Below are 139493 nucleotides of genomic sequence, written 5' to 3'. Positions count from 1 at the left end.
ACGTCGACTAGTCGCTGTTTGTTTTTTTGTAACACACTCCTATATAGTAAGTGCAAAAGAAAACACTGTAGCTACTGTTGGTTAAACAATTAGGGAGGAAAACGACACACAGGCCTCGTCACCATCACAGTCCTGTCAGTCACAGTTTTTGTTTTTCGATCCTGGTTGGTTGTTGTGTTTTCCACACACACACATGTCTGTCTCTAGCTCTGTATGGATGTGTGTGTGTGTGTGTGTGTGTGTGTGTGTGTGTGTGTGTGTGTGTGTGTCTCGTGTGCAGACGCAACTGACAAGTATTTATAGACGGACAAGCAAACTTAATCATCATTTAATTTATTTTATTTAGAAAATTGACCGGATTCTGTCACCTTTTCTGTTCCCGACTTCCTGTCTGGTCCGATCTGGTTCTATCCAGCTTGACAACGAGCACTCGTGTTTTTTTCATTCAGCCACTCAGCTGTTGTTTCATGCAGAGCTGTCACATGATCAGCGACTAGTCGACTAGTCTGTGCAACCCCTTCTCACCTTTGCTCTGATTGGTTTGTCAGTGAAATGCATCATGGGAGTCGTAGGCTGAAGACGATGTTTTTGTTTCAGGGTCACATCAACCACATCATGGGTCACTGAGGAGGAGGAGGAGGAGGAAGAAGAGGAGGAGGAAGAGGAGGAGTCGTCCACCGTCCACTACAGCCATCCACTCATGATGATGTCATCATGGCCACGCCCACTCTTAGGACCAATTAGATGTTTGTGTTTGTTTTGTCTGTTCATTCCTGCTGGTGCGTTCAGGGACGGTCTGTGAATCTGAGTTCTGTCCCTTTTCAAAACCTGGACTCTCTGTAGGTAAAAAAGGCCAACAAACGCACATTGCACAATATTTAAAAAAATAAAATAAAATTCTAAAGAAAAATCGATTTTTGAAGAAAAAATTCCCCTCAAAAAATAAAAATAAAAAATTCAGAAGAAAAATCGATTTTTGAAAAAAAAAAGAAAAGAAAATCGATATTTGGGGGGAAAAACAAAAAAATCGATTTAAAAATCATCAAAAAAAATATTGTGATACTTATGTGAAACCTTGAACGCACCAGGACGATTCACTCCGTCATAAATTCATGACACTGTTCCTTTAAGACCGAGGCCCCGCCCCCCCGGCTCCTCCGCCCTCCTCTGATTGGTTCACTGTGTGTAACTTATTTCCGATCAATAATCAATGACTCCCGTTGTGACATCGTCGTCCCTGTGAGGCGTTCAGGGCCTCCGAGGTCGCTCAGTAAAGGGCTATTACACTGTTTATGATGCAGATGAATGAAAGGGATGTATGTCTGTTTACGTCAGGTCGGCCAATCGGATCGATCGATCTCTGATCAATACCTGATCGGTGGTGTGTTCAAGGGACGTGGTAAATCACAGGGAAACTTCCTGTTTGTAGATTTCTATTTTTATGAAGCAAAGTTTTGTATTTTGAACAAATTTATTTTTAATGTGACCGAACAAAAAAAACAAAAAACATTTCTATTTTTGATGACATCATTTCCTGCTTTGGGTCTGACCAATCGGAGGACAACGTTTGCACTGCAGCCTGATTTCAAAATAAAACCTGTTGGAAACTCTGTCTGAGCTTTGGTGTCATTGATCTTGTTGTTTATCAACACTGAAGAGAGCATCTAAATAATTTAAAGGGATAGTTCAACATTTTAGTCAAATTGGCCCATCACCATAATCCCTATAGTCATAGCAGTAGGTTCGTTACCTTTAATTGTCGGTGCAAGCTGTTTTTAGAACGGCGGAGCAGAGCCGTGAGCTGCTCAGAGCTACGCTACGGAGGCTCATTATGGGATTTCTTGGTTTCCCTCATCATCAAACTCATCAAATACACAATCCAACAACTCCACAACGCTCTGGTGGACAAGTTGTGAGCTGCACATTCACCACGCTATGAGATAGTAACACAACGTTACCACACAGAGTTGTTTTAGAGGGAAATTCATGTAAAACCTCTGATGCATGTTGCCTTCAGGGACAGTTTTTCATCAACAGTCTCTGTATTTCCCTCTAAAACAACTCTGTGTGGTAACGTTGTGTTATTATCTCATAGCGTGGTGAATGTGCAGCTCACAACTTGTCCACCAGAGCGTTGTGGAGTTGTTGGATTGTGTATTTGATGAGTTTGATGATGAGGGAAACCAAGAAATCCCATAATGAGCCTCCGTAGCGTAGCTCTGAGCAGCTCACGGCTCTGCTCCGCCGTTCTAAAAATAGCTTGCACCGACAATTAAAGGTAACGAACCTACTGCTATGACTATAGGGATTATGGTGATGGACCAATTTGACAAAATGTTGAACTATCCCTTTAATTCATGTAATAAATAAAAGAAGAATTGAAATGTTAAATCTTTATACAAAACTGAGTCTTTTCAAACTGTTTATTTCAAAACATCATGAACATAAATGAATCTGGCAATCAACAGTTTGAACAAACAAATCAAAACGCCTGGCGGCTGTAAAAGTCCCGCCCTTCTCAGCTGTCCGTCACTCTGAAGCCCCGCCCCCTCAGCTGTCCGTCACTCTGAAGCCCCGCCCCCTCAGCTGTCCGTAACTCTGAAGCCCCGCCCCCTCAGCTGTCCGTCACTCTGAAGCTCCGCCCCCTCAGCTGTCGGTCGCCGGTCTGTGTCGCTTGGCAACGGGAGCGTCCCCTGGTCATGTGACAGAGCAGAGAGCAGGTTGAGCCGAGCAGCAGCTGAGTGTTGAGTTTTACTGAGTTTTACCTGAGACAGTGAACGCACCGAGCTCTGAGTCTGGCCCCGCCCCTTTCTCCTCCTCGTGGCTCCGCCCACAGTCGCTCTTCATGGTCAACATGATGCCGCTCGCCGTCTTCCTCGTCTCTGAGGTCACAGGTCAGAGGTCGGATCAGTGTTAGGTAAGTTACACTACATTACAAAAGTAACTAATTACCAGGAAAAGTAACTATTGCGTTTGTTTTTTCCAGTTTTCTTTTTGATTTGCTGATCATGTGACACATTTTTTAAATCTACTGTCAATAACCTCGTCAACCCTCGTGTCCAAACATGGACGCACAAAAGAACCACTATAAAATCATCATATATCAATAGTTTTTTCTGCTTTTCTTTTGCATAAATCTCTTAAACCACTTCAGCTCTGCTCTAAACTACCAAATGTTCATTAATAATCAGGATTTTAACCCTTTAAATGCCAGTTTGAAGACATGTTGCCTCTTGTTTTATTAAAAAAAAAAAAAGAGTTTTTTGTGGAGGCAGGCTAACACTACCCATACACTTCCAGTGTTTGAGCTAAGCTAATTAGCGACTTTAGGTGGAGGCAGGCTAACACTACCTATACACTTCCAGTGTTTGAGCTAAGCTAATTAGTGACTTTAGGTAGGAGGCAGGCTAACACTACCCATACACTTCCAGTGTTTGAGCTAAGCTAATTAGCGACTTTAGGTGGAGGCAGGCTAACACTACCCATACACTTCCAGTGTTTGAGCTAAGCTAATTAGCGTGACTTTAGGTGGAGGCAGGCTAACACTACCCATACACTTCCAGTGTTTGAGCTAAGCTAATTAGCGACTTTAGGTGGAGGCAGGCTAACACTACCTACCGGTATACACTTCCAGTGTTTGAGCTAAGCTAATTAGCGACTTTAGGTGGAGGCAGGCTAACACTACCCATACACTTCGAGTGTTTGAGCTAAGCTAATTAGTGACTTTAGGTGGAGGCAGGCTAACACTACCCATACACTTCCAGTGTTTGAGCTAAGCTAATTAGCGACTTTAGGTGGAGGCAGGCTAACACTACCTACCGGTATACACTTCCAGTGTTTGAGCTAAGCTAATTAGCGACTTTAGGTGGAGGCAGGCTAACACTACCCATACACTTACAGTGTTTGAGCTAAGCTAATTAGCGACTTTAGGTGGAGGCAGGCTAACACTACCTACCGGTATACACTTCCAGTGTTTGAGCTAAGCTAATTAGCGACTTTAGGTGGAGGCAGGCTAACACTACCCATACACTTCCAGTGTTTGAGCTAAGCTAATTAGCGACTTTAGGTGGAGGCAGGCTAACACTACCTACCGGTATACACTTCCAGTGTTTGAGCTAAGCTAATTAGCGACTTTAGGTGGAGGCAGGCTAACACTACCCATACACTTCCAGTGTTTGAGCTAAGCTAATTAGCGACTTTAGGTGGAGGCAGGCTAACACTGCCTATACACTTCCAGTGTTTGAGCTAAGCTAATTAGCGACTTTAGGTGGAGGCAGGCTAACACTACCTATACACTTCCAGCGTTTGAGCTAAGCTAATTAGCGACTTTAGGTGGAGGCAGGCTAACACTACCTATACACTTCCAGCGTTTGAGCTAAGCTAATTAGCGACTTTAGGTGGAGGCGGGCTAACACTATCTATACACTTCCAGCGTTTGAGCTAAGCTAATTTGCGACTTTAGGTGGAGGCAGGCTAACACTACCCATACACTTCCAGCGTTTGAGCTAAGCTAATTAGCGACTTTAGGTGGAGGCAGGCTAACACTACCTACACTTGCCAGTGTTTAAGCTAAGCTAATTACGGCGATACGGCTCTATCTCCCTTGTTACTGCACGCACAGTGGAAAGGATGGTGTCTATCTGCTGGTCATGGACTCGGGAGTGAGGCAAGACATGAAAAAAATAAAATGTTGGTGTATCCCTTTAAATGCCAGTGGTAGTACAGTCCAGTCACTGACCTGCGTGCAGCAGCACCGAGCGACAGGTGGACGTCACGGCTTCTTTAGCGTCTCCGTCTGACAAACCGAACAACAACCCTCTGGAGGAAGCTCAGGAGAACAACACACTGTAACACACACACACACACACACACACACACACACACACACACACACACACGGTGCAGCAGGATACAGGTTGGTGACGTCATAAGGACCTCTGAGCTCCAGAGCCTGAAACAAACACAGATTGAAAACCGATCAATACTGATGGATAGAGACACATTGATCAGTGATTGGAGTATTGATCCAGACCTTGTGAGCAGCACTGGACAGGATGACGCCCTGCAGAGGAGCACAGAGGTCAGAGGTCAGAGGTCAGAGGTCAGCGTTGTGTTGTGTTGCTGTGTGACGCTGCAGTTTCCCGACGGTCAGTGAACTCACCTTCCCCTTGCAGCAGTCCATCAGGCTGTTGCCGTTGGCGATGGTGTAGCGCCGCATGGTGGAGTCTCTGAGGGCGGCGGCGTAGGACAGCTCGAACACCAGGCCGCGCTCGATGGCCTACACACACACACAAAAATTATGAATAGATGTAAAATGTAAAAAGAGGTGCATCTCATGCAGGGGAATGTCTTTCTTTCTTTCTCTTTCTACCCCCTTTCTGTCTTTTTACTCCCTTCTTTCTTTCTTTCTTTCTTTCTTTCTTTCTTTCTCCTTTCTCTGTCTTTTTCTTTCTTTCTTTCTTTCTTTCTTTCTTTCTTTCTACCCCTTTCTCTGTCTTTTTACTCCCTTCCTTCCTTCTTTCTTTCTTTCTTTCTTTCTACCCCCTTTCTCTGTCTTTTTACTCCCTTCCTTCCTTCTTTCTTTCTTTCTTTCTTTCTTTCTTTCTTTCTTTCTTTCTTTCTTTCTTTCTTTCTTTCTTTCCTTCTTTTTTCTTTCTTTCTCTTTCTACCCCTTTCTCTGTCTTTTTACTCCTTTCTTTCCCATTTCTCTGTCTTTTTACTCCCTTCCTTCCTTCCTTCCTTCCTTCTTTCTTTCTTTTTTTCTTTCTTTCTACCCCCTTTCTCTGTCTTTCTGCTTCCTTCTTCAGCTGCTTTCAGCATTCACAAGCATTTCCTTCAGGAAAACGAGCCGTTGTTCAGTACCTTGTTTTGACCACAAGGGTGCAGTAGAGTTTCATTCCTGTGTGATTAGTTCCCACCCATGGATGTATTAAACTATATTATAACAGATGCATGTTCCCACCCAGCAGCCGAAGTGGAAGCAGGAAGTAACGTCAGTAACATGTGCCTGTGACAGCCTCATAGGCCGATGAAAACAACTATAGCCTATTTAAGATGGATGTTGCAACTTCATTTTTTAGGATCAAACAAGTAACCCTTTGTGAAGATTTTCAAACAGATGCAAAATAGAAGTTGTTCCAATTGTGTTAATACAACATTTGAAAAGTGTCGTCTGTGCCGCCCTAGTTGATGTTGATGATGAAGGAGACTCACGGCGTTGACCGGCGCTCTCTTGACGATGAAGGGAAGTTTCTCTGTGACGGGGAGACAGATGATGTCGACCTCGTACGTCGTGCACGCCCCCTAACACACACACACACGTACACACACACACACACACACACACAGGTTAATCTCTATGTTGTCATGTGTACGTCAGATGTACAGAGTGTCAGTGAACCTCACATGGAAGAGTTTCTCCGTGGTCGGCTGAACGGCGAGAAGGTCGAAGTCACGGAACTCTGGAGTCTTCCCCCTCTACACACACACACACACACACACACACACACACACACACACACACACACACACAACCACACACACACACACACACACACACACACACACACACACAGGTAAACGTCTGTCTGAACCAGTGACATCATATATGACATCATCATTTTCATCTTCATCACTTACGTAGTGACTGGGGTCTGACATCACGATCGTCAGTCTGTTCAGTACTCTGATTGGACGAGAGCGACCCTGGAACACACACACACACACACACACATGTATTAACAAACTGTAAACACAAATTAATCATCTTCCTCTTCCTCTCTGTACCTGAACGATCGGCAGCTGATCGATCAGCTCATTGATCGGGGTGGGGGTGGGGATTTGCTGCAAACAAACAGGAAATAAACACAGAGTTTCAAAATAAAAGTCAAGTCACAGAAACATTTCCTCTGTGTGTGTGTGTGTGTTTGTGTGTGTGTGTGTGTGTGTGTGTGTGTGTGTGTGTGTGTGTGTGTGTGTGTGTGTGTGTGTGTGTGTGTGTGTGTGTGACATCACCGTGACATCATCGTGACGTCATCTCTCACCTGTTTCTTCTTGGTCACAGGTTCAAACACGTAGTTGATGGCGACGGTGGAGTAGCCCACTGCAGGAGGAACAACCACTTATTGATTATTATTGGATGGATTGTCTGTCTGTCTGTCTCTACTGTTGTTTGTTGTCTCCATGTCACCATAGTAACTCAACCTGGACTGTCTGTGACGTCACACTGATTGATCAGCTGTGAATGAATGAGCTGCAGAAGATTGTTTTTTTTTCTTTTGGTTAAAGCTTCAGTAAGCAATACGGTGGTTTTGTCTAACTTCCTGTCAGCAGATGGAGTTAGCAGTCCCCGCCCTCGTCCCTACGTCACCACATTCAGGCGCATCCCTTGGCTGCACACACAGAGAGGACTGCCCCTTTATGCCGTTCTCTCTCCTCATTGGATAAAGGTTGTAGGATACAAGGAAAGTTTTCTCCTCGGCTCAGAGCAGAGCAGAGTGACTGACAGACCCGTGTTTCAGACCAAACACTCTATAGAAGTGATTGCTGTCGGAAGATACAACTATTTAAGACTTAGATTAACACAAACATTCACCTTACTTCTGCTTTAACCTTTGTTATACTGTCATAATTGTAACTTTACTGTTACTGTTGTAATGGATGTGAGCTGGAAAGACTGAAATGTTGTTGTTGTTGCTACAACTTTAAATAAAGTTTGAAAAAAGAAAGGAGCTGCAGAAGGTTTTCGTTTAGAAACTGAAACACACACACACACACACACACACACACACACACACACACACACACACACACACACACACACACACACACACACACACACACACACACACACACACACACACACACACACACACACACACACACACACACACACACACACACACACACCGCTGATGACCCACATTAGCCCTGCTGTTAGCAGCGTTAGCAGCGTTAGCAGCGTTAGCTCCCTCTGCTACCTCCGGCCCTGGCCCCGGCTGTAGCCCAGCTTGAGGCCGTGTTTCAGAGCTCTAACTCCGGGTAAAGTACTCACGGTGAGCCGCTGTCTCCACCGCGGTCCGCAGCGCTTCCCGCTCCGCCGCCGCCACGCTCAGGTTCAGGTTCAGGTCCATAAACACAGACATGATCCACTGCTGTCTGTCCAAGACAACACACGTGTGTTTGTGTGTGTGTGTGTGTCGGTGTGTGCAGCTGCCGCAAGGCCTGATGGGAACTGTAGTCCTGTCTCTGAGCTCCTGCTACTTCCGCCACCTCCGTGTGTGAAACCTGTAGGCTACAGTTCATGGATGTATTATATTATAGATCCATGGTACAGTTAATTAAAAAGTATCCAGTAATGCACATACCTACGGAAGCCGAGAAGTCGACAAAAATAAGGAAAAAAATCCATAAAAGCCACTGGAAAAAAAATCTGGCAAAAAAAAGAGAAAGAAATCCATCGAGGGAAAAAAATAAGGCCAAAAAAAAAAATACACATATGGACCACAAAAAAAATCGAAAAAAAGAATCTGGCAAAAAATAAATAAAACATTGGAAAAAAAATCCGGCAAAAAAAAAAAAAAGGAATAGAAATAGAAATAAATGGAGAAACCCTAACCCTATATCAAATATCAAAGTATTATAGTTGGTGGCCATGGCTGCCTCAGTAATAAGGATATTCTCTCTCTTTTGGCTCATAAACACAGTGTGATCATAAGTACAAGGACGTTGAAGAGACTGTTGGAAACTTGGTTTGTTCAGGAGGAGAAACACAATCCTGGAAGAGGGGGGGGGGGGGGGGGGGGCATCGTACAAAATGATAGCTGGGGGAGTTTCTGGTCCTGGTTCTGGTTCTGATAGTTTGTCTTGAACTAGTTTTGTGTTGTTGTGTAACTGTGAATATTAATGAACACTCTGATGACGTCACTATAATGTGGACGAAGCCTCAACCTGCTTTCTACAATCATATCAATGATGAAAAGAAAAATAAAGAAATAAAGTTAAAGGGACAATGAGTAGTTTCTATTTGGTTATAAAAAAGTCTGATATTAATGTGGATGAATCTACGTTACCACTTGTTAATGGTCCATTTTAGATAAATCTATGGTTTTGTCTCTATGGTTATTTTGTTATTATTAGTGGTGGTGGAAATGCTGGGCGAGCCGACCAGCGTTTCTTTACTTTCGGTTTCGTGGCGAGTCATGAGAATAACGCCGCCGTATGAATCTCCGTTTATGGTGGGAACTACGACGGTATGTGATCGTCTTCCAACCTCTGACTTTAATTCTTGATGAATGAAAACATGAGTCTGTCTTGCACCGGTCAAAGAATTTCAGGCTCATAAATGCAGTGTGAGAACACTTTGCTTTTACAAAACTCCTCGTTGTCCCTTTAATATAAATTCATGAATTAATCATGTTTTATATAACACTTTACTAGAACGTAGTGTTTTATAGACCTTTTCAGAGAGTATAAACAAATACAGGTGTTACCAAGGATACTAATTAAGGCTCCATTCCATTTAGTGTACCAGAGCGTTTTCTAATGAGCCACACCTGTCTTTGTTTATACTCTCTGAAAAGGTCTATAAGTTGGACTGAGAAGAAGCAGAGTGAAGCGTTACAACTAAACCTGCTGGACATGTTATTAAAACCTCACTCACATTTTCTGAGAGTTGGTGACGTGATTTGAATGAATGAATGAATGAACGTCTTTATTGTCATTGCACAAGTACAACTACATTAGGTGCAGTCCCTAAAGTGCAAGTAGGAAAAATATAAAAATAAATAAAACATCTATAATAAATAAATAAATAAATAAAATCAATTAAAAACACACAGCTACAGAAAACAACAACACGTATCCACATTCAAGATCATACAGAGTTGAGTTCAGTGTCTTTACACAAGCAGCTCAGTGATGTAAAGACTAGAGAGACAAAGGAGTTCACTTGTCGACTGAAAACACTCCTCATCAACACACATTTGCATTCTTTGATTATTTTACAGAAAAGAGCTCTGCACTGTATTCAATGTAAAATATAAAGAACAGACCAGTGACTTGTTCTTGAGCAGCTGCACTGACGTTAAGAGATTTGGTCAAAGTAGAAACTGTACAAATCATCCACAAGGTAAAACACAACCAACTACCCAGTAGCAGCATATTCAGAGACCAGAGAGCAGAGAGATAAACCTCCGGGGTTAACAACATGAACATTAACACACTGGTCACTCATTTACATAACATAAGAGTCAATGAAAACACAAATCGTTTCCTTTTACAAAAAAAAAGTTCATTTATTCAAATTAAATATTATTTAGTTGCAGCTCGTTTTGTTTCATCGCTCAGTTTGAATGTTTCATCAGAAGAGTTCAGTCAGTGGATCAATCAGCTGCTGCAGGACGACAACACCTGAGACAGAACAAACACAACCTGTTACAGAACCGGCTCCTGTGATTGGCTGCAGCACAATTAAAGGAACAGTCCAGCACAAATGTTATAAATGCAACACAATGTAGAAATGATTCAATGATTGAGACATTATGCTGCGTTCATAACAACTCGGAGGTCGGGATTCCCAACTCGCTGCAGGAACTCGGAAGAATAAAACCATGGATACCTGAAGGAAGTTTGTCGTATTGTGGCTCATCGCTGAATAGTAAAAATCACTGCAGCAGTAAATGATGTTTATTGTGGAGGAGAGGAGACGCTGCAGATGAGTGCACATAGAATGTTACAGCCTTGATAACTGTTAAACCTTATTTCCGTCACATACGAGGAACCACAATTTCACACCATACAACAATCACAGCTTCATATAAACGTATTTCATATCGGCTACTGCAGTAATACACAAAAATATGCATTAAAACCTCAACAAATAACTTTTTAAATTCTAACCGTTTAAGACGAGGGCATGACGCCATGTTTTGATGTTGTCGTGACGTCAAGTCAGAAAGTCGGAGCTCTGATATGATGATACCAGAGTTTCCCACCTGTAAGTTCGACGCTGTTCAATTCATTTTTTACAACTCGGAGCTCGTTTTTTTCCGACTACCGAGTCGTCTTGAACGCAGCATTACACCTAACCTTCAGGGTTTGGTGGGGGAGGGGGGGGTCATGTGACTCACCTGGCTCCACTTCCTGTTCCGGCTCTGCAGGGGCGTGGCCGAGATGCAGGAGAAGAGCCTATCAGAGAGCAGCTCCTCGTCGGGGAGGCGGGACAGGAACTGAGCTGCAGGAGCGACACGACAGAATTAAAGGGGAACTAAACCCCTCAGTTTTGGATGACGTGCTCTAAGCTTGAAATTCAAAAAATGCCTTGATTATGGGCGGGACTCAGGAGCACTCTCCGATCCCCCCTCCCCCCTCCCCTGCGCCCCATTCACACCCGCGAAATCACACAAAAGAGAAAAAAAAGTAATAAACACACATCGACACTTCTGCTAGCGCTAACGAGCTACTAACGAGCGACTCTAACAGCACTAGTAGCGTGGACACTACTAGGAGCCCTGACACAGCATCTACAGCTGATCCGCCGGCTCGTTAGCTCGTTAACGGCTCGTTAGCGCCAGCGGCGGCCGCACTAACGATTCCCGTTCAGGCAGCTGTTAGCAGCCGTTAGCCGCAGCAGAGCAGCTAGAGTGCCTAGCAACCGTTAGCGGCAGGCAGCAGCCGGTGCTGATTGGTCGGGGAGCTGGTGGCCGGTGACGAAAGCTGCCTCCAAAACGTCATCTGCCTCCATCTCAGCCAATAGAAACATTTGATTGTAATAGCCGTGTTTCAACCCATAGAGGGCAGTCACTCTACATTTTTACTACAAAATACACCAAATTGAAATATTTTGACTAAAATGTCAAAAGTTGGACCAGAATCAACTGACAACACTACCTTATACCCAAATACATTTGTTTTCAGCAGAAAAAAGTGGTTTGGGGGTTTAGTTAATCTTTAAAGACGATTGATCCTCCTCATCCTCAGAGCTCTGTGTGAGTGGCGTCGCCGTGGTAACAGCAGGTGACTCACCGATGGCGACCAGGTCCATGTGCAGCAGGACGTCCTGGTGCAGCCTCAGGATTCCCAGAGCGGTCCGGAACAGGAACTCCTCCCCGTCCCGGAAAAACACGTCCCACACTCTGCACGCCACGTCCAGGGGGAGGGGCTTAGTGTAGAGGGACAGCACCCTGGGGGGGGCAAGACGGTTAGCCTAGCTTAGCACAAACACTGGGAGCAGAGGGAAACTGTTAGCCTAGCTTAGCACGGAGGGAAACTGTTAGCCTAGCTTAGCACAAACACTGGAAGTAAAGGGAAACTGTTAGCCTAGCTTAGCACAAACACTGGAAGTAAAGAGAAACTGTTAGCCTAGCTTAGCACAAACACTAGAAGTAAAGAGAAACTGTTAGCCTAGCTTAGCACAAACACTGGAAGTAAAGGGAAACTGTTAGCCTAGCTTAGCACAAACACTGGAAGTAAAGGGAAACTGTTAGCCTAGCTTAGCACAAACACTGGAAGTAAAGGGAAACTGTTAGCCTAGCTTAGCACAAACACTGGAAGTAAAGGGAAACTGTTAGCCTAGCTTAGCTTAGCACAAACACTGGGGATGCAGCACAGTTAGCCTAGCTTAGCACAAACACTGGGAGCGGAGGGAAACTGTTAGCCTAGCTTAGCACAATTACTGGGAGCGGAGGGAAACTGTTAGCCTAGCTTAGCACAATCACTGGGAGCGGAGGGAAACTGTTAGCCTAGCTTAGCACAAACACTGGGAGCGGAGGGAAACTGTTAGCCTAGCTTAGCACAAACACTGGGAGCGGAGGGAAACTGTTAGCCTTATGACATGGCCACAGAGCGGCGTGATGTCATGATGACTCACCAGTCCAGGAGGTAGAGGTCGGGGGTCAAACCCACCGACTGGAAGTGGAGGAAGAGACGAGGAAGAGCGTCTTCCAGGAACATCTGGAACGCCCCGAAGTACCTGAACATCTGCAGGAGGAGCACAGGTGAGTCGCACACACACACACACACACACACACACACACACACACACACACACACACACACACACACACACACACACACACACACACACACACACACACACACACACACCTGGTCTCCCCTGTAGAACACCAGCTGACAGGGTTTGTTGATGAGGTTGGAGAAGGTGACGAAGGCGTCGACTTCATCCATGTTGAGGACGAGGACAGCGGCGATGGACGACATCCCCTGGACCTGGGGGGGGAGAAAAATATATAAAGATAAAGATACAAAGAGTATAGAAGTATCATGTATTAAAAAATGCATCGATGTAAAGAAAAACATATTAAACAAATAAAGTTTGTTTTTAAAGCCTTTGGCATTTCTAGTCCATCGATGTCGGTGCTGTATTGATAAAGTTCCTTCAAAAAAAGTGTAACATTTGGTTTTGCTGTCAGTCCATTTCTTTTTGTGGATATGAAATTTACCTAAAAATAAAACAAGTTGTACTAAAATGTTTTAATCATTTTCCATTTGGTTGTTTTCAGAGTAAAGATAAATGCCCTTTTCATGCAGACGTAGCTACTGAATGTCCAGTTTTCTTCTCAATAAAGTTTTGTACATTCAACCAAAACATTTGACAATATGAACAGTGAAAAAATAAATAGTAGCTATTCAATATCAAGTTTAAATCTTTCTAATGTTTTTTTTTTGCTGGATATACTTTGTGTATAACCTCCTTTTTTAGTTTATTACTGATCAACCACATCTTTTTAATCCCTATGAAGAGATTTCCCCCCAAAAAAAACAATTATCAGAAGGAAAAGTGACATTTACCAACAGATTTCTAATGTATTTATTTGTACGTGTGTGTGTGAGACTCACATATCCCACATCCGGCCGGTAGCAGGTGTACGCTCCCAGAATGCCTTGCAGCAGGTCATGGTAGGGACCGCCCTACAAAATAAAAGTCTGGATTCATTCACTTCCTGTCTGCTGCAGCTGAACTTCCTGTTTGAGCCGCGTGTCTCACCTGTTGGAAGACGCCGAGCGAGGGAAACGTCCTCGAGACGTCCTGACTGATCCGGTCCCGACCGGACGCTCGGTCCCGCAGCGACGCCGCGTCTGCAGGGGGGGGGGGCACCAGGGGAATAAGAGCATAAAAAATAAAATAAAAACACTTTGGAGAGTTTATATGTTTAGATGAGAGAGATAGAAGTGAGTTCAATGTGTTCGCTGTAATACAAATGTAGATTAAACACGTTGTACGTATGAAGTCACTGATTGGTCACGTGTTTCTGTAACGGAGTTAAAAGATCATTTGATTCCACTTGCCATAAAAACTCACCACACAACACAAAAACTTGTTTTTCCTATGGTAATTAAATGCATCACCCCTGCGGATTAGGGTCGTGCACCCCGGGGGGTAGCCGCAGTCGGACTTTGCTGTTTCCCTGGTAGGTGCACAAGCTACGAGCTCCGCTATTGTTTCATATTAATTACTTTAATTTCAATGCTAAGGGGTGGTTTAAGTTGTATTTCTTAAGCATATAGCTCCCGAACAGTTGAGCACGTCCTTTTCCATATAAAGTTGACGGTGTTTTTCTTTTATTTCTGTTTACAACATGGCTATGGTTACATGTGGTAGCTAACCTGCACTTTCCTTTCGTTTTACATTTTTCAGCCGTGCATGTGTGTGTGTGTGTGTGAGAGAAGAAGAGCTGGACTGACTGTAAATGTGGATTTCTCTGCCAGGTCAGTCCATGTGTGCACAATAAACGGCGAGGTTGCCAACAGTGAAAGTCTGACTCGTATGTTAAAACTACACAACGCGGTACACAACGGTGCCGTGACCCGGATGCCCTGGGTGGAGTGAGTTCAGCGGGGGTGAGTGTAACGGATGTGCACTCACTCCACCCATAAAAGACGTGCTAACCAACCCGCCAAGTGGTTGTCAACCTCTTGGCGAAGAGGTTAGCATTGTCGCCTCCGGTGCGGGAGGTCGTGGGATCGAACCCCACCTAGGGCAGGCCGTGAGAAACACAACGCAGAGGGCCAGATATGACATCGGCTACATTTCCTCCCATACACTCTGGTTATAGAGAGTCTAAGAGGAAGCAGGAAGTAACGTCGCCATGGGACCTCAACACGGAAAAAGTCTCCATGTGAGTGAACGGGAGTCAAAGTTTTATTTTGTGATCCGTTTGAATTGTGCCATGAGAAAACAATCTGTCCTTTTAATTTTGCTTTTGAGTTTACAGTTTTTTTTTTGCTTCAGTGAGTTTTTTCTCTCTTAAATAAAGTTTTATTCTTTCTCAAGCTCTTGTTTTGTTTTGTTTGGATTGATTTGATACAGAAGTAATTCCATACGAGGCCCAGCTGATCTTCATATTAGTCTAGTTTCATCTTCGCCACTGGTTCCTCACCTGTCTGTGTCGCGGCGGCGCTCCACTTCTCCTTGGCTCTGGACAGGAAGATGTGGTAGAGCTCTGAGGAGGAGGAGGAGGAGGAGGAGGAGGAGGAGGAGGGGATCAGCTCATCTTACCAAGAATATTTGTCTTATTTCTAGTCAAAACAAACCTCATTATACTTCAAATAAGACTCATCACATAAAATTTAACTTGTTTTTTACTTCTCTCAAACAGATTTTCACTTGAAATAAGTGGAAAAATCTGATATTGGAGCAAGTTTTTCTTTCTTATTACAAGCACAAAAAACTTTTTTCTCCTTATTTCAAGTGAAAATTAGATTGAAACAAGTGAAAATGATCTAAAAACAAGTAATTTTTTGTCTTATTTTAAAGGGATAGTTCACCCAAAATTCAAATTTCACTCAATATGACTGAAACTTCTCCCAGCCCTTAGTCGACATGAGGGTGAGTAGATAATCAGCGAAATTTGAATTTTGGGTGAACTATCCCTTTAAGTGGAAAGAGATTAGTTTTGACTAGAAATGAGACAAATATTCCTGGAGAGGTTTGAGTTTTTGCAGTGCAGGTGACCAGCAGGTGCTGCAGGCCTCAGGTGAATCCACACCGTCCTCCATCAGGTTCTCACCTGTAGTGATGTTGAGCTCGTTGCCGACGGCGAGGCTCCACACTCGGCCCCGCACGCTGGGAGGTAAACCCCCCCACCACAGCTCCTGGGCTCGACGGCTGGTCCTCCTGAAACACCACAGAGTTACAGAGTTAAAGGCACACACCACAGGACAAACATTTAAACTGGTTTACAACACGTTTCCTTTCAGACCAGAGGAAAGAAACGGGAGAAAACTAACTTTAACGTTTTTATTTTACTCTCTGACTCTTTTGTCTTTTCTCCTAAACTCACCAGGAGTTAGTCTGACCCGTGTCATGTCAGGTGTCATTGTAAAGCTCTTTCTCTCCTGAACAATGATGTCATTTCCTCTGTATCAGCAACCAATCATAAAAGTACCATTGACAATAACAATCTATGTAATTTTACAAGGCAAGGGAATTTTATTTGTATAGCCCGTTTTTTTTTACAAACAGTTTGTCTCAAAGGGCTTCACATGGCATCACAACAACATCCTCTGTCCTTAGACCCTCACATCCACTGAGGAAAAACTCCATGGAAAACCCTTTTAACAGGGAAAACCAGGAGAAAGCTCAGGGTGAGCAACAGAGGAGGGATCATCACCAACAGTCCAAGTCTTTAAAGGTCGTTTTCTCAGACTCAGACTCTGAGCTAGAAATCTCCACTTCAGCAGCACTTCCAGACACCAAACCTTCCACTTTGATCCCTTTCTATATTCTGAAGGTTTTTACAGAGGGGATTGTTGATATATCATTCACAGCCTCATTTATACAACATTTTATTACTAAAAACATGGCAAAATGTGATTCTTTTTAGAGCTGGTGACAGTATTTTCTCATCTACAGAGTGATAACAAGAGATATCCACAATCCTCCTCTGGAAAAACTAAAGACTCTAATATGTCAACACAATAAAACAAAGTAGCTTTATCCATTGTTCAGATTTATGGTCTGGAAATATATGCAAATTAGCGCATATTTAATGAGATAGGGTTAGGTCGTACATGGAGTCCCAGTGCGGCAGGATGAGCTGGTTCCAGACCAGCGCGGCGTTGGAGATCTCCTCTTCCTGTCGGACCTTCTCCTTCATCTGCTGCTGCCGCCGCTGGGCCTCCTTCACCTCTATGGATAGATAGATAGATAGATAGATAGATAGATAGATAGATAGATAGGTAGATAGATAGGTAGATAGGTAGATAGGTAGATAGAGATAGATAGATCATAGATAGATAGATAGATAGATAGATAGATAGATAGATAGATAGATAGATACGTAGATAGATAGATAGATAGATAGAGATAGATAGATCATAGATAGATAGATAGATAGATAGATAGATAGATAGATAGATAGATAGATAGATAGATAGATAGATAGATAGATAGATAGATAGATAGATAGATAGATAGATAGAGATAGATCATAGATAGATAGATAGATCATAGATAGATAGATAGATAGATAGATAGATAGATGGATGGATGGATGGATGGATGGATGGATGGATGGATGGATGGATGGATGGATGGATGGATGGATGGATGGATGGATGGATGGATGGATGGATGGATAGATAGATAGATAGATAGATAGATAGATAGATAGATAGATAGATAGATAGATAGATAGATAGATAGATAGAACGATAGATAGATAGAACGATAGATAGATAGATAGATAGATAGATAGATAGATAGATAGATAGATAGATAGATAGATAGATAGATAGATAGATAGATAGATAGATAGATACCTCTCCTCTTGGCCTCAGCCACCATCTGCTCGTACTGCAGTCGGTGTCTCTGTGTTTCCTCCGCTGACTTGGCTGGAAGGTTCCTGATCCACACAGACAGGAAGTGGTTGTCACCACCCGGTTTGCGTAGCGACTCAGACATGGATATACAGTAACAGTACTATATACTGACTAGATGTATACCGCCTTCTGCTTCTCAGCGTACGTCAACACGGCGGCCATCTTGGTGAGGGGTTTCTGACCATAGACATATAAACGTCTGCCCAGCAGTCAGACCAGTCAGACCCTGTAGAACACATCTCAGTGTCTGTATGCATGTGTGTGTGTCTGAGTGTCTAAGTGTATGTTTAATATATAAACATTGTTGTTGTACCATGAACATATGTCTGACATTTATAATAAACCAAACGGCTTGAAAATGGGTTGAATATTCAGTGAGTTGTGGTGATGTTAATGGTTGATAGACCTCTAGTGCAGGAAGTAGACACGGCTTCCCCCTCACCAAGATGGCCGCCACGTTGACGTATTCCACTCAGTAGAGCTGCCTGGGAACGCAGCATCTAGTCTCTATATCTATCTATGGTTTGTACGAATGGACCGCCGTCTTGGCCAGCTACGTACAGCGACTCCACCTGACAAACTGTAACTGGCCAAGATGGCGGTCCGTTGGCGCATGTGCAAACGAGTCGCTACACAAACCGGTGTGGTCGACACACAGACAGGAAGTGGTCGACACTAGGGATGGGCATGATTAATCGATGATCGATTATTGATAAGAGTTAAGTTAATAAGAGTTTTATCGATCACGTACATTTTTTATTGATTTATTAAGGGATCATGTAGAGGGCAGAAGCTGTCATGGAGAAATAAACCAGTTCCACAAACATTGATACTTTTAAACGTAGGCTAAAAACCCATCTTTTTAATCTGGCTTTTATGCTATAGTCTCACAGTGTTTTTGTTCTGTTTTACAGTTTTATATTCTTTCTTATTGTTATCTTTCTCCTATTTTTATCCTGCATCTTATTCTATTTTTGTTTTGTAAAATTGTATTGTTGTTTGAGGCTGTTATTTTTTCTTGTTGTTTTTAATCTTCGTGCTTTAGTCTCCTTGCTTTTCTTGTTTTACCTCCTATTTGTTCAGTCAAAATGTAAAGCACTTTGAACGGCATCTGTTTGCTTTGAAAGGTGCTATATAAATAAAATTTGATTGATTGATTGATGATGGAGAAATAAACCACGGGTTTATTTTTTCATAAGCTCTATATAATTATATTATTACATGGTTTAAGAGTGAAATAATTCATCAATATGACGGGGCGCTTGTGTCGCGGACATGAGCTGTGACACCGTGGCTCCGCCCGCTCTGATCAGCAGGTTTGGTTTCCAGCAGCCTCCACTCTCTCTGTTAGTTACAAGCTACAGGTCATTTATCTAACATCACAATTAGTCCGAAGCTGTTTAACTACGGTTAAAATGAAACTTAAGGTAAATATCCTGCAGAGTTAGTTTCTCTTTTCTGTGCCGCGCTTGTGATTTTTTTTGTACAAGTGCAGCCAAACACGAGGCTGAAGAGAGAGGGACAGCAGAGCTGCTCTGACAGGTGAGCCAGGCAGCACAACTGTGCTTTTTTTTTTTTTTTTTAAATGCCGGCACCAGCACCGTCCCAATGGTGAAGCGCTAGCACAAAGACGTCCGTGTACGTTGTTGTCTGACCTTCTTCCTTCACGGAAGTAAGTAAGCCCTGGATTACTGGCACACGCCATAGCCGCACGCATTCTGTTTTTAATTATGAATATGAATATGAATATGAATATTAACGATTAATCGATAATTGATCGTTAATTTTCCAGATGATCGATCAAAAAGATTTCTTCAAATGCCCATCCCTAGTCAACACACAGACAGGAAGTGTTCGTACGGGGGCCGGTCCTCTAGGATCAGCGCTGTGGTCGACAGCGGCTCAAACTCCCGGTTCTTCCTGCTGCTCTGCTGCTGCTGCTGCCCTGTTGCATGATGGGTAGGAGAGCAGCGCGCCTCGAACTCCTGCAGCGACAGACAGCACAACACACACCTCAGTCACCATGGCAACAGGCTGCATGCTGCAGGCCGGGGTCAGAGGTCAGAGGTCAGAGGTCAGAGGTCATACCTGCTGGATGACACGCGCCTGTTTGGACGGACTCTGTCTGGGAGGAACTTTACCAAACAACTTCCAGCCGGGAACGCTGCAGCTGGAGCCCCGCCCCCTGCTGCACGCACACACACACACACACACACACACACACACACACACACACACACAGTTAAAGGGCCAGTGCGTAATAATTAACAAACAACAAAATCTGAATCTACTACCCATCAATAACCTGTAAATTACGACTTCAAGTCACGACTTTGTAGCGTTCCAGGCGACGCCCCGTAACTAATTAGTGACTTTAGGTGGAGGCAGGCTAACACTACCCATACACTTCCAGTGTTTGAGCTAAGCTAATTAGCGACTTTAGGTGGAGGCAGGCTAACACTACCCATACACTTCCAGTGTTTGAGCTAAGCTAATTAGCGACTTTAGGTGTTTTACCTGCTGAAGTACTCCACGATGTCCGGTCTCCTCGACTGCAGCTCGGACTCAGAGTTCTGGTCTTGGACCGGTTCACCGGCGGCGCTCTGCCGGTGGCCGGACTCGAACGTGTTCCTAGAGCGGCCGGCGGCGGCGGTGGGGGGAGGGGTCATGTGACCTGGTGGCGGCGGCGACTCTGTGGTGAAGGCGTCATCGTCCTCCAGGAGGTCAGAGGTCACGGCGCTCCGCGTGGCTCCGCCCCCACAGAGACCGCAGTCTGAGCCGTCGGTAACGGTGACATCATCAGTTGTATTTGACCCCGCCCCCTGGTCGTCACCTGAGCTTCTGATTGGCTCTCCTGGGCCGGAGGCGTTGATGACATCATCAGGGTCACGACACGGCGAGGACCCGTCTGTGTTGTTTGGTTTGGTTGCCCCTGGAGACGAACCATCATCACTTGTTTCCATTTCACTGGACACTTCCTGTCCGTGACTTTAAAAATAAAAGTCCTGAGTGTTGTTTATCTTCTGTCACAGAGCTGACGACGCATTTAACGTGAAACTCAAACGTGTTTCAGTTTCTTCACATCACATTTAATATTTAAATAAAAACTTGTTCCCTGTGTTGAGGTATAAAAGTTAAACTAAAATCTTTTGAGGTTCAATCTGGTTTAGTGTGTTTGTTTTTTAATTAAAAGGTAACTCCGCTGGTTTCCGGTCCTGTAATGTTTCAGGTTTTATTTTGAAGGTTGAACCGTCTGGTTTCCGGTCCTGTAGCTAATGTTTCAGGTTTTATTTTGAAAAGTTGAGCCGTCTGGTTTCCGGTCCTGTAGTGTTTCAGGTTTTATTTTGAAGGGTTGACCCGTCTGGTTTCCGGTCCTGTAGTGTTTCAGGTTTTATTTTGAAGGGTTGAGCCGTCTGGTTTCCGGTCCTGTAATGTTTCAGGTTTTATTTTGAAGGCTTGAGCCGTCTGGTTTCCGGTCCTGTAGTGTTTCAGGTTTTATTTTGAAGGGTTGAGCCGTCTGGTTTCCGGTCCTGTAGTGTTTCAGGTTTTATTTTGAAGGGTTGAGCCGTCTGGTTTCCGGTCCTGTAATGTTTCAGGTTTTATTTTGAAGGGCTGAGCCGTCTGGTTTCCGGTGTAGCTGTGGGTAATTTGCTGTCAGCTCGTCTCTCCGGAGCTCCAGGTCCAGACAGCGGCTCCTCCTGACAAACCAAGCCGCTCTCGGCTCCTCATCCTCGGCGAGCAGCAGCGGAGTCTCCCGGAGCTTCAGGCCGAGCGGCGGAGCCTCAGGCCGGGGGAGAGGCGCTCGCTGCGGCCGCTCTCATCCTCTCATCCTCGGCGCTGACAGGTGAAGCTCCGGGCGGAGAGGCGCCATGTTCTCACGTCCGGTGACGTAGTAAGGTTACGTTACGTCGGCGTTACGTTACGTTACATCGATTAGCTCATTCATGATTCCAGAAAATAATATATGTCTATGATAATACCTGGCTGGAACGGGATGAATGAGGAAGTCAGAGTGTCAAGTCCAAATGACACTACAAAAATAATTCCATACTCACAAATAAAACAAACTGACAAAGATAATAAACAAAAATTTTGCAAACAGTGGAAAACAGAAACTCAAACAATCAATAAATTAGAATGTTATAATTTACTGGACAGAGAATTTAAATTGGCCCAATACTTAACCCAAATAAAACACCCCCAAAAAAGGCAAACCCGTACAAAATACAGACTTAGTGACCTTAATCTTGCCATTGAAACTGGTCGCCATGAAACAGAATAGAGACAGAAACTCACTTTCTCACATACACATACGTCCCAAATACAAAGACATTAGAGAAAAATTATTTCCCAAATTTAAAGAAAAAATCCCAGACTTCCTCATCATCCAACAAGACAAAATCACACACACACACACTTTTCTATTAATTTATTTTCTGTTTTTCATTCTATGTATGTACTTTGTAATTCTTTATAACTCTGATGTTTATTGTTTTGTTTCATTGTGTCTTTATGCTTCATGCCAATAAAGCTGAACTGAATTGAACTGAATTGAATTGATTCTGATGGGGAAAATAAATAGATTAGATCATCGAAGACATGAATTATTGGATCAAATGTTTTTTCACTGTTTGGAATAAAAGATGAGTTTTTATAAAATGTGAATAAAACACAGAATGAACTGTCACTGAATTGATGTTTAAAACCTTTTCAAACTAAAAAAGTTTAGTTGTGATGATGTAAAACTGTTTATTTTATTACATAATAATGATAATAACTTATTTATATTCTAGCGCCTTTCAAGAAAACGAAGGCGGCTTTGATGTAAAATAACACACACAAGTGAACTCTGTTGATTTTATTTATATTTTTCAAACATGAAAAATATCATCTATAAAATTATAAAAAAGCAACAATGTGCATATTTACAGACACTTTCAGAATTAACTTAAATTCAATCGTTCCAACCAACCAGAGAGCAGTATCTCAGTGGGCGGGGCTTATTTCACGTCCGTCAGTCGGTCACAGACAAATAAAAACTCCCAGAAGGCATTGCTGCACAAACCATCCAATCAGCTCCATCCCTGGTCTGGATGGAGTCGTCTCCATGGTTACAGTCCAGTTACCTGAGGCCAGGCTCCGCCCACTTCGACACCACTGTGCTCTGATTGGTTAAAACAGCTCCACTTCCTGTCAAACCCACAAACTGGAAAAATAAATCCTGTCCCCAAACTAAATATCTTTGACTCACATTCAAACCCTCTGATCCAAACATCTGCAAAACATCTGGAACTACGTTTACTTCTTTTTCCTGAACGTTCCAAACTGAAAAAAATAAAATTAAATAAAAAATGTTTTCAATCATTTTTATTCTCAGGTTTAATTTGCAGCAGGATCAGAACCAGAACTGGATTAAAGGGCTAGTATCATTTTTTTTAAAGTGGGGTTGTATGATCTCCAAATAGCCCCTAAGTACTTTAATTGCAGTAGAAGACTCTCTGCACTCCTCCCGTTAGCAACGCCAGCCCATAATAGCCCTGCCCAGAGATTTACAACATACAGTGTTGTGAACAGACCCAAAGAAACGGCCTATTTTCACGGCCTAAAAGAGGTTTTACCTGGAAAAAAATACACAGTTCCATTGTTCACTATAATATAATTTTTTTCCAGCCCTTCAAAGTGCAGGAAAAACACTGTTTTTATTTGGACCTAACCAACTCACGTATCCCTCCACCCAGGGTTAGCGCCCGCCGATCAGCAGTTGGTTAGGTCCAAATAAAAACTGTGTTTTTCCTGCACTTTGAAGGGCTGGAAAAAAATATATTATAGCGAACAATGGAACTGTGTATTTTTTTCCAGGTAAAACCTCTTTTAGGCCGTGAAAATAGGCCGTTTCTTTGGGTCTGTTCACAACACTGTATGTTGTAAATCTCTGGGCAGGGCTATTATGGGCTGGCGTTGCTAACGGGAGGAGTGCAGAGAGTCTTCTACTGCAATTAAAGTACTTAGGGGCTATTTGGAGATCATACAACCACACTTTAAAACAAAAAAGCTACTATCCCTTTAAAGCGTTTCTGGCCTCCGACCAGCAGGTGGCGCGGTCCTCACGCGTAGCCGCACTTGTGCAGCTTCAGGTTGCGCTGGTCCGAGTACCTCTTCCCGCACTTGTCACAGATGTACTGCTTGCCGCCGGCGTGCACGTGCCTCTTGTGCGTGCGCAGGTGGCTGCCCTGGCTGAACGTCTTCCCGCAGACGTCGCAGCCGTACGGCTTCTCGCCCGTGTGCACGCGCGTGTGCAGCTTCAGGCTGTTGGCGTTGTTGAACCTCTTGTCGCAGTCGCTGCAGGCGAAGGGCTTGGCGTCGGAGTGCGTGCGGCCGTGCGAGATGAGGCTGCTCTGCTGGCTGAACGTCTTGCCGCACTCCTTGCAGCCGAACGGCCGCTCGCCCGTGTGGATGCGGCGGTGGATCTTCAGGTTGACCGACTGGCGGAACGTCTTCCCGCACACGTCGCAGCCGAACGGCCGCTCGCCGCTGTGCACGCGCCGGTGGTTCTTCAGGTTGACGGCGTGGCGGAACGTCTTGGGGCACTGCTCGCACTTCAGCGGCTTCTGCCCCGTGTGGATGAGCTCGTGGGCTTTGAGCGTGACGGAGCGCGTGAAGCCTTTTCCACACGCGCCGCAGACGAAGATCTTCTTGCCGGTGTGCGTGTGCGCGTGGCGGTGCAGGTTCTGCAGCAGGTTGAAGCGGCGGCCGCACACCTCGCAGCCGTGCGGCTTCTCGCCCGTGTGGATGATGGCGTGCGTCTTGAGCTGCGCCTGCTTGGTGAAGCGCTTGCCGCACTGCGCGCAGGCGTACGGGCGCTCGCCGGTGTGCACGCGCATGTGGCTCTGCAGGCTCTGGCGCTGGCGGAACGCGCGGCCGCACTGCGCGCAGGCGAACGGCTTCTCGCCCGTGTGGATGCGGTAGTGGGACTTCAGGTTGCTCTGCGACGTGAACGACTTCCCGCACGCCGTGCACATGAAGTACTTCCACGTGACGCTCTGCAGGACGAACTGAGGCTCCGACGGCGGCTTCGCACGCACCGGAGCAACCGCTGCTGTCGCTGTCGCCATGGAGACGGGCTGGGATGCTTCCAGTCGAGCTCCTGGAAACAAAGACAGAGTTCAACAGGTGAAGTCACATGACACTTCCTGTCAGCCCGTCACAATAAAAGCCTCCTGGGGCATCAGTAGCTATCTGTCCCATGAACTAGTGAAGGAAGGAAGGAAGGAAGGACAAAGGGAAGGAAGGAAGGAAGGAAAGAAGGAAGGAAGGAAGGAAGGAAGGAAGGAAGGAAGGAAGGAAGGAAGGAAGGAAGGAAGGAAGGAAGGAAGGAAGGAAGGACAAAGGGAAAGATGGGAGGATAGAAGGAAGGGAAAAAGGAAGGAAAGATAGAATGAGGGAGGGAACAGATTGGGCCAATTGGGTCAAAAAGGAAGGAAGGAAGGAAGGAAGGAAGGGAGGGAGGGAAAAGGGACTGTGGCAAGAAGGAAGGGAAAAGGGAAGGAAAGAAAGATGGAGGGAGGGAACAGATTCGTTCAAGGAAGGAAGAAGAAGGAAGGAGGAAGGGAAAGAAGGGAGGAAAGAAAGATGGAGGAAGGGAACAGGTTGGGTCAATTTGATCAAAAGAGGAAGGAAGGAAGGAAGGAAAGAGGAAGGGAACAGATTGGGAGGGTCAGTGGGTGTGATGGGGCCTTGTATTGATGAGGTATTGACTCACTCTCAGCGATGGCTCCCAGGTCGATGTTTCCGTGTTCGTCTTTGACGGTGACGGCCATCACGAACGGAGTGTCGGCCGCCGCCTCCTCCTGCTTGGTCTGTGGAGACATAACATACACACGTCAGAGTCAGAGTCAGTGAATGCATCACGAGGAGCAGGTCAGTGAATGCATCACGAGGAGCAGGTCAGTGAATGCATCGTGAGGACAGGTGAGCAGTTCTTACCTGAGGGGACTCGTCCTCCTCGCTGCTCTGCAGACGCAGTCCGTACGAGTGCTCCAGCTCTGGAGGACAGGAAATGACATCATCATCATTCAGCCTCCTGATTGGTCTGTGTGTGTGTCAAGGTTATTATAGAGTCTAGAATATATATATATATATATAGTTATTATAGACCGAATCTCCTTATTGTTTACATTCTACTTCCTGGTAGAAAACCAGCTGTAATTTGAATGAGATCAATAGTAACGAACGAGAGTTTAGCTATATATCATATTTTTCACGCCCTATCACCGTTTAGACAAATCTGAAATGATTGAAGAAACATTACTATTTCTGTGTGTGTGTTTTGTGTTGCTATGTGTTGTATTTATTCAGTTTGGGGGAATCACAGTGTCTAGAAAGCATCAGTGGCTCAGCTGACAGGGACAGCTAACGGTAGCTAAGCTAACGGTAGCTAAGCTAACGGCAGCAGCTAAGCTAACGGTGGCAGCTAAGCTAACAGTAGTAGCTAAGCTAACGGCGGTAGCTAAGCTAACAGCAGCTAAGCTAACGGCGGTAGGATAGCTAACGGCGGTAGCTAAGCTATCGGCGGTAGGAGCTAAGCTAACGGTAGCTAAGCTAACGGCGGTCGCTAAGCTAACAGCAGGACGTCAGCTGTTAAAACCCTCCCGTTGTGGGACACGACATGAAACTACTCCAGTTAGCTCAGTCATGTTGGAACTCAGATATCCGCTGGAGAAAATATTTTTTCATGGAGCGTTTATTGAGTCACTGAGTTATTAAAGTTAAACAGGTAGCTAACCGTTAGCCCAGCTAATCTATGATAACCATGACTAATTACAAAAATGTGCACACAGAAATAGTAATGTTTGTCCAATCATTGGTTTTATAAACTTTACAAACATCAGATTAGTCTAAACGGTGATATAGTGACATGAAAAATGAGATATAAGTTATATAGTGAAACTCTCGTCCGTCACTATTGTTCTCATGCTGGTTTTCTACCAGGAAGTAGTTGTAAACAACAGGGAGATTCGTTCTATAGTTTCAAAATGTTCATTAGTTTTTATTTTTATTTTGTTTTTCAGTTTAGTTTTAGTGAGTTCAACAAGAGATGAATCAGTTTTAGTTTAGTTTTTATTTAGTCTTAGTTGTAGTTTTTATGTTGTGTGTGTGTGTGTGTGTGTGTGTGTGTGTGTGTGTGTGTGTGTCTGTGTGTGTGTGTGTGTGTACGCACCGACTCGTGTGTTGTCGAGGACGTGCAGCACGCTGGTCTGGTTCCTCCTGCCCCCCCCCCCAGACTCCAGTAGTTTGGCTTCGTCCACGATGTTGAGGATTTTCCCCAGAGCCTCGTTCCCCAGAGTCTCCATGACCGAGGCAAACTGCACCTGGAGGGAAGAGTAGGATACTACTGGTCAACATGTACTGTTACAGTAAAAGTAGCTCAGTCGTATGTATTCAAGTAATAGTAATAAGTAGCCTACCAAAGAGATCTAATACTCAGTGCAAGTACAAATCCTCTGGATATGTACTTAAAGCAGAAGTAAGCGATCCGGTGGTTTTGGCTAATGCTGCGTTCCAGGCAGGCTTTTGAAACCGTAAATTACAGCTTCAAGTCACGACTTACGACTTTGTAGCGTTCCAGGCAACCCACTCGTGTTTCTCCGACCTGTTTTACCTGTGAAAGTCACTATAACGGCCACTCGTAACTTCTGACCCGTGAACTCGTACCAGATCGAACTGGTACCACTTCACAGGTCGGAAAAACACCAGTTACGAGTTGCCTTGAACGCACCATAACTTCCTGTCAGCAGATGGAGTTAGCAGCCCCCGCCCTCGTCATGGATCTATTGGTCCTCGTCCCTACGTCACCACATTCAGGCGCATCCCTTGGCTGCACACACAGAGAGGACTGCCCCTTTATGCCGTTCTCTCTCCTCATTGGATAAAGGTTGTAGGATACAAGGAATGTTTTCTCCTCGGCTCAGAGCAGAGCAGAGTGACTGACAGACCCGTGTTTCAGACCAAACACTCTATAGAAGTGATTGCTGTCGGAAGATGTGATTAAGACTTAGCCTATATTAAAGGGAACATATTATGCAAAACTCACTTTTTCATAGCTTTAGTGTGTATTTGCCTCCTCGCCCCTTAAACGTCAGTTTTGACGACTACGTCAACATTTTGTAAACTGCCATAGTAAGAAAATGTGTCTCTTAACAAGCTGTTAAGTGTAATTTCACCCGGTTTATTACATCACAAGCCGGGTGATGTGAATATTCAAGCCCTCGCTCCCATGGTTACCACGGTTACCTCAGCTACCAGAGCGAAGCTTCTAAACCGACCGTTTAGAGCAGGGCTGTGAAACTGGTGTGTAGAGAACCAGCTGTTTTTCTGACCAAAGCCTGTTACTAACATTACTGTTAGACATCAAGGTGCCAGGTCAAGAAGCAGAAATGAGCTGAATATGTCCCTTTAACACAAATATTCAACTTACTTCTGCTTTAAGCTTTCATCTAATGTAGCTAAGAATTACTGTTCAAAGCTTTTTTTGAAGATGACCAATTCGTACATGAGTAAAAAGTGTGACAACCAGCCCTGGTCTCCTCTCCCCTACACAGCTGTCTGACCTGCAGCAGGACAGTGAACGCCTCACAGATAAACTACTGACTCATCCCGGGCTGCAGCTCCTCACCATCTTGTCCCGGTTCTGGTCCTGCTGTCTGGCCGGTGGAGGAGCCTCTCTCCCGGTCCCGGTCCCGGTGCTGGTCCCGGTCCGGACCGTGAGGCTGAAGCAGACCGACCCGTCCTCCACCAGCCGCTGCAGCTGCGCCACCGCAGCGTGGACCAGAGTCTCCATGACGGTGGCCAGCTGGGTGGTCAGCGGGACACAGCTGCTCATCAGGCCGGCCGCAGCGCGCTCTGCCCCGGCTTCACTCCGCCTCAGGGACCGCTGACTGGCTGGAGCATCCGGAGCTCCGGGGTTCTGGCGGTTCTGGCGGTTCGGCTGGAGCAGAGGAGAGTAACGTAACGTAACGTGAGTCAGAGCTGCTCGGCTGCTTCTCAACTTCTGACAACACAGCAGAGACCGGAACCGGAACCGGAAGCAGCTGTTTGTCTTCCGGGTCGGACTCGAACAGGAAGCTGCTGCTGAACCTGAACGCACCACGCAGTGTTTACAGAACTGACCGAACCGGTTCTGTTCTGTTCTGAAGGAAAAGTTCTGCAGCGTCCAGGTCCAGGTCCAGAACCAGAACCAGGACCAGGTCTGTGTTGAAACTGTTTCAACAACTTTATGAAGCGTCTCTGTGTGAGTTTGTGTTTAGATCCAGGTCAGGTCGGTGCCCACAGGGGGCGGGGCTTCAGCTGCAGGGGGCGGGGCTTCAGCTACAGGGGGCGGGGCCTCGTCGATGACGTCACATGTGTATCTAATTAAATCACCTGTTAACAAAAGCAGTGACTGGATAGATCAGTTGTTGTCTATCCACCTTTTTCCGAACGTCAACAGCGTAGCCTGTTTTGCCGGTTTTGTTCTTCCGGTGGAATTTTATGTTTACGTTTCCATGGTTTCGGTAGTCGTGGTAAATGCATGGATTTTTTTTTTTTTCAATGAAAATGTGTAAAACACATGGATCATCACAGCAGCTTTTAACAGTGGATATCACCCAGACTGACTGACATCATCCGTGTTAAAAACCAGCGTTAATAGATCCATGCGTTTACCGTAACTATGACAACGACTGAAAACCATGGAAACGGAAACGTACAATTCCACCAAACCGGCAAAACCGGCTTCTGGTTCTGACCATAGATGACGTTCAGAAACTTGTGGATAGTTAGAGAACGATGCTAACAGGTTCCTGTTGTTCTGCAGCTGAGCCTCTTTAACCCAGTCCGGTCCGGTCCAGAGTGATCCAGTCCGGTTCAGTCCAGTCCAATCCGGTCCAGTCTGGTCCAGAGTGGTTTAGTCCGGTCTAGTCCGGTCCGGTCCAGAGTGGTTCAGTCCGGTCCAGCCTGGTCCAGTCTGGTCCAGTCCAGTCCGGTCCAGTCCAGTCCGGTCCAGTCCGGTCCAGAGTGGTTCAGTCCGGTCCGGTCCAGTTAAGTCCAGTCCGGTCCGGTCCAGAGTGGTTCAGTCCGGTCCAGCCTGGTCCAGTCTGGTTCAGTCCAGTCCAGTCCGGTCCAGTCCAGAGTGGCGGCCATGTTGAGTTCCTCCAGGATTCTTCTCTGTGCTACAACTCGTCATGTGACCAGACGCTGCTCCAGCTTCGTCTCCAGGATGAGGTCTGGAACTCTGAGACCTGATTGACTGACTGACTGATTGGTTGGTTGATTGGTTGGTTGGTTGGTTGGTTGGTTGGTTGGTTGGTTGGTTGGTTGGTTGGTAGGTTGGTTGGTTGGTTGGTAGGTTGGTTGGTTGGTTGGTTGATTGGTTGGTTGGTTGGTTGGTTGGTTGGTAGGTTGGTTGGTTGGTTGGTTGGTTGGTTGGTTGGTTGGTTGGTTGGTTGGTAGGTTGGTTGGTTGGTTGGTTGGTTGGTTGGTTGGTTGGTTGGTTGGTTGGTTGATTGGTTGGTTGGTAGGTTGGTTGGTTGGTTGGTAGGTTGGTTGGTTGGTTGGTAGGTTGGTTGGTTGGTTGGTTGGTTGGTTGGTTGGTTGGTTGATTGGTTGGTTGGTTGGTTGGTTGGTTGGTTGGTTGGTAGGTTGGTTGGTTGGTTGATTGACTGAGTGATTGGTTGGTTGGTTGGTTGGTTGGTAGGTTGGTTGGTTGATTGGTTGGTTGGTTGATTGGTTGGTTGGTTGGTTGATTGGTTGGTTGGTTGGTTGGTTGGTTGGTTGGTTGGTAGGTTGGTTGGTTGGTTGATTGACTGGTTGGTTGATTGGTTGGTTGGTAGGTTGGTTGGTTGGTTGATTGACTGATTGCTTGGTTGGTTGGTTGGTTGATTGGTTGGTTGGTTGGTTGATTGGTTGGTTGGTTGGTTGGTTGATTGACTGATTGATTGGTTGGTTGGTTGGTTGGTTGGTTGGTTGGTTGGTTGGTTGGTTGGTTGGTTGGTAGGTAGGTTGGTTGGTTGGTTGATTGACTGATTGGTTGGTTGGTTGGTTGGTTGGTTGGTTGGTTGGTTGGTTGGTTGGTTGGTTGGTTGGTTGATTGACTGATTGGTTGGTTGGTTGGTTGGTTGATTGACTGATTGGTTGATTGACTGACTGATTGGTTGGTTGGTTGGTTGGTTGGTTGGTTGATTGACTGATTGGTTGATTGGTTGGTTGATTGGTTGATTGACTGATCGATCTCCTCTCAGGTTTCTGAACAGGTTAAAGGAGGACGATGGTTCCTGTGCTGCAGCTCTGCAGAACGCTGACGTTCTCCTGTTCCACCGTCTGGCTCCTCTGCTGCAGCGCACCGAGAACCACAGAACCTTCAGACCACGGAACCTCAGGACCTCAGGTACAGAACCTCAGAACCTAGAACCTCAGAACCTAGAACCTCAGAACCTCAGAACCTCAGAACCTCAGGTACAGAACCACAGAACCACAGAACCTCAGAACCTAGAACCTCAGAACCTCAGAACCTCAGTTAGAGAAAAGAACTAGGGATGTGCACGGTTCCCCAAGTACTCGAGTACTCGGGTAAGAAATCTGCTACTTGGTTATGAATTTATTACCCGGTTAATAGGATTTAAAAAACGTCACGTTAGAGCAACAGTCTAGTGTCGGATCAAACTACATCATCATGCCGTGGTTCAGCTTTTTGTCGTGTTAAACAGTTTCAGATCAAGCAACGTGATTTTCTGCTGTAAAAGCGTTTTTGGATCGAGCCTCGGACTTTCAAACCTTTTACAATAATCTGTGGTGGTTCCCTCGGTGTTACACCTCGTCCTGACATGCAGCGAGCAGCAAGCGAAACGGCAACGAAAACTCGCGCGAAGGTGTCCTGATGCAGCGAGACGATTTTGTCGCGAGTGTATTTTATTGGTTCAGAATCCAAACCAATCAAATCATCGAGGGACGTAAACAAACTTGCGGCGCTATTCTGAGATTCCTGGTATTTCCTGGTTGTTGTTTCTCACATCTCTGAGTGTTTGTTCCTCTCATATTCTCCTCTCTCTGATAACTAGCCTGTCAACAGGAAGCAGCGTGTACTTATAAACCAATAAGAAGTGTTTAGAGGCGGGACACCGATAGAGACAACATGAGCGAAAATTTCAGGGTTGAGTGACATCGCTGGACGGAGCGACGTCGCTCGCAGCGTCAGGACAGGCTGACTGAAAAGTAGCTACGCATTCTAATCACTTTTCCCCGCTCGCGTCGCTGTCACGTCGCTGTCTGTCAGGACGGGGTGTTAGTCGTCAGGACGGAGACGACAGGTGTCATCAAGTCTGTTAGAGAATCTGCTTTGAGTTTAGAAACATTGTGAAACCTTCCCAGTTATTTCCTGAGACGATGCGAGGCCGAGAGGACCGAAGGCACCAACATGTAGTCTGGACTAATAAATCAGCACCGCTAATGATTTAAAAAAAAAAAAAAAAAAACAGTTTTTTCTGTTTGGTTCCAGATGTGCAGGCGGTTCTGCAGCGGCTCGGAGCAGACGGGTCCCTGCTGCAGGAGGCGGTTCTGGTCGGCTGTTCTGAGCAGAACCAGGCTCAGTTCTGTCTGGATGTCGGTAAGAACAGATGTGACCCGTTCTGTCAAAATGAGTCGGATGTCACAACGTTCTATTTTTAGATAATCAGCTGATAACGTGGAAAACCCATAGAAAATCAAAACATTGTTTTACTCTAATTTCAAAGCAACGACGTTCAAAAACAATCTCCCAAAGTTTCACAGTCCAGATAATTGAGAAAAGGCACGAAAATAATGATTAAAGTCGACTTGCAACTTAAACCCTCTGAAGATGAGCGTTGAATCGGTGCAAAACATGAAATATCTTCTGAACCGTTCATGATAGAGACGAGCTGTAAACTGCATCTGAATCGCGGGATTCTCTGCTTTAACTGCAGTTTTCTCAGGTTTTAGAACGGAATAAGAGAGTGAAAGATCGTAATTCAAATGGCCACATCTAGAAAACCATCAAATGTAGCTATGACTTTGACTAGGGTATCATTTTAAAGCTTATTTTCTAATCTTTCCATTGATACCAAAATCTCAACTTTGAAATGTGGGTCACTGTGATTCATTTTGATGGATCAGGTCACATGTGGATCCAGATCACTGCTGTGGTTCTGGTTCTGGTTCTGGTTGTGGATGTTGTGCTCTGTGTTGGGTTCTGCAGGAGAACTGGACCCGGCCGCAGTAGAAGAAGAGGTCCAGGGGAACTTCATGGACCTGAGGAAGTCCTTCTTCCTGCTGACCGGGTCGGACGCCCCCCTAGTGGCCAAGGTCAGGAAGCTCCCACAGTGTTGTTGTTGGCAGGCATTTTAGATTTAGTCTTAGTCTTTTTGACAAAAATACTTATTAGTTTTAGTCAATTTTAGTCATTTCTATATGTGATAGTTTTAGTCTAGTTTTAGTAAAAAAAAAAAAAAAAGTCTTTTAACAAATTAATTCAATAAAGGAATGGTTTTACACATAATGTTTTTCCACCCAATGGCAAATACTTTCTGGTCTAGGGATTATGCATCAGCCTCCACACAGATAAAGTGGTAACAGCAGCCTGGTGCTTTCAGTTTGTTTTCTGCTGGATTATATTTATAATACGTCCATATATGTTCTGGTGGAGGGACTGCAGGGCTGGTCTCTCTGCAGGGCCAGGTCCTGGTCCAGGTCCTGGTCCTGGTCCTGGTTCTGGTTCTGATCCGGTCTCTCTCTGCAGGGCCAGGCTCTGGTCCTGGTCCTGGTCCTGGTTCTGGTTCTGATCCGGTTTCTCTCTGCAGGGCCAGGTCCAGGTTCTGGTCCTGGTCCTGGTCCTGGTCCTGGTTCTGGTCCTGGTCCTGGTCCTGGTTCTGGTTCTGATCTGGTCTCTCTCTGCAGGGCCAGGGCCAGGTCCAGGTCCTGGTCCTGGTTCTGGTCCTGGTCCTGGTTCTGGTCCTGGTCCTGGTCCTGGTTCTGGTTCTGATCTGGTCTCTCTCTGCAGGGCCAGGCTCTGCTGCGCTGGCACCAAACCAGCCGGTTCTGCAGCGCCACCGGGGAGCCGACCCAGAGGAACCGGGCCGGCAGCCAGAGGGTCTGCAGCAGCAGCGGCATCGTCTACTACCCCACGGTACCGGACCAGCCTGAATATCCAGACTACATCACTAACATGTCTAGTGTGTCAACGAGCGGTAGACCTCGGCTCAGTCCAGGGGGCGGGATGAAGGCTGTCTTTCAAACTGCCTCTGCACCAATAGGGTAGCGCTACGACCAATCAGAGCAAAGAGCAGGATGACGTCGCTAGATTAAACTTTACATCCTTCTTCTAAATGAACGACTTCAGGTCAGTTTCTTGCTCAACTTTTAAAGAAAATGACAAATTTAATTCTTTCAAAGTTGATGCCAACGCCGATTCAAACCATTCCTTTGCCAAAGCCATCTTCTGGTCATGTTTTACACCGTCGCTAGTATGTCGTCATGGCGTTAAGCCGCCCAACGACTCTCTAAACAGATAGAGCGCTGTGATTGGTCAACACAAACGGTGTTCCAGACTCAAAAAGTTCCTCTGGCTCGTTTCTAGACCTACGGAGCAAAGAGATCTGCTGCTGCTGCTAGGGGGCAGAGAGATTTATAGGCTACAACTGGACCAGAACCGGGTTGGAATCTGCTTCAGACCGGATCTGGACCGGATCGTTGAGTTGATGTGTAGAGTTCCAGGTCTGACTGGGTTTTCCTCTTCTCTCCTGGTCCCGGTCCACCTGGTCCACCTGGTCCCTGGTTCTGGTCCTGGTTCTGGTCCACCTGGTCCATCTGGTCCTGGTCCTGGTCCCTGGTCCCGGTCCACCTGGTCCCTGGTCCTGGTCCTGGTCCTGGTCCTGGTCCTGGTCCCGGTCCCGGTCCTGGTCCATCTGGTTCTGGTCCTGGTTCTGGTCCTGGTCCTGGTCCCGGTCCAGATGTCTCCGGTGGTCATCGTCTTGGTAACGGACGGCAGCCGCTGCCTGCTGGCCCGCCAGGCTTCGTTCCCTCGGGGTCTCTACAGCGCTCTGGCCGGTTTCTGTGACATGGGTCAGTGTCTCACACACACACACACACACACACCCCTGTGGGCCTGTTGCCGTGGTAACATGCAGCTGTATCTCCAGGTGAGTCAGTGGAGGAGGCGCTGAGCCGCGAGGTGGCGGAGGAGGTGGGTCTGGAGCTGCAGAGCTTCTCCTACAGCTCCTCACAGCACTGGCCGTTCCCTCACAGCTCCTTCATGCTGGGCTGCCACGCTGCTGTTAGCCCCGCCCACGCACAGGTGAGAGGAGGATCTGAATAAATGTTGGACTGTCCCTTTAATGACTATAGGGGTTATGGTGAGAAATGTTGGACTGTCCCTTTAATGACTATAGGGATTATGTTGGACTGTCCCTTTAACGACTATAGGGGTTATGGTGAACTGTCCCTTTAATGACTATGGTGAGAAATGTTGGACTGTCCCTTTAATGACTATAGGGCAGTGGTTCCCAACCTGACGGGCGCCAAAGATCCAGGGGGGGTGGCGAAGCCCTCTTGATTTTAAGGGGTTTAATAATTTTAATGTAATTAAAATGTTAAATAAATGAGTCGGTTAAACATTTAATTCATATGTGACAAAATCAACTAAATTCAGGGGCCACATTAAACATTTATGTGTGTATGTAAATAGATAAACAAATAGGCCTGTATCAATAGATGACTGAATATCAACAGTTTTAAAACATTAAATACATAATATAGGACGAATCTCCTTGTTGTTTACAACTACTTCCTGGTAGAAAACCAGCATGAGAACAATAGTGACGGACGAGAGTTTTTCTATATTTATCTACTTTTTCATGTCACTATATCACCGTTTAGACTAATCTGATGTTTGTAAAGTTTATAAAACCAATGATTGGACAAACATTACTATTTCTGTGTGCACATTTTTGTAATTAGTCATGGTTATCATAGATTAGCCGGGCTAACGGTTAGCTACCTGTTTAACTTTAATAACTCAGTGACTCATTAAACGCTCCATGAAAAAATATTTTCTCCAGCGGATATCTGAGTTCCAACATGACTGAGCTAACTGGAGTAGTTTCATGTCGTGTCCCACAACGGGAGGGTTTTAACAGCTGACGTCCTGCTGTTAGCTTAGCTACCGCCATTAGCTTAGCTACCGCCATTAGCTTAGCTACCGCCATTAGCTACCGCCATTAGCTTAGCTACCGCCATTAGCTACCGCCATTAGCTTAGCTACCGTTAGCTGTCCCTGTCAGCTGAGCCACTGATGCTTTCTAGACACTGTGATTCCCCCAAACTGAATAAATACAACACATAGCAACACAAAACACACACACAGAAATAGTAATGTTTCTTCAATCATTTCAGATTTGTCTAAACGGTGATAGGGCGTGAAAAATATGATATATAGCTAAACTCTCGTTCGTTACTATTGATCTCATTCACATTACAGCTGGTTTTCTACCAGGAAGTAGAATGTAAACAACAAGGAGATTCGGTCTATAAAGCAGGACAATATCAGTCACAATGAATTAGAAAAACAGCATCGGTCACCAAAGTTTTCAATGGTAAAAATATAGGTCCCTTAAGAAAAAGGTTGGGAACCACTGCTATGGGGGTTATGGTGAACTGTCCCTTTAACCTCCTGTCTCGGTGCAGCTGGACGTGGACCGCTCGGAGCTGGAGGACGCTGGCTGGTTCAGTCTGGAGGAGGTGACCTCAGCGCTGCAGCTGGAGGCCCCGCCCCCTAGAGGCCACGCCCCCGACCTCTGGCTGCCTCCACCACACGCCATCGCCCACCGCCTCATCACCGAGTGGACGGTCCGGCAGCGAGGGGCCACGGTCTGAGTCCAGAGACCAGAGGTCCCCCAAAGCATCATGGGAGCTGGATGTTTATTTTACCAGTAGAATGATTGACAGCTGAGGACACTAATGAACACACTCTACCTCTAATTACTGTTAAACAACTGTTGATGTTTCATTAAACTCATTAAAGCTTCTTCAAACTGTCGACGTCATTTCATTTCTGCATCTTTTTATTTATATACGTAGAGTTTAAAGGGACAATGAGGAGTTTTCTCACTACATTTATGAGCCTCCCCACCGTGAAATTCTTTGACCGGTGCAAGACAGACTCATGTTTTCATTCATCAAGAATTAAAGTCAGAGGTTGGAAGACGATCACATACCGTCGTAGTTCCCACCATAAACGGAGATTCGGCGGCGTTATTCTCATGACTCGCCACGAAACCGAAAGTAAAGAAACGCTGGTCGGCTCGCCCAGCATTTCCACCACCACTAATAATAACAAAATAACCATAGAGACAAAACCATAGATTTATCTAAAATGGACCATTAACAAGTGGTAACGGAGATTCATCCACATTAATATCAGACTTTTTTATAACCAAATAGAAACTCCTGGTTGTCCCTTTAAATGATTCAGTCCAAACCACCAGACTGTGTTAGGTTCCTCCAGGTGTCGCTGTGGTTCCTCCAGGGGGTAAAAGGGGGCGGGGCTTATCTCATCTGTTTCCGGGTCACCAACCACCACGTGACTTCCGGTTTCCCCTCCACACACGTGAAGCAACAACAACCACAGCTGCAGCTCTACCGGACTGAACCAGGACCAGGACCAGAACCAGAACCAGAACCGGACCGAGCCGCCACCATGAGTCCGGTAAGTTAAGTTAACCCTCCACCTCCCGGTCTGTTCCGGTCCCGTTAACGGAGCTGGTTTCACCTCGCGGAGCCTCACGAGCTCAGATCCACGAGCTCTACGTAACATGAGACTGGACCGAGTCCGGTACCGAGCCTCCGGTACCGAGCCCCAGAGCTCCGGGTCAGAGCCGAGGAGGAGCCGCTGCTTCCCGGTTCGGGTCTGGTCCCGAGCTGCGGCGTGACGTCATAACCACTGCTTATTATTATTATTATTGATTGATTGATTGATTGATTGATTGATTGATTGTTTTAATGACCACACAGCCAGGCTGGTGGAATTAGCTTCCGATACAGCTCATTGGTACAGGTTCCAAACATACAACATGTATAGACAAACACACAATTACAACTTACAGGGCCGTGCTTGTTCCTCAGTGTTCAGAGTTCAAGATATTTATTGCAGTGGAGTTATTATTATTAGTAGTAGTGTTAGTAGTTTATTCGAAGGTGTTACAGTCAGACATCGATCAATAATCAATAATGAATTCATTAATTCAAACAGAACTCAGAAATGTTACATAGATGGATAATGTTTGTTTATTTTACAGAGCAGATGTTTAGCTTCAGAGTGTTGCCGTGTTGCTAACACTCTGAAGCTAAACATCTGCTCTGTAAAATAAACAAACATTATCCATCTATGTAACATTTCTGAGTTCTGTTTGAATTAATGAATTCATTATTGATTATTGATCGATGTCTTTTTGGTAGATAGGTTAATGAGTGAAATTTGAATTTTGGGTGAACTATCCCTTTAAACCTCTGCAGCTCTTTATGGTTCAGCAACAGGAAGTAGAAATATAATCTCTCCTCCATCATGGTCTGTGTTAGTTCTTTGCTTTGTGTATTATTGTCTGTACAGTTGTAATAGCTGGTGTAGGTTGTTGTAGTGTTTCAGCTGCACATTGTCACCATGAATGAAAAGGAGCTTGTTATAATTACATTGGCTTACTATCAACACCAATATTATACTCTGTTTCAGAATATTAAAGATGATGAAACATAGTAGTGACAAGAAAACAAACCTTCTTTTTCTCTTTCTCCTTATTTGTAGACACTTATCTTCTCTTTTTTAAACATTTTCTTAAACTGAGACTTGTACAACTTTTCAGTTCTTTGCTTTGTGAATGCCGTAGTTTTACACCTGCAACAGAAATACACATTAGTTTTAAGCTTAACCTGGCAGATGTCTGTTTAAAACCAATAAATAATCAGCTTCAGATTCACAGTCGATGACAAACGGAGACTTTCAACATAAAAGCGTTCTGACTAGGGATGCACATGATTAACCGTTTAACCGTTAACCAATAACAAGACCTTTGACCGATTAATACTATCGGTTATTTATTTATTTTATTAGCTCCTTATGTCGTCAACTCATGGGGGCGTGTCGACACGTGCAGACTTCACTGCCTTCAGTCATATTTAGTAGCAAAAAGTTCCACAGGAGGACTGACAGTATGAGCAGCAGCCCCCATGAAGGAAGATCAGACAATAAATGTAGCTACACGGACATAGATGTGAATCACCTGTAACAACGGCGCTGAGAGAAAAAAAAAAAAGAGGAGGTCGCTGCTCTCCAGCCTGTTCACCTGCAGCTCTCCTGCAGCTCCACAGAGGAGCTGTCAGAGGAGACTCTGCTGCTCCTTCAGTCTGGTGTTTGGCTGCACTTTATAAAAACAGTTCTACATTGGACGATCTAACCTCCAGAGCGCGATCAGCTGAGACAGAGAACAGTGGATGTGGCGCTGCTCTGTCGCAGCGCACGTCTGTATTAACAGCAAAAAATAAAATAAAATAAAATTGGAGCAATCTTTTTTTTTTTTTTTTTTTCGTGCGCCGCAAGCATCTTAATCTTATCGGTTAACGGTTAATAATCGGTTAACGAGCGTCGGTTATCGGTCAGAATTTTTTTTCAAAATGTGCATCCCTAGTTCTGAGTCCAGCTGTGTGTGTTGTGTTGTGTGATGATGATGATGAGTTGACTCCGCCCCCTTCAGCCTCGCTCCAAGAAGCGGCGGCCGACGTTCCGGCGGCTGCTGAAGACGAGCGGCGTGAAGCTGGAGAACAAGCTGAAGAACCGCAGCCAGAAGCAGCAGAACGTGGCCAAGAAGCAGAGGAAGGAGCAGAAGAAGCTGCGCCAGGCCGTGAAGGACGCGGCCGGGCGGGCGCCGAGACCGCTAGAGACCTACAGGAAGAGACCAGGTGAGACCACCGCACATCTCCCACACACCTCTGTTAGGCTCCACCCACTGAGCCGCACGCCCTCCCGTAGGCCCCGCCCACTGGTGTAGTCTAATGTGTTGTAGTGGGTAAACTGCTTTCTAGGTGGTAAACTGTTCATAGACGCTGCTTCTCTAACTGTTTTATATCAAGGAGCCAAAACTGACACAAACTAGACCACGGACCCACTGGACAAAACACCAGAAATACACAAACTATCAATGTATGTTTAAATCAGGCATGGCTACATTTTTGAAAGATTATAGAGACATTTCTGGTAAAAAGTGGTACAATTTCTCACAAAAAAGTTTAAATTATTATTTTTTTTTAGAAAAATCTGGTCAAATTTCTAGGAAAGAAATTCTAGGAAAAGTGGTAAAAAAAAAGAAGAAAAAAAGTCAAACGATAAATTAAAAAAAAGTGGTAAAAGTAAAAACTAGTATATAGTAAATAGTAAAAAGTTGTTTTTTTAATGAGAAGAAACTGGTAAAATTACTCAAGAATTCTAGAAAAAGTGGTAAAAAAATTTCAAAAAAAGGGGGGACAAACAATAAGACAAAAAGTTAAAATTTCTTTAAAAAATAGTAAAAAGTAGAACAGAAAAATTGAGAAGAAACTGGTAAAAACTTTCTAAAAAATTCTAGGAAAAGTGGTAAAATTAAAGGAAAAAATAAATAAAATAAATGAACCAATAACCGCTGCTGTTTGTGTGGGACAGAGGAGGAGGAGGAGGAGGAAGAGTTCCTAGAGACGCTGCCCATCGACATGACGGAGGACGGAGACGGAGACCTGCAGCAGATGGCCGCCATGGCCCGCCACGCCTCCTTCGTCACCAGGGACCTGTCGTCATGGTAACCACACACACACACACACACACACACACACACACACACACACACACACACACACACACACACACACACACACACACACACACACACACACACACACACACACACACAGAGCTCAGATTAAAACTCATTCATACAGAAGTCGGACTGTTGCAGGAAGTCATCAACACAATGTTTTATAGTCAACATCTACATCATATAAACATGTAACTCAATAACGATGTTATTGAGTTACAGAAAAAGAGCAGTTAGTTAATATTAATGTCCTTTTTGAACCGTTGAACAAATAATGATGAGCTGGGTGATATTTAAACCTCCTGAAGCTGGTCGAGGAGCAGCAGAGAGTCTGGTCTGATGAAGGAGGAGGCTCCAGCAGCGGTGACGTCAGTTTATAGATATAGACATGTACGTGTGTGTGTGTGTGTGTGTGTGTGATGTCACAGCGGGCCGGTGCACAGCGGGAAGAAGCGGAGCGGCGAGGTCGTCCGTGGTTACGAGAAGGTGCCGAGGAAGATGCTGAGGACGGAGGAGAAGGAGGTGATCCACCTGCTGCCCATCAAGGACAAGACGGGAGTCATCCCTCAGAGCGTGGAGCGAGGTGGGGCCCATCGGACAGGGATCCATCAGTTATTGATCAGTGATCGGTGAAACTGGTTTCAACTTGTGTTCTGTCTGTTTGAAGTTGTCAAACGGCCGGAGGAGGAGGAGGAGGAGGAGGAGGAACCAGACCAGGAGGAGGAGCTAGAGGAGGAAGAGGAGGAGGACGGTATGAGAGACGTTTTATTAGTAAAATATTGATTAGAAATAATCAAAGTGTGCTGACAGTGAGTGACTGAGGTGTGTGTGTGTGTGTGTGTGTGTGTGTCCGTGTTCCATTGGCAGTGTTTATGTCCCTTGTGCAAGAACCCTTGTACTTCTTTATTATGTGTGCATAAATACATATTTCAAATGTGTGTGTTGTGTGTCCTCCGGAGCAGAGGGGGCGCTGCTGAGCCCCGAGCAGAGGGAGCAGCTCCGGGCTCAGACCATCAGACAGAAGAAGCTGCTCATCGCTGCTCTGGGATCAGCCGTCGTGTCCGACCCCGTCAGCAACGTGAGTCCCATTCTATATAGACAGACACACACAGAGTTGTTTTAGAGGGAAATTCATGTAAAACCTCTGATGCACGTTGCCTTCAGGGACAGTTTCTCATCAACAGTCTCTGTATTTCCCTCTAAAACAACTCTGTGTGGTAACGTTGTGTTATTATCTCATAGCGTGGTGAATGTGCAGCTCACAACTTGTCCACCAGAGCGTTGTGGAGTTGTTGGATTGCCAAAATGTTGAACTATCCCTTTAAAGTAACATAAAAGTTATGCAAATAGTTACAGTTAGTGTGTGTGTGTGTGTGTGTGTGTGTGTGTGTGTGTGTGTGTGTGTGCAGATGAAGCGTCTGAAGGAGCTGCGGGCCATGCTGATGGAGTCAGACCCGTCGGTGGCCGTCACCGTCAGGAAGCTGGTCATGGTTTCTCTGATGGAGATCTTCAAGGACATCGCTCCGTCCTATCGGATCAGAGCGCTGACGGCCGAGGAGAAGACCGCCAAGGTCAGACCCCACTCACAACTACAGTTATTAGTTACTATGATGTAATTCAGTTACTAACTCAGTTACTTTTGGGGGTATTATTAGTATTATAGTAGTATCTAACTATATATATATATAACTAGAAAAAATGCGTGTGAGTGCTGAAAACAGCTGAAGAAGGAAGCAAAAAGACAGAAAGAAAGAAAGAAAGAAAAAGACAGAGAGGGGTCGAAAGAAAGAAAGAAAGAGGTAGATAGATGGAGATAGAGAGGGGTAGAAAGAAAGAAAAACAGCGAGAGGGGTAGAAAGAAAGAAAGGAGTAAAAAGACAGAGAAAGGGGGTAGAAAGAGGTAGATAGATGGAGATAGAGAGGGGTAGAAAGAAAGAAAAACAGAGAGAGGTAGAAAGAAAGAGAGAAAGGAGTAAAAAGACAGAAAGGGGAAAGAAAGAAAGAGACAGAGAGAGAGGTAGAAAGAAAGAGAGAAAGGAGTAAAAAGACAGAGAAAGGGGAAAGAAAGAAAGAAAGAGACAGAGAGAGGGGTAGAAAGAAAGAAAAAAAGGAGTAAAAAGACAGAGAAAGGGGAAAGAAAGAAAGAGACAGAGAGAGGGGTAGAAAGAAAGAAAGGAGTAAAAAGACAGAGAAAGGGGAAAGAAAGAGACAGAGAGAGGGGTAGAAAGAAAGGAGTAAAAAGACAGGGAAAGGGGAAAGAAAGAGACAGAGAGAGGTAGAAAGAAAGAGAGAAAGGAGTAAAAAGACAGAGAAAGGGGAAAGAAAGAAAGAAAGAAAGAAAGAAAGAGACAGAGAGAGGGGTAGAAAGAAAGAAAGAAAGAAAGGAGTAAAAAGACAGAGAAAGGGGGTAGAAAGAAAGAAAGAAAGAAAGAAAGAAAGAAAGAAAGAAAGAAAGAAAGAAAGAAAGAAAGAAAGAAAGAAAGAGACAGAGAGAGGGGTAGAAAGAAAGAAAGGAGTAAAAAGACAGAGAAAGGGGGTAGAAAGAGGTAGATAGATGGAGATAGAGAGGGGTAGAAAGAAAGAAAAACAGAGAAGTAGAAAGAAAGAAAGGAGTAAAAAGACAGAGAAAGGGGAAAGAAAGAAAGAGACAGAGAGAGGGGTAGAAAGAAAGAAAGGAGTAAAAAGACAGAGAAAGGGGAAAGAAAGAGACAGAGAGAGGGGTAGAAAGACAGGGAAAGGGGAAAGAAAGAAAGAAAGAAAGAAAGAGACAGAGAGAGGGGTAGAAAGAGACAGAGAGAGGGGTAGAAAGAAAGAAAGGAGTAAAAAGACAGAGAAAGGGGGTAGAAAGAGGTAGATAGATGGAGATAGAGAGGGGTAGAAAGAAAGAAAAACAGCGAGAGGGGTAGAAAGAAAGAAAGGAGTAAAAAGACAGAGAAAGGGGGTAGAAAGAGGTAGATAGATGGAGATAGAGAGGGGTAGAAAGAAAGGAGTAACCCTGTGATAGACAGAGTTAACCCTGTGGTGTGTGTGTGTGTGTGTGTGTGTGTTGTTCAGGTGAAGAAAGAGACTCAGCAGCTCAGAGAGTTCGAGGAAGGTCTGGTGAGTCAGTACAAGTTCTACCTGGAGGACCTGGATCAGACGGTCAGAGGTACACAACCACAACTACACAACTACACACACACACTCACAACCCCACACACACACACACACACACACACTCAGGCCTAGTCCACACGAACACGGGTAGTTTTGAAACCGAAGTTTTTGGGCCCCAGATAAAAAAGAAATCCCCATCCATCCACACAAAAAATAACTCCGTCCACATGAAACCGCAAATCCTCTCAAACAATGTCATGTGCATTCCACAGCAGCAGGTGGTGATACCACTCCTACAGGAAAGCAGCTGTAACTTGTTACAGAGTGGAGGCTCAAACAGCTCAAACTGACCGGCACCGCGAGACGAGTCCACGCTACTAACACACCCCGCCCGTAATCTATGTTTATGACAGATACGAAAATACACAAATACACACATGGTAACGATAATCCATCGATCCACTGATTGGTTCTGAGGCTTAATTGAAAACAAATGTACAGGATGGGAGGAAGCTAAACAATGGGGAAGTGACCGCAGTTTACTATTTGATAAAAGCCGATTTACTCCATATCAACATTATGTTTACATATGGTGACCACACGATTTTGTATTAGTGTCGCATGTTTAGTGATTATTGATATTCACAGTAGTAGTCCACTCAGCGTCTGAGTGGTCAGCGCATGATGATCCATGGGTCAGGGTTAGGGATGTCACGATTACTTGTTTTCACAATTAATCGTGGTATTTAACGCCACAATTATTTAATCGTAAAGATTCCTAAATACCGTTACTTTACCAGAAAGATGACGTTGGAACCTTATCGGCAGATGTGCGCAAAAATAAAGGTAAATGCAACGTAACATTGAATTGGTAGGAATTTAAATGTTAGCGTGTCATTTTTAATTAAAAAAAAAAAGTAAAACAACTATTAAAATGAACACAAATATTTGGTATAGACAATTTATGACCTGAATATTCCAAACATTTCCCCTGGGGGGTTAATAGATACTTGAAATATTTTGTGTAAACAATGAGTAATGTCATTATATTTTAACTATATTTGATTTTACACATTCATAGTGTTGTGTGAAATTAATTGATGCATAATAATCGTGATAATCGCAGTACCATGATTATTTCTCTGACAATAATCGTACCAAGAAAATGTATAATCGTGACATCACTAGTCAGGGTCCAGAAGCTTGATGTGCTAGCAACAGTAACTAGGGGGGGCGGGGCTTTGTGAAAAATGTCCAGTTTTCCTGTCCACACATGAAGCTGAAACCGGAGTTTTAGAAAAAGTTCACCTTGGACTCTGTGTGTGTGTGTGTGTGTGTGTGTGTGTGTGTGTGTGTGTGTGTGTGTGTGTGTGTGTGTGTGTGTGTGTGTGTGTGTGTGTGTGTGTGTGTGTGTGTGTGTGTGTGTGTGTGTGTGTGTGTGTGTGTGTGTGTGTGTGTGTGTGTGTGTGTGTGTGTGTTCATCAGACTGGAAGCAGCAGAAGAGGAAGCGTAGTCAGGCCGTGGCCCTCCAGGCCTACGTGGGTCTGGCCGAGGTGGCGGTTCGATGCCTGACTGAGCTGCTGCTGGCGCTGCCGCACTTCAACTTCCACAACAACATCGTGGTCGTCCTGGTGCCGCTGATGAACGACGCCCACAGAGAGGTGAGTGCAGCCGGACCGCCGTCGCCATAGCAGCAGCAGGGGGCCAGCATGCTGCCGTGATGCCTTCAGGTCTTAGACCGGGGCTGTGTGATGCCTTCAGGTGTCAGTGTGTGATAGGGTTGTGCTGATTGGTGATCCGATCGTCTATCAGCGATTGGAAGGACGATCGGCGATGTTTTGTTTTCTTGCCGATTTTACACACACACACACACTCGCTACTTTTTTTATTGATCCAATGCACGACCAAATGACAGTGTTTCACCAATCAGATGCAGCCACTGGCGACGTCCAATCAGACGGAGCCAGGTAGTCATATGACCACACACAAACTCTCTGTGGTAAACAGGATGGCCACTCCGCCTCAAAGTTGAGGAAACGTAAATCACGTCCGCCACGATCGACATTATTTGGCTCGACCAGCGCAATATCGCTCCGATCATTGATCATAGCGCTCTTTCTCCGCCTATAGGCCTTCACCACACACAGAGAGAGAAGCGCGCATACAATGCATGACAGCAGTGCACGCCGCACGGTAAAAGCGAAAGTTACGTTCCGACACCCGCCCCATGGATACGCCTATTGACGATCTCCTGAGAGGGCGATTAGGACGATCTCAGAATGTCAAGATCACCCAACACTAGTGTGTGATGTGTTGCAGGTGTCAGACCGGTGCTGTGATGCGTTCAGGTGTCTGTGTGTTGCAGGTGTCAGACCGGTGCTGTGATGCGTTCAGGAAGCTCTTCCAGCAGGACAAGATGGGCGGAGCTTCTCTGGCCGTGGTCAGAGTCGTCTCCGGCCTCGTCAAGAGCCTCAACTACAACGTCAGACCTGAGGTAACCAAAGTAACTAGTAACTAAATAGTGTGTATATATAATAACTAGAAAGAGAGAGCGTTTCCTTCAGGAAATGTGTGTGGGTGCTGAAAACAGCTGAAGAAGGAAGCAGAAAGACAGAAAGGGGGTAGAAAGAAAGAAAGAAAGAAAGAAAGAAAGAAAGAAAGAAAGAAAGGAGTAAAAAGACAGAGAGAGAAAGAAAGAAAGAAAGAAAGAAAGAAAGAAAGAAAGAAAGAAAGAAAGAAAGCAGTAAAAGCAGCTGCCCCCCCCCCCCCCCCCCCCCCTCTACAGGTGCTGCGGACGCTGCTCAGCCTGAGGATCAAGGAGAAAGAAAGGAGTAAAAGACAGAGAAAGGGTGTAGAAAGACAGGCAGAAAGAAAGGGAGGGATAGATAGATAGAAAGAGGTAGATACAGTATATGGAGATATAAAGAAAGAGAGAAAGCAGTAAAAGCAGCTGCCCCCCCCCCCCAGGTGCTGCGGACGCTGCTCAGCCTGAGGATCAAGCAGGTGGAGGTGAAGAAGGACCTGGAGGCCACGGCCCCTAAAGGAAACTTCATGAACCACAAGGACAAGAGGAAGAACCTGTCCCGCATGCAGAGGAAGGTGAGTTACACCTGAACGTTACAAACTCTCCTTCCTCCCTAACTCTACAGCTCTGTTGAACAAACAGCTGGTCTCTCTTCACGCCAGCATCAACCTGTGAAGTGAAGCGTAGCTCCAGTTTTTACTCTTGCAAATGTCCTTGATCTTAGGATCTTTTAAATTCCTTTATTTATTTTTTACCAAGCCAAGCTTCTGTCCGTTTTACGTTACACCTCTCTTTTAGAACTGATAAGGCCGACTGCTGTGGCTCTGATGCTGCAATGCTGCTTCATCTGTACGTCTATGTCTGTATGTCTGTCACTGCTTATTGCTGCTTCTATGTCTTATTGTCTTGTTGCTACACGCTGCACTTTTGCCCAAGACAAATTTCCCCTTCTGGGGACAATAAAGTTAATCTAATCTAATCTAAACACCTGGAAGCACGTAGCATCGTTAGCACCGCTAGCATCTGACTGTGTGTGTGTGTGTGTGTGTGTGTGTGTGTGCAGTGGAAGAAGGCGGAGGAGAAGCTGGAGAAGGAGCTGCTGGAGGCCGAGGCGTCAGAGAGCAAAGAGCAGAAGATCAAACTGGTGAGAAACAAACTGTTGTTTTAGTTTTAACATGTTCACTAGTTTTATTTCAGTTTAGTTTTAGAGAGTTAAACAAGTGATGAAGCAGTTTTACTTTAGTTTTTATTAGGGAAGCACCGAAACCAAACACCCAAACACCGAATGAAATTATTATACCAATATAAATATATGATACTATATTATTATATAAATAACAATTCCTTGAAAACTAAAATGTGTTTTCACATGTACTGGCAGTGTGTATTTTCACTGGGGTCCAAACGCCGAAGGACTAGGAGAGCACCATGTTTGACAGGACAAGGCTGTTGTCATGACGACTGACTTTAGCTCAGACTTTAACTTTAGCTACAGAGACACAACACTGCAACTAGAGAGTTGTTGGTAGCGCAGGTTGTTGTGTTTGATGCTGCAGACATGGACCAGAGCTCCTGGTCAACAGACACACCTGCTGTATCGCTGCCTGGCAACAGCATCATCACAACTTCCTGTTTCCACCGACTTGTTTCACTGTTACAAGTCTTTTGGCAGAAAACTGAAAATGTGTCGGTGCATCTCTAGTTTTTATCTAGTTTTTATTTAGTCTTAGTCTTAGTTTAGTTTTTAACTTCTCTCTTCCTCCTCCTCCTCCTCCTCCTCCTCTTCCTCTTCCTCCTCCTCCTCCTCTTCCTCTTCCTCCTCCTCCTCCTCTTCCTCAGCACACAGAGACTCTGAACATCGTCTTCCTCATCTACTTCAGGATCTTGAAGAAAGCTCAGAAGTCTGTTCTTCTTCCTGCTGTTCTGGAGGGACTGGCCAAGTACGACACACACACACACTTATACACACTTATACACACTTATACACACACACACACACACACATTTATACACACACACACACACAGAGTGTTGGTCTGACTGTGATGTCACTTCCTGTCAGCTTTGCTCACCTCATCAACCTGGAGTTCTTTGACGACCTGCTCAACGTGCTGCAGAGCCTCATCCGCTCAGGGGTGAGTACTGACCTCTGACCTCTGACCTCTGACCTTTCACCTCTGACCTTTGACTCCGCCCACCGACCGACCGACCGTCAGCTCGGGTACAAACTGATTGATTGATTGATTGATTGATTGATTGATTGATTGATTGATTGATTGATTGATTGATTGATTGAATGATTGATTGATTGATTGATTGATTGATTGATTGATTGATTGATTGATTGACTGGTGGCTGTGATCAATCCACGCAGGGTCTGACCAATCGGGAGAGTCTCCACTGCATCCAGACGGTGTTCACCATCCTGTCAGGACAAGGTCAGTGTGTGTGTGTGTGTGTGTGCTGTTGTTGTTGTTTTTAACAGAAGACCAAGGCAGCACTTGTTTCTCACAGCAGAACCCTTATGTTTATATTATATTTATATTATTTATTATATATATTATGTGTGGCACCGGCAGCGGCCATGAATAAGAGATTTCCTGGAGAGGAAACTATGGAAACAACCAGTGGTTTAGTCTAATTAGTTGCAGTGGGTTTACTGCTCTTATGGTGGGACACTGTTGATTCCTGTATTACATTGTTGTAGACGAGGCAGCTTTATTTATATAGTGCATTTCGTACCAAGGGGCAAACAAAACACACACATATATAAAAACTCCACTAAAATATGAGTCTGCAGCATGGAAATTGATTTATATTAAAACAATTATCCAAGATTAGGAGTAAAAGGTCTTTATAAGAGGTTTACGTAGGTTTAGGTTTTGTGCACACAGCTAATGAGAAGCAGAGAGAGACGTGGTCGCTCTGAGAGGCTCACAGTTTAAACTCTGTAAGTCTCTCTGCTTTGTTGAACACGTTGTTAGAGAGAGGACAAGTTTATCTACAACTGTGGAAAACATCATGAGTGTAGAGTGTAAACTGTGGCCGTTGAGCAGCGTGGAAAGAGAAAAGTTTCAGACAGTTTCAGGCAACTCCTCCCACACACCCATTATAATCTCAACACTTCTCCCCAAAACGATCATGGTGATTGAACAGTGATTGATCAAAAACTATAAAACCTATCGACACCTGGATTAACACACCGTTAGAGGAGACTTGTGTCGACATTTTACAGCTTAAATGGAGTCTCTAGGTGAAAGTATGCCGGAGTAGTAGACGTTTGAAAACTGTGACTGTGTCTTCAGGTGACGTGCTGAACATCGACCCTCTGACCTTCTACTCGGAGCTCTACAGGATGCTGCTGCAGCTGCACGCAGGTTGGTCTGTGTGTGTCTGTGTGTGTGTTGATCACTCTCTCTTGATAAAAAAACTTGAATGTTATGGTTTTGGTCCACTGGCATTATTGTGGATTCATAACTATCTGTCTTCTAGATCACAACAAGTGCATTTAAATGGTGGTGTATGAAATAGTGGGGATCTAGTGTGTGTTGTGCCTCAGGGCAGCAGCCTCGGACCGTTACTGTTCACTGTGTTTATTAATGATCTTGCTTGGGCTCCTGAAAGAGCAGAAATTGTGTTTTATGCCGATGATTCAACCTTGTATTATGCTGCTTTGCCTTCATACAATGAGTTGAATGACGTCCTTAATAAGGAACTGCACATTTTACATGACTGGATTTCTTGTAATAAGTTAGTCCTTGATGTTCCTAAAACAAAAAGCATTTTAATCGGTTCAACACATAAGCTATTTTGTAGCCCAAAGTTGTATTTAACGTTAAATCATGTCCCTGTGGAACAAGTAGAGACTGTTAAACTCCTGGGTGTGATGGTGGATTCCAGGCTTTCCTTTAATAATCACATTCATCAAATGATCTTAGAAATGGGAAGAGCTGTTGGTCTCTCCAGGAAATGTGCTTCCTTTGTTGCTCGACCCCTCGTGTGTCAGATCGGACAGAGTTTGGTGTTGTGCCACCTAGATCAGTGGTTCTCAACGTGGGGTCCGGGGACCCCCAGGGGTCCTTGAGAGATTTGAAGGGGGTCCCCAATTTTTTCTTGAAACTTTACCACTTTTTCTAGATTTTTTTTTTTTTAACTTTTTGTTTTAGAAATTTTACCGTTTTTTTCTAGAAAATTTTTACTTTTTTATTTTGCAACATTAACATTTTTTACAAGAAATTTTACCACTTTTTTCTAGAAGTTTTTTTTATGTTTTACACTTTTTTGTTTTAGAAATGTTACCGCTTTTTTCTAGAAATGTTTTACTTTTTTTTTCTTTTTCTTTAATTTTTACCATTTCTTCCTAGAAATGTTTAAACCCTAACCCACTTTTTCCAGAAATTTCTCTCTAATATTTCCAAAATTCACGCCATTGGCCCTAATTTAAAAGTATAAAAAAGTAATGTTCTTCAGTCTCAGAACAAATATTTGTGTATTTCTGGTGTTTACTTAAAGCAGAAGTGAGTGATATATTTGTGTTAATATAAGTCTTAAATAGTTATATCTTCCGACAGCAATCACTTCTATAGAGTGTTTGGTCTGAAACACGGGTCTGTCAGTCACTCTGCTCTGCTCTGAGCCCAGGAGAAAACATTTATCGTATCCTACAACCTTTATCCAATGAGGAGAGAGAACGGCATGCAGGGCTGTGTGTGCAGCCAAGGGACGCCGTGAATGTGGTGACGTAGCGACGGGGACTGTTATGGTGCGTTCAAGGAAACTCGTATTTTTCCGACCTGTGAAGTGGTACCAGTTCGATCTGGTACGAGTTCACGGGTCAGAAGTTACGAGTGGCCGTTATAGAGACTTTCACCGGTAAAACAGGTCGGAAAAACACGAGTGGGTTGCCTGGAACGCCACAAAGTCGTAAGTTGTGACTTGAAGCTGTAATTTACGATTTCAAAAGCCTGCCTGGAACGCAGCATTAGCCAAAACGACCGGATCACTCACTTCTGCTTTAACACTTACTTTAAATCTGGTCCAATGGGTCTGTGGTCTAATTTGTGTCAGTTTAGGGTCCTTGATGTACAGAAGGTTGAGAAGCACTGACCTGGACTACTGCTCTGTGGTCTGGGCATCGGCTGCAGAACCTGAGCTCAGACTGTTACAGTGAAACCTCCCTAACATCAAACCTGTCTAACACTAAACCTCTCTGACCTAGGGGCGCACAACGATGACATCATCATCGTGCTGCGGTGCGTGGACGCCATGTTGGTGCGGCGCAGGAAGCAGGTGACGCTGCAGCGGGCCATGGCCTTCGTCAAGCGGCTCAGCACGCTCAGTCTGCACGTGCTGCCCAACGCCAGCGTGGGCGCGCTCGCCGCCAGCAGGGCCGCCATGCACGTGAGTCTGTGTGTGTGTGTGTGTGTGTGAGGATGGAGAACGACTGTTGTTGTGATCTTACACCAATTGAAGAATTAAAGGGACAACCAGTAGTTTGTATTTGGTTCTAACAGAGTCTGATATTAATGTGGATGAATCTACGTCACCACTTGTTAATGGTCCATTTTAGATAAATCTATGGTTTTGTCTCTATGGTTATTTTGATATTATTATTAATTAGTGGTCGACTCGTCCAGCATTTCCTAGTTACGGTTTCCCGGACGCTGCTCGGCGAGTCATGAGAATAACGCCGCCGGATCGCCGTTTATGGTGGGAACTACGACGGTATCTGATCGTCTTCCAACCTCTGACTTTCATTCTGGATCAATGAAAACATTCTTGGCAAATGTTTTCACTCATCCGTCTTGCACCGGTCCAAGAATTTCACCGTGCGCGCTGAGGCTCATGGGAAATGTAGTGAAAAGACTTTGCTTTCCAAAACTCCTGGTTGTCCCTTTAAATGTGTTTATTACAGTGTTTTTCTCCGGAGCGAGAAAAGACGTATGAGGTCACGAGTCAACGAGGAAACGATTAGTCGACTTAAAGGCCCCATGGCATGAAAAATGTGATTTTGGTTATTTTTTCGTGCTTGGGGAGGTCTTTGGGCCACGTATATACTGTCCCATGCATCAAACTGGTCATAAACGGAGAAACACACACCGCCCATTTGTAGGAACATTCTCTTTAAGACGAGCAGATAGCACTTCCTCCTTTCTGTGATGTCACACACAAGGTAACTCCGCCCACCGTGACCAGTTGTTTTTTTTTCAATTTTTATGAATGCAGCTTAGGTTTCAGTTACTTGCCTGTGATTGGCCCGACCACATGCAACTCAAAAACAGTCAGCCAATCAGAGGAGAGGTTCTCATTCTCTCTTCTGATTGGCCAAATGACCTGTGCCTGCTAGAACTCCAGAAAGAGGCAACAGAAAGGGGCAATATAAACGATATTAAGCAGATCACAGGTACTCAAAACCAATGATACATCTTGTTAGGGATATCAGCAGGTAAATAAACCCAGACAAAAGTGCACAGCATGGGGCCTTTAAGACAAAATCTGACCAATCAGATTCAACTATGAAAACCCTCAGTCGAGGACACAATAAGTTTAGTTTAGTTTAGTTTAGTTTAGTTTAGTGTGTTTATTTCAGTCTTATAAAAACAAATACAATAGACAAATATAAAGGTATAAATGCAAAACAAAACAAAATAAATCAGAACAAAAACACAACAAGCAAAACAATTCACTTTGACCAAAAAGGTGTAAGAGGCTGAAGCATCAGCTGATTTTGCCTTTACCCTCCTTAAATTAACATTTTCCGTTCACTCATTCATAATAAAGTGTGTATTTGTGTGTGTGTGTGTCAGTCCTTCCCTAAGTGTGACTTCCTGCTGGACAACGAGGTCCAGGGCAGCGGTTTCTTCCTCCCTGAGCTGGATGAGCCGGAGCACTGCAACGCCCAGAACACGGCGCTGTGGGAGCTGCACGCGCTGCGCAGACACTTCCACCCCGTCGTCCGCCAGTTTGCTGCTCACCTGAGCCTCGGCGCTCCCAGCGACGGGGCGGGCTCTCTGGGCGTCAAGCTGAGCCGCAGGTGAGGACCGCTGCAGCACGGCCACACGGTCACATGACGGCTGGCAGAGATTAGATTAGAAAACTTTATTGATCCCCAAGGGGAAACTGCTTTGCCACCCAAGTAAATGTACTCCATTACTCTCCACCACTGCCGGCTGCTGATGACATCATCATTAACCTCTCCATCACTTCCTGTCCAGGAGTCCTGCTGAGCTGTTTGGTGACTACAGCGTCAGAGATATGACCTTCAACCCCCCGGTGGCTCCACCCGCCACCAAGAAGAAGGTAGAGAAACCAAACGCACCCTCACACATCAGAGGTTTAAGCTGGTTTAAAGGGACATTGTGTAACTTTCACTCCTGTTATCTATTCAGGAAAATCTATTATTTGGTTCTTCAGTCTGTTTTTCATTAATCAACAAAGTGAAGTGTTCCTTTCAGCTCTGAATGAGCCGTTCATATCATTCATATCTCCATGGAGCGGGTAAGCTCGGTGCTGCTGCCATGTGGTGTTGCCATGTTTTTACCTTCAGTGCACTGCAAAAACTAAAAATCTTACCAAGAATATTTGTCTTATTTCTAGTAAAAATGTCATTTCTAGTCAAAACTAAATACTAAATAAGACTCGGAGAGTGGAGCAAGTTTTTCTTTCTTATTACAAGCACAAAAAACTTGCTTTGACTGGCAGATTTTTCTACTTATTTCAATTGGAAACTAGTTTGAAACAAGTGAAAATGATCTAAAAACAAGTTTATTTTTAGGTGATGAGTCTTATTTTAAGTGGAAAGAGATTAGTTTTGACTAGAAATAAGACAAATATTCTTGGAAAGATTCTAAGTTTTTCCAGTGTGACAGCGTGACGGTAACGGTAACCACGGAAACTCAGCGGAGACACCGGAGCTGTCGTCACCGCGGTAACGCAGCGAGGAGGAATGGAGCGTTACACTGATGCTGCATTCACCTGCAGTCGGGCAGACGGCCAGATGTCATTTTAGTCACAGAAGTCCAGAGAAAGCCGGTAAAACAATACCACATCGCCATGACAACATATCGTCACGTGTATTGTTTTGCCACTTGTTTACATAGAGGCTTGTTTATGCCGTTACTCTGCCGTCTGCCCAATTTCACCTGAATGCAGCATGAAAAATATACAACCACAACGCTAGATGGAGGAATTCCTACGCAATGTCCCTTTAAGGTTTGAACTCTTGAATCTTTATCAATTTGATTTTTTATTTTTCCTTCTTCAGGATCGATTTGGGGGCGGAGCTTTGCTGCTGGACGCCGAGTTGCAGAGACAAGTGGACAGAGTCCTGACCGCCACCGAGGACACACAGCTGGACTTTACCACAACACACACACCGAGCCAGCACTGACACACACACACACACACACACGCATACACACACACACACACACACACACACGCCTTAAATAAAAGTATTTTCTAACAAGTTTTATAAGTAAATGAGATTTTTCCTGTCAAAATAAAAGCCTCAACCAGCAGCAGTCAAATCCAAACTGGTATTTTATTCTGAAAATGTTTCTTTGTGTTACAGTTTTTCTCAGTCTCTTTGGTGCTATTCTCAGATCAGAATGAAAGTTCTCATAACTATTAGTTCAACCTCCACAACATGTAGTCATTTGTCCACATCATAGTAGCAGTTTCTCCTTCCTCTGAACAAATTGCAAATGCTTTTGGACATGTATCAGTTGCTCTCATACAATTCTCTGCTGTTTTACAACATTATCATTTGTTTATGTCATGTCAGTCAAAATGAACTATACTTTTGAACGCTGAATAGTCTTTCCCTATAAAACTAATAGTCCTCATTTCATTGCTTGAGTCATTACATACAAAATTGTTGAACTAGTTTTCAAAATCTGTCAAACTAGTTTTAAATGTTGGGAGAAGCTGTGAATTCAATTATTCAAACATTTACAGTAAGGAACAACAGGTATTTATGGTATTGGACAGTAATTCAGCACTAAACAATCTGCACTGCTGTCATTGTGTCAGGCATTACTGTAAGATACAGTGGGACAAGAACTTTTTACATTTACATTTAGACTCACAGCTTCACTAGAGAACAGATTTACTGTATCGTAATGTATTACAGCAACCACATCTTTACAGTACGGTACTGTACTACAGCATTTTACAAGTAGGAAGCACTTTTACAGTATTGTACACTACAGTAATAATGGTTGATGCAGTACATGTACTGTACATTACTGTAATTTTACTCTGCATCACATAGGATTACAAGACAACCTCACAGAGGTGGAAGAGACTGAGCCCATTACAAACAATGACATAAGGTTGAAAGAGAGACAATGTAAGGATGACATTACTGTATCTTTGGGAATATTGAATCTGTTTCAATCGCTACAGTTGACAGAGTGATGTAGATGAAAATGTGACTGGAACGTCTGGATGTGCAGGAATGATTTACAGTACTCTGTAGGTTCAGTTACTATATGTACTGCAACATTGTTTACGTAAAGTTGTACCCAAAGAGTGTTTCTTATGTTTGTTGTAGTTGACTGTAGTGTATTTTTCCTTTGCACGATGCTGTGAACAAATCAGAATTGCAAAGAGCACATGCAGTAGAAATGTGAAACATACATATTCAGTATCTCCACTAAATACAGTAATGTGTAACTTTACTGTAGTTTTCACATGGTTGTACAAGTAGTGTATAGTGCTGTCTGGAGCATTTTCAGGTGTCATCACTTTCTGCATTGGAAAACACTTAGAGAATAAAGTGTCCTAATGAAAACATGACAAAGTCATTTGACTATCTTGTTCATAAACGATGGTGTCAGGACTTCTCATGTTGACCACACTGACAGTTTCATTGACATGAGTACTTTGGTTGCTTTTGAGGGATGGACTATCCATTTTGAGCAAGTGACGCACTTTTGCAGGTCATCCACTAGGTTTTGCAGTTTGCAATAATTGTTCTGAGAAATGCACTAACTGTTGTGCAAATGTTAAGAGTGATGTGAGAAAAGCACCAAAGCGACTGAGAAAAACTGTAATGTAAATAAACGTAAAGTCTCTGTAACTATGGTAACGTGAGGTGATGGTGGCAGCAGCTGTTTGGTGTTTTTGGAGGTGTGGGAGGGGCTTACAGGTGCGTCTAAGGAAAATTAGAATCATGGAAAAGTTTATTTATGTCAGTAATTTAATTTAAAAAGTGAAACTTAAAGCAACACTATCGTTTTTCGACCCTAAAATAATGTTTCTAAACTCGTTGAAGTGGTAGAAAATGATGATGAATGGTGCTGCAGCCTGAGCGGGGTCGCGGCGGCTGAAACTGCACTATGGAAGGAACACCGTTTAACCGGCGGCGGCAACAAATTCACGTTGGCTACTGTGCTTCTCTGGGAAAGACTCAAGACTCAAGACTACTTTATTAATCCCTTAAAGGGCAATTCCCTTTGGTGGCTCGCACACCACATGCTCATAGCACACAAACACAAATAAAACACATAACAGAGAAACCAAAGAAAAAACAGGGTTGGCAGCTGTGTGCAAAGTCTGCTAGTTACATGTAAGAAATGAATAAATACCTCAATAAAAATAGGAATTCTAATAAATATCACCATTAAAAGTACATCTCTATGTCTCTGGATAAAGACACAGTTGCTGTTCTCAACCAGTGTACCAGTACCACGAATCCTACATAGTGGGGCTATAAACATTATATAGATCCGTTACACACAGAATGAAACATTTCATGTCTTTATTTATTGAATTCATTTTAATTGTAATGATTATGGCTTCACATTTAATGAAAACCTAAAATTCAGCATTTAAAAAAAAAAGAATAGCAAAAGATCAGTTTAAAAAAGCATTTTTAATATGGAAATGTTGGCCTTCTGAAAAGTCTGTCCGTCTATATGCTCTCAGTACGTGGTTGGGCTCTTTGACTTGAACTACTGGAAGTTGACTTTTCCATGATATTCCAGTTTATTGAGATGCACCTACAGTAGGCTAGTAGTTCCTGTAACTCATTCATGGCCTTTGGTTCAAAACATCAGGACACCTCAATGAACCCAATTTTAGTAGAACATGCACCACAGGCTTAAAGGTTACAGCTACAACGTTTTCATGAAAACGATTAATTTTTCAAAAATAATACATCCACAGAACGTCTAGAGGGGTGCAGAATAAAAGTATTAATTTTACAGATTTAAAAAAAAAAAAATAATATAAATAATTGTTTTATAAATTTTGACGAGTCCAAAATATATTTACATCTGGTTACGTTGGCAACAACAGTATCAGTACGTGGATGTCACGTGAGGCGGAGCTCAGAGGGGGCCAGATCGTGATAGCTCTGTGGAGAACTAGCATCGTGCTAATGCTAACTAACGGTCAGTCGGTGCTGTAACGTTTCCGGTGCAGGTGTGATGCTGCGGGTTCGTCTGCAGGTGAGTTAGTGTGAAATGAGATGTGTTTCCAGTCTGCTGTCAACACTGGAGCTGCTGCTCGTTAAATACGGTTACCGTTAGCTTAGCTTTAGCTACTAGCCGTGGCAAATATTCCATTTCTGGGTCCAAGCGCCGGCAGTTACAAGTTGTAAACAATGGCAGAACCAGTGAATCTGTAAACTCTTTCTTCCATGACACATCTCTGAGAGTAAAAAAAGGGATTAATTCATTTAAAGGTGTACAGAAAAGAAAACTGAATTTGAGCCCACTCTGGATCATAAAATTAATGTGATAACTCATCTATCAGACGTTGTAGGCCAAACTTTGTGCAAAATTCTATTTTTGAGTAAATCCGGGATGAAAGTGTGTATTTTTTTTTCCGCATTGGATAATGCAGGCGCACGGATTATACGTCAGCCTGTACACGATTCACCAGCCACGGATATTCCGTCATTCAAACGTCTGAGACACACACGGAGCTCAGGCTCGCCCCAAGCTTTGAATATCCCGCCCGCTCGATAACGACCAATCAAATTCGTTTTCCTTACTCGGGTAAACTCGTGTTGCAGCTCGTGACAACCCTGGTGAAAAATTAATGTACTAAGTGTACTAAAATTTTGCATACTTTTGTGTACTTCAAGCCGCACTAATCATCATTATATTTCAAGTGTGTTTAAGATTAGTTAACTTGAAGAGTGCTAAATTGGAACAACTAATTTTGTGTTAAGTATATTTAAGTTGTAGAAAAGCTCAACTTAAAGTGTATTTAGTGTACTTTTGTGTACTAAAGTGGAACAACTTAAAGTATATTTAGTGCACTTTAAGTACATGACATTTCATGTACTAATATATGCCTAATTAGTTAAATTAAAGTGTACTTTGTTTGTATTATAAGTACATTAAAAATTAGATGTTAGTTAGTGTATTAAAATATATACTTAATTATACTTTTGGTATACTACTTTCTACCTTCATGCAAATGTGTTACAAGTATACTAAAGGCTGAAAGACTTGTGGGACTACTTCCAGGTAAAAAAAACATACTTTAATGTATTTAAACCACATCCAAATTATAATAATACATTGCAAATAATACAGAAACTTGTACTATCTCTAAATGTATAAACATTTACATATGGCTTTTAAACATTTTCAAAGGAAAACTTTAATAACACATTTTCAAATATTGCTTCTTTCGTACATAGGAAATAGAAAATAGAAATAGGTTTATTTCAGGCAGCAGACCTAAACATTACAAATAAACCTTTAAGGACAATTCCAGGTGAATTCAACTTGGGGGTGTATGTTCCTATCATTTTGGGTCTAAAAGAAGGAATGTGAAGATTTTCAGTTTAATCGCTCCTGTTTTGCGGTAGCTTGGTCTGTCCCCGCATCGCTACGGCAGCAATGAATGGGAGTGGATGCAAGTTCCGCTGGTTAGCCTGTTTACATCCCTCAAAGCCGCATTTTTTTCCACAGACAGCGTCAGATGGCGACTCAAACATGTACCGAGAAGTTTATTTACTTCAAGCAAGCCGACATGCTTGTAAAACTAGATCTAATTCAAAGTCTTGTGCGAGACCCTGCTGCCGTGCTCGGTGCATTCAGGTGCAGTAGGAGCTACCTTTTGTGTCATAAACACAGGAATATCGACTCTTTACTTGCTTGAAGTGTACATTTTTTTCAACAGACAGCGTCAGGTGGCGACTCAAACATGCGCCGATACGTTTTTTTTACTTGAAGCAAGTCAAGAGTTGATATTCCTGTGTTTATGACACAAACGGGAGCTTTCTGACTACCCCTGAATGCACCGAGCACGGCAACAGGGTCTCGCGTGAGACTTTGAATTTAGATCTAGTTTTACAAGCATGTCGGCTTGCTTGAAGTAAAGAAACTTCTCAGTGCATGTTTGAGTAACCATCTGACGCTGTCTGTGGAAAAAAATTGCGGCTTTGAGGGATGTAAACAGCCTAACCAGCGGAACTTGCATCCACTCCCATTCATTGCTGCCGTAGCGATGCGGGGACAGACGCAGCTACCGCAAAACAGGAGACGTTAAACTGAAAATCTTCACATTCCTTCTTTTAGACTTAAAATGATAAGAACATACACCCTCAAGTTGAATTTGCCTGGAATTGTCCTTTAAAGAAGGATAAGCAAAACACATGTACATACACAGTGTAACACAATTCTTACCCAGGTAAGTAGGAACATTAAAAAAAAAAAAATTGCAGCTATGTTTGAAAGTTCAAGTCACCTCTTTTTTCAGTCACTCCCAGTATGAAATGTTCAGTCCACTGAGGAAGTGAAGAGGATCTATCCTACCGCATGGTTGAATGTGTTGGATATGTGTGTGTGTGTGTGTGTGTGTGTAATGAAGTGATGAAAGGATCCAGGTTCTTGATTCTTTGCGGGCACCATATCTCTAGTTGTCCTCCAGGCTGTGGTGCGCCATCAAACGTCTCGATCCAGGCTCCAACATCCGGGTAGGTCCAAGGTTCAAAGGATCCAACAGGAAAACCTGACCTATGATGAGTAATGTCAGAACATTCTCTTAATTCTCTCAACTCTCACTCATGAAATACAATATATAAATCATGTTAAATCCACTCAATTCACAGAGAATATTTCTAACTGAATAAACATTGTAATATGACACCACACCCAATAATATCATAGCAACATTCTCAAAATATCAGAGATTAAGTTATTAAAATAACTTCTCCACATCAATCATATAAAAATAACGTCTTCACATAGTAATAAGCATGCAAATATAACATTAATACCAGTAAGAAGACGTACAGTGTGCACCTTCTGCCATGTCTTAGCATAAAATAGTGACTCGGCGTGCTAAAAACGCAGATACTGTGCTAAATCATCAGATTTTACAGTTCAGTGTGCAACAAATTCTCAAAACGTCTCATATTGCACCTTCAAAATGAAGCTAGTGCTAGCTTTAACGCTAGTGATTCACACGAGTGGGTAAGGTCTCTGGTATTAGCACTGATTAGCACTGGCGGTTAGCATTTAGCATGGAAAAAACGATTTCTCACCGATGCGTTTTCTTCTTGGTGGAGATGTCGGGTCCCTCTAGCTAGTGATGGGTCTCTGACACCCGAGGCTCCGACACATGCGCGGTAGCTCATGAAGCATTTGTATCGAACCACTGTGCCGAGGCGTGGTTTGGTCACGTGACTTGTGACGTATGAACCACTTGGATGACGTTTGAAGCAGTTGAGTGGTTCGAACGTCAAACGAAGCACCTGATTGGTTCGGTTTGTCATGTGAAACACTTGGCGGGCTTGGGACCGTTCAGGGATTGGGTATCCTTTTAAATGGCGTTCATTTGAATATGTCTTTGCAGAGTAGGTTGGTTGGTTTGTTGCGATTGAGAGAGAGATTAGTGTATTTAGCGTATTTTGTGGAGAATTTGACAGACAGGTAGATAATATAGTTAGATAAAGTAGTTATATAGATATAGTCCTGGATATAGTATAATATTACATATAGATAAATAGATAGATACACAGACACACACACACACACACACACACACACACACACACACACCTTATACATTTATATATATACATTTATTTATATATATATATATATATATATATATATATATATATTTAGAGAGAGAGAGAGAGAGGGAGAGAGAGACAGAGAGACAGAGAGAGAGACAGAGACAGAGACACACACAGAGAGAGAGAGAGAGAGATATGGAGCCTCAGCGGGAACCAACCAGGAAAAGGTCCCGAGCATGGGACGACTTCCAGTTGTTGCCGGATAATAAGGTAAGAACGCTGTTGCTTTTATTTCAACTGTGGGTGAATTAATTGACACTAAAAGCTGCCAAGGCCTCGAGCACAATGATGTCACTGTTGAGATAGTCAGAACGTAATAACACAATTATTGTCCTTAGCGTGAATGCATTCAAATCGGGATGAACTTTGTGAACATTGTTTCACAGGTCCAGTGTATGTTGTGTGATGCGAAGCTGGCGTACAGCAACAACACCTCCTCCATGCTGAGGCATTTGCGTGCCAAGCATGGAAGAGACACTGATCCGGCACCGGAGAACAGGCAGCCGCCCCCTATTGCAAGTAACCCAGGTAGACCTACACATGATAATTCCCACAAGTGTGTTTTATATTACCTTGTGATACATTTCAGTAAGTCTATATGTAACCTAATGCATTGTTGTTTGTTATTAGGCAATAGAAAGCGAGAGCTGGATGAAGCTTTGGTGAACTTCATCGTCCAGGATTCGCAGCCGTTCTCTGTGGTGGAGGACGTTGGATTCAGGGAGTTTGTGGCCAAGCTGGACCCCACCTACTCTCTGCCAACGAGAAAAACTGTGAAGGCAATGGTGGCTACTAAATATGAGGAGGAGAAGGAGAAGGCAAAGGCGGCACTCCAGAAAGTTGAGACTGTGAGTCTCACTTCCGACATGTGGACATCTATTAACACAGATGCCTATCTTGCGGTCACATGCCATTTTATCAACGCAAGTGACCAGCTGTCCACTGCTCTTCTGGGGACGACGCCTTTTCCAGCGACCCACACCGCTGCCCACATAGCCGCAGAGGTCGACTCAATGTTGGGTGAGTGGGGTCTTAAAAACAAAGTGCGCTGTATGGTGACGGACTCGGCCAGTAACATGATCGCTGCAGCAAATAATCTGAACCTCAGGCACAGCAAGTGCATTGCACATTGCCTCAACCTTGTGGTGAAAAATTCCATCGAGGCAACTCCGGGCCTTGAGGAGATCCGAGCCTTGACCCGGAAAATTGTCACGCTGTTTAAAACAAGCACAACGGCAAAACAGAGGCTTGTGCACATGCAGCAGCAACTGGGCCGCAGTGCACGGAAGTTGACATTGGAGGTGGACACCCGCTGGAACAGCACCTTCCACATGCTGCAAAGAATGCATGAAGAGAGAGAGGCAGTGGCAGCAGCACTTGCCACGCTCAACACTGACCTGACCCCACTCACACACCTGCAGTATGAAAGCACTGAGCAATGCATCAAGGTATGTATTTCACAGTCATTAACGGTTTACTCACTACACAACATCCGCAATGTAACCAAAGTTGCTACACAGTTTATGCATTCTGACAATGTCATTTCAGGTGTTGGCAGCATTCCAGGTTGCAACTGTGGAGTTGTCAGAGGAAAAACGAGTGTCGGCCTCTAAGGTCATCCCCCTCTACCGGGTCCTTCGTCACACCATCGAACAGCTTGAGCCGCAGCTGTCCACTGACATGGCCAAACATCTGGCACGAAACCTCATCAGGTGTCTGGTGGACAGACTGCAAGACAAGGAGAAGGAGAGCTCACTGTCAGTGGCGACGATGATTGACCCTAGGTTCAAAACATTCGGCTTTTCCAGCCCGAGGGTGGTGACGTTTGTTAAGGAGCGCCTAATCTCTGAGTGCACAAAAGTCATTCATGTCACACAGCAGCAGCAGCAGCAGCAGCAGCCACCGTCCACTCCACAAGGAACGATTGATCCTCCAGCAACAGCAGCAGCCTCCACCGGTATTTCTTTTCTTTTCTTTTTAAATTATTTAATCACGGGCGGTGTTTAGCTCAGTTGGTAGAGCACCCGCCTCATGTATTGAGGCTATAGTCCTCGCTGCAGGCGGCCCCGGTTCGAGTCCCGCGTCGGACGGCCCTATCTTGCATGTCATTCCCCCCATCTCTGCCTCCCATTTCCTGTCACACTCTCAACTGTCCTATTGAATAAAGGCATGAAAAGCCAAAAAATATACTTAAAAAAAAAAAAAAAAAAGTTAATCATGAATAACTACACAAAATTACATTTGTATTGATGGGTCTGATGTTTTTTTTCAGGAGTTGACCTGTGGGGGCTGCTGGACAATGATGCCACCAGGGCGCGGCAAGCACAAAATGCGACTGCCAACGCCATCATTGAAGTGAACCGTTACCTGTCCGATCCTGCCCTGGACCGTAAAGAAGACCCGTTAAAATTCTGGACCAGCAACAAAGCCACTTATCCGAACTTGTATAAAGTAGCAAAACATTTCTTATGCACCCCAGCTTCATCCGTACCATGTGAACGGACATTTTCAAAGGCGGGAGAAATCCTTTCGAAAAGGAGAAACCGCCTGAATCCCCACACAATGTGTAAATTGTTATTTTTGAATAAAAACTCATAAAATGTTACAGAAGCACGTCCACTGCCCAGTTTTTCAAGCACACCCTCTGCCCTGTCTTCAAGCACACCCTCTGCCCTGTCTTCAAGCATACCTTCTTTACCTACATAACCATAAATTATCAATAACCCCCAAAGCATACTTCGCCAAAATCATAAGGCAGTCTGCATTTGCATTAGCCTCATATAAAAATTACACCAGTTTGTATTTGAAGAGCACATGTTATTATCTTAACAGCCAAATAAAACATGTGGTCTTCTATATCACTATTAATTCTTGCATCCAATATAAGTCCGCCCCATTGTGAAACTGGGGTTGTTGCGTTAGAGTAGTGGTTAGAGACATGAACTAATGCCCAAACAACATGTAATCGACACCCCGGAGAGGTGTCTTTTTTTCCTTTTAATTGGCGTACACATATTATATACATTACATATATCTAACATTAACCCTGGTCCAACACTTCCGAAGTATTTCCTAAACTACAGTCCATTTTTTCAAGCCACATGATGCAGTCACTTCGAGTCACGTTGATGTTTCGGTTGGGAAAGATCACGTGACGTATGAGCCACTTGGATGACGTATGAACCACTTCACTGCTTCAGTCATTCATGAAGCACCGTCAATGATTTGGTTGTCTCGGCTCTCTGTGAGAGCTGAGCTGAGCCTTTGAATCACATAGAAACTGAGGCGGCAGAGATTTGGTTGGAAAGTGTAGCATTCAGTACCAGGAATTCTATAACATGATATGTGGAGCAGAGGAAAAATAATTTATTTAAGCGTTGTAACACGCATATTTGTAACGATTGAAGCGTCAACGACCATATGGGCTTCAGAAATATTTAATACGTCTCGTACTATGTACCATGAAGTTGACAGTGGCGCACCGTGATTACATCGGGCTTTCACCTCACAGATGTGAGATCGAATCCTTGGCCGAACTTGCCATATTTCTTTTCTATTTTGAAATGAGATCACATTTGCCATCTACAACATTTCACATCGTATAAAGCCATAGACTGTTTAGACTTGTTTCAGAGGAGAATGTAATTCATAGCAGAGCCTAATAGCTATATCAGGCTAAGTCAATACCGAAAGCCTATCACAATCATATGCCAAATGAGAAACTTCATGTTTATTTTATATTTTATATTTTTATTTTTATTGTGTCAGCTTGAAACCATACAACCATGTAACGTTTGTTGAACAGGAGTGTGCATGGCAAATCAAATCTCAAACAATCAATGAACCAATGAATGACACGTCTCAATTGCACTTCATTTTATTGAACACTAGATGTCGTACTGGAGCACTGTGTCAGTGAAGCCTCGCGAGTAATGAATCATTACTCGAAAAAGGTGTTGAAGCCTCAACAAAGCCTCGATTGCCCATCACTACCTCTAGCTTCACTCTCACAGGTCCAGGGCGTCACCGGAGTTATCCCGTAGTTTTTAATCACTTTTATCAACTTTTACTAGTGTCTCCGACTCCTCTTCACAAGCTAAGTGTCGTGCTCGATGCGGGGCTGCTCGCTCTCCTGACAACGGCTCCGGAGGAAGTGAACCTTGTTCTGAGCAGGTCAAGGGGCGGGAGCTTCTTCCCGATTGGCTGACAGCTCATCTCCAGCCAATCTCTTTCAAAATAAACGTATAAAAAAATATTTTATCACTGTTCAATTTCTTTTTATAGGTAAGTATCTGTTTTTAATTATTAACATAACTTAGTATTTATTAATTAACTTTTTAAATATGAATTCAGCTGTTTTAATATGCAATCAACTAATTTTTAATACAGACTTTTAACCTTGGTTACGGTTACAACAGACATTATAACATTAAAACAATGTGCTTAAAGGGATATTTCAACATTTTGGCAGATTTGCCCGTTAATCCCTAGTCTTAGGGATAGGGTTCGTTACTTTTACTGTAATTGACGGTAACCTACAAGCTGTTTTTAGATCGGCGGGGCAGAGACATGAGCTGCTCAGCTACCGCTACGGAGACTATCAAACACACAATCCAACAACTCTACAACGCTCTTGTGGATGATTGTTAAGTGTTAATTAAGTGTATTGTTTCATGTGATTTCATGCGTGTAAGGTTGTAGCCTATCTTTTTTTTTTTTTGCCAAACACACAGCACAAAATTTAATGAACGGGTTTAGGTGCATAGGCTAATACCACTTTCCAAAATGTCCTGAAGTAGGCTACAAGCATAAATAACTTCACTTTATAATTAAACTCAAATGTAACTTAAAATACACTCAAACTTAATATTACAGTGTTGATATTAAAATGTATACTTTCAAAATATGTTATCATTGTATTTTACAATGACAATTTTAGCATACATTTTAAAATATATCAAAAGTATGTGTGAAAACAAATTTCAAATAAGTACACTTTAGAAATTACACATAAATTTCACTTTAAGTATATTTTAGTTTAATATATTTCTATAAAGTGTAATATAGTATAATTATTTTCAAGTGTGTTAAAAGTGTTAGCGTGAAAGTGTGATGTTAGTGTAATTTTTATATATTTATATAAAGTACAATTTGTATAATTACATTTTCAATATACTATTCAAAATACGAATATACTTGAAATACAATAAAGTACACTTTTTTTTCACCAGGGAACTCGGCGCGACAAACAGGACAAACGGCCATTTCTGTACACCTTTAATTCAAATAGAGTAGAGAGTGCTCAACTCTGGTGCCTCCAAAGACAGAGCCACGCTCCCCATACAGGAGCTGCTCCGCCGTTGATATGTTTTGATATGAGCGTTAGCGTTAGCCTCTGTTAGCCAGTCTAACAGTGGCTAATGCTGCCTGTAGCCCATATATAGGCTACACGTACAGTAGATGCCGCATTCGGGCTTGTCAGGCACGTCATCACGGCCGCCATCTTGAGAAGGAGTTATCAGGTGTTTCCCCTGGCTGTGGTAGTTGTGAGTTTGTGGTTACCGTGGTGATGAGGCCGGCGAGTGAGTGTAAACACAAAAGTCCGTCGCCGTTTCTCCGTTCCTGTTTGCCTGTTTTCTGAGCATCAAGACTCATACCACCACAACGAACCCTCAATTTATGTCAGGACAAGAAAACAAAAGATGTTTTTATTAGTAAGACATCAGTAAGATGATTAAAGTGACATTGGCAATCAGCCACTGTAACGAATAAACATTGTGTATGTTTTATCACAAATATATGTATGTCATTTATATTAAAACAAACGGCTTGAAAATCAGTTGAAAATTCAGTGAGTTATGGTGATAGACCTCTGCCTCTGTAGACTATAGTAGCCTAAGTAGACACCAGGCTTCCTCCTTCTCAAGATGGCGGCAACGTTCTGTTCCAATGGGCAGCAGCACCAGAGGCGGCATCTACGTGATCTATGCCTGTAGCCGAGCAGCTACTTAGCGTTAACTGTGATTACATCGATTAGCAGATAAACAAACTTAATACATATCGATAACGTCTCTGTAGCCTATACATTCATGAAAATGTCCGGTTTTCATTGTTTGTCATGGGACCGTGACTATGAGGTAGGCGACTTTGTTGTATTTGTGATGGACTCGATAACGCCGGTGGATCCGGAAATAACATTGTGATGTCAGGACTTAACAACCGGATAGGAGTGTTACCTGGCAACCAGTCCAATTGAAGGTTGGAGCGAGAGTGGGCGAATGTGAGTGCAACACCTACTGGCCGGGAGGAATGAAAGTTGTAACTAACACCTTTAGCTAATGCTCTGACGGAGCGAGTGGACCGAGCCAAGATGGAGGCCGTGTGGTGATGCCGTGTCATTGGTCAGCAGCGTTGGGTGAGTCATCTAGTTTTCTTATAGATATCTATGGGTGTTCTCAGGTCACTGCAGCTCCATGCGCAGTGAACACAGAGCCGACAGGTACTCGTCATTATCTTCATCACAGTCCAGAGCTTTCTCATAGAAGTCAGCAGCCTCCTTCTTGTGGCCTTCAGCTTTGGCCACCACAGCGAGCAGAGCGTAGGCCTTTCCATCGTCCTTGTCCTCAGAGAGACGTATCTCTGCAATCTTTTTCAGCATCTGGAGTAAAAACACATAACAGTAAATTTTGGTCACTAACTTGACAACTCACATCTAACAACATTGGTACCTGCACCACGACTGTACAGTTCGTACTGCTGCAGTAAATTGTTGACTGAGTCATTCGGATTTGCAGAGCAAGAATATAATGTTTTCCCCGTGGAGCATGACAAATGAGAGTCAACAGTAAAACAAGCAGCAGAGTCTCTGAGACGAGTTGGGATGCAAACACAACCTTCATTATGCACGACTGCATCAGCAGGTCTGTGAAACCTGAGACTCACCTTGGCAGATTTTTTGGACTCCCATGACTTCAGTGGTATTAACAGACACTGTTGAGTGGATAAACAAAACACAAACAATGTTACATTCTGTGAAAAGAGATGACAAGAATAAATCCTGTGTACTATGTTGAACCTGCTTCGTAGAGCAGGACTTTGCTATCCTGCTACCTGGAGCACTTCAGCTCCCTCATTAGAGCACCTGTCAGCTCCTGGCACTTGGTGCACTTTTACTCTTAGGCTTCATCCATGCTCTGCTGCCTTTCTGTGAGCCTCCGTTGCTCTGCAGATCCCCATCTTGTCCATGCTTCCTGCTGTTCCAGATCCTTCATCCTGCTTGCTTTCTCTTCTTCCACATCTGACTGAACTTCCTCCTGGACAAGAGGGTGCTTCTCTTCTCCCTTAACTTTGTGAATTAAAGTCCTGGTGAAAAAACCAAGACCAGCTGGGCCTTTAGCCATATTCCCCACACTTTAACCACTGTACTTGATGTAGGCCAAGAAGCTGTCGGATTGAGCCATGGCCCTGTACTGTCAGAGCGCATGTGTTTAGAGTTTAGAGTTTATTTATTTAGCACACAAATTTCAATGGTGCAAGGAGGGAACGAGAGATCATGCGAGCTGTCCACCAATGAAGGCACATGGCTGTCAGGTACATACATCAGGGCACATTGATCCCCTGTAGCAGGTGCCCCATCACTATCAACATGTCTTTTATATTTATGGTCCTCAGAGCTAAATCCAGGTCTGTTAACACTGCCCTCTACAGGGACAGGTTGCAGGGAAACCTAGCCACCTATGAATGAAGCTACTGATCCTCCTCTACTATGTCTGGCCACCAGACCCTGGGTAGGATAGCATGTCCAGGCTTTCAATCACCTTAGTAGACCTAAATTGTTGTGCCTTTGTGAGCCTTTCTCTCCATTCCCTCTCCATTGAGGTAGGCAAGTCAAGTCCAAACACAGGACCTTGTCTCGCCAGATCTCGTTTCCCAGGCTGGGTGACAATACTTGTGTGTTCCAGGCAGCCTGGTAACAGGAACCACTATTTCATTGATCTGTCTTCTTGGAATGAAATGCTTGATTTCTCTGTGGATCTCTCAAGGTGTTTCGGAGAAACTGGACAACCTCCCCTTGACAGTTTGAGACGTATACCTAGACTATACCAGACTACTTGTCCTAGTAGGTTTTTGACAAAGCCAAAGCGGTCCATCAAGAAGACTGCTTGTTTCCTGGCTCTCTTCTTTCTCCTTCACCTATCCTTCTGCTCTATATTGCAAAATAAGTTTCGTCACAGGATGTTCCTTAATTTGGCAAAAGGTTGTGTCTCATTCTCCCAAGGATTCAATACTGTATCCTTAGGTTGCAGTCACACTAGGGCCAGTTGTTCTGTACTGTGCTGAAAATCCACACCTACACTTTTATAGTAGCCAAGTAATCTGGACTTTAGGGGGCAAATGTGCTTGGGCATGCTACAATTGCCTAATGTGAGTGCACCCTTAAAAGTGCTTCTCAGCTTGGCCCCTGTCAATCCAGGACTGATGCTCATGTGCTGTTCTTGATGCTCCCTCTCTTTACACTGGATTTTTAGTCACCGGTCACTCTCACATAGCTACCATCGGGTGTGTCTGAAAGTGTCCAAATGTGTAATTAGGTCCTCATGGAGAGCCATGCACTGCCCAGCAACCCACCAATTCAAAAAGGTCAAATTCCCTGAACCCTGTTGAGCTCATGAGCAAAGGCAACAGTCAAAAAAATTCCTTAAGTCACGTCCAGTAGTGATGCGCGGGCCGGGTTTTTTTCCAACCCGCGGGTCCCGCATCTATGAAGTATTTTGACCCGTCCCAGCCCGCCCCGCACCACCACATCTATTTTCACAACCCGCCCCGCCCCGCCCCGCCGCTATTAAACATCAGACAGTTACTTTGAAAGGGCAGACAGAGGTGCTCTGTTGCCGGTAGCTTGTCAGTGTGTGGACTGTGGAGCTCATGATGAGTGGGAGACTGGGAGAGTCACAGTGCAGCGTGCAGCAGCAGCCGAGGCCGCCGCCTCTCACTCTCCCCGGTCTGCTCTCTGCTCTCAGTGAAACCAACCCCGCTCTGCTGATGCTCCCAGCCGCCGTCTCATCCGGTTCCCTCACACCTCCGCCGGCTTTCCCATCAACATCAGCGCGGCCCTGATAACACACTCTGGACTTATTAATCTTTTTTTTTAATGACCCGCCCCGACCCGCACCGCAAATAAAGTAAAGATTTCTTGACCCGCACCGCCCTGCCCTGCGGGTTGACCGCGGGACCCGCGGGCTACGGGTCAGCCCGCGCATCACTAACGTCCAGTCACAATTCCAACTGCGGGCTCTTGAGTTGTGTAGTCTAAATTATTTTATGTATTGTTAACACATGCGCAGACATGCACCTACCTGGGTGTAGTGATCAGTTGCTTTAGCCATCTCTTTGACCACATAGAAATTAAATTGAGCATAGCGGTGATGGACAATCTGCCAATTTACTTTCTCTGGCTCTGACTCTTGAATCATCTTCAAGGCCTGCTGGAACAGCTCCTCAGCCCTGAGAGTGAAAAAGATGATGATGAGTCCAAGAAACGAAGACAGAACCAGACAGAAGGACAGACAGTACCTTGTGAAGTCCTTTTCCTCTCCATACATCAGGGCCAGATCCGCAATTGCGAGGACAAATGAAGGCTTTATCTTGATGGCTTCCTTAAGGTGTTGAATAGACAGACACCTCCACTGCTTCACTTCTACTGTGGTGCAATAAAAGGTAGATCAGATTAATAGAGTTTCTATGTCAGAACAAAGTACTTTTAGACCTATATGTGTGTATACCTTGGTCGTCATGGGGCTTCTTGATCTGTTCAGCAGTCTTCTTTGTCTTGTAGCACAGAGCGAGCTGGTGGTGGAGGAAGGCTGACTGACTCGTCCTCTCCAGTGTTTTCTTCAGCACATCAATGGACCGCTCAGTTTCACCCTGCCACATGGGCACAGATGTACAGATTGTTTAAGGACAGAAAGAATATTTCAACCACCAGATCAGAGAAGTCAAGAGTCATGTGGCCAGTTAAGGGCAATCAGAACCCCTCGTCAAGGTTAATGAGGTTGTTCGGCATCTGGATGCCTCAGGAATATGGCATCTGTCCTGGGCAGAATCAGGACCAGGACTTATGGATATTCTTAAGCCAGCTGCCAATATCAGCAAGGTTGGAAATATGATTTATGTTGATTTGTGACCAACCTGATTACGTAGGTACTTGGCAATGTACCGGGTGACACGAGGGTTGTCAGGGTCGATCCTGAGCGCTCTTTCTACAAGATTTTCTGCCTCTTGGTTTTTATAGCACTCCGTCATCTTCAGAGCCAGCATGGACATCAGCATAGCATCATCAGGGTTGATTTCCAGAGCTCTGCGGAGCTGCTTGGTGGCTGGGGACTCCTCTGAGGATTCCTGGGATCTTTTTGGACTTAACTGTAAATGAGACTGTGGTCAGTTTATTGTTTCAAGTTCTTGGACGGAGACATTTTCAAAGACTTAAGTGTTTGAATAATTAATCATCTGTAACCATTAGGGATTAGTACCGAACTCGGTACATACCAGTTCCCAGGAACCAGGTATCGACATCAAATCTGTCTGAATGTGAAAGGTACCCATCCCTAGTAACCACTAATGGATGCTCCCACTCAATATGCAACTTTGGTTCAGCCAAGAGTTTCAGGCTTTAGTTTCCTTTAGCAACTTACTGCTTCTGTGCGATAAAGTACGATAGCAAGGCCGGCATTCCACTCGCTGTCATCAGGCTGCAGGTCCAATGCTTTGCGAAAACAGTCGATGGCTTCGTCGTAGTAAGACCTTGAAAACTTAAGGTAGGTCCAGGCCTTCTCTCCGTACACCTCTGGGTGGAGATCTGTGGAACCGCCAGTAGGAAACTTGGACTGTTGACAGAAGGAAGAGTGAGTGACTTGGACAGAGTTGGATCTGAAGCTGATACGAGTTCTTGTAGAGCGTCTGGATGCTCACCAGGATGTCATCGACCTTCTGACAGTAGCTTTCTGACTCTTTGTAGTATCCAGTGTGGTACTTCAGCCAGGCCAGGTCTCCATAAATCACTATGAGCCGCTTCTCGCTCTCCTCGCCATAACACTCTCTGGTCTTCTCCTCTGATTGGGTAAGAAGTGACTCCGCCTCCTCTGGTTGATCCTGGAGATACCTGAGGAGAGACATTTTCCATATCACAGCATTCACTTCAGCTTAAAGTTTTAATGTCGTTTAAATAGTCTTGAGAATGTACAGTAAGTGAACACATCAGAAATAAAGCCGGAGTCAGGTAGGTGAATGCTGGATATTTTAGCTACTGTACCTGACGTAAGCCAAGAAGCTGTAGTAGCGAGCCACAGAACCATGCTGTCCCAGCTGAAGCTCTATGTAGTCCTGGAGTCGAATGCTGAGGCTTTCCAGATCCATATCGTCCTTCTTCAGATCCCAGGTGAAGCGACTCTGCAGCTGAAGAAGTCTGGAGTATAGCACACTGCAACAACAATCATTATGGAGCTGTCCACCAACAAAGGCACATGACTGTCAGGTAGTTTAACCATAAGCCAGTATTGGCTTTAGCAGCTGTTTTATTGTCTAGTCTAGAAGAACCACTGAGTTAAGCATCAAACGCGATTCTTCACTCACCAACAGAAGAATAGACCCGAACCCTCACCATCTTTTCATCTGTTGAAGGGATGCTAACTAGCTAGCCCTAGGTGCACTGCCCCATCACTTCCGGATAGTGAATCACTGAAGCCCCTGGTTATGTTATTACATCTGTTATTATAAGGAAAACAGTGGCTGAAGGTCTTTGTGAGATAATGCTAACACTGACTGTAGCACTAGCAGAATTTATAAAGAGCTATTTAAACTTTCCAGGCTGGAGCGACAACCTGACAGACAGACAGAAAGACAGACAGACAGGGGCTGATTTATCCAAACAGATCAGAGATACAGAAGCTGTATCCACCACTGTAATGAATAAAATCAACTCTTGTCTGAGCAGCAGTTTAATTCAGATGTAGCCTAGTCGATTTATTTAATTAAGTGGAATAAAGCTGAGGAACTACAATTTCAGTGCATTAAAACTGACACATTTCACTTACTACAGTTCCAACATGGGGAAACTCACTCAGGAAAGCTAGTTTACTGTCCACTCCCAGTTAGCTAAGGTTAGCTCACAGCATGCAGTGGCAGTGTTTCCTTTGTTCTGTCTGATGGCAGTGTTTCCTTTGTTCTGTCTGAGCAGATTTAAAAGCTGCACATTATTATTGTCATTTGTCAGATGTATGTTATTGTGTACTGATTTGAGTTTTGCCTTTGAAGTGTAGACAACTCATGTGTGTGATGGGTTCCACTCAGTTAACAGAGACAGCAAATCTTTTTTTTATTAGTAACTATCAGTGAGTAGTCATGGCAAACGAAATAAGTGGATCTGCACTAATGAACAAACCTGGACAAACCCTGTAGACCAGATCTGCTGAGACCTGTAGACTGATGAGGACGAAGGAGTTTGTTTTGTGTGTCACTGAAGAGACCCAGGGACCGTCAGACAGACTAATAACCCACTAACACTATACACTGCTGTGCTTTTATCTGTTAGTTTCAGTGAAGTAAACTCACCTCATGATGAAACTTTCAGTTCAGACTCAGCTGCAAAACAGAAAACACCCAAAACAGGTCTGAAGCTGATGATGAGCACGAGAGTTATGGACCTGGCTGCTTCATTAGCTCAGAGACGGCACAGGAACTTGAGACCTGATATCAAAAAAACGAAACTGAAACTGTGTGGTGATGCATTCACTGTCCTCTCTGAAATCATGTAAAGGGGAGAGTTGAAATAGTTGATGTTTATTTACCAGAGAGAGAACCCTATTTGTTTTGTTCAGAGTGAATGCTGTCTCATGTTGTCCTGAGGAAACCTTTTATCTCTGACTGTCACCACCCTCCACATGTCACTGTGCTTAAAATAATTATACGTTTATTACTAAGTTCATTGCAAAAGGTTAAGTGTGGTAAAAAAAAAAAACAGACACCCTTACATGTTTTTTTTGTTTTTGTTTTGTTGTTTCTCAAAGTGTGATTTAGGAGCTGATTTCATTGTCCTCTCCTTGTTGTAGTGTTAGTACGATACTCCAACATGCCAGTAGGGGGCGCCCTGCACCTGTGAGGAACCTAAAACCCCATAGTAGAGGCAAACATTGCAGAATAAATCCTGCAGTAGAGCTGAACTGATGCTTACGTTTTCTGCAGACATACAGGTAGGTTAATAATTCTGCTCCACCCGCCACCAAGAAGAAGGTAGAGAAACCAAACGCACCCTCACACATCAGAGGTTTAACTTAAGGTGGTTTAAAGGGACATTGTGTAACTTCTCCTGTTGTCTATTCAGGAAAACCGATTATTTGGTTCCAAAGTCTGTTTTTCATCAAAGGGATAGTTCAACATTTAGTCAAATTGGCCCATTGCCATAATCCCTATAGTCATAGCAGTAGGTTCGTTACCTTTAATTGTCGGTGCAAGCTGTTTTTAGAACGGCGGAGCAGAGCCGTGAGCTGCTCAGAGCTACACTACGGAGGCTCATTATGGGATTTCTTGGTTTCCCTCATCAAACTCATCAAATACACAATCCAACAACTCCACAACGCTCTGGTGGACAAGTTGTGAGCTGCACATTCACCACGCTATGAGATAATAACACAACGTTACCACACAGAGTTGTTTTAGAGGGAAATACAGAGACTGTTGATGAAAAACTGTCCCTGAAGGCAACGTGCATCAGTGGTTTTGTTCTCTTTGCCGTTCATATCGTTCATATCTCCATGGAGACGGTAAGCTCGGTGCTGCTGCCATGTGGTGTCTCCATGGTGACGGTAGGAAACCACGGAAACTCAGCGGAGACACCGGAGCTGTCGGCTCAGTCGCCGCGGTAACGCAGCGAGGAGGAATGGAGCGTTACACTGATGCTGCATTCACCTGCAGTCGGGCAGACGGCCGTCGCTAACAAACCAGATGTCGTTTTAGTCACAGAAGTCCAGAGAAAGACGGTAAAACAATACCACATCGCCATGACAACATGTTGTCACGTGTATTGTTTTGCCTCGTGCTGACGGACCACTTGTTTACATGGAGGCTTGTTTATGTCCATCTGCCGTCTGCCCAATTTCACGTGAATGCAGCATGAAAAATACCATTGAGTTGCTTGTGATATACAACCACAACGCTAGATGGAGGAATTCCTACGCAATGTCCCTTTAACGTTTGAACTCTTGAATCTTTATCAATTTGATTTTTTATTTTTTCTTCTTCAGGATCGATTTGGGGGCGGAGCTTTGCTGCTGGACGCCGAGCTGCAGAGACAAGTGGACAGAGTCCTGACCGCCACCGAGGACACACAGCTGGACTTTACCGCAACACACACACCGAGCCAGCACTGACACACACACACACACACACACACGCCTTAAATAAAAGTATTTTCTAACAAGTTTTATAAGTAAATGAGATTTTTCCTGTCAAAATAAAAGCCTCAACCATCAGCAGCAGTCAAATCCAAACTGGTATTTTATTCTGAATGTTTCTTTGTGTTAAATAAACGTAAAGTCTCTGTAACTATGGACACGTGTGAGGTGATGGTGGCAGCAGCTGTTTGGTGTTTTTGGAGGTGGGAGGGGCTTACAGGTGCGTCTAAGGTAAATTAGAATCATGGAAAAGTTTATTTATATCAGTAATTTAATTTAAAAAGTGAAACTTAAAGCAACACTATGTCGTTTTTCGACCCTAAAATAGTGTTTCTAAACTCGTTGAAGTGGTAGAAAATGATGATGAATGGTGCTGCAGCCTGAGTGGGCTCATGGCGGCTGAAACTGCACTATGGAAGGAACACCGTTTCACCGGCGGCGGCAACAAATTCACGTTGGCTACTGTGCTTCTCTGGGAAAGACTCAAGACTACTTCATTAATCCCTTAAAGGGCAATTCCATTTGGTGGCTCGCACACCACATGCCCATAGCACACAAACACAAAACATAACAGAGAAACCAAAGAAAAAACAGGGTTGGCAGCTGTGTGCAAAGTCTGCTAGTTACATGTAAGAAAATGAATTTTGAGTGACCAACAATATGGCTTTAGATCAAATCGGTCAACTACAATGGCAGTTATGGAACTCATTGACAAAATTTCTACAAACACTGATAATAAAGAATATACAGTTGGATTATTTATTGACCTAAAGAAGGCTTTTGATACCCTTGACCACACATTATTATTGAACAAATTTGAAAGATATGGTATTAGAGGGGTTGCAAAGTCATGGATAAAAAACTACTTGGATGATCGATACCAATTTGTCCAGATTGATAATGAACGGTCCGAATTGAGAAGAGTCACATGCGGGGTCCCTCAAGGTTCCGTATTGGGCCCAAAACTCTTTATAATGTATATAAATGATATCTGTAAGGTTTCTTGTGAATTTAAATGTGTTTTATTTGCGGACGACACCAATTTATTTTGTTCTGGCCAACACTTGGGACACCTTCTGAATACAGTGGAAACGGAACTTAAAAAAATAAAAAGATGGTTTGATGTGAACAAGTTATCTCTGAACATAAGCAAAACAAAATTTATTATTTTTGGAAATCGTCCTATAAATCAAAGAGTGCAAATTACCATTGACAATGTGGAAGTGGAAAGAGTTTTTGATAATAAGTTCCTTGGAGTGGTTATTGATCATAAGCTGTGCTGGAAGCCACATATCAACTTCTTAAAGAATAAAATATCAAAAACCATGGCAATTCTATATAAATGTAAAAATATCTTAATGACAAATTCTTTAAAAATTTTGTATCAATCCCTAATAAAACCATACATAACTTATTGTATAGAAGTGTGGGGACACACATTTAAGTCAATCACCAAACCTATTTTTTTACTTCAAAAAAAAGCAATGCGACTTATAAACAAAGTCGACTATAGGCATCCAACCAATCAATTATTTATTAATTCTAACGAACTCAAATTCAAACAACTGGTGGATTTCAAAACTGCACAGCTTATGTTCAAAATTTACAACAACTTGCTGCCCGAATGTATTCAGAAAATGTTTAATTTAAGACAAAGCCATTACAATCTCAGAGGAGTATGTATATTTAGAAAGTTAAAAACAAGAACCAACACCAAATTACAATGCATTACGGTAACAGCTGTTAATTTATGGAACAAATTGGAGAATGACTTAAAAACATGTAATACCATAATCTTATTTAAAAAAGTACTTAAAAACAGGATGATTAATTTATATAAGTTAGAGTAATGAGTGGTGACACGTGCTATGCTGCTGCTATTTCTGTTCTGTTTTCTGTATGTTTGATTGTCTTCTTTTTTCTTTTTTTTTCCTCTTTTCTTTTGAGGAGGAAGGAAGTAGGGGAGGAAGAAGGGAAAGGAGAGGAGAAAGGAAGGGAAAGAAAAGGAAGAAGAAAGGGAAATCGAATCAAGCAGCTTCTCTCTTTTTACTGTTTTGTGATTGCTTATTTCTTTTATTAATAAATAACAAATTGTGCATTTTAAATTTTTATTTTTTATTTTTTAATTAATCAGAGTTGTAACAGGGTAGGCGTAATAAGCTATGCTTCAGCCTATGCCTTTTCGGTCCAAATTTTCTTTTTCTGTTTACTTATTGTTTATTCTGATTGATGTTTTTTCTTTATTTACTTTTTTCTTTCTGGTTTGTAACTTTTCTTTTAATGACATGATTGACTGAAATAAACTAAACTAAACTAAAAAACTAATAAATACCCCATTATTCTAATAAATATCACCATTAAAAGTACATCTCTATGTCTCTGGATAAAGACACAGTAGCAGACAGTTGCTCTTCTCAACCAGTGTACCAGTGCCACGAATCCTACATAGTGGGGCTATAAATATTATATAGATCCATTACACACGGAATGAAACATTTCATGTCTTTATTTATTGAATTCATTTTAATTGTAATGATTATGGCTTCACATTTAATGAAAACCTAAAATTCAGCATTTCAAAACAAATTGAATATTACAAAAGATCAATTTAAAAAAGCATTTTTAATATGGAAGTGTTGGCCTTCTGAAAAGTATGTCCGTCTATATGCTCTCAGTACTTGGTTGGGCTATTTGACTTGAACTACTGGAAGTGGACTTTTCCATGATATTCCAGTTTATTGAGATGCACCTACAGTAGGCTAGTAGTTCCTGTAACTCATTCATGGCCTTTGGTTCAAAACATCAGGAAACCTCAATGAACCCTATTTTAGTAGAACATGCACCACAGGCTTAAAGGTTATAGCTACAACTTTTTCATCAAAACGATTAATTTTTCAAAAATAATACATCCACAGGGTGCAGAATAATAGTATACATTTTTCAGATTAAAAAAAAATGGAATATAAATAAATACATTTTTGACGTGTCCAAAATATATATTTACATCTGGTTACGTTGGCAACGTCGACATGATTTGATCTCTGCGCCAACAGCATGAGGTGGAGCATGGATGTATTATATTGGGCGGAGCTCAGAGGGGGCCAGATCGTGATAGCTCTGTGGAGAACTAGCATCGTGCTAATGCTAACTAACGGTCAGCCGGTGCTGTAACGTTTCTGGTGCAGGTGTGATGCTGCGGGTTCGTCTGGTTCGTCTGCAGGTGAGTTAGTGTGAAATGATTCAGATGTGTTTCCAGTCTGCTGTCAACACCGGAGCTGCTGCTCGTTAAATACGGTTACCGTTAGCTTAGCTTTAGCTACTAGCCACTGCCTATCCAACTGTTGACGTCACACGTGGCAAATATTCAATTTCTGGGTCCAAGCGCCGGCAGTTACAAGTTGTAAACAATGGCAGAACCAGTGAATCTGTAAACTCTTTCTTCCATGACACATCTCTGAGAGTAAAAAAGGGATTTAATTAATTTAATTCAAATAGAGTAGAGAGAGTAGCTGTGCTGAACCATTTCAACTCTGGTGCCTTCAAAGAAATCAGAGCCATGCTCCCCATACAGGAGCTGCTCCGCCGTCCATATGTTTTGAGTGTTAGCATTAGCCTCTGTTAGCCAGGCTAACAGCGGCTAATGCTGCCTGTAGCCGAGCAGCTTCTCAGTGTTAACTGTATTCAATCAATTAGCAGATAAACAAACTTATTACGTAATGATATTGTCTCTGTATAAATAACAGGTTTTCATTGTTTGTCATGGGACCGTGACTATGAGGTAGGCGACTTTGTTGTGTTTGCGATGGACCCGATAACGCCAGTGGACCTGGAAATAAATTTGTGATGTCAGGACTTAACAACCAGATAGGCGTGTTACTGGCAACCAGTCCAATTGAAGGTTGGAGCGAGAGTGGGCGAATGTGAGTGCAACACCTAGTGGCCGGGAGGAATGAAACTTGTAGCTAACACCTTTAGCTTATGCTCTGAGGGAGCGAGTGGACCGAACCAAGATGGAGGCCGTGTGGTGATGCCGTGTCATTGGTCAGCAGCGTTGGGTGAGTCATCTAGTCTTCTTATAGATATCTCCATGCGCAGTGAACGCAGAGCCGACAGGTACTCGCCATTGTCTTCATCACAGTCCAGAGCTTTCTCATAGAAGTCAGCAGCCTCCTTCTTGTGGCCTTCAGCTTTGGCCACCACAGCGAGCAGAGCGTAGGCCTGTCCATCATCCTTGTCCTCAGAGAGACGTATCTCTGCGATCTTCTTCAGCATCTGAAGTAAAAACATAAAATAAAATTTTGGTCACTAACTTGACAACCTACATCTAACAACATTGGTACCTGCACCACGACTGTACAGTTCCTACTGCTGCAGTAAATTCGGGCTCGCGGAGCAAGAATATAATGTTTTCTCAGTGGAGCATGACAAATGAGAGTCAACAGTAAAACAAGCAGCAGAGTCTCTGAGACGAGTTGGGATGCAAACACAACCTTCATTATGCACGATTACATCAGCAGGTCTGTGAAAGTTGAGACTCACCTTGGCAGAATTTTTGGACTCCCATGACTTCAGTGGTATTAACAGACACTGTTGAGTGGATAAACACAAACAATGTTACATTCAGTTAAAGCAGAAGTAAGAATGGGAATGGGAATGTTTGTGTTAATGTAAGTCTTAAATAGTTGTATCTTCCAACAGCAATCACTTCTATAGAGTGTTTGGTCTGAAACACGGGTCGGTCAGTCACTCTGCTCTGAGGCGAGGAGAAAACTTTCCTTGTATCCTACAACCTTTATCCAATGAGGAGAGAGAACGGCATAAAGGGGCAGTCCTCTCTGTGTGTGCAGCCAAGGGGTGCGCGTGAATGTGGTGACGTAGGGACGAGGGCGGGGACTGCTAACTCCATCTGCTGACAGGAAGTTAGACAAAACCACCGGATCGCTTACTTCTGCTTTAAAACAGATGACAAGAAGAAATCCTGTGTATGTTGAACCTGCTTCAGCTCCCTCATTAAAGCACCTGTCAGCTCCTGGCACTTGGTGCACTTTTACTCTTAGGCTTCATCCATGCTCTGCTCCCAGGGTACAGCCTGTTCTACCAAGATCAGAGAGTTGTTGAGACAATATGTTGTGGCAACCACAGCTGTTTGTCAAGATCAACTCTCAGTTTCCATTTGGCTGCTGAGGTGAGGAGGCTCCGAGGCTGGGTACTGATCTTGGGTGAGGTAACTGCTCTCTGTGCTTGATCATACCACCAGCGGTATCCGCCTTCTGGAAGAACCTTCGAGGAGCTTCTTTGAATCTGCTCCTCTTCTAAATCTGAGGGCACAAAATGGGGATTCACCCTTCCCCCAGATGTGGAGGTTTGCAGGACTTGGTAAACCACTGTACACAGCCTGTTGCTTTATGTGAGCCACTGTTGCTCAGATCCCCATCTTGTCCATGCTTCCTGCTGTTCCAGATCCTTCATCCTGCTTGCTTTCTCTTCTTCCACATCTGACTGAACTTCCTCCTGGACAAGAGGGTGCTTCTCTTCTCCCTTAACTTTGTGAATTAAAGTCCTGGGTAAAAAACCAAGACCAGCTGGGCCTTTAGCCATATTCCCCACACTTTAGCCACTGTACTTGATGTAGGCCAAGAAGCTGTCTGAGTGAGCCATGGCCCTGTACTGTCAGAGTGCTACATGGTCCTTGAGTCGAGTGCTGAGGTTTTTCAGGTCCATATCATCCTTTCTTCAGATCCAAGGTGACACAACTCTGCAGCTGCAGAAGTGTGGATCACTGCGAGAGATCATGGACTTTAGGGCGCAAATGTGCTTGAGCATGGTAGAATTGCCTAGTGCGAGTGCACCCTTTAAAGTGCCTCTCAGCTTGGCCCCTGTCAATCCAGGGCTGGTGCCCATGTGCTGTTCTTGATGCTCCCTCTCTTTAAACTGGATTTTTAGTCACCGGTCACTCTCACATAGCTACCATCGGGTGTGTCTGAAAGTGTCCAAATGTGTAATTAGGTCCTCATGGAGAGCCATACACTACCCAGCAACCCACCAATTCAAAAAGTTCAAATTCCCTGAACCCTGTTGAGCTCATGAGCAAAGGCAACAGTCAAAAAAATTCCTTTGGTCACTTCCAGTCACATAGAGGTGACCCTCTGATTCTCAGGTTAACAATTCCAACTGCGGGCTCTTGACTTGTGTAGTCTAAATGATTTCATGTATTGTCAACACATGCGCAGACATGCACCTACCTGGGTGTAGTGATCAGATGCTTTAGCCATCTCTTTGACCACATAGAAATTAAATTCAGCATAGCGCTGATGGACAATCTGCCTATTTATTTTCTCTGGCTCTGACTCTTGAATCATCTTCAAGGCCTGCTGGAACAGCTCCTCAGCCCTGAGAGTGAAAAAGATGATGATGAGTCCAAGAAATTAAGACAGAGCCAGACACAGGGACAGACAGAAGGACAGACAGTACCTTGTGAAGTCCTTTTCCTGTCCATACATCAGGGCCAGATCAGCAATTGCGAGGACAAATGAAGGCTTTATCTTGATGGCTTCCTTAAGTTGTTGAATACACAGACACCTCCACTGCTTCACTTCTACTGTGGTGCAATAAAAGGTAGGTCAGATTAATAGAGTTTCTATGTCAGAACAAAGTACTTTTAGACCTATATGTGTGTATACCTTGGTTGTCATGGGGCTTCTTGATCTGTTCAACAGTCTTCATCTTCTTGTAGCACAGAGCGAGCTGGTGGTGGAGGAAGGCTGACTGACTCGTCCTCTCCAGTGTTTTCTTCAGCAGCTCAATGGACCGCTCAGTTTCACCCTGTCACATGGGCACAGAGGTACAGATTGTTTAAGGACGGGAAGAATATTTCAACCACCAGATCAGAGAACAAGGAGTCATTGTGGCCAGTTAAGGGCAATCAGAACCCCTCGTCAAGGTTAATGAGGTTGTTCAGCATCTGGGTGCTTCAGGAATATCGCATCTGTCCTAGGCGGCATCAGGACCAGGACTTAATGGATATTCTCTTAAGCCTGCTGCCAATATCACCAGGGTTGGAAATATGATTTATGATTATTCTGACCTACCTGATTACGTAGGTACTTGGCAATGTACCTGGTGACACGATGGTTGTCAGGGTCGGTCCTCAGCGCTTTCTCTACAAGCGTTTCAGCCTCTTGGTTTTTCTGGTAGGCCGCCATCTTCAGAGCCAGCATGGACATCAGCATAGCATCATCAGGGTTGATTTCCAGAGCTTTGCGGAGCTGCTTGGTGGCCGGGGACTCATCTGAGGATTCCTGGGATGTTTCTGGACTTAACTGTAAATGAGACTTTGGTCAGTTTATTGTTTCAAGTTCTTGGATTGAGACATTTTCAAAGAAAACTTGAGTCACTGAAACCTCAATCGACACTTAAGTGTTTGAATAATTAATCATCTGTAACCGTTAGGGATGAGTAGCCTACCGAACTCGGTACATACAGGTACCAGTTCCCAGGAACCAGGTATCGGTCTAAATGTGAAAGGTACCCATCCCTAGTAGGCTAACCACTAATGGATGCTCCCACTCAATGTCCAACTTTGGTTCAGCCAAGAGCTTCAGGTTTTAGTTTCCTTTAACAACTCACTGTTTCTGTGCGATAAAGTGCGATAGCAAGGCCAGCATTCAACTCGCTGTCATCAGGCTGCAGCTCCAATGCTTTGTGGAAACATTCGATGGCTTTGTCGTAGTAAGACCTTGAAAACTTCATGTATGTCCAGGCCTTCTCTCCATACACCTCTGGGTGGAGATCTGTGGAACCGCCAGTAGGAAACTTGGACTGTTGACAGAAGGAAGAGTGAGTGACTTGGACAGAGTTGAATCTGGAGCTGGTACGAGTTCTCATAGAGCAGCGTCTGGATGCTCACCAGGATGTCATCGACCTTCTGACAGTAGCTTTCTGACTCTTTGTAGTATCCAGTGTAGTACTTCAGCCAGGCCAAGTCTCCATACGTCACAATGAGCCGCTTCTTGCTCTCCTCGCCATAACACTCTCTGGTCTTCTGCTCTGATTTCCAAAAAAGTGACTGCGCCTCTTTTGGTTGATCCTGGAGATACCTGAGGAGAGACATTTTCCATATCACAGCATTCACTTCAGCTTAAAGTTTTACTGTAGTTTAAATAGTCTTCAGAACATACAGTAAGTGAACACATCAGAAATAAAGCCAGAATCAGGCAGGCAAGTGCTGGATATTTTAACTACTGTACCTGACGTAAGCCAAGAAGCTGTAGGAGCGAGCCACAGAACCATGCTGTCCCAGCTGAAGCTCTATGTGGTCCTTGAGTCGAATGCTGAGGCTTTCCAGATCCATATCGTCCTTCTTCAGATCCCAGGTGAAGCGACTCTGCAGCTGAAGAAGTCTGGAGTATAGCACGCTGCAACAACAAACATTATGGAGCTGTCCACCAACAAAGGCACATGACTGTCAGGTAGTTTAACCATTAGCCAGTATTAGCTTTAGCAGCTGTTTTATTGTCTATTCTTCACTCACCAACAGAAGAATAGACAGTAAACCCTAACCATCTGTTGTCAAAGTTGCCTCCAGCTTCCTGATACTCAGTCACTGAAGCCCCCATGTGTTATTACATCTGATCTTATAGACAAAACAGTGGCTGTAGCTCTTTGTGAGATAATGCTAACACTGACTGTAGCACTAGCAAAACTTATAAAGAGCTCTTTAAAGTAACATTGCAGAGTTTTTCGGCCTTAAAATAATGTTTCCAGACTTATTGCAATGGTAGAGAAATGGTTAATAGGATGAATGGTGCTGCCGCTGCAGCCTGAGCCGGGTCGCGTTGGCTGAAACTGCACAATGTAACTTCCCTGCGCGGGTCGGATCACCACCCTGCTGTGAGCTAAGGTTAGCTCACAGCATGCCGTGGCAGTGTTTCCTTTAAAATGTAAAAGCTGCACATTATTATCAGTGTTGGGCAGTAGCGACGTTACAAGAAGCGGCGTTAGTAACTTAACTACATTTCTCAGTAGCGTGGTCGTAGCGTCGCTGTTTTCTACATCAAATAGCTTTTCAGTAGTTAAGCTATTTTATTGATCAGTAGCGCGGTAGCGTCCACAGAAGCTACATTTCCCCAGGCATTTTGTAGACCTTAAATGCACCGCTTCCATGTGACGTCATATACGTATCCTTCTGCTGATGCCCGTCCACGCAGCAGGTGACAGAGGAGGACCGATAGTTAAGTTCGTGAATCAGAGCCGTAGCTGGACTATGAGCTGGACAACTTTATCGCTGCACAGCGACCGCGCGCACCGTTGGACGTTGCTGAGTGAGCCAGGGGACCGTTCCTGTAGGAACGCACCTTTTAATGAATCATTTAAAAACCAAACACCCTGAACAGCATGCTGAGTACGAGAGGAAGAGACGGCTGCAGCAGTTAAAACGAAAGCTCCTCGTCCCAGCATGTCGCCCACTCCGTCCGTGGTCGACAGCTTTTAAAACGGTGTTTCCCAACCTTGGGGTCGGGACCCCACGTGGGGTCGCCTGAAATTCAAATGAGGTCGCCTGAAATGTCTAGCAGCCTAATTGATGAATTTTTAAAAAAATCTGACCAAGAAAGGTTAGGAACCACTGTTTTAAAAGACACTTGGGTTTTTTTGGAATGTACTTGCATGGATCTTTCAGCACTCACAATGGGCCGATATAAATGAAAAACTTTATTAGGGCCACGGGCAATCGCACCGGGCACTGAATTTATTTTTTTTGGTACTAAAGTAGTAGTTGCTTGTTCAGCCCAGTAGATGGCGTTGTTGGAGGCATCAGAGGAAGAGATCAGGAAAGCCCCATCATTGTTTAAATCAAACATAATGCACATGTTTTATAAAGTGTAGAATGTGCCACAGTGCGACCGACACCGACTGATACTCGTCCGTAGCAAAGCAAACCCCAGTGCAGTGTGCTGGATGAGCTCGGCTTTCTACGCCGTGAAGGACCAGGAGAGACCGGGGCTGCACCTGGTGCAACCCCACTGAGGCATCACCTCAGGCGGCTTGTCAGATCACCTAAACGGGGCAAGCCAGGCTGCGTCTGTGCCGAGCTACATGCTAATCCACACACGCTAACAGCGCCTGCACTCATGCCACCAAGCGTCCGCTCCCTCGTCAACAACACGGATTACTGCAGACTGTTCACAGCTTCTCAGCGTAGCGGAGGAGCCGCTGTGTTCACGTTGTCACGGAAACCAGGTAGAACCGGAGCACCGCGAGCGCTGCAGCCCAGCTGGAGGAGCTAATGCTACATGAGCTGACCATAGACTGTAGAGCCGACAGGCTCCGCTAGCCGCTAAGCTAACGGGAGCTGGTGTTGTTGTGGTGCGAGATGCCGCGGTAGGTTCCACTCACTGCTCAGCACACGGGGAAATCCACAGCTGTTTGTTGTGTTTGTGTGACGGACGAGTGTCTCTCACTGCCAGTGTCTGTGTGTGACTACAGTCTGTGTGACTGCAGCCTTTATTGCCAGACAGGACGTGGAAGCGCAGGAGTGTAAATATACAGCAGGTTATGTCAGTCTCAGATAATAAGGTTATTTCATTTTCAATTTAACATTTTTATTTAAATGTAAAACTACATATTTTATTTTATTTTTACTTGTAGGAGTGCAGCAATCTACATGTTTGTATTTAATTAATTTGAACTAGTATCAAATACAAACAATTTGTCAGATGCATATATTTGCCCATTTTGCATCAATACAAAAGATTGAAGTGAGGTAAACAGACTGAGAAGTTTGTCTTATTAGAAAACACAGATGTTAACAAAGTTTTCATTTGGTGATGAATTACTACTATCATTTAATGTAAATATAGGCCTACAACTCGGATTTTAAGATGCATAATACATTCTTAGTTTTTCAGCGAACTATGTAATATCGCAATATATCGCACAATTTGGATATCGCAATATATCGCAATATATCGTATCGTGACCCAAGTATCGTGATACGTATCGTATCGTGAGGTCCTTGCCAATACACACCCCTAGTGTGTATTGGACGGAATGTTCGCGTCAGAGTGCGTGACATCATCGGTTAGAGTGGGAGAGATGCCAGAAAAACTCCAGATTTTTTCTCTTTCCAAACTCGGCCCAGCCACAATTTACACTCTACACACATAATTTTTTCTGAATTTGTAAGACAAACTTGTCCTGTCACTCATAATCTGCTCAAAATATCAGAGAGACTTACAGAATTTAAACTCTGAGCCTCTAAGTGCGGCCACGTCTGTCTCTGCTCCTCATTGACTCCAATACAAATATTTTCTGAGAGAAGCAGAACGGCCTGATGTTTTAAAACTGCCAGCGTCGCCAAAATATTTACTGTAGAAACACCAAATCGTACCAACATTTTCAGTAAGTCCTTAGATCAACGTTGATCTGTGTTTTGTTCTGATAGGAGTTACCGTTTTCTCACCCTAAGCCTAATTGTGAGACCGGTGCAGAGGCAGAAAATGGCTCTTTTTCTCCACGTTTCTGTCTGTCTCAGCCTGCGGGGGCCCCTATCGTCGTGGTAACCTCTTTGATCCTCAGGCCAGAGCTCGTTAACTTCATAAACAATCCACCTGGCGCTCGTTTAAATGTTTATAAACACCGACACAGCTAAATCAGACTGACACAGGATGCAGCTACTAACTAACTATGTGTCAAGTCAGTCACACACACACACACAGACTCTAGAGCCAGCTTCATGTGATTACAGTCACACACACACACACACACACACACAGTTAACCTAATGTGATTACAGCTCCTCCATATCAGTGCTTATAGACCCTTTCAGAGAGTATAAACAAAGACAGGTGTTACCAAGGATACTAATTAAGGCTCCATTCTATTTAGTGTACCAGAGCGTTTTCTAATGAGCCACACCTGTCTTTGTTTATACTCTCTGAAAGGGTCTATAGAAAGATGATCACGTGTCTGTCTGATCAGCACTGTCTTGACCTTAAAGGTGTACAGAAAAGAAAATTGAATTTGAGCCCACTTTGGGTCATAAAATTAATGTGATAACTCATCTTTCAGACGTTGTAGGCCAAACTTTGTGCAAAATTCTATTTTTGAGTAAATCCGGGATGAAAGTGTGTATTTTTTTTCCGCATTGGATAATGCAGGTGCACGGATTATACGTCAGCCTGTACACGATTCACCAGCCACTGATATTGGATCCGTCATCCGTCATTCAAACGTCTGAGACACGCACACACACACGGAGCTCGGGCTCGCCCCAAGCTTTGAATATCCCGCCCGCTCGATAACGACCAATCAAATTCGTTTTCCTCACTCGGGTAAACTCGTGTTGCAGCTCGTGACAACTCGGCGCGACAAACAGGACAAACGGCCATTTCTGTACACCTTTAAGATCGTGGGTTTGATTCCCATGTTGACAGAGATGGCACAACCCGCAGTAGCTCCCGTGGCCCATTCAAAATTTCCCGAGAGGAAATTTTCTAGTTTAACTTCTTGTGCTTTTTTGATGAGCAACGGCAACTGGAATATTCAAAAACTGTCAGAATAGTCAATAAACATTTACTTTCTTTGAAAATTAAGTCTAAAAAAATATTTTATTTATCCAATAGGCCCTATTAAAAAAAAAAAAAACAACTTTAAAACCACTTTCGGTATTCGTTATTATTCGGTTATTCGGCCAAGCGTTTTGATTTTATTCGGTATTCGGCTTCCGCCAAAAACATGTATATATATATATATATATATATATATATATATATATATATATATATATATATATATATATATATATATATATATATATATATATATAGCTTTGATGTAGCTAAGCTACTTTTGTCATTTTATTGTTTAGTTTAGTTTAGTCTAGTATGTTTATTTCGGTCTCATAAAAACAAATACAATAGACAAATATAAAGGTATAAATACAAAACAAAACAAATCAGAACAAAAACACAACAAGCAAAACAATTTACTTTGACCGAAAAGGTGTAGGCTGAAGCATTGTAGCGTAGCTTGCTACATTTCTCTGGTGGGTAGCTTCAGTGTAGTGAAGCTTTATTTCATGTAGAGTAACTTGTAGCTTAGCTCACTACATTTTCCAAGTAGCTTGCCCAACACTGATTATTATTGTCATTTGTCAGATACGTATGTTATTGTGTAGTGAGTGAGTTTTGCCTTTGAAGAGCAGACGACTCATGAAACTGTGTGTAATAGGTTCTCAGTTTTACATCTAAGTTCCATTCATTAACACAGACAGCAAATCTTTTCTTTATTAGTAACTATCAGTGAGTGATCATGGCAAACGAAATAAGTGGATCTGCACTAATGAACAAACCTGGACAAACCCTGTAGACCAGATCTGCTGAGACCTGTAGACTGATGAGGACGAAGGAGAGTTTGGTTTATGAGTCACTGAAGAGACGCTCAGGGACCGTCAGACAGACTAATAACCCACTAACACTATACACTGCTGTGCTTTTATCTGTTAGTTTCAGTGAAGTAAACTCACCTCATGATGAAATGTTCAGTTCAGACTCAGCTGCAAAACAGAAAACACCCAAAACCAGGTCTGAAGCTGATGATGATGATAAGCAGGAGGAGAGTTATGGACCTGGCTGCTTCATCAGCGGCACAGAAACTTGAGACCTGAGATCAAAAAAACGAAACTGAAACCACGTGGTGATGCCTTCACTGTCCTCTCTGAAATCATGTAAAGGGGAGAGTTGGAATAGTTGATGTTAATTTACCAGAGAGAGAACCCTGTTTGTTTTGTTCAGAGTGAATGCTGTCTCATGTTGTCCTGAGGAAACCTTTTATCTCTGACTGTCACCACCCTTCACATGTCACTGTGCCTAAAATAATAATATGTTTATTACTAAGTTCATTGTAAAAGTTTAAGTGTGGTAAAAAAAAAAAAAAAAAAATAGACACCCCTACACGTATTTTTTCTTTTGTTGTTTCTTAAAGTGTGATTTAGGAGCTGATTTCATTGTCCTCTCCTTGTTGTAGTGTTAGTGCGATACTCCAACATGCCAGTAGGGGGCGCCCTGCACCTGTGAAGAACCTAAAAACACATAAAGGCAAACACTGCAGAATAAATCCTGCAGTAGAGCTGAAGTTTTCTGCAGACATACAGGTGGGTTCATATTCCTCTGAAGTGCATGCATTATCCCAAAACAAGGGACAAGAGTGTGGAAATGTAATTTAGAGCTGAGTAGTTTGGTAGTAATGTGTGAAATTAAGATGTTCTACTGTTGGCTGCAATGCTAGGTTGCTGGATCTGTTGCTAACTGCTAAAGTAAAATGTGGTACAATGGAAATGCTAATGAGACACGTAAGGGGTTTGTTTGTTTTCTTATGTTAATGAAACTGAAAAGATATATAAGGGTTAATACGGAGATTTCACATCACATTGAACTGCTTTCCTTTATGTTACATGTGTGATTATTACTTTAACTGTAGACTTAGCTGGAGTTATACCTCTGACAGTCACATTTAGGCTCATTGTTGAATGTTTTAAATATATTTGTGTGTTATGGCAGAGTAAATTCTGCTGTAGAGCTGAACTGATGCTAAAGTTTTCTGCCTCTTTGCTCAAACATAGAGCAGCAGCAAGGTTTATGATCCCATCTCTCCCTGACACCGCTAGGCCAAGGGGGCAATAGAAGCAGAGTCACTGTCACATGACCATGACATCATTAATGACTGACTTCCTGTAAAGGTGTCCAGTGGAGATGTTTGACCTTCAACTCCCCGGCTGCTTCGTCCAAACCAATCAGAGCCAGCTCCCCTCGTGTCAGTGGCAGAGGCCGTGGTTTCACCTTTACGTGACAACACAGTAACAGCAGCTTGAACATTTGATCCTGAACCACAGAAATTCATCACAACTCGACCCAACAAGTGGAGAATAAAGACACAACATGGAGGCAGTGTCATGGCTACAGCAACGTTTATCTGAGGTCATGTGATAGTGGGAGACAGTTGGGATGTTTTAAATGTGCATGTGATGTTTCCTACAACATGTGAGCATCAAAACAACAGGTTTAACTTAAATCAAATAAATATCACAGAGCAAATATAGGCTACATACATCTTAGAGGGACAACGAGGAGTTTCTATTCGGTTAGAAAAAAGTCTCATATTAATGTGGATGAATCTACGTTACCACTTGTTAATGGCCCATTTTCGATAACTATATCGTTTTGTCGCTATGGTTATTTTGTTATTATTAGTGGTGGTGGAAATGCTGGGCGAGCCGACCAGCGTTTCTTTACTTTCGGTTTCGTGGCGAGTCATGAGAATAACGCCGCCGAATCTCCGTTTATGGTGGGAACTACGACGGTATGTGATCGTCTTCCAACCTCTGACTTTAATTCTTGATGAATGAAAACATGAGTCTGTCTTGAGCCGGTCAAAGAATTTCACGGTGCGGAGGCTCATAAATATAGTGTGAAAACACTTCGCTTTTACAAAACTCCTCGTTGTCCCTTAAATATTCATACACCTAATCAATATACATACATCTGCTAATTATACATATATCTCCTTATATATTGAAGCATCTCCTGGGTAAGTGAAGGAGACCAGGTAGCGGTGCTGGTCCAGTGATGTTCCTGATCCCTGTGCAGCAGAACAGCAGTGATTCCAGTGACCTCAGGTGTTCTCAGGTCACTGCAGCTCCATGCGCAGTGAACACAGAGCCGACAGGTACTCGTCATTGTCTCCGTCACAGCCCAGAGCTTTCTCATACAAGTCAGCAGCTGCCTTTTTGTGGCCTTCAGCTTTGGCCACCACAGCGAGCAGAGCGTAGGCCTGTCCATCGGTCTTGTCCACAGAGAGACGTCTGTCTGCGATCTGCTTCAGCTTCTGGAGTAAAAACACATGGACACTGGTTTATTTTCAGCTGGTGACATGATGTCCACACCACCAGGTGTTAGAGACTGTCCAGTCGCCACATTTTTGTTTTGTAAAAAGGTAAAAGCCTCTGTGTCAGCTGGACACACTTCCTGACAGACCTTTACAGCTGTGTGTCGTTCACTTTCTGGGGAACCTGATTCTCACCTTAGCACAACATCTGAACTCCCATGTCTTGGATGTTATCAGCAGACCCTGTTGTGTGGAGGAAACAGAACACAGACCAATGTTAGGTTCAGTGAAACCAGGCAACAAAAAGTTATCCTGCATATGTTGAACTAGTCCAGACCTCTGACCTTCACACCAGGCACCTGAGTCAGCCTCAACCAAGGGTCTGATTATTTTGTAGAATAATGATAAGTTTGATCTGTGTAGGTAAGTGTGTAGTCAAAATTATTTTATGTATTACCCGCAAACATATAGATATACACCTACCTGGGTGTAATGATCAATCGCCACTGCCTGCTGTTTGGTGTGATAGTTATGAAAGTCAGCATAGCGGTGATGGACAACTTGCCAAACGCTCTTCTCTGACTCTGACTTAATCATCTTCAAGGCCTGCTGGAACAGCTCCTCAGCCCTGAAAGAGATGATGATGAGTCCAAGAAAAGAAAGACAGAACCAGACAGAAGGACAGACAGTACCTGCTAAGGTCCCTTTCCTCTCCATACATCAGGGCCAGATCAGCAATTGCGAGGATAAATGAAGACTTTATCTTGACGGCTTCCTCAAGGTGTTGAATAGAGAGACGTCTCCACTGCTTAACTTCTAGTGTGGTGCAATAAAAGGAAGATTAATGGATAGGTGACAGAGCAAAGTACTTTTAGACATGTAGACATGCACACATTTTAAAGAAATATTTCATTCCACAGGCCATACAAGCTCTGAATATGCACCCGGAGATGGTGCTTTTCCACTAGCGCGGCACGGCACGGCTCGGCCTGCTTTTTTGCTTTTCCACTAGCCCCTGGTACCAGGTACTATTTTAGTACCGCCTCAGCCCTGGTTCCAAGCGAGCCTAAGCGATACTAAAACGTGACGTCAGCCGACTGCCTTCCACTGATTGGGCAGAGTGTCATCGTGAGCGCGACGTCCGACATGAGAATCAAACCCTATCTATCTATCTATCTATCTATCTATCTATCTATCTATCTATCTATCTATCTATCTATCTATCTATCTATCTATCTATCTGTCTATCTGTCTGTCTGTCTGTCTGTCTGTCTGTCTATGTGTGTGTATACTTTGGTTGTCGTGGGGCTTCTTGGTCTGTTCAGCAATCTTCTTGTTCTTGTAGCACAGAGCGAGCTGGTGGTGGAGGAAGGATGACCGACTGGTCCTCTCCAGTGTTTTCTTCAGCAGCTCAATGGACTGCTCAGTTTCACCCTGCCACATAGACACAGAGGTACAGATTGTTTAAGGACAGAAAGAATGTTTTAACCACCAGATCAGAGAACAAGGAGTCATTGTGGCCAGTTAAGGGAAATCAGAACCCCTCGTCAAGGTTAATGAGGTTGTTCATCATCTGGATGCTTCAGGAATATCGCATCTGTAAATATATATATGATTATTCTGACCTACCTGATTACGTAGGTACTTGGCAATGTACCGGGTGACATGAGGGTTGTCAGGTTCGGTCCTCAGTGCTTTCTCTACAAGATTTTCAGCCTCTTGTTTTTTCTGGTAGGCCGTCATCTTCAGAGCCAGCATGGCCATCAGGACCCCATCATCAGGGTTGATTTCCAGAGCTTTGCGGAGCTGCTTGGTGGCTGGGGACTCATCTGAGGATTCCTGTGATGTTTCTGGACCTGGCTGTAAATGACATTATGGTCAGTTTATTGTTTCAAGTTTTAGTTTATTGTATGGTTGCACTGAAATGAAAATGAGGAAACCAAGGTCAAACATCGAAAGAAAGTATTATGCCATTTTTGCATTTATGGCTTTGACTGTACTTACCTCACTAAAATCATCAATCAAAGCATTGCAGCACTGACATTCCAACAATGCAAGTAAAATGTTTTACTTGACCCCACTCATGAATAACCTACAGGCCTATAACTGACTAGCCTATTACTGGCTGCTGAAAGATCATACACATGTTTTCACTCTAGTCTAAAGCACCACTGACAGACCGTCATGTTTCCAAAAGACATGCGGTATGTCATGTTTACATGAGTCCCAATATGAAACTCTGAGGAGTAAAACTCAACTTTAACAACAGAGACATGCGTACACAGTACAGTTCGAGGGTCATTTGTAGCGCTGATCATTTCGTTTATAACTGGACCACAATAGAGATCGACTGTAGCAGCGCTAACGGAGCTAACTGGTAAACAGATACATGTGTGTAATAGACGTGGTATCAGATTGATGCCTGGACTCCAGTACTCGCCGGTACCGATGTCAGCATTTTCGGCGGTACCGGAGGCATTTCAGATGTTGGCGACATGTTGGCTCAATCCAGACAAGCGCGTGCTGGCCGCGGTTTTTGCTTGTGTCATCACAACATCCCGTTTCGGCCATGTTGTTTCAGTGTCAAAAGTCTTTCGGCCGAAAACCGAAAATGCCTTCTTTGCCCATTTTTGGACGGAAATTTTCAGTGGCCAAATCTTCGGTGCATCTCTGGTTTATTTTTTCAAGTTCTTGGACTGAGACATTTTCAAAGAAAAATGTTGTCAAAGTCAAACTTTAATTGACACGTGTTTGAATAATTTATCATCTGTAACCATTAATGGGAAGGAGTAACAAATTTGGTAGATTCCTGTAAAATGTATGTGAAAGGTACCCATCCCTAGTAACCACTAATGGATGCTCCCACTCAATGTGCAACTTTGGTTCAGCCAAGAACTTAGGGTTTTAGTTTCCTTTAGCAACTTACTGCTTCTGTGCGATAAAGTGCGATAGCAAGGCCGGCATTCAACTCGCTGTCATCAGGCTGCAGCTCCAATGCTTTGTGGAAACAGTCGATGGCTTTGTCGTAGTAAGACCTTGAAAACCTAATGTATGTCCAGGCCTTCTCTCCGTACACCTCTGGGTGGAGATCTGTGGAACCGTCAGTAGGAAACTTGGACTGTTGACAGAAGGAAGAGTGAGTGACTTGGACAGAGTTGAATCTGGAGCTGATACGAGTTCTCATAGAGCAGCGTCTGGATGCTCACCAGGATGTCATCGACCTTCTGACAGTAGCTTTCTGACTCTTTGTAGTGTCCATTGTGGTACTTCAGCCAGGCCAGGTCTCCATACGTCACAATGAGCCGCTTCTTGCTCTCCTCGCCATAACACTCTCTGGTCTTCTCCTCTGATTGGGTAAGAAGTGACTCCGCCTCCTCTGGTTGATCCTGGAGAAACCTGAGGAGAGACATTTTCCATATGATGGTGTTTACAAGTTTTACTTTAGTTTAAATAGTCTTGAGAATCTACAGTAAGTGAACACATCAGAAATAAAGATATTTTAGCTACTGTACCTGACGTAAGCCAAGAAGCTGTAGGAGCGAGCCACAGAACCATGGTGTCCCAGCTGAAGCTTGATGTGGTCCCGGAGTCGAATGCTGAGGTTTTCCAGATCCAGGTCATCCTTCTTCAAATCCCAGGTGAAGCGACTTTGCAGCTGGAGAAGTCTGAAGTGTAGAGTGCTGCAGGAATCACTGGAAGGGACAAACATCATGGAGTTGTCAAGCCATGGGCATATGGTACAGGGGGCAGTGGTTTGCACTGTTACCACCCAGGAGGTAGCTTCTGGGTTTTTATTGATCTCTGCCTCCCTCCCACAGTCCAAACACATGCACACCATAGGTTAACTGGAAACTCTAACTTGCCCCTAAATGTGAGGGCCTTTGTCTTTATGTGTTGGCCCTACAATGGACAGGTGACCTGTCAAGCTGAACCCCGCTCTTGCCTTATGTCAGTTGGGATTTTCTCCAGCCTGTCTGAATTTGGGTGCACTTCCAGATACTCGTCTCGTCTCGAGTCTCGTCTCTTCTGACTCCCATCTCCAGTGTTCAGCCAATGGCATGTCCAGTTCCTGTCTCCAGTGTTGAGTCCAATCCCTTGCTCCTTCCACCTTCGGGGTCTTGGCTGGGGTCTAGGCTTCCTAAATGGACCTCATGTCTGTCTGACCGGCCGTCCTCCAGCATCTCCTATCTCCTCCAGTATCTTCATGGTCAGCTTCCCCGCTGGCCTTCAGAGTCTTGGTCTTCTTGTTCTATGTGGTCCCCCCTTTTTGCTGTCAGTTCTCTAGTCTCCTAGCTATTATTGTTTTTCTTGATGTCTTGCCCTTGTGTCACTCGTCCAGACCTTCACAACCCACCCCGGTTAGTGTTGGTCTTCTTGTAGGATGTCTGGTATCCAACCCTTAAAGGGGGGTGTTATGGTTTGTCTCTTGGACCCTGTTTAAGTCCTCTTATTTTGAAGATCCCTGTGTCTTGCCTCCCTGTGCTCTTCTTCCTGTCATCACCTCATGTGTTTGATTGCCCCTCCTGTGTTTCATTTCACCCTTGTGTATTTTACCTCAGTGTTTTCTCATTGCTCTTTGTTGGATCATCTGCGTTAGAAGGTGTTGCCTTTGTGTTCCTGCCTGTGTCTTAGCTGTTAGTTAATAATTCAGCGTCTTTGTCTGCATTTGGGTCCAGTTCCAGAATCGTAACATAATCTCACTGAGGCAAGAGACCTCAAGAGAGAGACCTGTTTCAACAGACACACAATTGTTTGCAGACAAACACATTTATTAGTCCAGAACAAACAACATTCAAGCTGAAGTACTGAGTTGGAACAGATCAATATACTTCAAACCAGAAACAGGAACAAATTTCCAAAGATGGTTTTTCCACTGTTCTTAAGATAAATTGAAAATCCCTCATTGGGATCAAGCTGGAAGACTCCAGACGATGCTGTAGCAGATGGAATGGGCGGAGCAGGAAAAGGCTTTTTTGCCAAGTGCTGAGGAAACGATACTGATGGTGTTAAAGGTCTGGGAGTGTAGACTGTAACTATACTATGTTGGCAGTACTCCAAGGACAGATCTACAGATGAAGTGACATCACTGCAAAACAACAACTAGTTTCAGAGAGAACAAAGTGCACGTTTACAGACTGTTATAAATCTTAGTGCTCTATGATAAATCATGTCCAACATCTTTAAAACTGGCAGAGAATTTGTGTAAATGACGTCACCGGGATCAAGAAGAGGAAGGATCAAAGTGACACTGAAGAGAAAGGTTCTCATCAACTGAGATGCCTTGGGATCTGGAGAGGGTGTGGTGGGATAAACAGAAAACTGCTGACAACTTGTTTCTATTTGACAACACTCCCTTTGTTTTGTTGCCATTTAGCTCCAATTAATCCTGTACTGGATTAAAACTCTGATCATCTCCAGAGAACTTTTTGAACCTTTTTTTTAATTCTTCACCTTTATAAAAGTTCAGTGTTGGAGAAGACTGAACAAACTAATCTGAAGAGACATTCAGGGACCATCAGATTCGACTAATAATCAGACTAATAACCCACTAACACTATACACTGCTGTGCTTTTATGTGTTAGTTTGAGTGAAGTAAACTCACCTCATGATGAAACAGTCAGTTCAGATTCAGCTGCAAAACAGAAAACACCCAAACCAGGTCTGAAGCTGATGATGAGCAGGAGAGTTATGGACCCGGCTGCTTCATCAGCTGAGAGATGTCACAGAAACTGAGACCTGAGATCGGACAAAGAAACGAAACTGAAACTGTGTGGTGATGCATTCACTGTCCTCTCTGAAATCATATTAGGAGAGTTGAAATAGTTGATGTTAATTTACCAGAGAGAGAACCCTGTTTGTTTTGTTCAGAGTGAATGCTGTCTCATGTTGTCCTGAGGAAACCTTTTATCTCTGACTGTCACCACCCTCCACATGTCACTGTGCCTAAAATAATAATACGTTTATTACTAAGTTCATTGTAAAAGTTTAAGTGTGGTAAAAAATAAATAAATAAAAAAAACAGACACCCCTACATGTATTTTTTGTTTTGTTGTTTCTTAAAGTGTGATTAAGGAGCTGATTTCATTGTCCTCTCTTTGTACTCCAACATACCAGTAGGGGGCGCCCTGCACCTGTGAGAAACCTAAAACCCCATAGAGGCAGACACTGCAGAATAAATCCTGTAGTAGAGCTGAAGTTTTCTGCAGACATACAGGTGTGTTTATATTCCTCTCAAGTGCATGCATTATCCCAAAACAAGGGACAAGAGTGTGGAAATGTAATTTAGAGCTGAGTAGTTTGGTAGTAATGTGTGAAATTAAGATGTTCTGCTGTTGGCTGAAATGCTAGGTTGCTGGATCTGTTGCTAACTGCTAAAGTAAAATGTGGTACAATGGAAATGCTAATGAGACACGTAAGGGGTTTGTTTGTTTTCTTATGTTAATGAAACTGAAAAGATATATAAGGGTTAATACATAGATTTCACATCACGTTGAACTGCTTTCCTTTATGTTACATTCGTGATTATTACTTTAACTGTAGACTTAGCTGGAGTTATACCTCTGACAGTCACATTTGTGCTCATTGTTGAATGTTTTAAATATATTTGAGTGTGCCTTGTTATGGCAGAGTAAATCCTGCTGTAGAGCTGAACTGATGCTAAAGTTTTCTGCCTCTTTGCTCATACATACAGTGGCAGCAGAGTTTATGACTTTTTCTATCACTGTCTCATGACCATGACATCATTAATGACTGACTTCCTGTCCAGGTGTCCAGTGGAGATGTTTGACCTTCAACTCCCCGGCTGCTTCGTCCAAACCAATCAGAGCCAGCTCCCCTCGTGTCAGTGGCAGAGGCCGTGGTTTCACCTTTACGTGACTCCAGGTAAACAACAACAGTAACAGCAGCTTGAACATTTGATCCTGAACCACAGAAATTCATCACAACTCAACCCAACAAGTGGAGAATAAAGACACAACATGGAGGCAGTGTCATGGCTACAGCAACGTTTATCTGAGGTCATGTGATAGTGGGAGACAGTGTTTGATTGGGATGTTTTAAATGTGCATGTGATGTTTCCTACAACATGTGAGCATCAAAACAACAAGTTTAACTTAAATCAAATAAATATCACAGAGCAAATATAGGCTACATACATCTCCTTAATATTCACATACATACATCTGCTAATTATACATATATCTCCTTATTTTAAAGCATCTCCTGGGTAAGTGAAGACCAGGTGACGGTGCTGGTCTAGTGATGTCCCTGATCCCGGTGCAGCAGAACAGCAGTGATTTCAGTGACCTCAGGTGTTCTCAGGTCACTGCAGCTCCATGCGCAGTGAACACAGAGCCGACAGGTACTCGTCATTGTCTCCGTCACAGCCCAGAGCTTTCTCATACAAGTCAGCAGCTGCCTTCTTGTGGCCTTCAGCTTTGGCCACCACAGCGAGCAGAGCGTAGGCCTTTCCATCGGTCTTGTCCGCAGAGAGACGTCTGTCTGCGATCTGCTTCAGCTTCTGGAGTAAAAACACATGAACACTGGTTTATTTTCAGCTGGTGACATGACAGTTACATTGGACCATGTCCACACCACCAGGTGTTGGAGACTGTCCAGTCGCCACATGGAGACAAAGTCCCCCCCTCCTTAACAAGAGAGACTGTTTGTGGACCAGTGGATGACACATTAAGAAAGACACTACTGCTTCACCTGACTGGGTTGGTTTTGTAAAAAGGTAAAAGCTTCTGTGGCAGTTGGACACACTTCCTGACAGACCTTTACAGCTGTGTAAATGGTCTGTATTTATATAGCGCTTTTCTACCTGAAACGATACCCAAAGCGCTTTACAGTACATCATATTCACCCATTCACACACACGTTCACACACTGATGGCAGAAGCTGCCATGCAAGGCGCAAACCACGACCCATCAGGAGCAAGGTGGGTAAGGTGTCTTGCCCAAGGACACTACGGCAGCAACTGGGACAGAGCGGGATTTGAACCGCCAACCCTCTGATCATTGGACAACCCGCTCTACCACCTGAGCCACTGCCGCCAGTGTGTGTCGTTCACTTTCTGGGGAACCTGATTCTCACCTTAGCACATTTTTTGAACTCCCATGTCTTGGATGTTATCAGCAGACCCTGTTGTGTGGAGGAAACAGAACACAGACCAATGTTAGGTTCAGAGAAACCAGGCAACAAAAAGTTATCCTGCATATGTTGAACTTGCTTCATAGTCCAGACCTCTGACCTTCACACCAGGCACCTGAGTCAGCCTCAACCAAAGGTCAGATTATCCGTAGTAATGATACGTTCGGTTTGTGGAGGTAGGTGCGTAGTGTGAATTATTTGATGTATTAGCCACAAATATATACACCTACCTGGGTGTAATGATCAATTGCCACTGCCTGCTTTTTGGTGTGATAGTTATGAAAGTCAGCATAGCGTTGATGAACAATCTGACAATCACTCTTCTCTGACTCTGGCTTAATCTTAAAGGCCTTCTGGAACAGCTCCTCAGCCCTGAAAGAGATGATGATGAGTCCAAGAAAAGAAAGACAGAACCAGACAGAGGGACAGACTGACGGTACCTTTTGAAGTCCTTTTCCTCTCCATACATCAGGGCCAGATCAGCAGTCGCAAGGATAAATGAAGGCTTTAACTTGACGGCTTCATCAAGGTGTTGAATAGAGAGACGCCTCCACTGCTTCACTTCTAGTGTGGTGCAATAAAAGGAAGATCAGATTAATAGAGTTTCTATGGCAGAACAAAGTGCTTTTAGACCTATATAATGTATATGCGTGTATACTTTGGTTGTTGTATGGCCTCTTGGTCTGTTCAGCAATCTTCTTGTTCATGTAGCACAGAGCGAGCTGGTGGTGGAGGAAGGCTGACTGACTCGTCCTCTCCAGTGCTTTCTTCAGCAGCTCAATGGACTGCTCAGTTTCACCCTGTCACATGTACAGATTGTTTAAGGTCAGGAAGAATATTTCAACCACCAGATCAGAGAAGTCATGAGTCAAGAGTCATGTGCCCAGTTAAGGGCAATCAGAACCCCTCGTCAAGGTTAATGAGGTTGTTCAGCATCTGGATGCTTCGGGAATATCCCATCTGTCCTGGGCAGCATCAGGACCAGGACTTAATGGATATTCTCTTAAGCCTGCTGCCAATATCACTAGGTTTAGAAATAATTTCTGACCAACCTGATTACGTAGGTACTTGGCAATGTACCGAGTGACGCGAGGGTTGTCAGGTTCGGTTCTCAGTGCTTTCTCTACAAGTGTTTCAGCCTCTTGTTTTTTCTGGTAGGCCGCCATCTTCAGAGCCAGCATGGCCATCAGGACCCCATCATCAGGGTTGATTTCCAGAGCTTTGCAGAGCTGCTTGGTGGCTGGGGACTGGGATTTCTTGGATCTTTTTGAACCTGGCTGTAAATGAGATTGTGATCAGTTTATTGTTTCAAGTTCTTGGACTGAGACATTTTCAAAGAAAACTTGAGTCACTGGGTACGTTTACATGGACAGTTTCAATCGGTTTCAGAAAGGTTTGGAAGACCAAACCGATTGAAAATACTTAATGTAAACACCTCAAACCGTTTCAATTACTCCAAACCGGTTGAAATTCCAACCAGATTGAAGGGGTGGTTTAAACCTTTTCTAAAGAGATCTGTCTGTCATGTATACACTTGAAACGGGTTGATCCCTGGCTGCATTCGTTCAGGACTTATACGTACGCACGCACGCTTGAGCACGTACGAGCCGTGCCTGCCTGGCTGTCACTCAAGTGAAAATGTCCGTGTAATATGGGAAAATGTCGAGCAAGAAATTTCATAACGGACTGGCGGGTCATACAGAAGTTCTGTTTCCACTTGGTGTCCGAAAAAGTCATGCAGAGAGAGAGAGGAGGAGGAGGAGGAAACGGTGCGTCACCGATGTTGTGCCGAAAAGACACTGACTGCCCTGGCAGTCGTTTTTCTGCAGGTAGACTCTTTTCGGCACAACACCGGCGGCGCACCGCTTCCTCCTCCTCCTCCTCTTCCTCCTCCTCCTCCTCCTCCTCCTCCTCCTCCTCCTCTCTCTGCATGAATTTTCAGACACCAAGTGGAAAGACGCTCTCTCTTCTTTTCCTGCTAAAATGAGGAACATGCCACGCTGCTGTTTAATACAGAGAAATATTATAACAGCAAAGACTGCGCTCAACAAACGATGTATTTCGGCACAGCTGTAGCACTTCCATAATCAATACTGTTGTAACCATAGTAACGCAATCACTCACGGCTGCGGGCACATTCGAAGCGTTTGTTTCGTCGGCGCATGTAAACACCCAACCAGTTTACTTTGTAACCCATGTATACGCTCAAGCTGAAATCTTCAAACAGATTGATTTAAACCAAACCTTTCTGAAACCGTTTGAAACTCTCCATGTAAACGTACCCACTGAAACTTTAATTGACCCTTAAGTGTTTGAAATCATCTGTAATGGATGCTCCCACTGAATGTGCAACTTTGGTTCAGCCAAGAGCTTCAGGCTTTAGTTTCCTTTAGCAACTCACTTTTTCTGTGCGATAAAGTGCGATAGCAAGGCCAGCATTTGACTCGTTGTCATCAGGCTGCAGCTCCAATGCTTTGTGGAAAAGGTCAATGGCTTTGTCGTAGTAAGACCTTGAAAACTTAATGTAGGTCCAGGCCTTCTCTCCGTACACCTCTGGATGGAGATCTGAGGAACCGCCAGTAGGAAACTCGGACTGTTGAGAGAAGGAAGAGTGAGTGACTTGGACAGAGTTGAATCTGGAGCTGATACGAGTTCTCATAGAGCAGCGTCTGGATGCTCACCAGGATGTCATCGACCTTCTGACAGTAGCTTTCTGACTCTTTGTTGTGTCCAGTGTGGTACTTCAGCCAGGCCAGGTCTCCATAAATCACAATGAGCCGCTTCTCGCTCTCCTCGCCATAACACTCTCTGGTCTTCTCCTCTGATTGGGTAAGAAGTGACTCTGCCTCCTCTGGTTGATCCTCGAGATACCTGAGGAGAGACATTTTCCACATGATGGTGTTCACTTCAGTTTAAAGTTTCACTGTTGAGTACGTACAGAAAGTGAACACATCATAAATCAAAGTCAAGTCAAAGTCAAAAGTACTTTATCTTTCCGTTAGGAACTTTGTTGTAGAAGGAGTCATACCCAACACAATGATACCACACATTCCTACATACCACACATACTCACGTACTCACAACAATGGTTAAAAAGACACATAGAAAGATAAAAAATAACACCGGAGTCAGGAGCTTTTGAAAGAACCCACTCTTAGAACCTGGGTTCTTCCTCCCTGAGTCAGGACTCAGATACGCCGACTGATGCAGCTGATGCTGTTTTGGTGTCTAAAAGAAAAGCTCATATCTACACATCACCGCTCTAAAAACAGAAGTGTCCCATTCAGGTTTTAGAAAAATAAGCTCCTACACAACTCTCAACTCTCTTTATGTAGTTGAATGCTGGATATTTTAGCTACTGTACCTGACGTAAGCCAAGAAACTGTAGGAACGAGCCACAGAATATCGCTGTCCCAGCTGAAGCTCTATGTGGTCTTGGAGTCGAATGCTGAGGTTTTCCAGATCCAGGTCGTCCTTCTTCAGATCCCAGGTGAAGCGACTCTGCAACTGAAGAAGTCTGGAGTGTAGAGTGCTGCAGGAATCACTGGAAGAGACAAACATCATGGAGTTGTCAAGCCATGGGCACACAACTGTCAGTTTAACTCTTAATTTATTCTTGTTTAAACAGCACAGGAGGCAGTGGTCAGCTCTGTTACCACCGAGCAGGAAGGTCCTGGGATTGACTGACTGAACTTGCCATTGGCCTACGTCAGTTGGGATTTTCTCCAGCCTGTCAGGTTCCACAAACATAGACCAGCTCCTCAGATGTTGCCTCTTTTTGAGTTCTTTGTTTACCAAGCAGTAAAGACAGAAAGGAGTTGTTGGTCTCAGATACACCTTCTGCAAGGCCATGCAGTGAGGTTTCCTCTTGCCTCCGTCAGCAGCCCCAGCCTCATTCTGGGCTCTGGTCAAGATGCCAGTCCCCTGCACTCCCCACCCTAGTGTTTGATTGCCCCTCCTGTGTTTCATTTCTCCCTTGTGTATTTTACCCAAGTGTTTTCTCAGGAAACGATACTGATGGTGTTAAAGGTCTGGGAGTGTGTAACTACACTGTGTTGGCAGTACTCCAAGGGCGGATCTGCAAATTAAGTGACATCACTGCAAAAGTCTGTAGTTTCAGAGAGAACGAAGTGCACGTTTACAGCCTGTTATAAATCTTCGTGCTCTATGATAAACCATGTCCAACATCCGTAAAGCTGGCAGAGCACTCATGTAAATGATGTCACCAGGATCAAGAAGAGGCAACAAGCTGTTTCCTGGCATTCAACTAAAAACACAACTTTTGAATTTTTACTTAATTCAGAAGGATTAAAGTGACACTGAAGAGAAAGGTTTTCATCAACTGAGATGCCTTGGGATCTATAGAGGGTGTTGTGGGATGAACAGAAAACTGCTTGTTTCTATTAGACAACACTCCCTTTGTTTTGTTTCCATTTAGCTCCATTTTGAGAACAAGTGTGACTGAACAGCATCAAACTACAGACACCCAAAAACAACTGGATCCTAAAGAAAAGCCTGTTCACTGAAGTGCTTCAGATCTAATATTTAAAACCAACAGGGTTTTAAGTTTCCCAAACAAGGTGGACATTAAAATATCAATTAATCCTGTAATGGATTAAAACTCTGATCATCTGCAGTGAACCTTTAATTCTTCACCTTTATATAAAAAAAGAGACATTCAGGGACCGTCAGAAACATTAATAACCCACTAACACTATACACTGCTGTGCTTTTATTTGTTAGTTTGAGTGAAGTAAACTCACCTCATGATGAAACAATCAGTTAAGATTCAGCTGCAAAACAGAAAACACCCAAACCAGGTCTGAAGCTGATGATGAGCAGGAGAGTTATGGACCCAGCTGCTTCATCAGCTCAGAGACGTCACAGAAACTGAGACCTAAGTCCGGACAAAGTAACGAAACTGAAACTATGTGGTGATGCATTCACTGTCCTCTCTGAAATCATGTAAAGGGGAGAGTTGGAATACTTGATGTTAATTTACCAGAGAGAGAACCCTGTTTGTTTTGTTCAGAGTGAATGCTGTCTCATGTTGTCCTGAGGAAACCTTTTATCTCTGACTGTCACCACCCTCCACATGTCATTTGGAAAATAATAAAAAAAAATAATAATAATAATACGTTTATTACTAAGTTCATTGCAAAAGGTTAAGTGTGATAAAAAAAATTTAAAAAACAGACACCCCTACATGTATTTTTTTGTTTTTGTTTTGTTGTTTCTTAAAGTGTGATTTAGGAGCTGATTTCATTGTCCTCTCCTTGTTGTAGTGTTAGTACGATACTCCAACATGCCAGTAGGGGGCGCCCTGCACCTGTGAGGAATCTAAAAACCCATAGAGGCAGACACTGCAGAATAAATCCTGTAGTAGAGCTGAAGTTTTCTGCAGACATACAGGTGGGTTAATATTCCTCCGAAGTAGCCTACATTATCCTAAACGAGTGACAAGAGTGTAGAAATGTAATTTAGAGCTGAGTAGTTTGGTAGTAATGTGTGAAATGAAGATGTTCTGCTGTTGGCTGAAATGCTAGGTTGCTGGATCTGTTGCTAACTGCCAATGTAAAATGTGGTACAATGGAAATGCTACTGAGACACGTAAGGGGTTTGTTTGTTTTCTTATGTTAATGAAACTGAAAAGATATATAAGGGTTAATACGGAGATTTCACATCACATTGAACTGCTTTCCTTTATGTTTCATGTGTGATTATTACTTTAACTGTAGACTTAGCTGGAGTTATACCTCTGACAGTCACATTTATGCTCATTGTTGAATGTTTTAAATATATTTGAGTGTGCCTTGTTATGGCAGAGTAAATCCTGCTGTAGAGCTGAACTGATGCTAAAGTTTTCTGCCTCTTTGCTCATACATACAGTGGCAGCAGGGTTTCTGACTTTTTCTATCACTGTCACATGACCATGACATCATTAATGGTGGACTTCCTGTCCAGGTGTCCAGTGGAGATGTTTGACCTTCAACTCCCCGGCTGCTTCGTCCAAACCAATCAGAGCCAGCTCCCCTCGTGTCAGTGGCAGAGGCCGTGGTTTCACCTTTACGTGACTCCAGGTAAACAACAACAGTAACAGCAGCTTGAACATTTGATCCTGAACCACAGAAATTCATCACAACTCAACCCAACAACTATATGTGGAGAAAAAAGACACAACATGGAGGCAGTGCCATGGCAACAGCAATGTTTATCTGAGGTCATGTGATAGTGAGAGACAGTGTTTGATTGGGATGTTTTAAATGTGCATGTGATGTTTCCTACAACATGTGAGCATCAAAACGACAGGTTTAACTTCAGTCAAATAAATATCACAGAGCAAATATAGGCTACATACATCTCCTTCACACACCTATTTAATATACAAACATCTGCTAATTATACATATATTTCCTTATATATTCATTATCATCTCCTGGGTAAGTGAAGGAGACCAGGTAACGGTGCTGGTCCAGTGATGTCCCTGATCCTGGTGCAGCAGAACAGCAGTGGTTCCAGTGACCTCAGGTCTTATCAGGTCACTGCAGCTCCATGCGCAGTGAACACAGAGCCGACAGGTACTCGTCATTGTCTCCGTCACAGCCCAGAGCTTTTTCATACAAGTCAGCAGCCTCCTTCTTGTCGCCTTCAGCTTTGGCCACCACAGCGAGCAGAGCGTAGGCCTTTCCATCGGCCTTGTCCTCAGAGAGACGTCTGTCTGCGATCTGCTTCAGCATCTGGAGTAAAAAGACATGAACACTGGTTTATTTTCAGCTGGTGACATGATGTCCACACCACCAGGTGTTGGAGACTGTCCAGTCGCCACATGAAGACAAAGTCGCCCCCCTCCCCAACAGGAACGATCAGACTGTTTGTGGACCAGTGGATGACACATTGAGAAACACACTACTGCTTCACCTGACTTGGTTGCTTTTGTAAAAAGGTAAAAGCCTCTGTGTCAGTTGGACACACTTCCTGACAGACCTTTACAGCTGTGTGTCGTTCACTTTCTGGGGAACCAGATTCTCACCTTAGCACATCTTTTGAACTCCCATGTCTTGGATGTTATCAGCAGTCCCTGTTGTGTGGAGGAAACAGAACACAGACCAATGTTAGGTTCAGTGAAACCAGACAACAAAAACTTATCATGCATATGTTGAACTTGCTTCATAGTCCAGACCTCTGACCTTCACACCAGGCACCTGAGTCGGCCTCAACCAAATGTCTAAGCTCGCTTTGCTCCTGACGTCCTCAGGATTGGTTGGACACAATATTTTCTTTCTCTCTTTTTATTTTTTGACATGTGAGGACCACTAAGTCATCCTCACTGCGTGATGACTTTTGTCTCCCTTTCCGAAGTTTGGAACACAATATAAAACCGCATGGTAATAAAACGCATCAGACTCAGTTTGTAAGACGTCTGTGCATAACGTTTTTTTGTTGGGTGACGCGTTTAAAAGAACGCATACAAAGAAAAGTGACTCAGTGTGCAAAGGCCTTTAGCTGGACACATGTAGATAAACACCTACCTGGGTGTAATGTTCAATCGCCACTGGCTGCTGTTTGGTGTGATGGTGATGAAAGTCAGCATAGCACCGATGGGCGAATTGCCAAATGCTCTTCTCTGACTCTGACTTAATCATCTTCAAGGCCTGCTGGAACAGCTCCTCAGCCCTGAAAGAGATGATGATGAGTCCAAGAAAAGAAGACAAAACCAAGACAGAACCAGACAGAAGGACAGACAGTACCTGCTAAAGTCCTTTTCCTCTCCATACATCAGGGCCAGATCAGCAGTCGCAAGAATAAATGAAGACCTTATCTTGACAGCTTTCTTAAGGTGTTGAATAGTGAGATCCCTCCACTGCTTCACTTCTAGTGCAATAAAAGGTAAATCCGATTAATGGAGTTTCTATGGCAGGGCAAAGTACTAAGGCATGTGTGTGTACAGGCACGTGCACACATAGGGCCCAAAGGGTGCTTGAGCCCCTGCCCTTTTTGCCTCATATTAAAAAGTGCCCTTTTTTTTTCATTTTTTTTTTCAATAAATGCATTCCTGTTGTGCATGAGGATGTAAACAACCGCGCTGTAAAAATGCCACGGTTATCTACCGTACGCATTTCCTTGTAATACACACGGTATTGTGTATGTACGTTGGTGTGTGTGTTGTCCGCTCTGTCCCTCACTGAGGGGCCGGGCTTCCCCGCGGTGCGCGCTCTCTCACATGCACGTCGAGAGAGAGAGAGAGAAGTAGAGGCTGCTGCCTCATCGATAACCCGCACATAGATGAGACGTGACAGTGGAGCGACTTGTGTCGAATCTTGTGAGTTATAAATCCACCAACATCACTTCCTTGTCGGTTCTGACAAGTCGCCGTCCACTTATTCAACGAGCTTAATATGAGTCATATTTCAGAAAAGCGCTCATTTGTGTTTGTTTAGCTAACTGCTTGTTAAGAATAAGCCCCACCCCGTCCTCTGTCTAACATCACCTGAATGTAGTGAACAGCAGCAACAGGAGGAATCACTCACTCAGCTTGATTTCACTGACTATTTAAATTTGTTTCCAGATATTGAGTTACTGGTAATTGTGACTTTGCTGTGGTAAATATTGCTGCTGTTCTGAAATATGCACAGTAGCAGTCACAGTAGTCATTTCTTGGTTTTGTGTGTGTAGCCTGTAGGCTTAGCCTACTTCTATTTTGCACTTGCACATGAATTTTTTTTCTTCTGCAAGCCATGTTAATGTGCACCCAATACCATATTAGCCTCAGCCTACCAGTTCAGAAGTCATGACTCTGCAGTCCTGAAGGCGTGCAGGCTTTCTCTACCGACTAAATAGTAACTGTAATTTATTTTAATGTATTTATTTTGATATTAAGGCCTAAAAAAAAATGTACATACTGCCCTTTTCTGATGTTGAGCCCCTGCCCCTCTATAGTCATGTGCACGTCCCTGTGTGTGTATACTTTGGTTGTCGTTGGGCTTCTTGGTCTTTTCAGCAATCATCATCTTCTTGTAGCACAGAGCGAGCTGGTGGTGGAGGAAGGATGACTGACTCGTCCTCTTCAGTGCTTTCTTCAGCAGCTCAATGGACTGCTCAGTTTCACCCTGTCACATGGGCACAGATATACAGATTGTTTAAGGTCAGGAAGAATATTTCAACCACCAGTTCAGAGAAAAAGGACAGAGTCAGACCGAGGGTTGGAAATATGGTTTATGATTATTCTGACCTACCTGATAACGTAGGTACTTGGCAATGTACCGGGTGACATAAGGGTTGTCAGGTTCGGTCCTCAGTGCTTTCTCTACAAGGTTTCTGGCCATGATTGGGTTTTTATGGCACTCCGTCATCTTCAGAGCCAGCATGGACATCAGGACAGCATTATCAGGGTTGATGTTCAGAGCTCTGCGGAGCTGCTTGGTGGCCGGAGACTCTTCAGAGGATTCCTGGAATGTTTCTGAACCTGACTGTAAATGAGATTGTAATTAGCTAAATTGTTTTAAAAGCAAAACTTTAATTATTTAGTATGAATAATGAATCATCTCTAACCGGTATCGGTTCCAAGGAACCAGGTATTGACATCGTATTGATCTAAATGTGAAAAGTACCCATCCCTAGTAACCACTAATGGATCCTCCCACTCAATGTGCAACTTTGGTTCAGCCAAGAGTTTCAGGTTTTAGTTTCCTTCAGCAACTTACTGTTTCTATGCGATAAAGTGCGATAGCAAGGCCAGCATTCAACTCGTTGTCATCAGGCTGCAGCTCCAATGCTTTGCGGAAACAGTCGATGGCTTCGTCGTAGTAAGACCTCGAAAACTTAAGGTAGGTCCAGGCCTTCTCTCCGTACACCTCTGGGTGGAGATCTGTGGAACCGCCAGTTGGAAACTTGGACTGTTGACAGAAGGAAGAGTGAGTGACTTGGACAGAGTTGAATCTGGAGCTGATACGAGTTCTCATAGAGCAGCGTCTGGATGCTCATCAGGATGTCATCGACCTTCTGACAGTAGCTTTCTGACTCTTCGCAGTGTCCAGTGTGGTACTTCAGCCAGGCCAGGTCTCCATACGTCACAATGAGCCGCTTCTCGCTCTCCTCGCCATAAAACTGTCTGGTACTCTTCTCTGATTGGGTGAGAAGTGACTCAGCCTCCTCTGGTTGATCCTGGAGATACCTGAGGAGAGACATTTTCCACATGATGGTGTTTACAAGTTTTACTTTAGTTTAAATAGTCTTGAGAATGTACAGTAAGTTAACACATCCGAAATAAAGATATTTTAGCTACTGTACCTGACGTAAGCCAAGAAGCTGAAGGAGCGAGCCCCAGAACCATCCTGCCACAGCTGAAGCTCTAGGTCGTCCTGGAGTCGAATGCTGAGGTTTTCCAGATCCAGGTCGTCCTTCTTCAGATCCCAGGTGAAGCGACTCTGCAGCCGAAGAAGTCTGGAGTGTAGAGTGCTGCAGGAATCACTGGAAGAGACAAACATCATGGAGTTGGCAAGCCATGGGCACACAACTGTCGGGTTAACTCTCATTTATTCTTGTTTAAACAGCACAGGAGGCAGTGGTCAGCACTGTTACCACTGAGCAGGAAGGTCCTGGATTTGACTGACTGAACCCTGCCATTGGCCTGTGTCAGTTGGGATTTTCTCCAGCCTGTCTGCATGTGGGTCAGGTTCCAGAAACATAGACCAGACCTCAGATGTTGACTCTTTTTGAGTTCTTTGTTTATTAAGCAGTAAAGACAGAAAGGAGTTGTTGGTCTCAGATACACCTTCTGCAAGGCCATGCAGTGAGGTTTCCTCTTGCCTCCGTCAGCAGCCCCAGCCTCATTCTGGGCTCTGGTCAAGATGCCAGTCCTCTGCACTCCCCAGCTCTGATGTGACTCAGCCCCCGGTCTCCTGGTTCCTGCCTGGTGCCCAGCAGTCCCGAGATCTGTCTCATTGGTTCTGACTCCCATCTCCAGTGTCCAGCCAGTGTTGATTTGGCACCATGTCAGTCCGATGCCTCGATGCTTTCACCTTCGGTGGTCTCGGCTGACTCTCCCAGACGGACTTCATGTCCATCTGACCGGCGGTCCTCCAGTATCTTCATGGCCAGCTTCCCCGCTGGCCTCCAGAGTCTTGGTCTTCTTGTTCTACGTGGTTCTTGTTGTCTTTCCCTTGTGTTCCTCCTCTAAACTTTCACCACCCACCCTTGTCAGTGTTGGTCTTCTGGTAGGATGCCTGGAATCCAACCCTTAGGGGGGGTGTTATGGTTTGTCCCTTGTTCCCTGTTTATTTTGAAGGTCCTTGTCTCTTGCCTCCCTGTGGTCTTCTTCCTGTCATCACCTCATGTGTCAAGGTGTGGAGGCTGATGCACACCTAAAAAATCTTAAAAAACAGGTGCGTTGGAGCATAGGTTAGGAGTGAACAAAGGAAAAAAGGGTCTCCCGCACACTGTCAAGGCACTTGCAAAAGACTTTAATAAAACAAACAACATTTCGGTCCACAGGACCTTTTTCAAGCAGAGATCACCTCATGTGTCTCACCTATGTTTGGTTGCCCCTCCTGTGTTTCATTTCTCCCTTGTGTATTTTTTTTTTTGTGTATGTTTTCTCATTGCTCTTTGTTGGATCATCTGCGTTTATGCACATTGCCTTTGTGTTCTAGTGTCTGTGTCGGCATTTTGGTCCAGTTCCAGAATAGTAACATAATCTCACTGAGGCAAGAGACCTCAAGAGACATGTTTCAACAGACACACAATTGTTTGCAGACAAACACATGTATTAGTCCAGAACAAACAACATTCAAGTTGAAGTATTGAGTTGGAAAAGATCAATATACTTAAAACCAAAAACAAGAACAAATTTCCAATAAGGTTTTTCCAGATAAATTGAAAATTCCTCATTGGGATCAAGCTGGATAACTCCAGACGATGCTGTAGCAGGTGGAATGGGCGGAGCAGGAAAAGGCTTTTTTGCCAAGTGCTGAGGAAACGATACTGATGGTGTTAAAGGTCTGGGAGTGTAGACTGTAACTATACTATGTTGGCAGTACTCCAAGGATGGATCTACAGGTGAAGTGAGCATCACTGTAAAAGTCTGTATACGTACATATGACAACTAGTTTCAGAGAGAACGAAGTGCACGTTTACAGCCTGTTGTAAATCTTAGTGCTCTATAAATCATGTCCAACATCTGTAAAACTGGCAGAGGAATTTGTGTAAATGACGTCACCGGGATCAGGAAGAGGCTACGAGCTATTTTCCTAACATTCAACTAAAAACACAACTTTTTAATTTTTACTTAATTCAGAAGGATCAAAGTGACACTGAAGAGAAGTGTTCTCATCAACTGAGATGACTTGGGATCTGTGGAGGGTGTTGTGGGATGAACAGAAAACTGCTGGCAACTTGTTTATATTAGACAACACTCCCTTTGTTTTGTTGCCGTTTAGCTCCATTTTGAGAACAAGTGCGACTGAACAGCATCAAACTACAGGCACCCAAAAACAACTGGATCCCAGAGAAAAGCCTGTTCACTGAAGTGCTTCAGATCTAATATTTAAAACCAACAGGGTTTTAAGTTTCCCAAACAAGGTGGACATTAAAATATCAATTAATCCTGTACTGGATTTTTTTTTATTCTTCACCTTTATAAAAGTTCAGTGTTGGAGAAGACTGAACAAACTAATCTGAAGAGACATTTAGGGACCATCAGATTAGACTAATACAATAATAACAATAATACATTGCTGTCCTTTTATTTCTTTGTTTGAGTGAAGTAAACTCACCTCATGATGAAACAATCAGTTAAGATTCAGCTGCAAAACAGAAAACACCCAGACCAGGACTGAAGCTGATGATGAGCAGGAGAGTTATGGACCCGGCTGCTTATGGACCAGTTATGGATCAGCTGAGAGATGTCACAGAAACTGAGACCTACGTTCAGACGAAGAAACAAAACTGAAACTAATTGTCCTCTCTGACATGTTGTAAAGAGAAGAGTTTAATTTGTTTATGTTCATTTATCAGAACGAGAACCCTGTTTGTTTTGCTCAGAGTGAATGCTGTCTCATGCTGTCTTGAGGAAACCTCTTTTCTCCAGAAGGAAACGTATCAGACAGTAATTTGGCTTCCTGTGGTTTGTAGGGGAAAAATCTTCTAGCTGATAAATGTATTTTAGTTTCATGACAGAGTTGCTGTTCAGCTCCTTATTGGCACAAGAATAAAAACTGTCCTGGTATCTTGATGTGCAGGCCTTCAAGTATCTAAAGCACTTTCAAGAGGGCAGAAGAGTGAAGTGGAGGTTGGTGTGATTGATGTTGATGTTGTTATGATGGGATGTAAAGCCCTTTGAGACAAACTGATGGTAAAAATGGGCTATACTAATAAAATTGCCTTGCCTTGCTTTGAGTCTTTTACTACGTTGTTTGCCCGTTGTCGGTATTGGGACCAGTAGATGTCTTTGAGGGGTGAGGGGTGTGTTGGTGTTGGACTGTGTGGTGTTTATTACTCTCATAGGGCATTCCTCTCAGCCTTGGTGCAGCTTCCAAACCACACTAGGATGCTGTGGCTGAAGTCTACAATCCCTGTCCGTTGAAAAACTATTACAACCAGTGAGGTGCAGTGACTGCAACCAACCACTAGATGTCACCGTGCTGCCTTCACAGGCCTTCAGGAACAAACCAGCCCCATCAGTTTCTGCTGGTGTTGGTTTCAACACCAGAGGGCGCAGAGGTCCAGTTCCCCTCCGCCTGCTAAAGACTCCAGTCCTGGACTGACTTCAGCTGTAAGTGAAAGTCTGAAGGTCCAGATGCTGTAAACAACGGGACAACACTTATCCTCCTCTCATGTTATCATGACCACACAGTGTTGTTGACTGCGTCTGGTCTGGGACTGATCATTTACCTTTTACTTTCAACATGCACAAGGTGTGTGAGCGACAGACTGAAAACAACTGTTCTTGGATCAGATCTGACCAAACCATCAGATATTAATCACAAACTACACACAGTTGTGACAAGCAACATTGGACTAATACTGACAGTAAACTGCTCCGTCCATGAACAATAAAGAAACCTGGAGCTCTCTCTGTCTGTGTTAGTTCATTGTAAAAATGAATAATATTAAGTAAATAAACTGTAATTCCTTTATCGTAAGTCAGAGTTGTTTCTGACCTACAATAAGGAGGCAGGAAGGTCTCACTCGCTGACTCACTGATGTTAAGATTTGACAGTGGGCCACAATACACACACACACTCGCACACTTCCAGTAAACATAGAGGCGTGCTCTCTGGCAGTGGTGGAGTCTGTGAGGGCTGGACTGGAAGAGCGCCCCGGGACATGTAACAACCCAACTAACCCATTGACAGAGCAGGAAGGGTGACCCTATAAGGGCGTGGGGGTGGAGTTCGGGGGGTGCGGCCAGTGAGACTTTATAAAAGCCGGTGATGAAACTCTCCGTCGGTAACTAAGCTCTGAACGACTCTGATGGAAGCATGTTTCTGCAGCCGCTCTGGACTTTCTTGCTGGGACACTCCTCCCTGCTGCACTCGCCGTTCTTCCCCGTGCTCTTCTCGGTCGGCATCTACCTGTGCTGCTGCCTGCCCTTCCTGCTGCTGGACCTGCTGTCCGCCCGCTGGGCCGCGGTGCGCCGCTACAAGCTGCAGCCTCAGAGCTCCGTCAGCTGGGACTCGGCCGGGAGCGCCCTGAGTCTGACGCTCTACAACCACCTGGTCTTCATCTTCCCGCTCACCGTGATGCACTGGTACCTGAGGCCGGTGCAGCTGCCGGAGGAAGCCCCGCCCCTCCCCCGGCTGCTGGCCCAGGTGCTGGTCTGCCTCCTGCTCTTCGACTTCCAGAGCTTCGTCTGGCACCTGCTGCACCACAAGGTCCCCTGGCTCTACCGCACCTTCCACAAGGTTTGTTTCATCTCCAAACTCCATCTGTGTTAAATGTATAGTCTGTATGTAAATGTCTGGTCTGATGTTGATGTCTGTTCATGTACGTTAGATGAATTTTTCGTTCTGAGAAACTCCTCGTTGTCCCTTTAGTAAATGAATTGAATTGAATTGATGACCGTCACAATGTCAATGATCTAATAATCTCTCAGATAAACAGAAGATTCACTTATGATCAGTCAATAATCAATGCTCCTCCTCTGCTCCTCAGGTGCACCACACCTTCACCTCCACCTCGGCCCTGACCACCGAGTACTCCGGCGCCTGGGAGACTCTGAGTCTGGGCTTCTTCGCCGCGGCCAACCCGGTGCTGCTGGGCTGCCACCCCCTCACCGAGCTGGCCTTCTTCCTGCTCAACATCTGGCTGTCGGTGGAGGACCACTGTGGCTACGACCTGCCCTGGGCCACACACCGCCTGGTGCCTCTGGGGCTGTACGGGGGCGCGAAGCACCACGACCTGCACCACCTCAAGTCCAGGTGCAACTTCGCCCCCTACTTCACCCACTGGGACCGCCTGGCCGGCACGCTGTGCACGGAATAAGAGTCTGTGGACTGATGAGGACTGAAGCCATGGGGCACTAAAGACTGATTATTACTGTCTGTTTTATTTTCATAGAGGGTATGCACGTGACGTCACAGTACTCAGAAGTCGCTGTGGAACGTCCACTGAGCGGCAAAAAGACGAGTGGCAGAGCCGCCAAAGTTTAAAAACACAGAAAGGAACGAAGGCGGGTGTTGCCGAGGGCAACGTGACGTAAACGCATACCCTCTATATATATATTATATATATGTTATTTATTTATTTACATTCCATTTATTTACATTCCACAACTTCGACTGAGTCTGTTCAAGAATGTATTTCGTTGAAGAAGGATCTGAAGTCAAGAGAAAAATGTTGCACAAGGAGATTTACTGTGACTCTGTACATTTCCTGTGTATTAAATACACAGGTACAGAATATGCATGTGTGTACTGTAGGTATACTGAGTACATGTGTACATGTAAGTACGTGTATGTACGTAGAGAGTGTGTATCGTTGCACCAGCACTGAACCAACACTGTTGTTTTTTTACAGTGTAATTGTGAACAGGAGAAACGTTCATATTGAACAAACCTGTTGCCAGATGTTCTTCACTGAACATTCATGATCTTGTTGTAATAAGCTGCAGGTCAGTGGTTCTCCACCACAGCGCCATTTAAGGTGGATCTGGTTTGTTTAAGGTGGATCAGAGGAAGTGAGATGAGTGATGATGATGAAGATGATGATGAGTGTAGAGTGAAAGTGAAGTGAAAGTGAAGCAGGTGGAGAGGAGGAGGAGCAGAGCGAGAGAAGAAGAGTGTTTGTGTTGTAAAGAGACTGAATAATGTGAAAATAAACTTTGATAAGAAACTTTAAAACTTTCTCTTGTTTATTAATGTATTTTTGATTCTTGGGGAAACAAAGAACCTACGAAGGAGTATTAGGGCCAGCCCAAAAAAATAAAATAACAGCCCAAAAAACAAAAATCCAGTGCAAGGGAAAAAAAAGTCAGGTAAAAAAAAAAAAAAAAAGCCAGCCGGCTCCATGACAGCAGCAGAGTGACAGACAGGCTGCCATAAAAGTGAACAATAAAGCCGATTAACTTTGACTCAATGCCGGAGTATGACAATGAAAAGAAGGAAACTTAAGCGGTACAGTAGGCCTACTTCAGAATCAGCACACGAATCACTTCCGTGTCCAACCCCTGCTGCTAACGTACAGCAATCAGCAATGCATGTTCTTCATTGCTGTCCCCCATATCTATGGCTGCCCCCCCCCCCCCCCCCCCCCCCCCAAAAAAAAAAACAAAACAAACACACATACACAATCATTTATAAGTTACATAGAGACGTTAGATGAGCTAACGTGACTAAATGTGACTGGAGACACCTCCGTGACTAGACCACCGCGATCGGTCTCTGCCTCCTCCTGTACTATTTACAAATACAAATACTATACAGGATACTACAGGATAGACCTATCTCCTCTCCTCCTCTCCTGTAGTATTTGTAGTCTTTAATACTACTACAAATACTACTGCAAGAGCCTGTCTGTCACTCTGCTGCTGTCATGGAGCCGACAGTCGCTTGTCGCTTTGTTGTGGTACGTGGTCAAGCCTGCAGTTTTTTTTGTTTTTTTTACCTGACTTATTTTGTTTTTTGGCTGTTTTTTTTTGTTTTTTTTGGCTGGCCCTAATACTCCTTCATAAGAACCAGGGGCCTCATTTATCATTGTGGATACACTTTTTTTTACACCCTTTTCCCCCCGTTTTGTGCGTACGCAATTTTCTCCGCCAAATTTGGGATTTATCAAACCAAAACCTGACGGGAAAAAGTGCGGACATTTACACCCATTTTGACCCTGGCGTACCGTGATTTAGGCCTTTTTTGAGGAACAGGAGGAATTGGCGACACCGTTGCTGAGTCAGAGAACTGCAGTGTGAGAGGGAGAGAGGAGCGGAGTACATTTAGAAGAGCACAGTAGGATTTTATGGAAGTAATTGTGGTAGTGGTGGACCGTTGATGCTGGCAATCCAACCCGCTCTATAATAACACTAGGCTCTATGTTAATTGATAAACAGAGCGGATTGAGGATTTTGCTTTTTTGCTTTTACACACTCTAGTGTGACGTCCGACAAGGATCAAACCATCCAAGTTTAAAAACACATCGGCAGCAGCGCACACTGATCTGCAGCTACTGAGACTGTTATTATTCTGTCACCTGAGTTAACGAGGTGCACGTGTGTTTGGAGCTGACGAGAGGCGAGAATAAAGAGCGAGACAACGCAGCCTGAGGAGGAAGGACTCAGCTGTAATGGAAAATGACCTAAACCGAGTCCAGTAGAGCTGTAACTGTGTAGTGGAAAGGCTGCAAAGTAATGGTAACTATCGTTGATAAAGGGACAGATTACATAAGATTCTTCTTCTTTCTGCTCCCTTTTGTTGAGATTTGGGAGGTTTTTGTTTTTATTGTAGCTTATTAAAATGCAAGATCATTTTTCTGACTGAGTTATTGCCCGATATCGCCGTGTATCTGCTTTCGGAGAAGCGGAGAAGTTCCGCTTCTTTCCCCCGCCCTCCGCCCGTTGTCCCCATTGTCACTTTGTTGTCACTTTGTAGCCGCTCCACAGAGCGCACATGGCTAATTAAATATGCACGTGCTGACCATATGGGTGTACGCCATTTTCGTCTTTTCGCCGTACGCAAATATTTAGTAGCAGTTTTACACCCTCTTTGATAAATGAGGCCCCAGATGTCAACAACGCCTCACCTGAAAGTCAAACACAGCTGGTTGTGTGTGTTCACTGGACTCCCTGATAAACAGTTATTGTTCCTTCATGCACACGGAGAAACAGTGGAGTTCCTTGGAGTTAAGTCACTCTGGTGAATCATCTGACGTGGACCTTCAACACCTGCAGCCTGGTCAACAAAGTCCAGCTACGACTGTTTGTGTTGAGGAAGCTGAGACATTCAGAGCTGCTGCACAAGCTGCACTGCAAAAACTCTACATCTTTCCAAGAATATTTGTCCTTTTTCTTGTCAAAATGTCTCAATTTTAGTCAAAACTAATCTCTTTAACTTGTTTTTAGACAGTTTTCACTTATTTCAAACTAATTTCCACTTGAAATAAGTAGAAAAATCTGCCAGTGAAAGCAAGTTTTTTGTGTTTGTAATAAGAAAGAAAAACTTGCTCCACTTTCTGATTTTTCTACTTATTTCAAGTGAAAATCTGCTTGAAAGAAGTAAAAAGTGCCTGAAAACAAATTGCTTTTAATGTGATGAGTCTTATTTTAAGTAGAATTAGATTTGTTTTGACTAAAAACAAGCTATAATATTCTTGGTAAGATGTTGGGTTTTTGCAGTGTGCAGCTGGACCTCCTCTGCTCCACATCTGGACGGCATCTACACCGACCACAAGAGGAAGAAGAAGGTCGGCAGCATCTCCTCAGACACACACCCCGCCCACTGTCTGGACCGCTGACATCACCCCCCCCCACCCCCAAAACCACATCGCTCCAACTTCCACTTAGCAGTTACAGCAACTCTGACTGATCCAACTATCAGGAATCACTGAAGGACTTCCCCCAGGACACTGCTCATGCTGCTGCTGCTCTTTATTCTATTGCTCCTGATTTCATTTGTTTTGTTTTATTAGTTTTTGTAGAGAGTTTAATAGGTTTAGGTCCTGTTCTTTTTTGCTTACTGTGCGTTCACACCAAAAGCTTCCAAATAAGTGTCAAAAACGCTCGAGGCGAGTCGAGGCTGCGCTTCAGACAAGACAGCTCCCAAAACGGCAAATGTTTTTAGCCGTTTTGGCCACTCGTCACGTGACTGACGTCAAAGTTCAATTGCGCTGGTCATTGGAGAGTTGAAGGACAAAAAAAAGAAGAGAAAAAATGGAGCCGAAGCACATCTCTATTCTGACAGGTTGCCGCCGGTTACTGCGTCATAGCTAATTACCATAAAGTTAACCAAGGCTCAACTTCTCGTTTGGTGACGCCTGTTGACGCTTTGGTGGCTCAGTGTCGCCGGCTCTCATTGAAAATGAATTGACTTCCGGCGTTTTGACGCTTTGGAAGCTTTTGGTGTGAACACTCAGTTAGACATAAATGGTTTGCCGACCATTTCGTACAGACACTGAATGTCAGATGTATCCTGATGACACAGTGTTTTATGTTTCAGCAAAGAATCCCCGTCAAGCCTCAGATAGCCTATCTCAAGCAGACAGATGGTTACTGTTTCAGAATGGCTACAAAGGAATCACTTAACACTTAATATCAATGTGCTTCTCAATAAGAAAGAAAGTCCTAGAGAAATTTCAAATCACTATTGTCGGTAAAGAAATTGAGGTGGTAAATGAGCTAAATATTTAGGTATAACTCTAGATCCTCAACTTAAGTTTGAAGCACATTCTAAAACTGTAAAAACTAGTCTGAACTGTTTTAGACTCATCAGGTCATGCCTCTCCTTTAAGGCAGCTCGTTTATATCTTCATGCCATGGTTCTTTCACATTTGTCCTATTGCATCACCAGGCCACTGACTCAGCCACTAGACCTCGATTCTCACTCTATAAACAAGCTTTAAGATCAGAAGCCACAAAAATGGCACCATTGCAAAATCATTGAGAAGTAGGAATTTGTTGACTTTTTCCAATTTTATTAAATTATCTTTTCTGAAAGTCGTTGTGTAAATGGACCGGCCGCACAAGCAATGTCTCAGATTAAAATAAATAGTTTGATTTAAAGTTGATCCTGATGGTTTACCACAACTTTTAATATTGTTCTTTACCCGTCACCTGGAGCTCAATCAAAAGTCAAGCTTTTAAATGCTCTGCATTCGAGTGAGAAAAAGGACCAGGAAAACAAAACTGCAGTTCAGTTTAGTTTTTATTTGTTTCATTTTTTATTAACTTTTTATTTCAGTGAATTAAATCATCTTTTCACTGCTTTTTGGCCTCGTTAAGCCCGGGAGCAGAGTTCACACTCACCTACCTGCTACCGTTAGCATTAGCAGCTGTTAGCTCTGTTCTTCACATGTTCTTCACATGCAGTGTTGTGCCTGAATGCGTTCAATGAACTCGTTCATATTTTGGCGAACGTCAACTGAACGCATTTCATTTTAAAATTTGAGAACTGAACTTTGAACTAGTTCCTGTAGAAAGTGAACTTTCCCAACACTGTTCACATGTTCTTCAGCTGTTCTTCAGCTCTCTCTCTAGCGCCACCTCCTGGTGTGTGGATGTGGTTCACTGTGGAGTGTGAGCGATGATGTTGCAAACAGAGCTGATGTGGTAACACTCCTTCTCTGTCACTGTGACAGGTGAGTCATGGTGTCTCACTGTGAATCATGAGGGACAGAGAGTTCAGCTGAAGCTGCTGTTCACACCTGAAGAGTTGAGGATCACAGAGGAATCAGCTGCTGGAGACACAGGAGTCTCTTTATTCACAGCTGCAGTATAACAACGTAGTCAGAGACCTCCAACATTACAGGACGTGACCTTTTTGGGGAGCGTACCTATGATCCCCGGGTCCCATGTTCCCCGAACAGGGAATATAGGACCCTCTTTTTGAAAAAAGGTCCTATGTTCCCCGGTCGCAATACACACTGGGGAACATAGGACCCTTTTTCCTTTTTCCAAAATAAAGGTCCCATGTTCCCCGCTTTTCCCCAAAAAAGGTCCTATGTTCCCGGCTGTTGCTGGTCGATGGACTCTCTCTACTTATCTGGACTCTCTCTCTCTCTATCTGGCCTGTCTAGCCTCTACCGGGTCTTTTTACTAAACTTAACCAACTCCTTTCTTCATTTCCTAAACCTAACCAATGGGACATTATTATATTATTATTATATGGGACAATATTGCAAGTAAGAAGAAAGTGTGCAGGAGTTTCTTTGCCAAGTCCACGTTGTTCCGCTCCTTTCCTTTCTGTCCACCGGTGTGCAAATGTTTTTCCACTGCAGAACGGCAGCGTTGAAGCAAACATGTGACTTTCTGTCAGAGTGTCGTGTCTCATGCAGAGAACCGTGTTCAGTGAATTTAAAAAGTGACATTTTGAATTAAAATGTGTGTGAAACAGAAAATGTGTTTAAAGTTGTGGAGACTTGAGAAGAGGTTTAGCTCTGTGTGTGTCAGTTTAAATATTTGGTCTATGCAGCAGGTCATATTAGTGGGTTAGCATCTGGAAAAAACAATAACACTTTATAATAAATACACACTGTTAAGCATTAATAAATACTGAATTCTTCATTTATAATGCATGAATACTCATTAGTATGTAGAAGTCCTTATCAATGATGAGCATAACATTTTTAACTGTTTATAAACTGTTACTAATACTAATGAGTATTATGTGTTATAATGAATTCAGTATTTATTAATGTTTAACAGTGTGTTCTTATTGCAGCTTCAGAGCAGCTTCGTTCACCAAACAGGGTCTGACCTGCTTAGAGGAAAACAAGAGCTTCCTAGAAATAATTCCCTGTGTGTTTGGTGGTGGTGGTGGTGGTGGTGGTGGTGGTCTAACCAGACTCAGAGCAGAGGAATTTCCCTGCAGCCCCTCGTCATCATCATCATCATCATCATCATGGAGGAATTCCCAAGCAAACAGGAAGAGTCATACAATAAAAGTGCAAACACTGAGCCAGCGATAAGCAGAGTTAAAACAGTCCATGTGTGTGTGTGTGTGTTAATGTGTGTTAATGTGTGTAAATGTGTGTAAATGTGTGTGTGTGACGGGGAAACGCTTCAACACTTTCAGGAAAACGTCCGTTTACATGAAGCTCCTGGAGGAAGTGACATCACACTGAGGCGGTCACATCAATCCACTGAATCTTCTGTTGTTTCTGTTGAATTTTCACTTTTACTGGAATGAGGATGAGGATGATGATGATGATGATGATGATGATGACTGAACTACAGACGCCGGGTGTTTATGTTAAAGAGTTAAGGTTAGAGGTTGGATTATTTCTGGAGCTTTTATTATTGTATTATTTGAAACCCTGATTGCAGGAAAGTAATGGAATGATAAAGGTCCAGTCCCCAGTGGGACGGAGCATCCAGTAAAAACACCAACCAGTCAGTTTGAATGTCACATTGGATCTTGATGTGTCAACACTGTGGAAACGTGTGTTTTTGTCTTCAAGGTCCAGTATCAGGGTCACACACACTTCCATTTCATTTCCAACAATACTTTCAAAATAACTCAAACATTCACTCCAGAACAACTGGGCTCTCTAAGCTGCTGCATATTCACCTCTGTTGCACCACTAGAGCTCAGTTTTACATCAGATATAAAGGTGCAACTTAATGGAACAAGTATATCCACCTGACTAACAGCTCTCCCTCCCTATCCGTCTATAGAAGGAAATTAAAAGATCGTCTGATTGTCTGAATACTCTGTGGTTTTTTCTCTCTCTTTTTTTTAAAATAGTTGCCATTGTAATTTATCTCTTGATTCTCTTGATTCATTTCAATTTATCTTTTGATTCATTTCTAATTTTGGTTATTTGGTTTCTTTTTCTCTCATTAATTCATTAGTTAATTTTACTTATTTATTTATTTTAATGGAGAGGTTCTGGATAAGCCCTCCCAGGGTTTCTAACCTCTCCAGCACTGATTCATTGTAGTTTATCATATATTATCTATTGTATTTTATTTTTCTTTTATGTGATATACTCTTTGTTTGTAATGTTTTATTATAGTGCAAACAATAAACCAAAAAAACAACAACAAAAAACCAGCCATCTGTTCACTAACGGTGTGCGACTGTGCGTGCTCAGACAGCGTCAGTAATCCTCTGGTTTACTATGATGTCAGGTGTTTTCTTACCTGTGAATGAGCCATGAATAAAAGCTGCTGGAAAGTTTCCGATGCTTCAGCTTTCGACGATACTGTGGCGAGCAGCGGTTTTAAGTATGAGCTTCTTTCTTTACGTGCAGCGAGGCAAGGCAAGGCAATTTTATTTGTATAGCCCGTTTCTACCAGCAGTTTGTCTCAAAGGGCTTTACATCCCATCATAACAACATCCTCTGTCCTTAGACCCTCACATCCACTGAGGAAAAACTCCATGGAAACCCTTTTAACTGGGAAAACCAGGAGAAAGCTCAGGGTGAGCAACAGAGGAGGGATCATCACCCAGGACAGAGATGTTGTTACAGACAAGACAACAGTTTATAACAGAGAATGTGAAAAACATGGAAATGTTAGCAGGAGTTGATGAAGGCAGCCTCTGGTGCAGAGAGATGGAGCTCCGGTGGATCTGTAACACAGAGAGAGTAGAGAAACCAAGGCCAAACTACAGAGTACAACAGAAGATGACAAGGCTTCACCTCGACCTGAACCCAACGCTGAACAACCATTGGCTGTTCCTGCTTCAGAGAGAAGAAGGAAGAAGGAAAAGGGGGATTGGACTTTTGAATTGTGTGTTTTCAAAACCAACCTGTGAAAACCGTTTTTCCAGGATCTCCTGACCCACCTACCTCCTCCTCCTCGTCCTTCAGAGGTCGCAGCCTTCAGAGCTGGATACAGGACGCCACCACGGAGAAGACCGGACACTGGGACAGACCTCGTCCCAACACCGTCAAAGGCCTCTGAAGGACACATCTTCTGAAGGACACATCCACTGCAAAAACTCAACATCTCTCCAAGAATATTTGTCTTATTTCTTGTCAAAATGTCTAATTTCTAGTCAAACCTAATCTCTTTCCACATAAAATAAGACTCATCACCTAAAAATGAACTTGTTTTTAGATCATTTTCACTTGAAATAAGTAGAAAAGTTTTTTGTGTTTGTAATAAGAAAGAAAAACTTGCTCCACTATCAGATTTTTCTACTTATTTCAAGTGAAAATCAGCTTGAAAGAAGTAAAAAGTGTCTAAAAACAAGCTGCTTTTAATGTGATGAGTCTTATTTTAAGTAGAATGAGTTTGTTTTGACTAGAAATGAGACAAATATTCTTGGATAGATTTAGAATTTTTGTTGTGAAGGACTCAGCCTCTGAAGGACGTAGCTTCTGACGCTGTGGGAACATCTGCTGTTAAAGGTCCAGTTCCGTCTTGGTCTGGACTCTGGACCACGAGGAACCACGAGGTCCTTCAGACTCTTCTCCACCGGCTGTGATGACATCACTTCCTCTTGTCCCATCGTCACTTCCTGCTTCTGTCACATGAATCTACTGTTGACATTTAAGTTGTCAGTTGTTATTTATTATGTAAAATAATAAAATAACCTTCAACCTTCATACAGTCTGTGTGTTGTTAGATTATAACATATTTAAAACAGGGACGATGCACAAAAAACATTAATCATTAAGGACAAGAAAGATGTATTGAGCCAGGTTATAGCAACATTTGCTCATTCCCACCTGTATATATTCTCTGGGCAGGTAAGAACAGGTGGAGAGATAAGTTACTATATTACTGTGAAATCACTGACCTATGACAGGATTAAAATGATATGAAGACTTTAAAAGTAGATAAAACAAACTAACGAGAGAGGGAACAGGCCAAGTCATGGAGATGCAGAACAGAACTTTACCAGCACACACTCCTCACCTCCTCTAAGAACCACACACACACACACACACACACACACACACACACACACACACACACACACACACACACACACACACACACACACACACACACACATATCAATAACACTCAGTCCCATGGAACTCAACACTGTGAGCAGCTTCTCTTACTCAACAACCAGTGCTTTGATAAGCATGAGAGTGTTTTGGGATTTGTACATAAAGTAAATTCTGTGGTAAGCACCGTCCACTGACTCACGGTCACACATGAGAAAGAAGAAATAAAGAGAGTTTAACAAACCTTTTCAGGAGGGGAGCAGAAGCACTGTAAAACATTCTGTGGAGTAAACAGACATTTGAATGAATAACAGTATGATCAAGTTTTCAAAACTCAAACTAGGGGAGACTGGGGACGGTTGCAACCAGCCTCATTTCTCCATCAGAAACACTCACACTGCACATTCACAGTTCGACCCTCGACCACCAAGAATAGAAAAGACATATTCAGCTTCTGCTCCTGCTTGTACTGAGACTAAGTTGTTTTTAGGGTATGCAAGTCGCTTTTTTCCTGAGCTGTATTTTTGTCAGACTGTCCTGAGCTTTTGTATGAATGAATCCAAACCTACCTGGTTTAAATCACTGTTTTGTTGACTATAAATGACATGGTTAGATGTGTCAGTGTCATTGTGTCTAGCTAGTACATGATGTTGTGTCATGACTGACAGGGAGGGGACGGTTGCAACAACTGCACATGTAAATGTAAATGCAAATGTATAAAATGAAACATTTTTAGCTTAAAATGGGCACAATATATCTGTTTTATTCCTCATGATGAACAGAACAGCCAATTATATTAAACCATGAGAGACTAAGATTTCAAAATAATTCTCCAGATAACTTCCTATAATGAAATATGCAATTTGTAGTTGTATCTTATCCTATGGGACAGAAGTAACCACATACTGTACTGTATATTTTCCTATAGAGAAGTAAATGTATTTGATGTCATACAGTGAATAAATCATTCAAAAGTAGAGTACATGTTTATAAAAGTTTTTTGTATTGAAAATAGTTCCATTCTCCTTGTCTCACACTGAGCTAACACTGTTAACCTCTGCACATTGACTCAAGGTCTATGCTCTACGCAAAACAAAACTCCAACTGTTCTCTGATAAATATTACTAAATAACTAAATAATACTATAGTATTATTGTAAGACAATGCATATTTTAGAAATACTATGCTTATTGAGACAAAAATCAAAAGTTAATTAGTGAAATTGAATGTATGTTTAATATGTCCCTGATCCGTGTTGCAACCGTCCCCACGTCTGGATTCTTCCATTCAAATGAACATTGTGATTGATGTGTCTTATGTAACCATCTTTAAATGGTATGACTAATTAGCTGACACATGTGTGTTTAATCTATAAAAGTTTGATGAGCCGAGTCCAAATAGTTTCTGAGTAACTGAGAAAAATGTAAAAAGTGTTGCAACTGCCTCCAGTCTCCCCCACCATATCTAGGGGTTTGGGTTATGACCAGGATGTGATGCAGTACAAAAAATGAGGATGATCGTTGCATTGAGGTTTGCATGTTTCTTATGTTTCGTAACTTTGCTAAATTATATTTCAGTGTGTTACTCAACTGTTTGACACGCCCTTTAGAGGGTGTGAGTGTTGAATAAGAGCTACACCCCCACCCCAGGGGTTTACATTGCTCTACATGTTTTATTTTTTACCCATTTACTACAATCAGAGTTTACACCTGTTGGTAGAGAACATGGTTACAGTCTTTTCAACCTTTACTGTAAAGGGCCGTTCACACCAAACGCGATAGACGCGAACTGAGCGGCAACTCTACATTGTAAATCAATGTAAATAGCGCGATGATGTGGTTTTCTGGTGTTTCTGACTTGTACAGCGGTAGTACAGAGCAGCAGCGGTGGTGATATGAGCCTCGATCGCTGTGGAACGAGAACGGGTTGAGATCACCGGTTCCAACATGAGCAGGCGGAGCGTCTAGAGCGTCTAGCGCAATGGCGCGAATGACGAGAATGATCCAAAATGATTAAAGGGATAGTTCACCCTAGAATGATATTTCGCTCATTATCTACTCACCCTCATGTTGACTAAGGGCTGGAAGAATTTCGTGATTCGCAGTAACCGCACTGACGCCGGCGCAAATCACGCGAGATTTGGACGGACCAGGAAGAGGAGCTTCGAGAAGCTTCCGCTACAAACAAGCTTAAAATATAGACTTATTTAATTTTTTTCGGGACAATTACGCAATTTGGGGCTTCAGCACAAGACGGACATTACATACGAGCATCATGGAGGTATTTGGATGTTTTTTTGTGTGTGTTTTTTTACGAAGAGCTCTGGTGTCCCTTTGCAACCGTTGCATTGAAATGCACTGCTACGCCGAGACCCCCTGTAACTCAGAGAAGGGACGGTGGACTCTGGAAATTCTTCCAGCCCTTAGTCAACATGAGGGTGAGTAGATAATGAGCGAAATATCATTCTAGGGTGAACTATCCCTTTAAGCGGCGCGATACAAGCGTCTGAAGCGATTGTATTTGCGTCTGTCGCGTTCAGTGTGAAGGCCCATGGGTTGTATAAGGCCTCGGTTGCACTTCTATAAAACAGCATCATCAGCATACATTATATAAAACAGCATCATCAGCATACATTATAATGTTAAAGGGATAGTTCAACATTTTTGAAAATTGGCCCATCGCCATGATCCCCCTAGTAATAGCAGTAGGTTCGTTACCTTTAATTGTTGGTCCAAGCTGCTTTTAGATCGGGGGAGAAGAATACCGAGCGGCGCAGCTACACTACGGAGGCTAATGGAATTTCTTGGTTTTGCTCATCAAACTCAGCAAATACACAACCAAAAAACTCAAAAACGCTGTGGTGGACAAGTTGTGACCTGCACATTCACCACGCTATGAGATAATAGCGGAAAGTTAAGAGAAGTGAAGCAAATACTCGGAACTACTTTCTTCAGTGAACCACTGGTCGGAGGGACACAGTGTGCGCACCTCAGCCAGTGCCGTAGTATACGGACGTATCTGCAGTAAACAGGCGCTTTTGAAATCACTCCGCCGAGCAGCCGTCTAGAGTGTAAAGTCCGACTTTGCCTCTAAAACAACTCCATCTCGCAACTTTCCGCTATTATCTCATAGCGTGGTGAATGTGCAGGTCACAACTTGTCCACCACAGCGTTTTTGAGTTTTTTGGTTGTGTATTTGCTGAGTTTGATGAGCAAAACCAAGAAATTCCATTAGCCTCCGTAGTGTAGCTGCGCCGCTCGGTATTCTTCTCCCCCGATCTAAAAGCAGCTTGGACCAACAATTAAAGGTAACGAACCTACTGCTATTACTAGGGGGATCATGGCGATGGGCCAATTTTCAAAAATGTTGAACTATCCCTTTAACATCCCAACAGACAGAGGGCGTTCATGTATAAACCAAGGGCACTGAAACGTTGAGTGACAGGTCCGAGCAGCTCCGTGGACAGCTGCTTCGAGGCCAGTGGGCGGGTTCTCGGCCGGCCAATCCAACATGGCGCTGTTCAGGCCGCCATGTTGGAGTCACAAAAACAACTCCCCACAGCCAATGGGGGACGTCACGGACGCTACGGCCATTCTTTTTACAGTCTATGGTCTAAACAAAAGACAGCTAATGATGACATCTGTACTGTTTATTTGACCAGGACACTGAGTGCACATTAATGAACAACTTGTGACGAGCACATCACGTCATGTAAATATGCCGGATTTAGCTCAAAGCTAATTTCCATCCGTAATAATAATAAAAATATAATTATAATATGTGTAAAGCAGCTGTTCCTCAGTCTGAACCTGTTCCTTCACCCGTCTTCACCTTCTCACCTGGACCAGCAGAGACCAGCACAGACCAGCACAGACCTGCAGAGACCGGCTCACTGGAGCGTGTCCTCCTGCACACATACCTGAGACTGAGTCATCGATCGCTTGTCGAGGCAGGAGGACCAATGCTGCTCTGAGCCCCCCTCACCCCCCCTCACCACTGTTCCCTCTCAGGTGTTTTACTGCCCCACCTCTTTGCCCAGAAGACAAAAAAAGTTGCACACTCAAACATCCCCGACTAGTTTACTGTTTATTTCTCCCTCATGTGGCTTTGAACTGTGAAATGTAGCTATGACCTTAACCGTGGTCTGTAGTGCAACTACCATTTAAGTTTTTGCTTGAGAATTATTATTACTGTTCATATCAAGATGCTTCTGCGCCAAGAGTTGATGACACCAACTTGATGTTAGTTATTTTTTTCATATTGTTCATTTTTGTTCTCAATAACTGTAACTGGAGCAGCCTAGGTAATGTTGTTACAATAATCTGTTATTAATCATTATAGTAATAGCCAGTAGTATTGATATGTGGAGTTGTAGAGGCCAGAGCAGCAGCATGTGGACGTAGTCGCTCAAGCAGCTCATCAGAGAGTTGGATTTCTGCTCAGGAGTTTTGAAAATTAGAGGGAACTGCAGATTCAACGATTTATCACAAAAACACTGAGACAGAAGAATAGAACCCTCCCCCTCTTCCTCCTCTCTTTCTCTTTCTCTTTCTCTCTCTCCTCCTCCTCTTCCTCTCTCCTCTTCCTCCGCTGCACCCCACGTCTCCTCAGCTCACCTGGAGTGTTTAAGGGCTATTTAAATATAGATAGATATAGATCTATTATACACAGCTGGGGAAGACATTATTAGCCCCCTATATGAAAATTTCACTTTTTTGTAAGTAGCCTATTTCCTAAGTGCTGTTAAACAGAGCAAAGGATTTTTTTAACATCATAGTTGTATTTTGGATTGTTGCATTTATTGACAGTCTGGAGGAGTGAGAGAAGAACAGGCTGAGATTCCACTGGAGACAGAAAACACACTGTTCACTGTTATGCAGCAGAAAGGAGGAGGGGGGGGGGGGCTGATAATGATGAAATAAGTCTGTTTCTTTGTGCAAAACACAAATTAATGCATTTAAAATAAAGCTACGATGTTTGAAAACACTGTGTTAGAAACTCTTTGCTCTGTTTAACACTGTTTAGCACTTGGCAAATACTTAGAAAAAAGTGACATTTTCATATGGGGGGGGGGGGTAATAATTGTGTCCTAAACAATATATATAGATATATATATGTGTGTGTGTGTATAACATGTAGCTGTTATATAATAAATGATAGTTTATCTTAAATATAAAGTTCACAGTCCCACAGCGTCTTCACTCTGATAAACATCTTTCATCCTCAGTCAAACTGTATGACTCACTAATAGTGAATGTGTGTGTGTGTGTGTGTGTGTGTGTGTGTGTGTGTGTGTGTGTGTGTGTGTGTGTGTGTGTGTGTGTGTGTGTGTGTGTGTGTGTGTGTGTGTGTGTGTGTGTTTCCTGCTTTCTGGGAAAATCCAAAGGAAAAACTCCCGGCTCGTATTTCCCAGATCACATGACCAGGATGACGTCGCTGATAAGAGCAGCAGCTCCTCCAGGAGGAGGATTTATTTATTTAAAGGGACAATACACATTAATGAACATCTGTACGTGTGCACAAATGTAAATGCGTCAGAGTTAGCAACTTGCTAATGTGCATCCGTAGTCGCTTGGCAGGTTACACACAAACAGAGATTGATGCACGTTATGTCTAGGTATGACTGTGTATATGATTGTGAACCACTGTCTAATTCTTGTGTACCTAGACATAACGTGCATGTGATCTGTAGTGCCTGGTATAAAGGGCCAGTTTCTAAAGTGCAAGTGCAAGTTTAAATAGATAAAGTGCAAGTCTAAATGGATGGAACCAGAATGTGATGGCCCACACCAAGACCTTGGAGACAGTAGCAGGACACAGCAGCAGCAGGTGTAGAAGTCCCATTCACACACATAGTTACAAGGACAATGTACAGTGTAGAAAAAATAAGACAAATCAATCAATCAATCAATCAATCAATCAATCAATCAATCAATCAATTTGTTTATTTCGGGCATGTCAATTTAAATCATCATCATCACACTTCATCTTAGTTCAGTAATAAAATCCACATGGCTGAAAGGGAAAGCAGGAGAAGCAAAAGCTGATCTAGTCCCGCCCCCATTACCCACAGAATACAACCTTCATCATAATCTTTTCTTTTCTTTTGCTTTTTTACATTTTGACATAACATGTTCCAGCAGTAGGTAGTATACAGAGCTGCAGTCTAGCTCTAGACAGTACATACAGATTACGTGTGTGTTTGCACATGTGTCCATATTAGTCCGTCATGAGTGAACAACAGTCTCATCTCGTAGCCTGACATGTCACAAAGTCACAAAGTCACAGAATGGTCCAATCCACAGAGAGCAAAGTCCAGTGTACTGATTATTAGTTGTGATGGTGTGAGAGCCCTTTCATGCCATTTTCTTTTATTCATCCATCTCCTCTGCAGTGCAGTGCAGTACACTGTATTTTTGTATATTTTTCAGATTTTTCTCCCATCTATTTTTTTTTCTTTCAATTATTTACTTATTTGTAGGACACCTTTGTTACTTATATTACAAAATATTGAAGCGTTGCATAAACCAAGATGGATGTATATTTGATTCACAAAAAAAACATTTGAATTGTTATTGTTTTTGTAGGCACTGCACTGCACAAGAAAATAAAACTCTCTGTGTGTCAGTGAGACGGCTCCACCTGCTGGGCAGCAGCTGTTACTACGGCAACGCTGCACATACAGCAGCCAATCAGGAGGGGGCACTGCAGCATCACAGACAGGAGAGGGGGGGGGGGGGGGGGGGGGGGGATGTCCCTCCTCCACCTGTAACACACACACCTCCAGTCTGACCTCTGACCTCTGAGTCTGCAGGGGATGGAAGCTGTGACCTCGTTGCCCTGGTAACAAGTTATCAAGTCGCCCGCGGTGAGAGAGGACCACACACACACACACACACACACACACACACACACACACACACACACACACACTTTGTCTGGACTTTGACCGAAAATGGGAAACCAGCTGGTCTCGGTACAGACGCTGAGAAACGGCCTCTGATTGGTCGACTAACATCAACACGGCACAACCAGCTCAGGAATGTGTGTGTGTGTGTGTGTGTGTGTGTGTGAGAGAGAGAGTGTGTGTGTGTGAGAGAGAGTGTGTGTGTGAGAGTGTGTCAGTGGCATGAATGGAGGCGCAGACACACACACACACACACACACACACACACACACACTCTCTCTCTGCTCTACCTGCTGTTTCAGCTGCAGCTTCACCTCTGTCTCTGTGATGGGAAGTCAACACACTACAACACAACAACAAGCTGTGTGTGTGTGTGTGTGTGTGTGTGTGTGTGTGTGTGTGTGTGTGTGTGTGTGTGTGTGTGTGTGTGTGTGTGTGTGTGTGTGTGTGTGTGTGTGTGTGTGTGTGTGTGTGTGTGTGTGTGTGTGTGTGTGAGATGAACTGTAACTAAACAAGGACATGCTGATGGACACTTGGAGACGGAGGCTCCGCCCCCGACGCAGCAGCAGCTTCCCTTATTAGGACTCACACTCTCCCCCTCTCTCTCTCTCTTTTTTTTTTTTTTTAAACATATCTTTATTGACAACCAGAGTAAACACAGGGCTGAATACAGTTAGAGATGAAGTGTCGCCTACACAACATTAACACACAACCAAACCTGGTTTTCCCTGTTAAAAGGGTTTTCCATGGAGTTTCTCCTCAGTGGATGTGAGGGTCTAAGGACAGAGGATGTTGTTATGATGGGATGTAAAGCCCTTTGAGACAAACTGTTACTGGTGGTAGAAACGGGCTATACTTATAAAACTACCTTGTCTAAATACACCAGCGGTTGACAGCAAAACAGGAAAAAGATATAAAGTTAAATAAATCTGTTGTAAAGCTACAGAAGTCGTACGTTTAACAGCTTCTTATTTTCACAACCACAGAGGGAGGAGACGTATTATTACTGACCGACATGCAGACAGTTACAGGAGGTTTGGCCTCTTAACAGAACATTTAGAGAATAACTGGTAACACTTTACAACAAGAGTAAAGTAACTTTACGTTAGTTAGTACATTATTAAGCATTAATATATAAACTAATGTGTAATTTTTTTTTAAATTTATGTGTAGAGACTACAGATGGAAATTAGCTGTGAGCTAAATTTGGTGCAACCATCTTTTCATTTTTTCCTGCAAATGATTAATGTAATTGCACATTGTCCCTTATTAAACTAATAAACTAAACTAAACTAAACTAATTAATGCTGAGTAATACATTCATACTGATAACTGATACATTATTCAACTTTTAATTTATTAACTAACTTTGAGTAGTAAACATTAACTGCTTACTAGGCTACATTAATTAATGTGTTTCCTAATCCTGAGTAATACATAATAATGATTGTTAACATAGGCCTATCTGTAAACAGTTAATTAATGCTTGATAATGTACTAACTAACGTTAATTAAGGGACCCTATCACATTCAGTGAAGCCAAACAAAACATTCTTCCAGCATACAACTTTTTTACTTTTACTTTTTAACTACTTCTGTTGATGTGTCCATTCAATTTGTTGTTGTGTTGTGTTGTAATGTTGTGTTGTACAGTTTGTGGTGTGAAGGTGTGTTCATGTGATGGTTAAATCTCAACGCTCTCTCCATCTCTCTGAGCAGCAGAGGGGGCGGAGCCTGAGCCTGAGCAACAGGAAGTGGTCGTGTTTCCTGTAGTAAAGTTTCCTTATAAGGAGAAGCAGCTGATAGGCGGACATGTTTGACCATCACACGTTCCTCTGTTTATTCACTACGTTACCCATGAGCCTCAGCGCCGGTGACCACTGATGATGTCATCAGGCTGCGTCCTGGTGCAGGTGTTTCATCCAAGGAGGTGCAGACAGGCGGCCATGTTGGGTGGACAAGGCCGTTTTATTGGTGGAGCCTATTTTTACCACCACACTACAAAAACTCAAAGTCTTACCAAGAATATTTGTCTCATTTCTAGTCAAAACAAATCTCATTATATTAAAATAAGACTCATCACATTAAAAGCAGCTTGTTGTTAGACACTTTTTACTTCTTTCAAGCAGATTTTCACTTGAAATAAGTAGAAAAATCTGATAGTGGAGCAAGTTTTTCTTTCTTATTACAAGCACAAAAAACTTGCTTTCACTGGCAGATTTTTCTACTTATTTCAAGTGAAAATTAGTTTGAAACAAATGAAAATTATCTAAAAACAAGTTGATTTTAAGGTGATGAGTCTTATTTTAAGTGAAAAGAGTTTAGGTTTGACTAGAAATGAGACATTTGGACAAGAAATTAGACAAATATCTTTGGAAAGATGTTGAGTTTTTGTCTCTGAGGTCTGTACCCAGCATCATAACAACATCCTGTGACCTCTGACCGTCACATCCACAAGGAGAAACTCCAGAGAGAAACTAGGAGAGAGTTCAGGGTGAGAGACAGAGGAGGATCGGTCCTCTGTCTCTCCCTCTCTGCAGTGTTATGTTGTCACTATATTAACTTACATAATGTTACCTTCATAGAAAACTACATGATTAACATATTGGTGACTTTAGGTATCAGCATCGTAACTACATTTCTGACGTTTATAACAAAACAAACTGTTTGAAAATCGGTCACAGACTGATCCAGTTCTGGTTGTTTTAGTTCAGTAGAACGTTTCCTACATCTCCCAGAATCCTTTTCAACAACTCCATATATGGATCTGAGAGTCAAACACAAAACATTCTCCTTCCTCCTCCTCCTCCTCCTCCTCCTCCTCCTCCTCCTCCTCCTCCTCCTCCCTCAGGCTGTGTTTGTCTTTTTAAGGAGATGAACTGCCCCCCCCCCCCCCCCCACCCCCCCCGATATGACACAGTGACACACAAATATTTCACACTACAAAATACTCACATCCTGTTTCAGATCCCACCCGGAAGAAACCTATAGGCTAGGTTTTAATATAGGTTTGAATATATGTGACATACATAAAATTGGCCGTTTTCATATATACGCATATATGCTAAAATATATGGTGCATATGTGCAGCATATATGCACAGATAAACTGCATATAGGTTTCATATATGTGCATATCCTCATGAGGATATATGCGCATATATGAAACCTACAGTATATGCAGTTTATCTGTATATATCCTATATCCTGCATATATCCTCATGAGGATATATGCAGGATATATCAAACCTATATGCAGTTTATCTGTGCAGATATGCACCATATATTTTAGCATATATGCGTATATATGAAAGCGGCCAATTTTATTTATGTCAGTCACATATATTACAGTTTTTTTCAATTGCTAACAAGCAGTGGTCGAAACTGAAGTCACATTTTCAAAACTCTTAACACAGTTTGCAAAACACAAGTCCATGTGGACCAAACTGTGAAGCACTTTTCATTGCTTTCACACTAAATGCATTCAGTGACCACAGTCACCAACATTCATGGACTCTTTTCTCAGTTACTAGTTCACCACCTGCAAAACACTAGACTTTTACAGCACATGTTTCAAATGCTAACACACTTTGTTCAAAACAGTTAAAAACACAATCAAAACAGAATGATGGGAGGGATAGAGGGAGGGAGGGGGGGGGGGGGGGGGGGGGTCATGGGGAATTTCTGTTGCAGGAACATTGAAATATATAAAATGTCAAATCAAAAATATTTTATTGAATAACATAAATAAAAATATTATGCAACTCCAAACACAGGTGAGGTTTCCAGCTCAAAACTGATCCAGGTGATCTGTGTCTGGCCTCATTAGAAACCATATAAAAAGTGTGTGTGAGGGGGGTGGGGGGCTTCTGGTTGTTTTTTCTTTGGAAATATGGATCACATGGTTTACAGTAAACTTTTTATTTTTTGTAAGGTCCCTTAGTACCTATGCAAGGGCACAGAGAAAATAGATTTTCTTGACGTAAATTGCTGCATTCCTGATTCATTCTTGTTGCAATATATTATCTAGAACACTCAAAGTGCAAAGATATTGCAGTATTTATTTTTATAATAAAACTGATTTACTGATTTTGAAAAAAAAATCATTCAAACTTCAAAGATCAAATTAATTTGAAGTAATGTTCTTTGTTGTTAGTGTTTTGTAGTTCAGTGTGCTAAGAGTGACAGTGTCTGTTTCCAAAGTGATACTATGTGCTAGTGTTGTGGTTGAATGAGCTTATTTTGAGACATGTATGAAGTGTTTTGTTGGTGAGGCAGCGTTTTGGGGAAGAGATGAACTGTTTAGCTGAGATGCCTGATGGAAACGCTGGCTGTGTTAAGAGTTTTGAACATGTGACTTCAGTTTCGACCACTGCTTGTTAGCAATCAAAAAAAACTGTAAAACCTACAGGTTCTTTCCGCGTGGGATCTGATCAACCTGCATCAATAAACTAATCAATAAATTAACCAATGAATCAGTCAGACTCCTTTCTCTCAGATTACAGTGAAGTCACAGTGAGGTCACGGTGAGGTCACACATATATAATTATGTGCCGATGATGAAGATGAAGATTAGGAAGTTTAACAGGAAGTTGATTAAATCCACATGATGATGTCACAGAAACATGTAAACAAATGTTTCATAACCACATGAATGAGGAGGAGGGGGGGGGGGGGGGGGGGCGCTGTGAGGTCAGAGGTCAGAGGTCATATACGACCTGTGGCTTCAGGTCAGTTCATCTGGTAGACGATGACATCACCACCTCAGTGTGTGTGTGTGTGTGTGTGTGTGTGTGTGTGTGTGTGTGTGTGTGTGTGTGTGTGTGTGTGTGTCTGGGATCTCCTCAGATGGGGTTCGTCGTCGTGTGTCGTGTAAACTGATGATGTCACTGTTTGGCACGCGACTGAAGTGTATACAGTGTGTGTGTGTGTGTGTGTGTGTGTGTGTGTGTGTGTGTGTGTGTGTGTGTGTGTGTGTGTGTGTGTGTGAACATGCTACACTGCCATATCAGGAGCTGAGAGTCAGTCAGAGGAGGATCAGAGGCTTCATATGGATCGTCTTGTTGTGATTATTGATCATCAGTGATAAGTAGTTTAGTTTAGTTTAGTTTATTGGTTTAAATCTACAGAGACAATACACATTAATGAACATTTCTGTAAACATGCCGGTTTAGCCAAGTTGGCTCATTTTCCCCCGTGGTCTCTGGGCCAGGTGACTGCAGCACTACAATCATTAAAATGCATTAAAAAAGAAACAAAAAAACAAACACAAAACAGTACTATTCCTACTTATAAAACATATAGTATACAATACAATACATTACAGTGCATACAATAAAATACCTTCATTACAGTTTCAGAGCAGATGGTCACATACTTGACCGTCTCTCAACCATAGTTTTACATTTCTTTTAAAAGAAAGATAAGTGTCGTCCTCCCGGAGCTGTGTGAGTACAAACGTATTAATTATAACAACATGTAACGTTGGTATCGTGGCCTCCTATTGGCTGCTGCTCCGAGGTCAGACACTGATCCTAGACCAGTTTAAGCAGCTAGTGACAGATCGATGGGGGGGAACGGGGGGTCAGTCGACTCAGGAGGATTCAACACGTGTCAGCTGCTGTCAGCCTGTCAGTCAGAGCTCAGGGTGTAGAGGCCTTACTGCAGCACCTGGTCGTCTACTCTGCACCGTGTGCAGAGCGGCGTTCGCCTCCAGGTGGGAGGAGCCAAAGACAACCAATAAGTTTCTCACTTTGTCTTTTCCACTGAAGTCACCAGTTCCTTGTTACATCGCATCCTGGTGTCTGTTACGCTCCGATTTCTTCTAGCGGAACCGGAAATCACCAAATTCACCAAAGTAAAAGTGTTCACCAACATAAAACTTATAAAATGTTAACTTAATGGCTCGGGGACTTTCTTGTAAATTATATTCCTTAAATTAAAGAGTTTCACCGCATTTTATGAGCTTGGTGCTTTTATTTTGAAGGAAAGGCCTGTGTCTCTCTCTGGCCCTGGAGTCAACGGCTCCAAACCAGTTCCTTGTTGCTGTTTGTGAAGCAGCTGCTGACGGTGACGACTGCTGATGACAGACCGCCGTTAGCATCGTTAGCTCAGCAGCCAGGCGGCGAGTCAACCTGAAGTCAGTGACAGCGTCAGTCGGACCGACACCGTCAACACGGCCAAGTCCTGAAACCAGAACCAGAACTTAGAGACGTCGTCAGCAGCGACAGTTTAATCTCAGTCTTTTATTTTGTAATCACAGCTTCAGACTGTGTTGAACTGAGCGTTGATGGACCAGAACCAGAACCAGGTCGAGGTCGGTCCTTGTGTCCACACGTCACAAAGGACACAAAGGAAACACAAACCTGTCTCCAGAATCTCAGAGCAGAGGTCCAAGAGTTCTTGGAGGACTTGGAGGAGTTGGAGCATGTGAGAAAGTAGCTGTTTAGATCCCAGTGTGCGGTCGGTTTATCCACATGAGGCTGTTTAGATGTTTGCTCCGATGTTTTTGGGAGAAGTGAAGCTCCACCTGTGGAGCAGATCAACGGCTCGTCACAGAGACACCACCCGTCCGGAGAGCTGCTCGGCCGGCCAACCTCCGTCGTCATCCTGGGAGAAAAGACCATCGCTAATTAACTTACCCGCAGGTTTTTAGAGGTTTACCGCTGGGTAGTTACATTCTTTTTAGGAGATAAATTCTGATCTCATTGATGAAATGTAACAATTGTGGCAGTCGCATTAGTTTGTTTGAATGTAAAGTGAAGCTTCCTGTGTGTATTGGACAGAAGAGCAGCGCTGCCTCGGGGCTCTGGAGCCTACGGACACAAATTTTACAATGAACACATCAGTCTGCATTACATTTTATTTTATTTTATTAAGTTAACATGGTTTTGAATACAGGATTTGTAGCAAAAGCTTGTCACGTCTGCTTATGTGAAAGCAGCAGAGACGACTGATGACGTATGTGACTGTTGAAGTGGTGTCCCAATTCGTAGGGGTTGACTTTCAACCTCTACCCCTTGTAGCTCCGGTTCAAGGGTTAAGGGCTAGGGGTAGGGGTAGGGATAAAAACTAGAATTGGAATTGGGCATTGGAGGTCTTGGAGCAGAATTCCTGGAGGTCATGGAGGACTTGAAGGACCTTCTGAGACTCTGCTGTGCAGCTGAATGTGGAGACAAAAACTGTAGTGAACGTGTCATGGTGCTCATGTGCTACGTTTTGCTAAGCTATGAGCTACATGATCCAGTTAACATCAGGTAAAGTGTTGTGTTGCCAACTGATGCTACAGCTGCTGCAGTAACGGACATTAGCATCATAAGCTACGCTGCTACGCTAACGAGTGCAGCCACTAGCATCATCATCAACTGTGTTAAAGCTTAGCTAACAGTACGATACAGTAGCTGTAAACTAGAAAATTTCCTCTGGGAAATTTTGAGTGGGCCATGGGAGGCTACTGCTGGGGGGGCCATCTCTGTCAACATGGGAATCAAACCCACGATCTTCAGGTCAAGACAGAGCTTATCAGACAGTGTGTTGGTGTGTGTGGTTGTGTTTGACAAAGCTTTAATCTAAATGGACAGGGCTCAGAGCCAATCAGAGGAGTCTCTTAATGAACTGATCTCATTGGCTCTGGCCTGAGGCTCAGAGGTTACCACGGCAACTTGAGGTGGTTACCATGAC

At 43.6% G+C, this 139493-nt stretch overlaps 12 protein-coding genes across 14 annotated transcripts in view; 4 read left to right on the top strand and 8 right to left on the bottom strand.

Annotated features, from left to right (window-relative positions):
* The window catches only part of LOC311002795 (uncharacterized protein), a 3772-nt gene extending 2177 nt beyond the window's left edge, over positions 1-1595 (top strand). Inside the window, exon 4 of the mRNA XM_083994304.1 lies at positions 598-1595. Within this exon, the coding sequence (XP_083850430.1) occupies positions 598-627 (30 nt within the window). The 3' untranslated portion in view covers positions 628-1595. The remainder of the gene's footprint in view (positions 1-597) is intronic.
* Positions 1596-2600: 1005 nt separating this feature from the next.
* rpp30 (ribonuclease P/MRP 30 subunit) lies at positions 2601-8188 on the bottom strand. The gene is made up of 12 exons (XM_083994939.1): positions 8054-8188; positions 7044-7102; positions 6787-6843; positions 6640-6705; positions 6406-6477; positions 6214-6303; positions 5162-5278; positions 5033-5062; positions 4914-4951; positions 4739-4818; positions 2784-2882; positions 2601-2693 (listed from the first exon to the last, which is right to left on the bottom strand). Exons 1-12 carry the CDS (start codon positions 8142-8144, stop codon positions 2647-2649), a joined length of 846 nt encoding a protein of 281 aa, XP_083851065.1. The 5' UTR covers positions 8145-8188; the 3' UTR covers positions 2601-2646.
* A 2085-nt stretch (positions 8189-10273) lies between these two features.
* Positions 10274-21034, bottom strand: LOC311002419 (TBC1 domain family member 12-like). Its single transcript, XM_083993785.1, has 14 exons — positions 20359-21034; positions 19930-20029; positions 19702-19826; positions 17782-17864; positions 17032-17149; positions 16029-16135; positions 15399-15461; positions 14006-14097; positions 13858-13929; positions 13105-13227; positions 12869-12978; positions 12025-12182; positions 11130-11233; positions 10274-10410 (listed from the first exon to the last, which is right to left on the bottom strand). The coding sequence occupies exons 1-14, from the start codon at positions 20802-20804 to the stop codon at positions 10387-10389; spliced, it is 1725 nt and encodes a 574-aa protein (XP_083849911.1). The 5' UTR covers positions 20805-21034; the 3' UTR covers positions 10274-10386.
* A 2853-nt stretch (positions 21035-23887) lies between these two features.
* On the bottom strand, positions 23888-29078 carry LOC311002849 (uncharacterized protein). The gene is made up of 5 exons (XM_083994404.1): positions 28514-29078; positions 27059-27209; positions 25825-25883; positions 25601-25697; positions 23888-24985 (listed from the first exon to the last, which is right to left on the bottom strand). Exons 1-5 carry the CDS (start codon positions 28718-28720, stop codon positions 23946-23948), a joined length of 1554 nt encoding a protein of 517 aa, XP_083850530.1. The 5' UTR covers positions 28721-29078; the 3' UTR covers positions 23888-23945.
* An 871-nt stretch (positions 29079-29949) lies between these two features.
* nudt13 (nudix (nucleoside diphosphate linked moiety X)-type motif 13) lies at positions 29950-36919 on the top strand. The gene is made up of 8 exons (XM_083994435.1): positions 29950-30099; positions 31116-31261; positions 32369-32476; positions 33086-33192; positions 33887-34012; positions 34836-34947; positions 35025-35179; positions 36568-36919. The coding sequence occupies exons 1-8, from the start codon at positions 30017-30019 to the stop codon at positions 36754-36756; spliced, it is 1026 nt and encodes a 341-aa protein (XP_083850561.1). The 5' UTR covers positions 29950-30016; the 3' UTR covers positions 36757-36919.
* Positions 36920-37536: 617 nt separating this feature from the next.
* noc3l (NOC3-like DNA replication regulator) lies at positions 37537-75882 on the top strand. Of its 3 annotated transcripts, none has more exons than XM_083994381.1 (20): positions 37537-37588; positions 39627-39831; positions 40568-40700; positions 41144-41298; positions 41383-41466; positions 41675-41793; positions 42125-42286; positions 43770-43863; positions 45297-45472; positions 46177-46305; positions 46779-46910; positions 47399-47479; positions 48175-48275; positions 48398-48470; positions 48710-48773; positions 49641-49712; positions 51554-51735; positions 53142-53368; positions 53550-53634; positions 75679-75882. In XM_083994381.1, the coding sequence occupies exons 1-20, from the start codon at positions 37580-37582 to the stop codon at positions 75802-75804; spliced, it is 2409 nt and encodes an 802-aa protein (XP_083850507.1). In that variant the 5' UTR covers positions 37537-37579; the 3' UTR covers positions 75805-75882. The 3 variants fall into 3 exon arrangements, with proteins under 3 accessions (XP_083850507.1, XP_083850508.1, XP_083850506.1); XM_083994382.1 differs by lacking the exon at positions 75679-75882 and adding an exon at positions 54599-54731 and having other exon boundaries at positions 41678-41793; XM_083994380.1 differs by lacking the exon at positions 75679-75882 and adding an exon at positions 54599-54731.
* On the bottom strand, positions 67831-73995 carry LOC311003083 (interferon-induced protein with tetratricopeptide repeats 5-like; the record flags this gene model as incomplete). The annotated part of the gene is made up of 8 exons (XM_083994768.1): positions 67831-68042; positions 70741-71084; positions 71167-71308; positions 71573-71803; positions 72076-72267; positions 72353-72542; positions 72693-72845; positions 73991-73995. The coding sequence occupies 8 exons, from the start codon at positions 73993-73995 to the stop codon at positions 67845-67847; spliced, it is 1455 nt and encodes a 484-aa protein (XP_083850894.1). The 3' UTR covers positions 67831-67844.
* Positions 75883-79712: 3830 nt separating the features above from the next.
* On the bottom strand, positions 79713-89457 carry LOC311003110 (interferon-induced protein with tetratricopeptide repeats 5-like). Its single transcript, XM_083994795.1, has 10 exons — positions 89351-89457; positions 84075-84242; positions 83735-83924; positions 83455-83646; positions 82917-83147; positions 82509-82650; positions 82300-82426; positions 82071-82218; positions 80368-80415; positions 79713-80100 (listed from the first exon to the last, which is right to left on the bottom strand). Exons 1-10 carry the CDS (start codon positions 89353-89355, stop codon positions 79864-79866), a joined length of 1488 nt encoding a protein of 495 aa, XP_083850921.1. The 5' UTR covers positions 89356-89457; the 3' UTR covers positions 79713-79863.
* Positions 89458-91394: 1937 nt separating this feature from the next.
* On the bottom strand, positions 91395-97379 carry LOC311003108 (interferon-induced protein with tetratricopeptide repeats 5-like). The gene is made up of 10 exons (XM_083994793.1): positions 97311-97379; positions 95220-95399; positions 94914-95103; positions 94634-94825; positions 93337-93567; positions 93000-93141; positions 92400-92523; positions 92191-92335; positions 91903-91950; positions 91395-91707 (listed from the first exon to the last, which is right to left on the bottom strand). The coding sequence occupies exons 1-10, from the start codon at positions 97313-97315 to the stop codon at positions 91510-91512; spliced, it is 1455 nt and encodes a 484-aa protein (XP_083850919.1). The 5' UTR covers positions 97316-97379; the 3' UTR covers positions 91395-91509.
* Positions 97380-98963: 1584 nt separating this feature from the next.
* On the bottom strand, positions 98964-104737 carry LOC311002851 (interferon-induced protein with tetratricopeptide repeats 5-like). Its single transcript, XM_083994406.1, has 10 exons — positions 104624-104737; positions 103225-103404; positions 102542-102731; positions 102262-102453; positions 100913-101137; positions 100519-100660; positions 100301-100424; positions 100091-100232; positions 99804-99851; positions 98964-99227 (listed from the first exon to the last, which is right to left on the bottom strand). The coding sequence occupies exons 1-10, from the start codon at positions 104626-104628 to the stop codon at positions 99030-99032; spliced, it is 1446 nt and encodes a 481-aa protein (XP_083850532.1). The 5' UTR covers positions 104629-104737; the 3' UTR covers positions 98964-99029.
* Positions 104738-106379: 1642 nt separating this feature from the next.
* Positions 106380-112695, bottom strand: LOC311003107 (interferon-induced protein with tetratricopeptide repeats 5-like). The gene is made up of 11 exons (XM_083994792.1): positions 112631-112695; positions 110224-110327; positions 110148-110191; positions 109842-110021; positions 109562-109753; positions 109094-109327; positions 108826-108967; positions 107609-107732; positions 107390-107534; positions 106891-106938; positions 106380-106597 (listed from the first exon to the last, which is right to left on the bottom strand). Exons 1-11 carry the CDS (start codon positions 112633-112635, stop codon positions 106400-106402), a joined length of 1416 nt encoding a protein of 471 aa, XP_083850918.1. The 5' UTR covers positions 112636-112695; the 3' UTR covers positions 106380-106399.
* A 1632-nt stretch (positions 112696-114327) lies between these two features.
* On the top strand, positions 114328-116141 carry ch25h (cholesterol 25-hydroxylase). The gene is made up of 2 exons (XM_083993638.1): positions 114328-114760; positions 115011-116141. Exons 1-2 carry the CDS (start codon positions 114338-114340, stop codon positions 115338-115340), a joined length of 753 nt encoding a protein of 250 aa, XP_083849764.1. The 5' UTR covers positions 114328-114337; the 3' UTR covers positions 115341-116141.
* The last annotated feature ends 23352 nt before the right edge of the window (positions 116142-139493 follow it).

Source organism: Trachurus trachurus, assembly GCF_905171665.1.
Source record: "Trachurus trachurus genome assembly, chromosome: 19".
Lineage (NCBI taxonomy): Eukaryota > Metazoa > Chordata > Actinopteri > Carangiformes > Carangidae > Trachurus > Trachurus trachurus.
Note: the sequence above shows the minus strand (reverse complement) of the source record. Positions and strands in the feature narration are given on the sequence as shown.

Excerpts from the sequence above, each read along its gene's own strand:
- rpp30 (XM_083994939.1), bottom strand. The coding sequence starts at position 8,144 with ATGTCTGTGTTTATGGACCTGAACCTGAACCTGAGCGTGGCGGCGGCG. Across the intron at positions 6,706-6,786 it reads ATCAGCTGCCGATCGTTCAG|GGTCGCTCTCGTCCAATCAG; the intron begins GTACAGAGAGGA and ends TGTGTGTTCCAG. Across the intron at positions 6,478-6,639 it reads TGTCAGACCCCAGTCACTAC|AGGGGGAAGACTCCAGAGTT; the intron begins GTAAGTGATGAA and ends GTGTGTGTGTAG.
- LOC311002419 (XM_083993785.1), bottom strand. The coding sequence starts at position 20,804 with ATGGAAACAAGTGATGATGGTTCGTCTCCAGGGGCAACCAAACCAAAC. Across the intron at positions 14,098-15,398 it reads CGCCGCCGCGACACAGACAG|ACGCGGCGTCGCTGCGGGAC; the intron begins GTGAGGAACCAG and ends CCCCCCCTGCAG. Across the intron at positions 13,228-13,857 it reads ACCGGCCGGATGTGGGATAT|GTCCAGGGGATGTCGTCCAT; the intron begins GTGAGTCTCACA and ends CTCCCCCCCCAG.
- LOC311002849 (XM_083994404.1), bottom strand. The coding sequence starts at position 28,720 with ATGAGCAGCTGTGTCCCGCTGACCACCCAGCTGGCCACCGTCATGGAG. Across the intron at positions 27,210-28,513 it reads ACCAGAACCGGGACAAGATG|GTGCAGTTTGCCTCGGTCAT; the intron begins GTGAGGAGCTGC and ends TCTTCCCTCCAG. Across the intron at positions 24,986-25,600 it reads CCTGGGAGCCATCGCTGAGA|GAGCTCGACTGGAAGCATCC; the intron begins GTGAGTCAATAC and ends CTTTGTTTCCAG.
- nudt13 (XM_083994435.1), top strand. The coding sequence starts at position 30,017 with ATGTTGAGTTCCTCCAGGATTCTTCTCTGTGCTACAACTCGTCATGTG. Across the intron at positions 32,477-33,085 it reads TCAGTTCTGTCTGGATGTCG|GAGAACTGGACCCGGCCGCA; the intron begins GTAAGAACAGAT and ends TGGGTTCTGCAG. Across the intron at positions 34,013-34,835 it reads GCATCGTCTACTACCCCACG|ATGTCTCCGGTGGTCATCGT; the intron begins GTACCGGACCAG and ends GTCCCGGTCCAG.
- noc3l (XM_083994381.1), top strand. Across the intron at positions 47,480-48,174 it reads AAGAGCAGAAGATCAAACTG|CACACAGAGACTCTGAACAT; the intron begins GTGAGAAACAAA and ends CCTCTTCCTCAG. Across the intron at positions 53,635-75,678 it reads CACCCGCCACCAAGAAGAAG|GATCGATTTGGGGGCGGAGC; the intron begins GTAGAGAAACCA and ends TTTCTTCTTCAG.
- LOC311003110 (XM_083994795.1), bottom strand. Across the intron at positions 83,647-83,734 it reads AGAAGGTCGATGACATCCTG|TCCAAGTTTCCTACTGGCGG; the intron begins GTGAGCATCCAG and ends TTCTGTCAACAG. Across the intron at positions 83,148-83,454 it reads CACTTTATCGCACAGAAACA|TTAAGTCCAGAAACATCCCA; the intron begins GTGAGTTGTTAA and ends TCTCATTTACAG.
- LOC311003108 (XM_083994793.1), bottom strand. Across the intron at positions 95,104-95,219 it reads AGCTTCTTGGCTTACGTCAG|GTTTCTCCAGGATCAACCAG; the intron begins GTACAGTAGCTA and ends GTCTCTCCTCAG. Across the intron at positions 91,708-91,902 it reads AGTTCAGATGTTGTGCTAAG|AAGCTGAAGCAGATCGCAGA; the intron begins GTGAGAATCAGG and ends TTTTTACTCCAG.
- LOC311002851 (XM_083994406.1), bottom strand. Across the intron at positions 102,732-103,224 it reads AGTTTCTTGGCTTACGTCAG|GTATCTCGAGGATCAACCAG; the intron begins GTACAGTAGCTA and ends GTCTCTCCTCAG. Across the intron at positions 101,138-102,261 it reads CACTTTATCGCACAGAAAAA|CCAGGTTCAAAAAGATCCAA; the intron begins GTGAGTTGCTAA and ends TCTCATTTACAG.
- LOC311003107 (XM_083994792.1), bottom strand. Across the intron at positions 110,192-110,223 it reads GGAAAACCTCAGCATTCGAC|GATGGTTCTGGGGCTCGCTC; the intron begins TCCAGGACGACC and ends CAGCTGTGGCAG. Across the intron at positions 108,968-109,093 it reads CCAAGTACCTACGTTATCAG|GGTGAAACTGAGCAGTCCAT; the intron begins GTAGGTCAGAAT and ends CCCATGTGACAG.
- ch25h (XM_083993638.1), top strand. The coding sequence starts at position 114,338 with ATGTTTCTGCAGCCGCTCTGGACTTTCTTGCTGGGACACTCCTCCCTG. Across the intron at positions 114,761-115,010 it reads TCTACCGCACCTTCCACAAG|GTGCACCACACCTTCACCTC; the intron begins GTTTGTTTCATC and ends TCTGCTCCTCAG.